This window comes from Macaca mulatta, chromosome 14 (assembly GCF_049350105.2).
Source record: "Macaca mulatta isolate MMU2019108-1 chromosome 14, T2T-MMU8v2.0, whole genome shotgun sequence".
Lineage (NCBI taxonomy): Eukaryota > Metazoa > Chordata > Mammalia > Primates > Cercopithecidae > Macaca > Macaca mulatta.
The window spans coordinates 3,149,335-3,292,737 of record NC_133419.1 but is presented as its reverse complement, the minus strand read 5'-3'; the positions used below and the strand labels follow the sequence as shown (position 1 = coordinate 3,292,737).

Below are 143,403 nucleotides of genomic sequence, written 5' to 3'. Positions count from 1 at the left end.
AAGGAGAAGGGACTAAGTCAGGGGTCTTGACCTCAGCCTCAGAACCACAAGTGAGACACCGGGAGAACTGCCGAGATCTGAACCCGCCTGGAGAACCGTCCTGGAGGGTAGTGAGTTGGGGGTACTCAAGGGCGTGCACTTTCCTTCTGAGGTGATGAAACGTTCTGTAACTGGTGATGGTGATGGGTGCACAGCACTGTGAATACACAGCATTGAATTGTATGCCTTAAGTGGGCAAATTGTGTGGCATATAAATTTTATCTCAACAAAGCTGTTATCAAAAAAAGAAGAGGTATCAGAGAGGTTGGGGAGTGGTGAAGCCATGGTTGTGCTGATGGACCCAGAGTTCTGGTGAGATCAAAGCATTGGAGAAAGAGAGCTAGGAAGAGGATGGTGGCTGGAAGCGGGGTGCATGGGACAGAGCCCAGTGGGGTGCCCTGCTGAGAACACGGTCACAGATATCACCACAGGGGTGAGGAGTGGGGAAGATTCATTTACTTGTGTATGGAAATCACTGAGAATTAACCTAGAAATTGTGTTGGAAAAAGTAGTCACGAGCCAGAAGCTAAAATCAAGAAGAAATTGGGAAGAGATTGGCAAGGCATACCAGCCTGCACATAACGGAGACAGAGATGGAGGCTCTGGAGAAGACGGAGTGGGATAGGCTGGTGGTGACGGGAAGACATTACCCATCTTCTGGAACCAGTTCCCAAACTGAACGCTTGGACTTGTTAGTTTTCTTACTCGATTCCTTTCTATCCTTACATTTTTTGTGTCTAAAGGTGTCCCCAATTCTGAAAGTGAGATCTTTAACTCTCCCTCCATATTCTTTTATTTTTTTTTTTTTTTTTTTTTTTTTTTTTTTTTTTTTTTTTTGAGACGGAGTCTCGCTCTGTCGCCCAGGCTGGAGTGCAGTGGCGCGATCTCAGCTCACTGCAAGCTCCGCCTCCCGGGTTCACGCCATTCTCCTGCCTCAGCCTCCCGAGTAGCTGGGACTACAGGCGCCGCCACCTCGCCCGGCTAATTTTCTTGTATTTTTAGTAGAGACGGGGTTTCACCGTGTTAGCCAGGATGGTCTCGATCTCCTGACCTCGTGATCCACCCGTCTCGGCCTCCCAAAGTGCTGGGATTACAGGCTTGAGCCACCGCGCCCGGCCTCTTTTATTTTTATGATATGTTTTAATTTTTATTTCATGGCTCACTGCAGACTCGATTTTCCAGGCTCAATGTTTTTCCCACCTAAGCCTCCTGAGTAGCTGCAACTACAGGTGTGTGCCAGTATGCCTGGCTAATTTAAAACAATTTTTTTTTTCTAGAGACGATGTCTTCCTTTGTTGCCAAAGCTGGTCTTGAACTCCTGGGCTCAAGTGATCCTCCTGCCTTGGCCTCCCTGGATTACAGGCACTCTCAGATTGCAGGCATGAGCCACTGCCCTGGGCCTGTTTGGTGTTTGACCCTAAATCCCAGCTGCCAACTTGCTGCTGTCTGTTCTTTTCTTTTCCTTTCTATTTATTTTATTTTATTTTATTTTATTTATTTTTTGCTGTTATCCATCACCCTTTTCATGTTCAACATGTCTCTATCACTTTGTCTTAGGTGAACTACTTGGAAACTGCACACCACAGCCTCTGTTTTCAACAGAGTTCAGTCACCTCTTGAGGGCTCTTCTGATTCTTATCTCGGTAGATCATCTCCTCAAGGATTTCTGCAGGTGAGTACGCTGGTGACACGATGCTGTATTCTTGGGTGAGTACGCTGGTGACATGTTGCTGTATTCTTGGGCGAGTACGCTGGTGACAGGTTGCTGTATTCTTGGGTGAGTATACTGGTGACAGGTTGCTGTATTCTTGGGTGAGTATGCTGGTGACAGGTTGCTGTATTCTTGGGTGAGTACACTGGTGATGTGATGCTGTATTCTTGGGTGAGTATGCTGGTGACATGTTGCTGTATTCTTGGGCGAGTATGCTGGTGACATGTTGCTGTATTCTTGGGTGAGTACACTGGTGACAGGTTGCTGTGTGCTTGGGTGAGTAAGCTGGTGACATGATGCTGTATTATTGGGTGAGTATACTGGTGACATGTTGCTGTATTCTTGGGTGAGTACACTGGTGACATGATGCTGTATTATTGGGTGAGTACACTGGTGACATGTTGCTGTATTCTTGGGTGAGTACACTGGTGACATGATGCTGTATTATTGGGTGAGTACGCTGGTGACATGTTGCTGTATTCTTGGGTGAGTATGCTGGTGACATGTTGCTGTATGCTTGGGTGTGTACACTGGTGACATGTTGCTGTATTCTTGGGCGAGTACGCTGGGGACATGCTGCTGTGTTCTTAGGTGAGTACACTGGTGAAACAATGCCCAAGAGCATGGCCAGGAGATTTGAGGAGCAGACACATCTGGTAAGCAGACTTCAGTTTCTTTTCAGTAATGTGCCCCTCTTATGCTCTCCTCGGGGTTTAGCATGCATCCCTTAAACAAAGAAAGCAGCCTCATATAAGCAGTGGTTTGGTGACTAGAGTGCCTCAGTGCGTTTTTGCTGCTATAAGAAAATACTTGACCTGGGTAATTGATAAAGAACAGAAATGTACTTTCTTATAGTCCCGAAGGCTAGGAAGTCCAAGATCAAGGTGCTGGTGTCTGGTGTGGGCCTTCTTACTGTGTCTTCACATATTGGAAAGCAGAAGGGCACGAGAGCATGAATATGCTGTCCTCACATGGCACAGAAAAGGATGAAGGCCCTCCCTCAAGTCCTTCTTGCATGCAGCACTAACTCATTCCAAGTACCTTTTGTTAGGCCCCACCTCCCAACACTCTTGCATTGGGGGTGAAGTTTCCAATACATGAATTTTGGGGAACACATGCAGACTATGGCATAAAGGAACCTCTTTCCCCACGTGGAGTACAACTGAGCAAGGAACCCAACTGAGAAGCTGGAAGAAGCAGCCTAAGAGGAGTGAACGCTCTGTCTGGGGAAGAGAGAAAACAACAGCAGAGAGACTTGTGAGATTTTCAGAAATAATTGAGTAGGGGAAAAGATTCCCCACAAACATCAAGATGAGGATAGATTATTCTTATCTGGATAGGAAAGGAAAGGATATTGTCTGGGTGCACTGGCTCACACCTGCAATCCCAGCACTTTGGGAGGCCAAGGCAGGAGGATCACTGGAGGCCAGGAGTTCAAGACCAGCCAGAGCAACATGGCAAGACCCCCATCTCTACAGAAAGTTTAAAAGCTAGCTGGGTATGGTGACACACGCCTATATTCCCAGCTACCTAGGAGGCCGAGGTGGGAAGATTCCTTAAGCCCAGAAGTTTGAAGCTGGAGTAAGCTGTGATCACATCACTGCAATCCAGCCCAGGTGACAGAGGAAGACTTATCTAAAAAAAAAAAAAAAGTGATCCCCAGTAATATAGTTTGGATGCCTCCTCCAAATCTTATGTTGGTGAGGCCTGCTGGGAGGTGTTTGGATCATGTGTATAGATTTTTCATGGATGGTTTAGCACCATCTCCTTGGTGATGAGGAAGTTCAAGCAAGATCTGGTTGTTTAAAATGTGTAGCACTGACCGGGCATGGTGGCTTATGCCTGTAATCTCAACACTTTGGGAGGCTGAGGCCGGCAGATCACCTGAGGTCAGGAGTTCGAGACCAGCCTGACCAATAGGGAGAAACCCCGTCTCTACTAAAAATACAAAATTAGCCAGGTGTGGTGGCACATGCCTGTAATCCCAGCTATTCAGGAGGCTGAGGCAGAAGAATCACTTGAATCTGGGAAGCAGAGGTTGTGGTGAGCCGAGATCATGCCATTGTACTCCAGCCTGGATGACAAGAGCAAAACTCCATCTCAAAAAAAAAAAAAAAACAAAAAACGTGTGGCACCTGTCCCTCCACCAGCTCTGTCTTTCTCAGCTGTCACCATGTGCCATGCCTGCTCCCGCTTTGCCTTCCACCATGAGTAAAAGCCCCCTGAGGGCCTCACCAGAAGCTGAGCAGATGTTGGTGCCGTGCTTGTACAACTTGCAGAACCATGAGCCAATTAAACCTTTTTTCTTTATAAATTACCCAGTCTCCGGTATTTCTTTATAGCAACACGAAAAAGAGCCTAATACAGAAAATTGTACCAGGAGTGAGATGTTGCTACAAAGACACCTGAAAATGTGGAGGTGACTTTGGAACTGGATAATGGCCAGAGACTGGAAGCTTTTGGAGGGCTCAGAAGAAGAAAGAAAGATGAGGAAAAGGTTGGAACTCCTGTGAGACTGGTGAAATGGTTGTGTCCAAAATAATTACAGTGATAAGAACCATGAAATCCAGCCTGATGAGGTCTCAGGGAAATGAGGAACTTGCAGGAAACTAAAAACAAAGGTCACATGTGTTATGCCTTGACAGCCAGCTTGACTGTATTGTGTTTCATGCCCTAGGGGGCTCTGAAACTTTCTACTTAGGAGTGGTGACTTAGGATATCTGGTGGAAGAAATTTCTAAGCAGCACAACATTCAAGTTGTGGCCTGACTGAATCTAACGTCGTACTCTCACATGCAAGAGCACATACATGAATTAAAGTTGGAATTTATATTTAAAAGGGAATCAAAGTGTAAAAGTTTGGAAAGTCTGCAGCATGGCCATGTGGCAGAGAATGAAAAAGCATTATCAGGAGAGGAATCCAAGCAGGCTACAGAGCAACCACCTGCTAGAGATATTAGCATGACTCAAAACAAACAAACAAAACACAACCCAAGTGCTAATAGCCAACACAATGGGAAAAGACTTCAGACGCATTTCAAAGGTGTTTGAGACAGCCCCTCTCATCACTGACCTAGAGGCCTAGGAGGACTGCATGGTTTCAGGGGCTCAGCCCAGGCCCTCACTGCCCTGCACAGCCTTGGAGCACTGCTCCCCACACATAGGCTGCTCCAGCTCCAGCCTCAGCTCAAAAGACCCCAAAGATAACTCTGGCTTCAGAGGATGCAAGCCATAAGCCTTGGTAGCTCCCATGTGGTGTTAAGCCTGTAGATGTGTAGAGTACAAGAGTGAAGGAGGCTTGCGATCCTCTACCTAGATTGCAGAGGATTTATGAGAAAGCCTGGGCACTCAGGCAAAAGCCTGATGCAGGGGCAGAGCCCACACAGAGGGTATATACTAGGGCAGTGAAGAGGGGAAACGTGGGGCAGGACGCCCACATAGAGTCCCCACTGGGGCACTGCTTAATTGAGCTGTGGGAAGGAGGACACCATCCTCCAGGCCCCAGAATGGTAGAGCCACTGGCAGCTTACATCTTGAGCATGGAGAAGCTGCAGGCACCCAACTCCAACCCATGAGAGAAGGTGCAGGGGTGAACCCTGCAAAGTCACGAGGGTGGAGTTCCTCAAGGCCTTAGGAGCCCACCGCTCACCCCAGTGTACCCTGGATGTGGGACAGGGAGTCCAAGGACATTACTCTGGAGCTTTAAGATTTAATGGCTGCCCTGCTGGATTGCAGACATGCATGGGGTCTGTAGCCCCCTCCTTTTGGCTGATTTCTCCCTTTTGGAATGGGAATGTTTACCCAGTGCCTCTACCCTCATTGTATCTTGAAAGTAAATAATGTGTTTTGGTTTTCACAGGTTCATAGGTGGAAGGAACTTGGACTTTGGACTCGATGTTGGAATCAGTCAAGACATTGGGAGGACTGTTGGGAAGAGATGATTCTATTTTCCAACGCGAGGACATGAGATTTAGGGGTCGGGGTATAATGATATAGTTGGGATGTTCCCTCCAAATCTCTTGTCGAAATGTAATCTCCAGTGTTGAAGGAGGGGCCTGCGGGGAGGTGTTTGGATCATGGGGGTGGATCCCTCATGACGGGCTTAGCATCATCCCCTTGGTGATGAGTGGGTTCACTCAGATCTGGTTGTTCACAAGCGTGCGGCCCCTCCTCACCCCTTGCTCCCACTCTCACCATGTGGTGTGCCTGCTCCTGCTTTGCCTTCCGCCATGAGGAAAAGCTTCCTGAGGGCCTCCCCAGAAGCTGAGCAGAGGTGGGTGCCACGCTTGTGCAGTCTGCAGAACCATGAGCCATTCTAACCTCTTTCCTTTATAAATTACCCAGCCTCCAGTATTTCTTTAGAACAATGCAAAACTGAAAATGGCATGACTAAAATATAAAGACCTTGGATAACTTTTGAAATCTAAAAAGGTAAAATTAATATTATCTGGGGGAGTCAACACAGGAAAGATGAGAGCACTTGGGCAGAGGCTGTTGACCACTGGTCACATGTGGTCAGCAGAGAGCAGGTGACCAGCACCCTGGGGCTTTGTGGGAAGCACCAGACAGCCTGGAGCTGAGGTATTAATTGTAGGAGCCAAAACAAATGGGGAAAAAGACAAATTTAGCACACAAAGAAAGTAGATGCTCAACTGAGCCAGGAGGAAGTCACTAGCGAAGAGGGAAAAAACAGAGCTCTGGAAAAATAGTGTAAACAGTCACAAGGAAGGGACCCTGTATCATGCCTGACCTCTGGACAGGTATATAAAGAGCCCAGCCTCAGGGAGCTCCACACCTGCACCTCCCTCTCACCTGCTCCTCTACCTGCTCTATTCTCAATCCACCAGAACCATGGGCTGCTGTGGCTGTTCCGGAGGCTGTGGCTCCAGCTGTGGGGGCTGTGGTTCCGGCTGTGGGGGCTGTGGCTCCGGCTGTGGGGGCTGTGGCTCCGGCTGTGGGGGCTGTGGCTCCGGCTGTTGTGTGCCTGTCTGCTGCTGCAAGCCTGTGTGCTGCTGTGTGCCAGCCTGTTCCTGTTCCGGCTGTGGCTCCTGTGGGGGCTCCAATGGGGGCTGTGGGTCCTGTGGGGGCTCCAAGGGGGGCTGTGGCTCTTGTGGGGGCTCCAAGGGTGGCTGTGGCTCTTGTGGAGGCTCCAAGGGGGGCTGTGGCTCTTGTGGGGGCTCTAAGGGGATCTGTGGTTCTTGTGGCTGCTCCCAGCGCAGTTGCTGCAAGCCCTGCTGCTCCTCAGGCTGTGGGTCATCCTGCTGCCAGTCCAGCTGCTGTAAGCCCTGCTGCTCCCAGTCCAGCTGCTGCAAGCCCTGCTGCTCCCAGTCTAGCTGCTGTGTCCCCGTGTGCTGCCAGTGCAAGATCTGAGGCTCTGGACTCAGGCCTCATGTGAGTCCTGCTAACCCCATATTCTGAAGCTGTGACCTGTCCTTCATCGTTGAGCCCCAAACCACTGCCCAGAGTCCATTCCTCACTACAAGATGAACCATATCTGGCTGCCTTTTCCTAAGGAGAGTCCACCCTAATCAATGTCCATTGTCTCTCCTAACAAATTCTCTTCCCAAGTCAACTGCAACTGCAGTTGAATCACCCCTCGCCTGCTAGCCTCGCCTTTGCTTGTCTATTCAGAGGCCTGAGCTCCTGAACCCACTTGCAGTCCTGTCTTTTCCAGCTGGAAGCAGCTGGCCATGAGCGTCCCACCTGCAACAAGGTGGGTGTTTAAGAGGCTTCCTTGGAGTCCCTTTGCATGTCCAACACTCTGCTTTATCTGAAATGAAAAGTTGCAAACTAATAAAAATACCATGCCGACAAACTGAAACACGTATCTTGCTGACTTCTCTGTTGTTCGGCGTCATTACTATGGCTATAGCTATTGTTCTCTTTTTCTTGTATTTCGGACTGTGTGGGTCTGATGGTGATGTTGGTGGATGGTGATGTTGGTGGAAGGTGCTAGGATGGGGCTGGCTGTCTCCCCTGCCTCTCATCTCCTTCCCGGCTGACCCCTCTTTTCTCAGATCCCTTTTCTTCCTAGATCTTTCCAGCTATTGATCTGATGGAGACAGAACTGTTCCTCAGACCAGGGCCACAGAAGCAGAAGAGGCTGCTGAAAGCTCTGGGGAGTTCAGACTTGCCTCCTTTCCCTGGTCCAGACCTCTGCCATCTTCCTTTGGGAAGTTTTTGTACCCAACTTACTCTGATTGCCTTTGTTGTTACACAGCCCGTTACCTCTGTAAATAAACACTCCTAACACCAAGCCAATATTGCCTTTTAAGAATTCTGAAAGGGCTGAGCTTGGTTGCTTATGCCTATAATCCCAGCACTTTGGGAGGCCAAGGCAGGCGGATCATTTGAGGTTAGGAGTTTGAGACCTGCCTGGCCAACATGGTGAAACCCTGTCTCTACTAAAAATATAAAAATTAGCTGAGTGTGGTGGCATGTGCCTGTAATCCCAGCTACTTGGGAGGCTGAGGCAGGAGAATGGCTTGAACCTGGGAGGTGGAGGTTGCGGTAAGTCGAGATTGCGCCACTGCACTCCATTCTGGGCGACAGAGCAAGACTCTGTAAAAAAAAAAAAAAAAAAAAAAAAAAGACAATATTAATAGAATTGAATTATTTCAAGTTATTTGGAAACACAGCAATTTATTGGTGGGATATGTCCTAAGAACATAGAAAGAACACAAAAATAAAATTCCTAAGCTGTTTTTAGAAGTCATGGTGGCAGTGGTAGTATGGTTGATATCCTGCTGTGAATGTTGTATGGAAAAAGCAAATGCATTAATTAGGTTGGTATCAGAACTGGAATTTTTGGTGTGGAACTGATGAGGTTAAGTAAAAACCTTGTCATCCTGAATTTGAATTAGACATATCGATATGAAATCATGATGTATTTTATCCAAATAAAAACAGTTTCCTCCTCCACTGAAAGACTCAGAAACAATGAGCCATCCTGTAGCAGTGAACACGCCTAGCACCAAGACTGTTGTCTTCAAATGCTGTTTATTGTATCTCCCTGGAACCTGGCTTCTCTGGTGAATGGGCTGGAAGTGAACAAGATGAATCTAGAACATCTTGTCATCCCAGAAAGCAGAGATGATAACTAAGACTAATGCAGTTACATCAAAAGAACTAAAGAGTCAGCTGGGCAAGGTGGCTCACGCCTGTAATCCTAGCACATTGGGGGGCTGAGGCAAGTGGGTCACTTGAGGTCAGGAGTTGGAGACCAGCCTGACCAACATGGTGAAACCCTGTCTCTACTAAACACAAGAAATTAGCCAGGTGTGGTGGTGCATGCCTGTAATCCCAGCTACTTGGGAGGCTGAGGCAGGAGAATCCTTTGAACCTGGGAGGCAAAGATTGCAGTGAGCTGAGATGGTGCCATTGCACTCCAGCCTGAGTGGCAAGAGCCAAACTCTGTGTAAAAAAAAAAAAAAAAAGATAAGAGGCAAACCTGGAGAAACTCTCTGTAGACAGACTTAGGACAATCTGAACACCAATTTCTTAACTGGACTGATACACATCAAGTATGTTTAAACTAGGAGTAAGTAATCATACACAAAAAATAATAATACAGATACTATGCAAATGGTAAAACTTAGTTGCCTGTAGAGGATTCTAGGAATCAATGCATTATTTTGAAGATGACTAAGTAAAGGAAAATAATCAGGCACTTACTCTATCTCTGATAGACAAACTTTATCTTATGGTAACAAAATTAGAGGAAGTATTCCAGTTTATAAATAAAGAAGAAATCATAGAATTAGAAACTTAGCATTTTGTAACCCCTAATGAAATAATGGGACTACCAGATTTACTGCATGCAGCCAAATCAGTGGAAAATTTATAGCCTTAAATGCATATGTTAGAGTAAAAAATAAAAGTTTAAGCTCATTTAGCCAAAAACCTATCTATAAGACTGGCAGTGTTGCCACACAGAGCACAGAACGGGGTGGTAATTAGGGCTCTTTATAGGTATCCTGGTTCTCCTCTTCTTCTGGGAACAGGTCAGATGGCAGGTGGTAGAGTGGCCCTTCCATGAGCCCTCTCTAAGTCAGGTGTGACCGTGTGATTTGCTTGCCTCAGTGGGAAGAAGTCTGAAGTACCTGCTGCAGTTTTCTGAATTCTCTGTTTCTTCTCCTACCATGACCACTAATGTTCCAAGCACTGGCTGCTGCTTCCGACTGAGTCCCAGAGTGACGAAGCACAGAGCAGAGTCACCAGCTGATGTGCAGTGGCCTGCGATGTGAACAAGAAGCAAGCCTGTGTCGTGTGAAGTCACTGAAACGTGGGGGTGGCTTGTGTGGGCAGCATAATTGGTCCATCCTGGCTGACCCAGAAACCAACCAGAACAAAAACATAGCATTGAGACCTTGGTTTATTGGTCAGGAGGTGGGTGGAAAGGAAAGTTATCAGAGGCGAGAAAGGTAGTTGTTATGTATTTGGTAAGACTGTCCCAGATCGTGTATCCCTAAGGAAAGAGTTCAGAAAACACAAGGCCCCTCCTGCGTGGGTTGTTGTGGCTGCATTTATCAAAGCATTACAAGAACAGGGTGAGCTCGAAAGAACCAGCTGGTTTTGCCAGCCAGGAGGAAAGTTCTAGAAAGCCTGGAGAAATCTGGGGAGCTACAGAGTTCTCAGTTCTGCCTGGTAAATGATAACACTTAGAAGGCCTTTGAGCAGCAAAGGACAATTAAAGCTGAAATGAAAGGAACCCTCTTTAAGGGTACACTTTGATGAGATTCCATGAGGGTGGACCACACTGCAGGTAGGGAGTTGGTGGCTGCATCCAGCCTGGCCAGTGGGGCAGGAGGGGCTGCTGTGGGGTCAGTGGGTCCAGAAGAAAATGCCGGAAACTTCTCCCTCCATGGCTCACTGGGCGTTCTCTTTGCTTGGCCTGTGGCTCCCGTGGGTAAATTCATGTCTTGCTATGTGATGAAGAGATTTCTCCAGGGAAGAAGGGGAGGTGTTTGGCCCAGGAAGGACCCAGTGACCTGCAGATCAAAGACGGCCTCCCTACCTCAGTAATGGGCACCAGAGAAAAGCCTGCTGCCAGCCGTCCATTGGAAATGGGCCCAACAGAACCAATGCTGTCTGTGCTTGGGGTGTGGGGGGTAGAAGAGAAAGCAAAAGAAAACCGAAACCTTCCTTAATAATGAACAGATGACACGTGATAGTTAGCAAGATATAGGACACAGTTGTAACTCTCCGTGAAATCAACAAAGAGAAAATCGAGCGTTGGATATTTCATGCGTAATTTTTTGATAAAATCATAGGATTGCCTGCTGCAACATCCTTCATTTCACAGTTGACCATTACAGAATGATGCTGAAGGGAGTCACATTGCAAAAACAACTGAGCTCCTTCTCATCCTTCACAAACGCCTCTCTTTGAGGTCAATCCACCCCGTTGGGAAGCCCCTATCTTTTCTCCTTGGCCAGCTTCTCTTTCAGGGTGAACTGCCTGATCTTCACTGCGGTGGCCTTGCCTGGCTCCCACCAGAGGTTCTCCAACGTCACTTTCATCGACATCACAGAATCCTACGTTTCTTTTTTTTGCAAGCATTGCAATTTTACTTACAATTTGCATTGTAAATACGACTGTGGAAAATTTATTTAGGAGAGCTGGTTCTGCAAAAACATGGAAGAGATCTGGGAGGGGGTGTGTGGGAATAAGTGATATTGTTAAGTAAGTGAGCTGCTTGAGTGGAGAACACTTTCAGAAGTGGTCAGCCTGGGCTGGGCATGGTGGCTCACTCCTGTAATCCAGTTCTTTGGGAGGTTAAGGAAGAAGGAACGCTTTAGCTCAGGAGTTCAAGACCAGCCTGGGTGACATAGCAAGACCCCATCTCTACAGAAAAATAAAAAAAATTAGCTGGGCATGGTGGTGCACACCTGCAGTCCCAGCTAATGGGGAGGCTGAGGTGGAAGAATCTCTTGAGCCTGGGAGGTTGAGGCTGCAGTGAGCTATGATTGCACCACCACACTCCAGCCTGGGTGACAGAGTGAGACCCTGTCTCAAATAAATAAATAAATAAATAAATAAATAAATAAAATACATGGTCAGCTTGTTTACTTGTTTGTGATTCTTTTCTTTTTTTCTTTCTTCTTCCTCTTTTTTTTTTTTCAATAGAGGTAGAGTCTCACTGTGTTGCCCAGGCTGGTCTTGAACTCCTGGGCTCAAGGGATCCTCCTACCTCAGTCTCTCGAGTAGTTGGTACTACAGGCATGCACCACGGCTGCTAATGAATATTTTCAGAACCTGATGGTTTCCTGCCCCCCACCCCCACCCCAGGAATCTTGGATAATGAGTGTAGGGAGACCCTGCATGGAGCCTAGAGATGCTGGCTGGGTGTGGAGTGGTCACCAAGGGAGCATCTTAGCAGGAATCTCTGGTCAGAGTGATCGGGGAAACAGACTCAGTCCTGAGACAAGCAGGGGACACCTTCAGCTCACGGACAGCAGACTGTGGAGCTGCTCAGCCTCTGTAATTACATAGTCCAATTCTTCAGAATCATCTATGTATCTGTGTATCTATGTATCTATCTATCTATCTATCTATCTATCTATCTATCTATCATCTATGTGCCTCCTTATCCATCTATGTTTTTGTTGTTGAGATGATCAAGTTGGTTCTAAAATTTCGTTGGAAAAGCAAAGGAATTAAAAAAAAGAAAGCAATCTTTAAAAAGAAGAATGAAGTTGAAGTCTCATAATACTTGTCTTCAAAATCTCCCATAATGTCACAGTGACGCTGTGTTTGCATTAGGAAGCAGCATACAGACCGCAGAGCAGGACACAGGAAAAAACTTGCCATAGTGTCGGCTGATTCTCATTAAAAACACCATGATTCCTGTGGGATAAGGATGGCTGGTTGGTTGGTTTATTTATTTATTTATTTATTTATTTATTTTATTTTATTTTATTTTATTTTTGAGATGGAGTTTTGCTCTTGTTGCCCAGGCTGGAGTGCAATGGCATGATCTCGGCTCACTGAAACCTCCACTTCCCAGGTCCAAGTGATTCTCCTGCCTCAGCTTCCTGAATAGCTGGGATTACAGGCATGTGCTACCACGCCCAGCTAATTTTGTATTTTTAGAAGAGACAGGGGCTTCTCCATGTTGGTCAGGCTGGTCTCGAACTCATGACCTCACGTGGCTTCCCAAAGTGCTGCTATTACAAGAGAACCACCTTTGTTTGTTTGTTTGTTTTGAGACGGAGTCTTGCTTTGTCGCCCAAGCTGGAGTGCAGTGCCACAATCTTGGCTCACTGCAACCTCTGCCTCCTGGGTTCAAGCGATCCTCTTGCCTCAGCCTTCTGAGTAGCTGGGATTACAGGTGTCCACCACCATGCCCAGCTAATTTTTGTATTTTTAGTAGAGATGGGGTTTCGCCACGTTGGCCAGGCTGATCTCGAACTCTTTACCTCACGTTATCTTCCCTCCTCGGCCTCCCAGAGTGCCTGGATTACAGGCATGAGCCACTGCGCCTGGCCACGATGGTCTTTTTATCAAATGCTGCTGAAACAATTGGATGAAAATGTGAAAAAATGGATCTCAACTCGTACCTCACATTACACACAAAAATTAGCTTGAGATCCATCATAGAACTAAATATAGAAACCAAAACTCTAATGCTTCTAGAGGAAAAGCTAGGAAAGAGAGTTTTCTTTTTTTTTTTTTTGAGACGGAGTCTTACTCTGTCACCCAGGCTGGAATGCAGTGGCACGATCTCGGTTCACTGCAAGCTCCGCCTCCTGGGTTCACACCATTCTCCTGCCTCAGCCTCCTGAGTAGCTGGGACTGGAGGCCACCACGCCTGGGTAATTTTTTGTATTTTTAGTAGAGATGGGGTTTCACTGTGTTAATCAGGATGGTCTCGATCTCCTGACCTCGTGATCCGACCGCCTCAGCCTCCCAAAGTGCTGGGATTACAGGTGTGAGCCACCGTGCCCAGCAGAAAGAGAGTTTTCAAAAAGGTCACAAGAAAGCACTAACTGTCAAAGAAAAAAATGTTAAATTGCACTTCAAAATCAAAAACATTTCCCTATAAAAAGAAGTTCAGATAATAAGGCAAATCAAATACTGGAAAATTATGTATTATATTTTACACATACATATATATTATATATACACATATGTAGGGAAAAGAAAGAGAGATCAGACTGTGACTGTGTCTGTATAGAAAAGGAAGATATAAGAAACTCCATTTTGACCTGTACCCTGAACAATTGCTTTGCCCTGAGATGCTGTTAATCTGTAATTTTGCCCCAACCTTGAGCTCACAAAAACATGTGTTGTATGGAATCAAGGTTTTATATTTTTATTTTTATTTTTATTTTATTTTATTTTTTTTTTTTGAGACGGAGTCTCGCTCTGTCGCCCAGGCTGGAGTGCAGTGGCACGATCTCGGCTCACTGCAAGCTCCGCCTCCCGGGTTCACGCCATTCTCCTGCCTCATCCTCCCGAGTAGCTGGGACTACAGGCGCCCACAACCGCGCCCGGCTAATTTTTTGTATTTTTAGTAGAGACGGGGTTTCACCGTGGTCTCGATCTCCTGACCATGTGATCCGCCCGCCTCGGCCTCCCAAAGTGCTGGGATTACAGGCGTGAGCCACTGCGCCCGGCGGAATCAAGGTTTTAGAGATCTAGAGCTGTGCAGGACGTGCCGTGTTAACAAAATGTTTACAGGCAGTATGCTTGGGAAAAGTCATGGCCATTCTCCAGTCTCAATAAACCAGGGGCGCAATGCTCTGCGGAAAGCTGCAGGGACCTCTGCCCTGGAAAGCTGGGTGTTGGCCAATATTGTCCACGTGATAGCCTGAGATACGGCCTCATGGGATGGGAAAGACCTGACTGTCCCCCAGCCCAACACCCGTGAAGAGTCTGTGCTGAGGAGGATTAGTAAAAGAGAAAGGCCTCTTGCAGTTGAGATAGAGGAAGGCCTCTGTCTCCTGCCTGCCTCTGGGAACTGAATGTCTCAGTATAAAACCCGATTGTACATTTGTTCTATTCTGAGATAGGAGAAAACCCCCCCTGTGGTGGGAAGCGAGACATGTTGGCAACAATGCTGCTCTGTTATTCTTTACTCCACTGAGATGTTTGGGTGGAGAGAAGCATAAATCTGGTCTACGTGCACATCCAGGCATAGTACCTTCCCTTGAACTTACTTGCAGCACAGATTCCTTTGCTCACATGTTTTCTTGCTGACCTTCTCCCCATGATCACCCTGCTCTCCTGCCGCATTCCTCTTGCTGAGATAGTGAGAATAGTAATCAATAAATACTGAGGGAACTCAGAGACCGGTGCCGGTGCAGGTCCTCCATATGCTGAGCGCCGGTCCCCTGGGCCCACTGTTCTTTCTCTATACTTTGTCTGTGTCTTATTTCTTTTCTCAGTGTCTCATCTCACCTGACGAGAAATACCCACAGGTGTGGAGGGGCTGGCCCCCTTCACACATATATACATGTATATAAAACACACGTGTAAATATATATACATACATATGGCAAAGCATTTCATTCATATATTCTTGATATCGAATTTATGAAGAGTTCCAATAAGTCAATAACAAAAAGAACAAAAAAAAAAACCTACGATAAAATGGGCAAACAATTTTAACAAGACCTTTTAACAAGAAAGATGTGAAAATGGCCAGTGCAAGAAAGGATCCTTGCGAACATTAGTCATCAGAGAAACACAGGTCAAAATCCACACGAGATGCGATTGTACCCCCATGCGATGCCTCACGTTTGAAAAGCTGCCGGGCGGTACTGACAGGCCTGGTGCAGCTGACAGTCCCAGGCACCGCTGGGGAGGGGAAAGCAGCACGAGCGTTTGGACAGCTGTCCGTTTCTTAGCAAGTTAAACATACACTACTCTATGGTCTAGCAAGGCCAGTGCTCAATATTTAACCAAAAGATTAAAACTAAAAACATGAGTACGGAAGGACTGGAAGGCATGTTTACGTGTCATTCATCATAGCCCCAAACTGCGAACAATTCAAATATCTATGAACGTGAGAATGGGGGAACGCAGTCGAGAGTATTTTTACACGAAACACTACGCAGTGATTAAAAAAGAAGAATAAGACTAGGCGTAGTGGTTCATGCCTGTAATCCCGGCACATTGGGAGGCTGAGGCAGGTGGATCGCCTGAGCCCAGGAGGTCAAGGCTGCAGTGAGCCATGAGGGCACCACTCTGCACTCCAGCCTGGGTGACAGAGCAAGACCTTGTTTCAACAAAAAAAAAAAAAAGAAGAAGAAGAAGAAGAGCAAATCATTGACACACAGAATAACATCGTGAGGGAAAGAAACCAGAGTACATTTTTAATGATTTCATTTCTGCGACATTCAACAGCAGGCAGAACCGGTCAGCAGAGCTGTGCCTGTAGTGATGGGTGGGAAGGGAAGGCCGTGAAAGTGAACCTCTGGGGGTGGAGCAGTTGGTCATGGTTGGGGTGATGGGCACACAAGTACGTGTTTAGCAGAACTCATGGAACTGCACACTCAAAATACGTGCAGAGCCCAGGAGGCCAAGGCTGCAGTGAGCCAGGATCTCACCACTGCCCTCCAGTCTGGGTGACAGAATGAGACACTGTCTCAAAAAAAAAAAAAATGCAGTGCAGGCGCGGTGGCTCAGGCCTGTAATCCCAACACTTTGGGAGGCCGGGGCAAGGGGATCACTTGAGGTCAGGTGTTTGAGACCAGCCTGGCCAACATGGTGAAATGCCATTTCTACTAAAAATACAAAAATTAGTTAGACATGGTGGCACACACCTGTAATCCCAGCTACTCAGGAGGCTGAGGCAGGAGAATCGCTTGAACTTGGGAGGCAGAGGTTGCAGTGAGCTGAGATTATGCTGCTGCACTCCAGCCTGGACAACAGAGTGAAACTCAGTCTCAAAAAAAAAAAAAAAAAAAAGGCATTTCACTGCATGTAAATTTTACCTCAATACAAAATTAAAAGTAATCTTTTGGAAAATAAAAGTGCATTAGAGAGGGTGGCTAGTCAAAATTTTTGTAGCCTTCAAGGAGAGTAAATTTGAAGCATATCTGTCGATTTGTGGAATTTTTACAAAGACTTAATGGAGGAAAACTCGAAAGCATTAGGAAGGGTCTTGTTCCTCTGTTCCCTCTGTGAGCCCAGCTTCCCTGAAGGGAACGTGGGTCTAATCTGTGTCATTAGGAGTGAGCTGATTACAGGAGGAAGAGGTAAGAAAGACAAAGGAGAACCAGGGCCACACTAAAATCCATGCTCTTCGACACTTTGTTTTACAAATTTGACAAAATATTTATACTGGAAGTTTTTAAGTGATGGAACCTATAGACAGCCTTTTCTTTCAGCTTATTTTTTTAATTTTATTTTTATTTTATTTTATTTTATTTTTTACAAAATGACCACCGTTGACATAAACACCAATGCCAGGGGGTGGAGGGTCTGCATCAGTGAGGAGAGCTCTGAGCGCCAAGGACAATGGTCCACCCACCAGCCAAGCCACCACTGCCTCCCAGACTCCTAGGACACCCGCTGGAGAGGGAGCCCAGTGTCTTCTAACAAAGGGAAACGCCTATGAGGAAGAGGCCAAATTTAGAAACCAAGGAAAGTAGAGCTTGGCTTGAGCTGATGGCGGCTCATAGGACGGTGAAGAGATTAAAAATAACACTTGTGCATGTGAAACAGCAGAAACAACAACAGTATTCATGTGATCAGTATAAACACCTGGGCAGGAATATAAAGAGCCGGGGCTCAGGGAGCTCCACACCTGCACCTGCCACCTGCTTCTCACCTGCTCCTCTACCTGCTCCACCCTCAATCCACCAGAACCATGGGCTGCTGTGGCTGCTCCGGAGGCTGTGGCTCTGGCTGTGGGGGCTGTGGCTCCGGCTGTGGGGGTTGTGGCTCCAGCTGCGGGGGCTGTGGTTCCAGGTGCTGTGTGCCCGTCTGCTGCTGCAAGCCCGTGTGTTGCTGTGTGCCAGCCTGTTCCTGCTCCAGTTGTGGCTCCTGTGGGGGCTCCAAGGGGGGCTGTGGCTCTTGTGGGAGCTGCAAAGGGGGCTGTGGCTCCTGTGGGGGCTCCAAGGGGGGCTGTGGCTCCTGTGGGGGCTCCAAGGGGGGCTGTACCTCCTGTGGGGGCTCCAAGGGGAGCTGTGGCTCCAGCTGTGGGGGCTGTGGCCCCAGCCGCTGTGTGCCCTTCTGCTGCTGCTCTAGCTGTGGCTCTTGTGGGGGCTCCAAGGGGGGCTGTGGCTCTTGTGGGGGCTCCAAGGGGGGCTGTGGTTCCTGTGGGGGCTCCAAGGGGGGCTGTGGCTCTTGTGGCTGCTCCCAGTGCAGTTGCTGTAAGCCCTGCTGCTCCTCCTCAGGCTGTGGGTCATCCTGCTGCCAGTCCAGCTGCTGCAAACCCTGCTGTTCCCAGTCCAGCTGCTGTGTCCCCGTGTGCTACCAGTGCAAGATCTGAGGCTCTGCCCACAAACCTCAGCTGGTCCTACAGATCTGGGCCTCCAGGAATGACTGCAGCTGTGGCCTGAATTCCTGAAGCATGTCTCTGAGCCTGTCCTCCTCTGGACTAAGGCAGCCTAGTGTTCAGGGCTCAGTACTCAGCCACTCAGCCTCTGAGGTCATGAGGGCTTCTGGCGTGCTGGGTCCTGCCCATCAATTCTCCCGGAATCCCCTTTTCCTTTCCTGACCTCACCACTTCAACCTTCTCAGGGCGTCAAGATCCCACATCCCTGGGCCCCTCCTGTGAGCCTGCTGGAAACACGCTGAAACTGGAATCCTCTGACCTGCTGCCACCTCTCCCGGGTCCCTGCAACCTCCTGTCTCCTCCACCCTTCGTCTTCATCCTGCCTGAGCTGCCAGAGCTCCGATTGCTTTTGGAGTTGATCTGGAGGACTCAGAATTATTAGAGATCCCAGGATCCTCTCCTGAGGAGGAGGGGTGCCCAGTCTCCTCTTCTACCTCCGACCTGGCCTGGTTTCTTTGCCCCAGGGCTTCGCCTTTAAGTACCTGGGCTGGATCTTCTAAATAAATACGATCCGTACCTCTCACGAGTTTCCGTTGTGATTCTTTTGTTTCAGCCTCTGTGTGATTAGAGAAATATACAATTTTCACTGAGTTGCACTCCCAGGCATTTGGGAACCCCCTGTTCCCTGCTATGTGAGTTTGCTAGGGCTGCCCCACAAACCATGTGGCTTGAGCAACAGAAGTGGATTGTCTCACAGTCCGAAGGCCAGAATCTGCCATCGAGGTGCCGCAGTGCCGGGTCCTCCTGAGGCCTCTCTCCATGGCTTACAGATGCTGCCATCCCTGTACCCTCACGTGCTCGTCCCTCTGTGTGTGTCTGCATCCTTATCTCTTTGTATAAGGACACAGATTAGATTAGGGCCCACCCTAATCCATGAGGTCCATGTTTTAACTAATCACCCTGTAAAGAGCTATCTCCAAATAAGGTCCCATTCTGAGATACCACAGTGAGGACTCCAACGTATGAACCAGGGGGCATAATTCAGCCATGGCATCCACTTGGGTGGGGGCCTCACCATCTTTCCTGTCTTCCAGAACACAGAATTGGGAGGCCCCTTGGGCTTCTTTCTCCCACAAGTCACCAAATCCCACAGCATCTCCTGGAAGACATCCTACAGACATCTCCTTCCTGCCTCCTTGTGACACTTCCCTATGCAGACCTCTGCTTCAGGCACCCACCTGTCCCTTCCCTGCTGCCTCTGTCAGCTCTGGCTGCCAGAATGAAACCCACAGAGTAAGCCTGGAGGACTGAACCACAGACACCATTTCTCCCAGTTCCGGAGGCTGGAGGGCCCCGGCCAAAGTCCAGCAGGTTTGACTCGTGGGGAGGGAAGGCAGGAGCCGGCGGAGGAGGAGGTGGGCTGCAAGGCTGGAGCCCCCAGACCCAGGCATCTGTAACAGCAGAGCACTGGAGGCTGCTTGGGAAGCCAGTGTCTTATAGGATGGCAGACAATGAGTGCCTGACGAAACTGTGACAAGAAAGTGAAAACTCAACAACACAGAAGTTTTAGAAATTGCTTCTGAGTTTCTGTTTTAGTAAGTAATGTTGACTTAATTAACAAGTCAACATTAATTCACAACCCTGGAACTTCTAAAAGGACATGGTGAAACCCCATCTCTGCTAAAAATACAAAAATGAGCCAGGCATGGTGGTGGGCGCCTGTATCCCAGCTACTCAGGAGGCTGAGGAAAGAGAATTGCTTGAACCTGGGAGACAGAGGCTGCAGTGAGCATAGATTGCACCACTGCACTCCAACTTGGGCAACAGAATGAGATTCTGTCTCTAAATAAATAAATAAATAAAACTTAAAGTGCTGTATTTAAAACATGTATATTTTTAAGTCAATGAGCTGTTCAAAAAATAAATAATCCTCAGAACCAACAAGCAAGAGAGAGATGAACCCACAGAAGAAGGTGAAAGACAAAAATGGCCTCCACCCCTTGCCTGGACCAGAAAGAGGCCCTCTCTGTTTTCTTCCACCTGTGGTGTCGCTTCTGTTGTCAGTATGAATCTGAGAAAAACGTAGTTTCTCTACACTCACACACAGACCACTCTCATTCCTGATGTGCGAGTTTTCCCCACACCACTCAATTGTCTGCTTCTTTCCACACCAACTGATTCTCTGATACTGTCCTGCGATTCACTCCCATCCTGAAACAGAGTTCATTTCAGATCCCACAGGCAAAGGGCTGAGTCCCACAAGACTGTCCTCATTTGAGATGTTGACATGGTTTGGCTGTGTCCCCACCCAAATCTCATCTTGAACAGTAGCTCCCACAATTCCCCCGTGTTGTGGGAGGGACCCAGTGGGAGGTAATTGAATCATGGGGGTGGATGTTTCCTGTGCTGTTCTTGTGATAGTGAATAAGTCTCATGAGATCTGATGGTTTTATGAAGGGGAGTTTCCCTGCACAAGTTCTATTCTCTTGTCTGCCGCCATGTGAGATGTGCCTTTCACCTTCCACCATGATTGCGAGGCCTCCCCAGTAGAACTGTGAGTCCATTAAACCTCTTCATTTTGTAAATTGCCCAGTCTCAGGTATGTCTTTATCGGCAGTGTGAAAACAGATTAACACAGATGCCAATCACTAGTCCAGGTCTCTGGAGCTTCTAACCAACGGGCTATAAATCAGGGTTCACACTGATACCTAAAATGAGTGGCTGAGGCAAAGCTCTCTATCCACCAGGGTTTACTAAGTCTGCTTTAAGGCGCACCTGGGAAAAATGCAAGACGCAGGCACACCTGTGGCTGTTTTCCCAAAGAGGTTTTTGGGAAGTTTGGTATTTATACATTTCCTTAAAGGGAAGCAGGCAGGTAGGAAGAGGCAGGTAAGCGTTAGGCCAATGGTTGCATTCCTGTGAGACTTTAGTTAGTGCCCAGTAAGTCTGCATTTTACATGAGGTAAGGTGGGCGTTTGAGGAGAAAGGGGACTAAAGGAAGAGCCAGTTGTGCAGACCTCTCCGGGTAGGTGGAGGAGGGACTGGTGTCATCTTGTTTTTGTTCTGCTCCTGGGAAGATAAACTCATAATCTATACGATCGGTGTGGAATGGAAGACTTTCGTTCTGGGAGATGGACTTGGATTGCAGGCCTGAAGTCACAACGGGCACGTCCTTGTTGATGGCAGGACACACGTCTTGAGAGGTTTTGCAAACAGCACGGCGCATATTTATGAGTGATTTGCGGGGGCAGTGTCCTGAACGCCTGAGGCCTTTGCCGTTTCCTGGGCCTGGAGAGCGAAACACACAGGCTGTGGAGGAACAGGGCTGCTTTTGCGAGAGGGCGGTGCCACTCAGCCTCCGGGCTTAACTTTCCCTTTGGCCTAAGGAGCTTGGGGGTCCTGAGATTTTTATTTTCCTTTACTCAACACCACCCTCCCTGGGTTTGATAATCTGCTAGAACAGCACCCAGAACTCAGAGAAACACTTGCTTATGTTTACTGGTTTATTATAGAGGATGAGATCAAGGACACAGGTGAACCCCCAGGTGAAGAGGCATCTAGGGTGAGGTCCAGGACGATCCTGAGTGTGGGAGCTTTGTCCCATGGAGCTGGGACAAAGTGGGACAAAGTCTTGCCCACTCTAGCCTGGGCAACACGGCCAGACCCTATCTCAAAAAAAAAAAATAATAATTACAAAATACTCATACTTATGAAAGGGAGTTCTTGGGCCTGATCAAGGAGGCTCAGCATCAGATTAATGGGAATTACAGAAGGATAAAAACTGGAAAATGAAAGAGAGGAGAGTATCAAAGAAATTATGTAAGAAAAAAAGCCCCAGTGGCAAAGGTTGCGAGCCTCCACACGAGAGGGGCTGCAGTGCAATCACTGAAAGTGAATGGAATGAGCCTCCGTCATGAGATATCTACACATCAGGAGTGAAGAGAGGGCCCCAAGCTTCCAGACAGAGAACACAGGCCCCACACGACAGGAGGCTGGGAAGAATTTCTGTTGGATTTCACAACAGCAGCGCTGGATGCTGGAACGGGACATGGTTTTCAGTCTCCCAGTTTAAGTCCCTGCAAAGACGGAAAGGATAGAGTAATGCATGCAAGAACTTGGCTGTACCTTTCCAGGCTCACTTAGGAAGCTACGTGGGGTGGGGTCCAAGGTGGGGGGTTTCTCTGTCAACTAAAGGCATAAACCAAGAAGGAAGAAGGCCCAGCCTCTAAGAAGGAGGGGGCTCAGCCCAGGAGAGGCGAGGACCGAGACCTGGGTTGACAGCTCTGTGTGGTCCAATCAGATCCGCCCAGTTTGGATCAGGAGGACAGGGGCTCTGGAAAAAAGAGGTCCCAAGAAAACAGGCTGTTCAGGGACAGATTTGTCACCCAGGAGCTCCTGAAGAAGCAGATTGGCTAAACCTCCCCTCCACGCCACCTCTCACCTGAGCCCTGTGATCACTGTGCATAGGGCCAGACAGAAGTCTTAGTGCCTGGAGTCTCTCCTGGCAGAGATGAGACAGTGAAACCCTGGGAGAATCAAGGCTCATGGAGAACAAATGATAAAAGTGAAAAAACAAAGCCAACCTAGGCTTCCGAAGAAGGTGGCTGAGTCAGAAGGAACTGTCACCCGCATGGGCAGCGTGGCTCCACAGAGAACAATGTTCACATAAACATTCCAACAATGGAAAGAGTGGTTTCACAAAACACACACAGGGAGCGTATTTGGAGGACACGAAAGACAGGTGCAGGAGACGTGAGTCCTCGTACATCACAACAGAAAGTAAACACCTACGCTCTCAAAATGGTACACCAAGAGCCGGTGGGACCAGCACCTACGGAGAGCCCGGCCAGTAACAGCAGAAGGTGCATTGTTACACACATGCCCATCCCCTACATGAGGCTGGGCTGAGCAAGGCGAAGCTATTAAAAGCCTCTTGGCATTATTTGACTTTTTAAATATACACACAAAACATTTGGTGAAATTTGTTTAAATGATATGCGAATAAAGTGTTGAGAGACTGAATGTATCAACCGACAGTTCCCGATGCAGGTGGCACCACTGACCCCCTGCCAGAGCCAGCTCCGCGTAAACAGCCTCCAAGCGTTCCTGTTCGGGTAGCCTTCATTCATTTCCACATTGTGAACTGATCATGCTACAAGGAACACATTGAATGACACATACGTGTTCCCAGGCACACAGGCGTCATCATCAGCAAACCGGTGTTCTCTAAGATGGAAGAACAAGAGGTGCAGGTCTAGAGCTCGGAAGGAACACGCAGAAACCAGAAGCAGCGGGGGCTGGCGCTGGGACCCTCACAGCCCTTTCCTCTGTGCCAGCACAGCGGCCGCCTATCCAGGGAGTGAGCGGCGTGTTCGATCCTGGAAGCAGGCAGCAGAGTTCTGGGGCCCAGAAGTGAACTTTCCGTCTTCCGAGAGTGAAAGAAGGGAGAAGCGCTGTTCCTTATGCACTCTCTTGGGGTTCCCACTCCAGTTTCAGCCTGAGCCCCCCTCGCCCTTCAGAACTCCCCTCACCCTACACCTTGCTCAGGCCCAAGACCGTGCCCTCAGGGCTCCCTGCTGGACAGAGCTGGGTCCTCCTGAGCAGGAGCTGGCTTCCTCTTGCCAGACTCCCACTTCCTACACTTCCTCCTCCCCCAGTGCTTCCAAGCCAGGATGCACCTGGAACCAGGCCACAGAGGCCCTGAGACAGCCCCAAGGGCCTCACTCGGAGAGGTCCTGCCCTCCCTGCCCCAGGCCGCTCTGGCCCCTCACTCAGGCACTTCCATTCTCTGTCCTCTCAAGACCTCGCTGGGCCTGAGGCCCACTAGCAAACACCTCTCCCAAAAGCCTGTGCTTTCTGCAGCCCTACCCCACAGGCCCTGTCTGGCCAATGTCTGATCACCATCACCTGGAGATCTGCCCTGTGCAGAACCAGTAATGCCCCGGGACCCTCGAGGGCCAGGCTCCCACTGCCCGGCTGACTTCATCTCAGCGCCGATCCACAAGAGGGGACCTGGGGCCCTGGAAGGATAGATCGTGGCTTCGCACCCACTTCCAGGCTCCTGTCCGGCCCACAGCCCTGCAAGAGGCAGCCCCAAGTGTCCCCTGACTCCACCTCCAGGCCACGCCATCTGATGGCACCAGAGTCTGACCCTGCCCAGCTAGGAGGCGGTTGTCAGGCAGGAGAGGCCAGGATTGAAAACCACAGTTGAATGGTTAGAAGCGCATTGTTTTCTTCACTACAACATCTTGAGCTTCCTGGCTGTCAGGGCAAAGGGGCTAACACACTGGCTGCAAAATGTTCACTGTGTGAGAGAGACCAGAGCACTCTGGGAGCTGCTGGCAGGAAGACCTTCAGTGTGGCTCAAGATTCTGGATGAACCTAGGGTGACTGTTTCATATGTGAAACTGACAACATCCCCGTGCTGATGGCAGCTGCTGACCCAAACCTCCCGGTCTCCGCTGACTCATGCAGACACCTGCACGGCTCCTGCCTAGACACCGGAGTGGCTGCCCTGGGTGTGGGTAGGGCACAGCCTGCAGGCCGCGCTGCCTGTCCTTGAAAAGTGGGTGTTCCCACCTCTCAGGACTGTGGAAGTGTGAGGGGTGAGGGATCCTGGCATGTGCTGCCTGCCTCAGTCTGCAGCAGCTGTCACCGCTGGATGTCACGGCAGTCCTCACAGGGAGGCAGCTACCCTGGCTGAGAGCGTGAACCAGATGCAGAGACCACGGGCAATCTCCACAAACGCTCTCTGTGGCCTGTGCGGCAGCCGGGATGCCATCTCCAGGCCAGCTAAGCCCGCACTTCCCGAGTTATCCAAGTCAGGATGAAAGCTCTCCTCTGAGAAGGCTCCAGTGGGGAAAAGCGAACAGGCTGGTCCTCTTGGATTCTGGGTCCAGGGTTGGTCTATCCGGGGGCAGCGTTGTGGGATGGAGATTGCCGTGGCATTGGCCATGCCCCTGAGATGGAATTCCCGATGATGGGATCCTGCCAGGCCATGAGCTGATGCTTCAGAGCAATTAAGTGCAAGTTGGTGTCTGTGTGAACATGAACTTCAAAGGCCAGGATTGGGGACGATGAACAGGAGGGGAGGAGGCAGATGCCTTGTGGCGCCACCTACAGCTCGTCTGGGGACCTCCTACACTTGTGCACTTGTGGTGCATGAAATCAACCCCATGGAGGCATTTCTGCCTGGAGATCGTCCACCCAGAACCCAAGTGAATGGGAGTGGAGAGCAGGCCCCATCACGCAGGCAACGTGACCTCACTGGGTGGACCTCTGTGGACACCCCAGGAAAGCCCCCACTTCTCACGTTCTTCTGAGGAAACCTGTTTGTTTTAGTTCTACAGGCGTGTTCTCAGGTCAGGAAGAGTCTTGCAATTTAGACAGCGCTGGGTGGCTGAGGCGGACCTGCCCCAGTGCCATCTTCACACACGAACACCTGCATCACCCACCTGGGCAGCTACAGCCCATGGGCCGGGTCCAGCCCCACCTGCTTTTGTTCCTAAAGTTTCTCTGAAGCGCAGCTGCGGGGGGCGGTTCTGCATCTGTGCCTGCCTTGGTCACTGGGGCAGAGTCAAGCAGTCGTCACAGTGACTGCATGGCCCAAAATATTAACCCCCAGCCTTGAACGGAAAGAGTTAGTCAGGGTGGGTGTGGCGCCTCACGCCTGTAATGGCAGCACTGTGGGAAGCCAAGGTGGGCAGATCCCATGAGGTCAGGAGTTTGAGACCAGCCTGGGCAACATGGTAAAATCCCATCTCTACTAAAAATACAAAAATTAGCCAGGCGTGGTGGCACACACCTGGAATCCCAGCCACTCAGAAGGCTGAGGTAGGAGAATCGCTTGAACCCAGGAGGCAGAGGTTGCAGTGAGCTGAGTTCTCACCATTGCACTCCAGCCTGGGTGGCAGAGTGAGGCTCTGTCTCAAACAAAAACAAACAAACAACAAAAACAAAAAACAAACAAAAACCGAGAAAGAGTTAGTCAGTTCCTGCCCTGAACAGTGGGGAAAGCACCGCCACTCACTGCTTTATCTCCACTCAGCTACGGCCCCACTTCCCCGCTGGGGGTTTATGGCCTCCTGCTGGACCATGATCTAGAAAACAAACTCCCTTTTGTTTCTGGGCTCCCAGAGGCCCAGCATGGACCCTTATGCTGGCATCAGGACCATCAATGTGAGAGAAGCTGAGGGACCTGTCCCCTGAGGCCTCCCTTTTGGAAATAGGGGCTCTCGTGGGACCGGAGCAGGATTGCGGGCAGGAGGAGAGGTTGTGGTGCCGAGGGAGTGTGGAGCCTGCACTGTAACTAGCCTCTCCCCGCAGAGCTTGCACAGAACATCGTCTGACTGTCACAGACCGTGGGGTACCAGCAGACCCACAAAATCCCCAAAGTTTCTAACCCCTAGCAAGTGCCTGCCCCCTCTCGCCCAACACCCCCAAGGGGCAGTGGCTTCTGCAGGGAGGCCAGTTGGGACCCAAAGCTCTGTTCACAAGGGACCCACCTTGTCGTACAGGGACGGGCACCCAGGGTGACTCCAGGGCGTCTTGTGTTTGGCTGACTGATGCCCTCCTGGCCCCCAAATCCAGGCTCCTGGGTCCTGTGGATGTGAGGGGCCTTGGCAAACGTGATTGTGTCTAGGATCCTGAGATGGGAAGGATATCCTAGACTCCAGGATGGGCCCTGAGTGTGACCTCAGTGTCCTGGTAAGAGGGAAGCCGGAGGAACCTGACTGCAGGAGAAGAGAGGCCTGGAGCACAGGGGACGGCCCTGTGGCTGGGGAGGCAGAAGCTGGGCCATGCGTCCACAGCTAAGGAACAGCCAGAGGACACCCGGAGCCCGGAAGCTGGAAGAGGCAGGAAGGAGCCTCCCGAGAGCCTTTGGCGGGAGCACAGCCTGCAGACACCCAGGTGTGGGTCCTCCGTAATTGTGAGAGAACAAATTCCTGTTGTCTGAGCCCCCAGTTTGTGGTCATTTGTCACTGGAGCTCCTGGACAAGGACACAGGCTTCACCCCTGCCTCTGGCTCCCTCTTTTTCTGACATCCTGTGAAGGTCTCTCTCAACAGTGTGGGAAAAGTAACCCAGCCAGCTCTGCCTTTCTGATCAGGTGTGTCGGGCCCCTCCCAGCCCCATCACCCTGCACATGTGTGGCCTCGGGTTTGATGCAGCCTCAGGCGTGAGGCCCTGAAAGCAGCTGCTGGCAGCTGCCCAGTTGGGGAGCCCCCCAGGAGGGAGGAGTTGATCCCAGCCTCCTGCCCTAAGAGCTGTGAAAGCTATGAGGTCCTGCGTGCCCCTCCTGGCCAAGCTCTCCGGGTCTCTTGGTGGCTGTTCAGAGGCATTCCCCTGATGGCCAGGAGTCATGTGGGGACAACCACTGGGGAAGGGGATGTGCGGCAGGTCCAGCGGGCACCTGGGGGCCCTAGTCAGTCCCTTCCATGATACATGGGTGTGGCATGCGCCAGTCAGATTAGAGATGCAGAGCCGGAATTAAAACTGCAAAACACGGCAAACAGAACGTGATTGTTTCTAGTTTCAAGAAAGCAAACAAAATCTCCCTGGGGAAATGGCACAAACAGGAACCAGGAAGTGACCATGTGCCCAGCTTCACACCTCACCCTGGGCAGGGATATAAAGGGCCCAGGCTCAGGGGCCTCCACATCTGCACCTGCCTCTCACCTGCTCCTCTACCTGCTCCATTCTCAGCACACCAGAACCATGGGCTGCTGTGGCTGCTCTGGAGGCTGTGGCTCCGGCTGTGGGGGCTGTGGCTCCAGCTGCTGTGTGCCCGTCTGCTGCTGCAAGCCTGTGTGCTGCTGTGTCCCAGCCTGTTCCTGCTCCAGCTGTGGCTCCTGTGGGGGCTCCAAGGGGGGCTGTGGCTCCTGTGGGGGGTCCAAGGGGGGCTGTGGCTCCTGTGGGGGGTCCAAGGGGGGCTGTGGCTCCTGTGGGGGCTCCAAGGGGGGCTGTACCTCCTGTGGGGGGTCCAAGGGGGGCTGTGGCTCCAGCTGTGGGGGCTGTGGCTCCGGCTGTGGGGGCTGTGGCTCCAGCTGCTGTGTGCCCGTCTGCTGCTGCAAGCCCGTGTGCTGCTGTGTGCCAGCCTGTTCCTGCTCCAGCTGTGGCTCTTGTGGGGGATCCAAGGGGGGCTGTGGCTCCTGTAGCTGCTGCCAGTCCAGTTGCTGTAAGCCCTGCTGCTGTTCTTCAGGCTGTGGGTCATCCTGCTGCCAGTCCAGCTGCTGCAAGCCCTGCTGCTCCCAGTCCAGCTGCTGCATCCCTGTGTGCTGCCAGTGTAAGATTTGATGCTTGGCCCCAGGTGTCAGGTGAAGGCCGTCCTGTATCCCAGACCTGTGATGCAGTTTTTAGCTGTGTCTCTCTGAAATATGACAGTCCCTGGAATCAGAAACAGAGCTCCGCTGGTCATGCCACGTCTTTGCCTTGAAAATCCACTCACCCTGTGCTCCACATCATCACCCCACTGGGAATCCTGGGGTGAGCCGTTTCCTCTGCTGCCCATCACAAAGCTCACTCCACTTGCTGGGGCCAAACCGCCCTGCCCTTCCCTTCTTCCTTGGAGATCTTCCCTCCCCTGCCCTCCACCCTGGCCAGTGCTGGAGCTCAGGGAGGCCCAGGAGGCGGCAGACACTCGGCCATGCCCAGATCTGTGGCATCTCCTGTGGACCTCACCCTCCCACTGAAAAGCTCTTTGTTATTCATTATCTGCTAAAGTCCAGCTGGACGCGTAGTCCTCTAAATAAACACCGCCCCTCTTCACCAGTCTGCGTCTCCTTGAGTTCTTTCTGTGCCATGTCTTTCTACAGAGCCCAGCTTCTTTCTAAGCATGGGCCCCTTTTGTGTCAGCAGTGGGTGTTGGGCCCTCCTAGATAGAGTTGGGATCTGGAATTGCCACAGTTCCCCAAGGGTCTGTGTGTACCCCAGTACCCACCGGGGTGAGAGGTTTCTTGTGAGAAAGATCTGGGACCACCTGGGATGTCTGCTCTTCTCCAGGGAGGTCCCAGGACCCTGAGAAGGTTTTCTCTGCAGGGGATGCTCTGTGTGATCAGCATGGGGCTGGAGTGGTCCCCCCAGGAGCACTTTGTCCTCTCGAACCAGCTGCCCCAGGGGAGACCGGGGCTTGCGTGAACCAAAGGCTCAGTTCAGGATGGTGCCTCAAACTCAGTCCCACCTGGTAGCTCAGGCAGCAATGCTGTGAGACACCAGTAACAGACCCATGCCTCAGGGTGACCTGGCGGGGTCTGGCAATGGGCTGGAGTACACCCTGTGATGGTGACCCCATGCCACCCCGACCAGGCTGCGGTGCCCAGCTGTTCTGCCCAACAGTCACCGCGGTGTTGCTGGTAAGGTATTTTGTTAATGAGAGTAACATTCAATTTCAGTAAAGCACTTTGCTCTCCATGATGTACAGGACCTCATCCAAGCATCTGACAACCGGGTAGCTGCAGAAAGCAGCACGAGTTCCATGGAATAGGATCCCACGGCCACAAAGTGAGGGGCTTAAAGCTATACAGATAGAGTCTTTCACTGTTCTGAAGGCCAGAAGTCAGAAATGCGGGTGTCGGGAGGGCTGCACTCTCTCCAGAGGCTCCAGGGCAGGGCCCTCCTGTCTTTTCCGGCTTCTGGGGGCTCCAGGTGTCCTGGGGCATGTGACCTATAAACCAAAGAGTATATAGGACAGGGCTCTGTCAATTTAGAAAGCTTATTTTGCCAGGGTTAAGGATGCACCCATGACACAGCCTCAGGAGGTCCTCATGATATATGCCCAAGGTGGTTGGGACATAGCTTTGCTTTCATGCATTTTAGGGAGACATGAGGCATCAATCAATACATGTAAGATGTGCACTGGTTTGGCTTGGAAAGGTGGGACAAGTCGGGTGGGGAGGGGGCTTCCAGGCCACAGGTAGATAAGAGACAAACTTGCATTCTTTTGAGTTTCTGATTAGCCTTTCCCTGAATACACAGTTTACAGGAATAGTCACTCATGCCTTAGTCTGACTTAGTGAAACAATAGGGCAAAAGAAGCCATCGGATATGCATTTGTCTCACGGGAGCCAAGGGAGGACTTTGACTTCTGCCTGTCCTTTGTCCACAGGGAGTTTCTTTGTGGGCAAATAGTGAGGGAGAGATGTAGCTTTTTCATATTTGCAGTGATCTTATTTAGGAGTAGAATGGGAGGCGGGTTTGTCCTATGTGGTTCCCAGCTTGATGTTTCCCTTTGGCTTTGTGATTTGGGGGAGTTTTTTGTTTTTGTTTTTGTTTTTGTTTTCCACATTCTGCATTGCTCCAACCTGTGCCGGCACCATCATAGCCTCCTCTCCACATGTGTCTGCGTCTCGCTTCTTGTCCTGTAAGTCCTGTGACAGCATCAGTCATGTGGAACCAGGACCCATACCAATGACCTTATTATAACATGACATGCACGAAGTTCCTGTTTCCATGTAAGATCACACTCACAGGTCCTGGGCATTAGGACTTCAATGTATACTCCGTATATACTTATATTAAAGTAGATACTTCAACATATTCATCCCACAACACACAACGTCTACCTTGCAAAAAGTCACCCGGTGCATTCTGTGCCATGCAGAAGTTTCTTGGGTTATACTGTAAGCTCATGTTAACACAACTGTTAGCCTTCCCAAACCACAGAGAACAGGTTATAAACTGTGCTGGAGGGTTGGGGGAGCAGGGGATGCGGCAGGGTGACCCCACTAGCCCTGGCTGCCTAGCAATCCCTCATCCCTCCTCAGATATCCCAATTTAAGACTATTTAACTGACAACTGCCTAGGGATATCAAGAATTGATACAACCTATTGAAGCAGGTTATCAAGAATTTGAAAATCTAAGATGGGAACAAAAAGGAGAGTTATGACTCTATAAGACGTAGTCCTATTGGCATGACTAATACATATATGTATTTATGTGTTGTGTACACGATGTTGTACTACTGAGATATATAAAAGCCGGGTGCAGTGGCTCACACCTGTAATCCCAGCACTTAGGGAGGCTGAGGCAGGTGGATCACAAGATCACGAGTTCAAGACCAGCCTGCCCAAGATGGTGAAACCCCGTCTCTACTAAAAATACAAAAATTAGCCAGGCACGGTGATGCATGCCTGTAATCCCAGCTACTTGGGAGGCTGAGGCAGGAGAATCACTTGAACCCAGGGGGCAGAGGTTGGAGTGAGCTGAGATCATGCCACTACACTCTAGCCTGGGTGACAGAGCAAGACTCCATCTCAAATATATATATATAAGAGCTCTAACTAATTGGCTTAAGAAAATAAAAGGGCTTGAATCTAATATTTTATCAGGAAAAAAAGACTAGTCAAAAGCTTTTTCAAGTTTTATGTAACTTAAGTAAAATCTTTAATAAATAAGTTGTCTTTAAAATTATTGGTAAAGTAATATTAGAAATGTTTTAAGAATTTCCAGCATACATTTTTGTTTACATTTATTAGTCAAGCAATTTCAAACTTATCCCTGCCAAATACTATAAGGTGTCAAAATTTGGCATAGGGATCACAAAACTATAAACCCAGCCCCAAACAGAATAATCTTTGCTTGTGTAATTTTAAAAAATAAGACATTAATATTTGTTTAACGAACATAATTACATCTTGAATTGTTTAGTAAAATTTCCATAACTTCTAATCTTGTGGCTTTAGACAGTCTAGTCCATGAGCAGTAAGGCAGTTGTTTGGGGAAAGGACCATCTTCTTTGTTTCAAAGATGAACTATCAACTACATTCCTCCAAAAGTGCAGGAATGAACAAGGACAGCTTGGAGGTTAGAAGCAAGATGAAGTCAATTAGGACATATCTTTTTTGATATCTCAGTTAGAATTTTGCAAAGACAAGTTTCATAACTTTAAATGATGACTATTATAGTTTTCGGAAATAACCTAGGTAAACAAAATGAAATAATTGGGTAAATGTAATGTGATAAATACTTGTAGACAAAGTTGTCATACTTTAGAATCTAAAGTTATATTAGATTCAATAATAGATATTGCTCATTTGGATATTTTCCAGTAAAAAATATATTGTAGGAAAACATCCTTTCTTTTAAAAAGTGTCCTTTTTAAAAAAGTGAACAATTTTTGTCTAATTCAAAGTTTTCTGAAGGTTATGTATAAAACAAGATGAAAGGAACCAGGAAATAAGAGAGATATAAGTAAAGTTATAGAAATAAAGAGGTAGTTTTTGGTAAGAAAGCCTAAAGAGAAGTAATTTTATATGAGAAATAATCTTGTATGGCAAATGTAGTCCTACAATAAAATGTCTGGTTGTTCAAGAAAGAGGGATGTTCAGAACAAACCAGAAAGTCCAAGCATGTCATGAACATTCTGTGTAAGCTACAATAAGAGGATTTACTTAAAAAAACTTTTTATATGATCAGGTTGTCTATAATTAAAGGAAAAGCATAATGGTCTTTCTAGAGATTGGGTCTGATGTAAAAAAAAACACACACTAAAAAATTGGTTAGAACAATAAAATTTTCTTAAGGGATTGATTAATTCTTAATAAATTATAAGAGATTTTAATTTTTTAACTGAAAGCTGAACTTTTATTGCATCTCACTGTTTTCAGTTTTCTCTTTCCTTTTAAAAGGCACGAAATAGTAATACTTGCATTCAACTCATTTTCAGCTCATTTAAGTTTTTTCCCTCAAGTTTTGTTTGTTGTGGCCTGATGCTAACAAAGTTTTCTTTTCTTTTCTTTTCTTTTTTTTTTTCCTGAGATGAAGTTTCACTCTTGTTGCCCAAGCTGGAGTGCAATAGCATAATCTGTTCTGACTGCAACCTCTGCCTCCCAGTTTCAAGTGATTTTCCTGTCTCAGCCTCCCAAGTAGCTGGGATTACAGGCACCCACCACCAAGCCCAGATAATTTTTGTACTTTTAGGAGAGATGGGGTTTCACCACGTTGGCCAGGTTGGTCTCAAACTCCTGACCTCAGATGATCCACTCACCTTGGCCTCCCACATTGCCAGGATTACAGGCATGAGCTACCGTGCCTGGCCAACAATGTTTTCTTAAAGGTCTAAAGGAGGCTGGGCACAGTGGCTCACACCTGTAATCCCAGCACTTTGGAAGGCCAAGGCAGGCAGATCACCTGAGGTCAGGGGTTCAAGACCAGCCTGATCAACATGGAGAAACCCTGTCTCTACTAAAAACACAAAATTAGCCTGGCATGGTGGCACATGCCTATAATCCCAGCTACTTGGGAGGCTGAGACAGGAGAATCTCTTGACCCTGGGAGGCGGAGATTGCGGTGAGCCGAGATCACGCCATTGCACTCCAGTCTGGGCAACAAGAGTGAAGCTCAGTCTCAAAAAAAAAAAAAAAAAAAGATCTAAAGGAAATATTTTTTTCCAAAGTATTATTCTGTGTACTACAGAAGGTCTTTCCTTTTGTCTTTGGTAACTGGTCTAACATATTTTTACATTTTATCAAAATAATTTCTATGCCATTATTACTACATTTTGGTTTGCTTACAAAAAAACTGAGATTAAATTTTTTAAAAAAATTTAAGGTTATTACATACATATATCTTTCTGTATGTGCTTTTAAAATCCTAGTGACGTTGAGTTACAGGGCTTTGACTCCAGAGTCTAAAAAGGACACCAAGTTCTGCCAAATCTTTTTTTTTTTTTTTTTTTTTGAGACGGAGTCTGGCTCTGCCGCCCAGGCTGGAGTGCAGTGGCCGGATCTCAGCTCACTGAAAGCTCCGCCTCCCAGGTTTACGCCATTCTCCTGCCTCAGCCTCCCGTGTAGCTGGGACTACAGGCGCCCGCCACGTCGCCCGGCTAGTTTTTAGTAGAGACGGGGTTTCACCATGTTACCCAGGATGATCTTGATCTCCTGACCTTGTGATCCGCCCGTCTCGGCCTCCCAAAGTGCTGGGATTACAGGCTTGAGCCACCGCGCCCGGCCACAAGTTCTGCCAAATCTTAAAAAGTGACAGCAATTCAAGCCTCATTTTCAGGCCCTGCAGAAGATGCCAATCAAAATATACTGCACTCCTGAGACACAGGGTAAGAAATTAAAGCTGTTCAGCTCCTCAAGGCCCAGGGACTATCATGGAAGAGCTGGGCATGTGAGATTGCAAAGGCTGATTTTGAGAGAAAAAATAAGTTCAGTTTATCTATAAATTAACCACTAATGTCAAAGGCACACTGATGCAAGACCAGCATGTGGGCCCTGTGTCAGATTAACAAGGTTTTCTTGGCTGGGTGCAGTAGCTCGAGCCTGTAATTCCAGCACTTTGGGAGGCTGAGATGGGCGGATCACGAGGTCAGGAGATCGAGACCATCCTGGCTAACACGGTGAAACCCCGTCTCTACTAAAAAAGTACAAAAAACTAGCCGGGCGAGGTGGCGGGCACCTGTAGTCCCAGCTACTCAGGAGGCTGAGGCAGGAGAATGGCATAAACCCGGGAGGTAGAGCTTGCAGTGAGCTGAGATCCGGCCACTGCACTCCAGCCTGGGCAACAGAGCGAGACTCCATCTCAAAAAAAAAAACAAAAAACAAAAAAAACAAGGTTTTCTTGAAGCATTAACTGACTCCTTAATAAAGGTTATAAAGTCTTATGAAAGTTATATCTTATGGTCAAGATTAAAATTTTGTAGATTGTTTATAAAATTTTGGAAAACAAATTTAATTAGCTTCATGCTGTTTTTATTAGGGCTTATTGTTTGGAAAATTAATTCTGTTTTCTCAAAGAATGAAGGTTTTTACCTTTTTTTTTGAAATCCTTGAGTTATGACTTTGTTCAAATGAATGACTTATTTTACAATGACCTGTGATCTTATTTTGTGATATCAAGTGTTTTAAACCTCTGTTTGGTTTGACAAACTTCCCAAAATCAAATTATAAGTTATGTCTTTTTCTGACTTAATTAATCTGTTAAGATATTAGATTCCCTAAAGTCCAAAAATAACAAATTTGGCTTATTTGGTATCAAAATTATACAGGAGGCATTGTCATATATAAAATGGTGTTTGGTTTTTTTGGGGGGGCTGCATTTGTGTAAATATGTTATTGGTATATGTTTCACAATCATGAGAAACTCCTATAATTCTGATATGATGTAATACACATTATCAGTAATTATTATAATTGTTATGTTAAGTTATTGTGTGCCACAGAGGTAACAAATTTCCTTGTCAATTGTGTCTTTGACTCTGGCTGTGTTAAAACGTTCTGTCATCCACGAACAATTGTTTTCTTGTTTTGGTCCTCTTTAGAAGGTGATTTTATAACCAGCTATAAAACTCTGACAGGTGCTCCTGAACACAGGTTTCTGATAACTTTGGAGATTGTGACATCAGAATAGAGGAAAAACTTTTCAGAACTCATGAAGAACCGAAATGTTCATGAATATCAAGCAGAACACGAGTTAACTGTATGGACTGAACTAATAGAACACCGAAGTAATCTTTTTGACTTTTTGCTTAAAATGTTGCTGAGCCTTTGTTTTGTTTTTCAGAGCCTTTTGAGCTACTGACATCTTTTAGCAATTGAGTATACATCTACAAACAAAATTTGGGCATATTTGTTTCTCTCTACCTGATTTCTCCAGAATTTGGAACCTATTTGCGAGTATTCTTAACTTATAGCGATATAGTTATTTGTGTAAGTGCAATAAGAATCTGTTTTCATTTGTAACAAGACACAATTGGAGAAACAGTTATTTTACCAAGACTTTGAGAGGAATGGTGTGCTTTCCTTTAAGGAATCAAACTTGACTTACAGAGCCAATAAAAGCCCCTTGGGAAAATTGTCTTCATTACATGTCTACACAGTCCCTGCACAGGGTTCCTGACTTGTGGTAAGTAAAGAATGTCACTTTCTGACAGGCCCAGGGTCCCAAGTTATCCTGGGACCTGAAAAAGAGAGGAGTTCACCCTCTCTTTGTACAAATCCATGGCTGAGCTCAGCTTTAAAAAAGTATTATTTGAGATTCCTTCTAGGGAACAAAGTTCCATCAAAGCCCATTATAAAAGCCTATGTAGAAAATAATTATTCTTGCTTCACTTTATACAAATAATCTGGCTAACTATAATAAAGCAAATCGATCCTACCATGATGTGTCTTTAGTAAAAACAGGAAACTGGAGAGAGAAAAACTATGTGTCAAAAACTATAGTACACCGTCGTTAGATTCTAGTCCTGCCTAATGTTTTTCAATTTTTCAATTTTTTTCTGCAGTTTGGACTGGATGCTAATTTTTCTAGGCCACAAGACTTCAAAGTAAAGTTGTCAATATTTTTCCTTTTTCTCCCCCTGACTTTTCTTAATGTGGTGTTGCTGAAACCTAAGCTGTGCTTTCTTAAAGCCCTACAGACTGAAGCTGAACAACTTAAACTTCAGAAGAAAATAACAGCAACCTATTTACATACATAAGCCACTTTCTTATCTGCCTACTGATGTATGGACTTCAGAGTAACGTGGCCTATATTGATGTCCCAGGATTGGCCTTTTGTTTGTTGTTGTTTTTCTCCCTCTGCCTATTTTCTCCCTCTCCTTATTTTCTCCTCTTAGGACTTGAGACTTCACAACCTTCTAAAAATGAACTTTCCTAATAACCCAGGACCTACCTATCTAGGCAGAAATCATCCTAGCCTTGAGAGATCAGATGAACTCTGAGACCAGGGACTAATTATCTCCTAAAATGCTTTCTCCAAAATATTTTTAAAAAGAAAACAGGGGGAAATGTGAAAGGAAAATAAATCTTAGAAATCTTGGGGCCCCAAAATTACTAAGCTAAAGAGAAAAGTCAAGCTGGGAACTGCTTAGGGCAAACCTCCCTTCTTTTCTATTCAAAGTTGTCCCTCTGCTCAGTGAGAGAAATGCATATCTGATTGCCTCCTTTGGAGAGGCTCATCAGACACTGAAAATAATACAACCGTTTGTCTCTTATCTACTACGATCTGGAAGCCCCTCCCTACTTTGAGTTGTCCCATCTTTTCTGAACTGAACCAATGTTCATCTTACATAGGTTGATTGATGTCTCGTGTCTCCCTAGAATGTATAAAACCAAGCTGTTCCCTGACCACCTTGGGCAGATGTCATCAGGACCTCCTGAGGCTGTGCCATGGGTATGCATCCTCAACCTTGGCAAAATAAACTTGCTAAATTAACTGAGACCTGTCACAGATTTTCAGGGTGGGGACCTGGATTGTGGGAAGAGCTGGGCTCCAGGATGCTACATGTAGGGAAGATGTTATTTTCTTCTCCACATCCTCTCCTGCATTTATTCCTTTTTGTCTTTTTGATAAAAGCCATTCGCTTCATTTCTGATGTTTGATGCTGACAGCTTTTAGGCTGCACTTCTCCCTTTCCCTCTCTGCCCCACATCAGGACAAGCTTACAAGAAAGCCTGGTGCTTGTTTCTTGGTGCCAGCAAGAACTCCACCCCATCCCTGGGCACCCCCAAACTAGCCCCAGACTGACTGCCACCCGGTCCCAAGCCCGTCTGCTCTCCCTGCTCTCTGAAGCCACTTTCAAGTCTTCATGCAGCCACCCTGCTGCCACCAGAAAGCTGCACCATGTCAGGAAGGAACCTTGTCACACATGCTTGGAGGGAGGCTTCATTGTCTTGACACCCAAACTAAATTTTAGGAGGTCGTCCACCCTGTCTGCAGTGTTAGGGGAGAAAACCTGCCTCTATCCACACAGTGAAATTTAACTCAGCAGTAGAAGGAAGTGATCTGTTGGCCCATGTTACAACTTGGATGGATCTCAAAGATGTTATGCCAAGTGGGGAAAAAAGCCAATGTCAGATCAGGTGCAGTGGCTCACGCCTGTAATCACAGCACTTTGGGAGGATGAGGCAGGCAGATCAAGAGGTCAGGAGTTCGAGACCAGCCTGGCCAATATGGTGAAACCCCATCTCTACTAAAAATACAACAACAACAACAAAAAATAGCTGGGTGTAGTGGTGTGTGCCAATAGTCCCAGCTACTCAGGGGGCTGAGGCAGAAGAATCACTTGAACCCAAGAGGCGGAGGTTGCAGTGAGCTGAGATCATGCCACTGCCCTCCAGCCTGGGTGACAGAGCGAGACTCTCTCTCAAAAAAAAAAAAGTCAGCGTCAGATCGCAGCGTCTCATGTACTATCCCAGATCCACAACATTCTGGATGTGATCAAACTACAGGAAGACCACATCAGTGGCTGCCAGGGCTTGGGGTGGAGGGAAGGATGTAAGTGAGGTGTTTCTTTAGGGCAATGGAACAGTCAGTGTCTGCACTGTGATGGTGGTTCTTTGAATCCTCATGTGATAAAATTTCATAGAACTAGACATTAAGAGATCCACATAAAAACAGGAGAAATCCATGTAAGTTCTGTGACTGAGTTGACAGCCTCATGCCAAGGCCTGTTTCTTATTTTTTACAGTGCATGACAGTTGTAGTGCAGGGTGGAGAGTGGGTGTTTACTGGGGCCGAGTCAGCCTGGGAAGATGAGGAGTTTTTGGAGAAGGATGGTGGTGACAGTTGAACAACCATAGGTAGGGAACTGAAGTCACTGATCTGAACATACAATTAGAAGTGGTAAAAATGGTAACTTTTATGTTGTGAATATTTATATCAGTCTGTTCTCATGCTGCTATAAGGGCATACCCAAGACTGGGTAATTTATAAAGGAAAGAGTTAACTCACAGTTCAACATGGCTGGGGAGACCTCAGGAAACTTACCATCATGGTGGATGAGGAAGCAAACATGTCCTTCTTCACATGGCGGCAGCAAGGAGAAGTGCAGAGTGAAGGAGGAAGAGAACCTATTATATAACCATCAGACCTCATGAGAACTCACTATCAGGAGACCAGTATGAAGGTAACCATGCCCATGACTCAATTACCCCCACCAGGTCCCTCCCATGACATGTGGGGATTATGCCAACTACAGTTCAAGATGAGATTTGGGTGGGGACACGGCCAAACCATATCAATATTTTGTCAGAATTAAAAGAGATTATCATGGGGTCACTGGGTGAATGCTACACAGAAGCTCTGTCCTGCATCTTCCTGTGAGTCTCAATTTCAAAATTTAAGTTTTTTTTTTTTCAAGTGTCTCTGGGTTTCAATGATGAGTTATCACCCTACTCCTGCTCCCCACTTCCTGCATGGGAGATCAGACCCACCCACCTCTGCCAAGCTCCCACCACCCATTGCTCTCTCATGCTCAGCCTCATCCACACATAGCAGCTCCCTCAAGACCCCAGCTCCAGCTCCAGCCCATTGCCCTTCTTCCTTTCTCCAGGGCACACCTGCCCTCTCTGTGCCAGCCCCCAGGGCTAAGCTTTCCCCACAGCACAGCCCCATCTGGCCATGCTCTATGAGTGCACAGAACTGGATGCGGCAGGGGCTTCAGTGTCCTCCTACCTCCCTCACAACTCCCAAAACTGTGCCACACTAAAGGGTCTGCTGGCTCTGTCTGTACAAGGAGCAGACTCCGGAAGAGTCGAGGGCACCCAGACTTTACCCCACCCACCACAGAGAGAGAAAGAAAGCTGGGGTCCTGGCAGATTACACTTATCTTGGAGGAGGGCTCCTCTGAGCTCAGGGCAGTGGCCCCTACTCCCTGCCAGCCTGGGACAGATACAAGTACATTCCACAAGCCCTCGGCATTTGGAGAAAACAGCAGGAAGCTGAAGCCCCAAACCCAGTGTTCTCGGGGGGTCAAAACCCTTGGCCTGAAATCTGTTTTCTCATTGCCTATCCACAGCAGGCATTCATTCTACACTGCCAGACCTGGGTGGATCATTCGGGTACAAACAGATATTCTGTTTTTGTTTTGTTTTGTTTTGTTTTTGTCGTGACATTTGATAACAGAAAAATCCAAATTCTCCCAAAATATATTTAAAGAGGTTTATTCAGAGCCAATATGAGGGGCTGGGCTAGGTTACACAATCTCTAGAGGTCCTGAGAAAAGGTGCTTGAGATGGTCAGGTTATGACAGATATTGCAGCTGAAATCATAAACCAATATAAGGAAGGTAAACATTGGTTCAGCCCAAAAAGGGAGCTTATAAATCATAGATGGGTTTTAGGCATTCTTTAGTTGACAGTTGGCTGAGAGTGTTAAGCTGTTATCGAAAGGCTTGAATTCAGTAGAAAGGAATGCCTAGACTGAGAGGCCAGGCTTATGGAGACCGTGGTTCTTATTAAATAGATGAATCCTCTTAGGCAGCACTCACAGAGTAGATGGCCAACGTCCCTTCTCAGACCTCAGAGGTGTCAGGCTCTCAGCTAACCTCCCCTAGATCCAGGAAAGGTCTAGAAGGGAGAAGTCCTAGATCTGTTAATGGAGATTCTCTACAGATGCAAATTTTTGCCACAAAAGACAGCTTTGTAAGGCCATTTCAAACTATGTCACAGAAATGTATTTTGGAATACAATGTTTTGATTTCCCCTCCAGAGTCTGCTACCTGTCATGTGATGTTACACCAGAGTCAGGTTGAAAAGTGAGTCACATTATATAGGGTTAATAAAAACCCATCTGATGAGATGTTATGGTTTGTAGGGTACAACTCCACAGGCCAGATAGGAATTTGGGCAAGAGAAGAAAGGTCACAGTTTAGTCCTCATATTCCTACCATAGCTCATTTCTCAGAAGTCAAGAGAGCCTCGGAAAAGAAGCTCAGAGGAATTAGAGGGCAAGGTCAGGGGTCCCTGGAGGACCACACTGAGGAGTCTGAGTTCAGAGGAGAGAGGTACATCAAGAGACAGAGTTCACGGACAGATGAGAAGCCCTCGCCATAGACGACAGCCGTGTTGGGGAGCTAGCAACTTGGAGGCACTCCCCTTCACACTTCTAACCTGTGGTCAGTCCTGCAAGCAAGGAGTTGACACATGCCCTGTGCACATGAAGAATCTGAGCGTCAAAGGGCCTGTGCAAGACATACGGTTTTAAAGTGTTGGTGTAGTCGCCCAGTGAGTTTTCCTTGCCTTCTACCCAGACAGAGTTGATTGATCAAGATGGGGGAATTGCAATGGAGAAAAGTTTCAATTTATGCAGAGCTGGTTGAACAGGAGCCCAGAGTTTTATCACTCAAAACAATCTCCCCCAAAATTGAGACTGTGTTTTTTTGTTTGTTTGTTTGTTTTAATAACTTGACTGGGGGCCAGGGATGGGAGATACTGATTGGCTGGGTTAGAGATGGAATAATAAGGGGTCAAACTGGTTTATTCACGCCGTCTTCTGTTCCTGGGTGGAATTGCAGAACTGGTTGAGCCGGATTTCTGGTCTAGATAACACCAGTTTATGCATCAGAATGCAGGGCCTGAAAAATAAGTAGAGCCCCAATCTTAGGTTTTACAACAGTGATGTTATCCCTACGAGTAATTGGGGAGGTCAGGAATTTTGTGAACTCTGTCTGCACCACTACTAAGCCATAATTTCTCATCCTGTGGCTAATTTATTTGTCTTACAAAGGCAGTCTGGTCCTGATATGGTTTGGCTCTGTGTTCCCACCCAAATCTTACATTGAATTGTAATTCCCAGTGTTGGGGAGGGACCTGGTGGGAAGTTATTGGATCATGGGGGCGGATTTCTCCCTTGCGGTTCTCATGATCGTGAGTGTGTTCACACAAGATCTGATGGTCTGAAAGTGTGAGGAACTTCCCCTTTGCTCTCTCTCTCCTGCTCTGTCATGATAAATATGTGCATTGCTTCCCCTTCACCTTCCACCTTGATTGTAAGTTTCCTGAGGCCTCCCCAGCAATGCTTGTTGTACAGCCTGAGTCTATTAAACTCTTTTCTTTATAAATTACCCAGTCTAACGTAGTTCTTTATAGCAGTGTGAGGACAGACTAATATAGGTCCCCAGGCAAGAAGAGGGTTTATTTCAGGAAGGGGCTGTCATCATCTTTGTTTCAAAATTAAACTATAAATTAAGTTCCTCCCAAAGTCAGTTTGGCCCACACCCAGGAAGAAAAGGGCAGCTTGGAGGTTAGAAGCAAGATGGAGTTGGTTAGGTCAGATCCCTTTCACTATCATAATTTTCTCAGTTGTAATTTTCGCAAAGGTGGTTTCACTGGGATACTGGTCAGACTCAGTGGAGTCAGTTCCAAGACTCATGCTCATTCTCCAATGTCAAGGAGGTTCTGTGCAGCCACATCAAGGATAGGAAAGGCCCTCGTCTGCAAAAAGAAGAGCAGAGCCCTTCATCATGGGCTAAACACAGCCTCGGTTCCCAGGCACCAGGGGAACTGACAGACATGGGGACCACAGGGGTTCTTCAACAGCAAAAACGATCAAGTTCCCAAGGTTTGGAGGGTCAAATCCTAAAAGAAGGTGTTTACCTCTGCAATAGCAAAACAGCAGGTGTCCTGGCTCTTTCTGAGCTTGTGAGTGTCCTGAGATTATTTAACATTAAACATAATATTTTTGCACTCTAAGAAATACACAAAATATTTTTACATAAACGTGAGGTATAGACAGTTGTCATCTACATGTCAGAGAAGGCCCCAGTGCCCTGGAGACCCGAGCTCTTTAGCAAGTAGGAGGTTGTGAATGGTGGCATCACTGCAAGACTGAGGCAAGTGTTATGAAGCAATTTGGAGCAATTTCTTTTGCAGGCAACTCCGACCTAAAAAGGCAAAGAGCAGGAGGAGGGTGAAGAGAGAGAAACCCACCTGCACAGAGCCCCCCACACCCACTGAAGCTGCAAATTCAGAGAGCAGTGAGGCTGAAGCCCAACACCATCACCCACTCATCCACACCAGTATCTGAATTTCTCAGACTCTGGCTCAGAAACATGGGTCAGTCCATTGAAGCCCCCAAAGAAAGACATGAAGATTTGAACAGGGAAGGAATATGTGAAGCACACTCATCGCAAGGCGTCCCCAGAATGGAGCAGAGTTTGGCCTTGAAGGTTTGGAGAGGAAAACAATGTAGAAGTAGGAAGTGAGTCACATGGGCAAAGCAACATATGAGTTATTTTAAAGGAAACACAATTTCCCTGGGGAAAGAAAGAACACAAATAGACACAAGGAAGTGACCATGTGTGTAGCAGGACCCTCAGGCAGGTATATAAATGGCCCAGGCTCAGGGGGCTCCACACCTGCACCTCCCTCTCACCTGCTCCTCTACCTGCTCCACTCTCAATCCACCAGAACCATGGGCTGTTGTGGTTGCTCTGGAGGCTGTGGCTCCGGCTGTGGGGGCTGTGGTTCCAGCTGTGGGGGCTGTGGCTCTGGTTGTGGGGGCTGTGGCTCTGGCTGTGGGGGCTGTGGCTCCGGTTGTGGGGGCTGTGGCTCCGGCTGTGGGGGCTGTGGCTCCAGCTGTGGGGGCTGTGGCTCTGGCTGTGGGGGCTGTGGTTCCGGCTGCTGTGTGCCCGTCTGCTGCTGCAAGCCCATATGCTGCTGTGTGCCAGCCTGTTCCTGCTCCAGCTGTGGCTCCTGTGGGGGCTCCAAGGGGGGTTTTGGCTCTTGTGGGGGCTCCAAAGGGGGCTGTGGTTCCTGTGGGGGCTCCAAAGGGGGCTGTGGTTCCTGTGGGGGCTCCAAAGGGGGCTGTGGTTCCTGTGGGGGCTCCAAAGGGGGCTGTGGTTCCTGTGGAGGCTCCAAGGGAGGCTGTGGCTCCTGTAGGAGCTCCAAGGGAGGCAGTGGCTCTTGTGGCTGCTCCCAATGCAGTTGCTGCAAGCCCTGCTGTTGCTCTTCGGGCTGTGGGTCATCCTGCTGCCAGTCCAGCTGCTGCAAGCCCTGCTGCTCCCAGTCCAGCTGCTGCAAGCCCTGCTGCTCTTCAGGCTGTGGGTCATCTTGCTGCCAGTCCAGCTGCTGCAAGCCCTGCTGCTCCCAGTCCAGCTGCTGTGTCCCCGTGTGCTGCCAGTGCAAGATCTGAGGCTCTAGTGGGAAACCTCAGGTAGCTCCTGAAGATCTGTGCTTTCCAGCAAGGGACTACCCCTGAAGCCCATCCCCTTCCGGATCTGAAAAATGACTCCCTTGGCTCAGGGCCTTTTTCCAGCCCTTGAGGAAATGGAATGAACCACTCCCTGCCCATTCCCTGTAAGGATACCCCAAGACCCAGGCACTTTTGCTCCTCCTTCCTACATGCCCCCATATGTCTGAGCCAGACAGCACTGGGGGCGGCCCTCATGCCAAACAAGAGCCTGGAATTCCCCTTCTTGATAATTCCATGGGAGACAGCCAACCCTTCTTTCCTGTGCCTGCCAGGAGCTCTGTGGCATTTGCAGATGGATGTCCTGCAACCCAAGTGATCACATGTATCTATGGAAATCCAAAATGGATCTGGGTGCAGCACTAAATAAATTCTACAACCCTCAGCCTTGGTCTCACTGACTTTTCTTCCAGCCTCTCTCTTATTGGCAAACTGGCCACATGTGCTTCCCCTCCCTCCCTGATGGCTTATTTCTCACACTGCTGTAACTGTGTGCCAGGCCCAGCTCCCATTCCAGAAACAGTTGTTGAACTGATTGATGAAGGAGTCACTAGCAGTGTGTATGAATGAATGAAGAACGAGTGAATGAATGAGTGAGTGAGTGGGGATCTCTCATTAGTACACAGGGAGCCCCAGCTCCGTCTCCGTGGGATTCAGTCTATCTTGGTTGGAATTGTGGACTCCTGCTTCTTCCCCGTGGGAGGATATGTTTGGGAGAGAAGGAGATCTTTGCCCTCAGTGCCTAGGAAGGGGTATAATGGGTGGTCTCTGTGTCCAACCAGTTCCCAGTTTGTGAGACAAGCCAGGAGAGGGGGAAGCGAGACTAGAATCAGCTGTGTCTCTGAGATGCTCTGTAGGACAACACTGGAAACTGTGCTGCTTCAGGGATCCAAGACGGTGTGGCTGAACACAGGCTGAGGTGCTCCCTCCATCTCTGGGCTCAGAGTGAGGAGGGAATCCAAGTGTCCACAGGCTTCCCAGCTTTGGGTTGGCACAGGGAGGAACAGAAGGGACTTCTTTCAGTCTGATAAAGGGCATCTACCCACAGTGAACACCGTGATCAACTGTGGAAACCTGGATGTTTTCCCCTAAGATCAGGAACAAGAAAAGAATGTCCACACCCACCACTTCTATGCAACATTTCACTGAAGCTATAGCCAGAGTAATATGACAGGAAAAGAAAATAAAAGCCATCCAGGTAAGAAAAAAGGAAGCAAAACTATCTCTATTCATAGAAAACCTCATTTTGTATACAGAAGATGCTGAGGGACACACACACACAACTATTAGGGCCAATAGCTGAGCTCAGCAGAGTGCAGGACACAAAGACTACACACAATAGTCAGCTGTGTTTCTATACAACAGCAAAAAGCAATGCAAAAAGGATGTAAGGAAACAATAAAATTCCTAGCAACAAATGCAACCAAAAAAGTACAAGACTTGGACACTTAACACTACAAAACACCATTGGAAGAAGTTAAAGAGGACCAAAGTAATGGGGGAAAAATCCCGTGTTCATGTATTGGAAGACCTAATATTGTGAAGATTGAAACTCTCCGAAAAACCATTGTTCTACCAATTTAATGCAATTCCGATCAACATCTCAGATTTATTTTTTCACAAATTGACAAGTGGATCCTAAAATTCGTGTGGACATTCAAGGGACCCTGAATAGCTAAAACAATCTTGAAAAATAAAAGCAAAGTTTGAGGACTCATGTTTTCCAATTTCTAAATGGGCTGCAAAGCTACAGTAATCAGGACAGCATGGTTCTTGCATAAGGATAGAAAGATGGATCAATGGAGTAGGTTTGAGGCCCTTGAAATAAAGACTCACAATTGTGGTCAATGGATTTTCACGGGTACCATACAATTCCATGGGAAAGAAGGAATTTTTTCAACAAACAATGCTGCTGAGACAACTGGATGTCCACATGCAAAAGGATTTGAATCTTGACCTCATACTATATTCCAAACAAAAAAAAAAAATAGATAAATGACCTAATTGTAAAGGCCAAAACTAGAGGATTACTAGAAGCAAAACAGGTTAAAGTTTCATGACCTTGGAGTATGAAATGGTTCTTAGATAATGACACCAAAACCACAAGGAAAAACTAGATTAACTAACTACATCAAAACGAATAGTTTTTGTGCTTCTAACAGCACTATGAAGAAAATGAAGAGACACCAACAGAGTGGAAGAAACTACTTTGAAATCATATATTTGATAAGAACTTGCATCTATACATATAGAGTTCTTGCTGTTCAAACACACAATCCAATTAAAGACTCAGCAGAGGATTTAAATAGGCATTTTCCAAAGAAGATATACAAATGGTTAATAAGCACATGAAAAGGAGCTCAACATTGTTAGACACCAGGGAAAATCAGGGAAATGCAAATCAAAACCACAATAAGATAGCAGTTCACATCCTCTGGGATGGCTATTATCAAAAAAACAATAAGAAGCACTGATGAGAATGTGGAGAAATGGGAGCCCTTGTGCAATGGATGAAAATGAAAAATTATGCCACTATTTTGAAAAATAGTTCCTCAAATGTTCCATGTAGAGATGCCATATGACTCAGCAGTTCCACTCATAGGTAACTACTGAAGGGAACTGAAAACATATATCACATAAAAACTTGTATGATGATATTCATAGCAGCCTTATTCTTATTTGCCAACAAGTGGAACCATTTAAATGTCCATGAACTGATGAGTGGGTAAACAAAATGTGGTATATTCGTACATGGATATATTCATGTTCTGGATGTTATCCCCATATCATCTTTAAATTTTAGTGTTTTAATGTTAAAAATGATAGACAATTATAGAAGACAACAAATTACCCATAACCCCAGTCTCTCGAGTGCTAACATTTTGGTTGCTCCCATGTAATTTGTGTATTCGGGCATCTCGTGACCTCTCTATTACCCAAGGCCATCATGGTGTTCTGCTTGCCAAGGCACGAGCTCTTCACTGGCCCCATAACAATGACCCGAACCTCCGTTGTAGGCAGAGGGTTGCATTTCCCACCTGAGTCTACGTGGGACTCCCCAGGGCCTTGTGTGTTCCCCATGCCTTGGTGGAGCGCCCCCTGCTTCTCCCCCAGGGTGTGTCTGCAGCCCCTTTCTTGCCTCCTGCCATTCCCATGGGTTGTGCCAAGAGAAGCTTTAGGGCAGCCAAGCTCTTCCTTCTTGGCATCAGCTAGAGGTTCCTACAACTGCTAATGGTTGGGGGCATGGTGGGGAGAATTCATTATTTCTTCTAGCACTGCTCTCTTAAACATTTGTGTTATCAATAGTTTAGAAAGGTTGTTTTTAATTTCATAGCCCACTATTAATAACTATGGTAATTTTTAGGATTATCAAATTTGGGGAGATGTCATCAGATTGCTTTCCTATATGAGCTATAATATTTGGAAGACATTTGTGAAAACCAGCTCTGCCTCTGTACGTTTCAAACCTTGTTTCTCCTCCGCTGCCCACAGGCAGCCACTGGAGGATGCCTGGTATCATGACACAATCTACAATCTCTGGTCATTCATCTTTGTGTCACCATACTGGGGCAAATTGTCACAGTAGGAGTATTCCTGGAAGTCATTCATCCTCTAAAGGATAAGAAATTATTGGAATATAGCAGGAAAGGACTCTGAATTCATAAAGGTATCCCACTGAACCAGCCCCCAAATGACTAACGCCCCAGCAATAACACTTTACACAAAGCCTGCGTTGGGCTAAAACCCTAACCCTAGTGAGTGCCCTTGAATAGATACACTTCGCTTGACTTTCTCTCATTTCTTATCCTTCCCCGTTTCAATTTCCCACACTCTGGACAATGAGATGGGCAGCATCCTGTGCCTGTGCTGGCGTGTAGGCTGTCTCCTCTCGGACAAGCTCACCTGTTTCTGCTTATGCTGTTCTGGGAGCCACCTCTCTTGTGGGCCTGGGGATGTTGGTGGGGCCTTGAGTGGCTGCTGCTTCAGATGAAGTCACTGAAAGGGGTCTTTCTAATGGAGATGGGACCACCTTAGCTGGGGGTGGGTGGGTGTGAGGGGGTGACTAGGGCGAGCCAGGACAGGCTGCTTAGAGTTCAGGGAAATTTGGGGATTCCAAATTTTTGGCTCACCTGTGTCCACCCAGATGATTTCATCCCAAGAGTTTCAGCAAATGCCTGCTCCTCGCCAGTCGTGTCCCTACTTTATAATTAGCACCTGATTGCAAGGCTGTGCGTTTTAATTGCCATTACAGCTTTGCAGCCTCCATAGTCAGGTGTGGGTGTGATCCCCAGCCAGGGCTGCTCATAATAAAAGATGCCGACACCCCAGGGTGCTCTGATTGTAGTTATGGGGTTTTTTTAAATTTTTTCATTCTACCAGTTTTTATTTCTTGCACAATAACATCGTGACAGCCATAAACAAAATAATTTTGAAAGTAAGGGAAACTTGCCCATAATCCCTTTACTCTAAAGCACCAAGTTCTTATATTCCAGTCCTCATGAAAATTCATTTGTTTGTTTGTCTGTTTTTTTACAGAATTGCGGAAAAAATATTTGACAAGGAAATATACACCAAACCCAGCTCTTTTGTTTAAAAGCCAATTGCAAAAACACAGAACAAATCAAATGACCTGGTTTAACAGTGGCTAAGAACAATAGAAAAAGACCTTGTTTATTTGAGTTAAATTCGAGCTCAGGATGAGGCTAGGGTGTGGTGTTGCTGCCAAAACCCGCTCTGTGGTCTGAGGGTGGATTCGTAGCCACACAGTGTCCAACTGAGGGGTGCATGATCCCCTCCTCATCAGCCCATGCTGGTTCCTTTAATGGACTTTTTTTTAGAGCCGTTTTAGGTTCACAGCAAAATTGAGAGGAGTGGGCCACGACATTCCCTGTGCTCTACAATGACAGCGTTTCCTCAGAGCCCAAGGCAGTGGGCCGCTCTCTGGGGGTCCCCAGGGGCTCAGGGTGTGGCTGGCCTGTCCCCAACTCAGGAGAGACCAGGAGTTGTCCAGTGGTTCCTTCATTGGAAGTCCCTGTGGATGCCTCCCACGGGCCTGGATGTTGAGGGCCCATGATTTCCACAGAACATTGGGGAGCCGGGATGTAGGGCCCCTGTTTCCTCTATGTGTGCCCTGGACACCCCAGGCCCATGGGACAGGCCTGGCCCTGCAACCCCACCAGGGCCCTGACACCAGGCTTGGCCTGGCCTTGTGATGAGCAAGAGAAGAGGCAGGTCCAGAGACACCTCCTGCACGGGATCGCCTGCATCCAACCCCATGACAGGCCGTGGCCAGTATCGTGTGGAAGGGGCCAGGATGGCACTTGGCAGGCTGCCCTGCAGCCCCAGATGGCTCCTGGCCTCAGGAAATTAATATCCACAGGAAAACTGGTCACTTGGAGCTGCCAGAAGGAAGGGTGAGTGTCACGTTCCCGCAGCCACGGCCAGCCAGCAGCATGCCCGGTAGCCTCTGTCTCAACCTATGGGACAGGGACCCCAGAGAGGGCACAAGTCCCAGTCCCAGAGGGTCCTGGCCTGGTGCTAACCCAAGCCCTGTAAAGGGAGGGGCACCAGGGGCGCTGTGGGCACCCAGCAGCAGCCAGGATGATCATGCAAGGGACCGAGTCTTCTATGGCAGTGGCCAGACCCAGAACTTGGCCAAAAGCAGGGCAAGCCCCCCGGGACAGAGTGGGTGCTGGGCCTGTGCATGCCCAGCAAGGCCGAGCCAGTGACGCTACCAGGTTCCATGAGGCGAGGGTGGGGCAGGAGCAGGCTGACCAGCTGCCAACCTTGCCCACTCCAGGAGGCAGGGATGGCTGAGTTCCTGCACCCTTGTGGCCACCACCAGACCACCGATGGGGCAGAGGCCTGAGGCCAAGCAGTCAGTGCTGGGGCCCTGCTTCTAGGGTCTACAAACTGCTCCAGTCCAGAGGGCCAAAGATAACTGGGCACGTGAGGGCCCAGGAGGTCAGGTGCCTACTTCTGCCATCCTTGGCAGGTGCATTTCGTGGTCAGAAAAAGTCAAGAAAGGTGACGCCTCTCAGGTGTTATTATGAAGAACTCTCCCAAGACACATCTTTTTTTATATTTGTTTTTATTGTATATATTCATGGTGGACAAACATGGTGTTGTGATAAACACGTACACAACTGAAATGATGGCTACCGTCAAAAAATTAATATCTCCAACACCTTCCATGGTTCCCTTTTGTATGTGTGTGTATGAGTGTGTGTGCATAAGTGTGTTGGATAAGTGTGTGTATGAGTGTGTATGCATGTGTATGAGTGTGTGTGTTTGTATGATTATGCATGTATGAGTGTAAAGTGTGTTTTTAATTATATGTGTGTGGGACTGAGTGTGTGTGTGTATGTGTGTATTTGAGTGTATGTGTGTATGATGTGTTTGTATGTGTGTGTATGAGGGTGAGTATGTGTGTATGATGTGAGTGTGTGTGTGTATGTGTGTATTTGAGTGTATGTGTGTATGATGTGTTTGTATGTGTGTGTATGAGGGTGAGTATGTGTGTATGATGTGAGTGTGTGTTTGTATGTGTGTATTTGAGTGTATGTGTGTATGATGTGTTTGTATGTGTGTGTATGAGGGTGAGTATGTGTGTATGATGTGAGTGTGTGTTTGTATGTGTGTATTTGAGTGTATGTGTGTATGATGTGTTTGTATGTGTGTGTAGAGGGTGAGTATGTGTGTATGATGTGAGTGTGTGTGTGTATGTGTGTATTTGAGTGTATGTGTGTATGATGTGTTTGTATGTGTGTGTATGAGGGTGAGTATGTGTGTATGATGTGAGTGTGTGTGTGTATGTGTGTATTTGAGTGTATGTGTGTATGATGTGTTTGTATGTGTGTGTATGAGGGTGAGTATGTGTGTATGATGTGAGTGTGTGTGTGTATGTGTGTATTTGAGTGTATGTGTGTATGATGTGTTTGTATGTGTGTGTATGAGGGTGAGTATGTGTGTATGATGTGAGTGTGTGTGTGTATGTGTGTATTTGAGTGTATGTGTGTATGATGTGTTTGTATGTGTGTGTATGAGGGTGAGTATGTGTGTATGATGTGAGTGTGTGTGTGTATGTGTGTATTTGAGTGTATGTGTGTATGATGTGTTTGTATGTGTGTGTATGAGGGTGAGTATGTGTGTATGATGTGAGTGTGTGTGTGTATGTGTGTATTTGAGTGTATGTGTGTATGATGTGTTTGTATGTGTGTGTATGAGGGTGAGTATGTGTGTATGATGTGAGTGTGTGTGTGTATGTGTGTATTTGAGTGTATGTGTGTATGATGTGTTTGTATGTGTGTGTATGAGGGTGAGTATGTGTGTATGATGTGAGTGTGTGTGTGTATGTGTGTATTTGAGTGTATGTGTGTATGATGTGTTTGTATGTGTGTGTATGAGGGTGAGTATGTGTGTATGATGTGAGTGTGTGTGTGTATGTGTGTATTTGAGTGTATGTGTGTATGATGTGTTTGTATGTGTGTGTATGAGGGTGAGTATGTGTGTATGATGTGAGTGTGTGTATGTGTGTATTTGAGTGTATGTGTGTATGATGTGTTTGTATGTGTGTGTATGAGGGTGAGTATGTGTGTATGATGTGAGTGTGTGTGTGTATGTGTGTATTTGAGTGTATGTGTGTATGATGTGTTTGTATGTGTGTGTATGAGGGTGAGTATGTGTGTATGATGTGAGTGTGTGTTTGTATGTGTGTATTTGAGTGTATGTGTGTATGATGTGTTTGTATGTGTGTGTATGAGGGTGAGTATGTGTGTATGATGTGAGTGTGTGTGTGTATGTGTGTGTGGTAAGAGCACCCGGAGTCTTCTCTCAGCACACCTGCGGCACACAGCACCTGTCACCTGTAGTTCTTGCACTGTGCACTGGACTGCTAGGCTCCCTCTCCTACACAACTGCAAGCCCTTGGCCTCTTCCTCCCTCTTTCCTTCTTCCTCCAGACCCTGATAACCACTGTTCTATGTTTCTATGTATTTGACTTTTTCAAAATGTGAAATATATACATACATCTATATATGTATATATGGAATATTCTTCAGCTTTCAAAAGAAGGAGATCTGGTTACTTGCAACAACATGGATGGATCTGGAGAACATCACACAAGGTGAAAGGAGGCAGACACAGAAGGACAGACACCACACGTTCTCCCTCACACATGGAGTCTACAGGAGTGAAACTCACAGAAGCACAGAGTGGAAGCATGGGAACCAGAGGCAGGGAAAGGGGAAATGAGGCGGTGCTGGTCCAGGGGTCCAAAGTGTCACTTCTGCAAGATGAATAAGACTTGGAGACCCAATGCATAGCAAAGTGACCACAGGTAACAACACGGTGTTTATTATGTGCTTAAAATGTACTGAGAGGGTAGATACTAAATGTTCTCACCACCAAAAAAAGAGAGAGAGAGAAAGAGCTATGTAAAGTGGTGGATATCTTAATTGTCTTGACTGTGGTGATTATTTCACAATGTAGACATATATGAGATAATCCAATTTTACATCCTAAATATACACAATAAAAAATAATAAAAACAACCCCCAGTGCCAGGCCCCACAGGTACCCCCACCCAACCCTCCTCCTTGCACATACAATGTATAAAAGAATAGATGCACATGCATGATTGGGTATTGTTACCAATTAGAATTTTATTATCCACATTTCTTTGCAACTTAATTTTTTTCACTAAAACCTGTATCATGGTTGCCTCTCCTAGAAAGTAGATCTGGGTATAAGTCTATGTTTCTTTATGCACATGTATATTCATATATATGGATTTTTTTCCATAAGTAGGATCACACATACTGGACTCACTTTTCATTGTCATTTTTATTGATTCCCACACACCTTCCCCACTCCACCCAGCCACTGTCCTATGTACCCCCAGGTGTATATTCAACATACGTGTAAAAGATATTTTTATTGTTTGCTACTAAAATAAGATCCTACTGTGCTCATTTCCCTGCATCTACATTTCACACCAGCCAGAATCTTGAGGAAATTTCTCCAAGTCCACCGGTACAGCTGCAATCTAATATTTTAGTGGGCATTACTTTTAGTATTCATTTTCAATTTGCTAGGATTCTTTTTCTGACACTGCAAACAATGTATCATACACATATGCGTATATATAAATATGTTTACATTTACTCTTATTTTCAGTAATTTCAAGACTAATAGTATTGATATTACCTAATTTCATTAGATACGGTTTAAAAAAAAACTATAATAAATTATATCCCCGGAACAATGTATAAGAGTACGTTTTCCCTGCAATTTCACTAGCAATAGGTGTTATTATTCTTGTTAATGTTTGCCAGTCTAGTAGATATAAAATGTTGCAGGTAGCCACTAACTGGGGCCACTGTCATGGACAGTAAAGGAATTTACCAAGACAGTTGTAGGTAAGGAAAGGCAGATTTATTAGAGAACGTAGGAAAACACGTTGCAAGAATGGAAAGGGTGGGTCAGCAAGGGAGGAGCTGGCTGCCAGGAGACAAAGGCTTGCTGGGGATTTTATAGGATGGTGCTTGTGCTAGAGAGGGTTACTTGCAGTGCTGATAATGCAAGGTTTCAGTGAGCTAACTTGCATTTTTCTATCAACTGAGGTCATAAGTTGAGTGCAGGAAGATTGTGAGTTATGTGAGTTATTCACACAGGAGGGCTAAGTCTTGCACCATGAAGAAAGGCAGACTTGCAGCTTATCTGCTTTCTCTTTTTGCTTTCCCTTGATCCAACCAACCGGGCTCGTTTTCCAGAATTAGGACTCCACAGAAAATATCCCATGTATCTGACTACCAGTGAGTTTGATCTACTTTTTATACTTCTAATTGCACATTTCCATTTGTTTATCAGAGACTCAATCATCTTTTTAAAAACTTGGTTGTCTGTCTTCTACTTGTCAATTTGTAAGAGCAACTAATGTTTTATAGATTTTTTATTTTGAGACAGGTTCTCACTCTGTTGCTGGAGTGCAGTAGCACAATGTCAGCTCACTGCAACATCTGCTTCCTGGGTTCAAGAAGTTCTCCAGTCTCAGCTTCCCAAGTAGCTGTGATTACAGGCATGCACCACCATGCCCAGTTAGTTTTTGTATTTTTAGTAGAGATGAGGTTTCACCATGTTGGCCTGGCTGGTTTCGAACTCCTGGCCTCATGTAATCTGCCTGGTTCAAACTCCCAAAGTGCTGGGATTATAGGCATAAGCCATCGTGTTCAGCCAATGTTTTACAGATTATAGAACTAATAAATGAATGCAGCAAGTTTTCAGAATACAGGACCAATATATAGAAATCAATTGTATTTCTACTCACTTGCAACTCTGAAAGTGACAAAACACTGTTGAAAGAAACTAAAGAAGATCTAAAACATCCAAGATTTGTTGTGAACTGAATATTTATGTTCTTTCAAATTCATATGTTGAAACCATCACTTCCATTGTGGCTGAATATGGAGACGGATTCTCTAAGGAAGAAATTAAGGTTACATAAGGTCATAAGGGCTTCCATAGGATTTCTATCTTCATAAGAAGAGACACCAGGGAGGATGTGCTTCCCTCTCTCTCTCTCTCTCTCTCTCTCTCTTTCCTCCCTCCATCTCTTTCTCTCTCCATACACAAAAGAAAGGCCACGTGAGCAAAGAGTGGGAAAGCAGCCATCTGCAACCCAAGGAGAGAGCCCTCACCAGAAACTAAAGTTGCTGGCACCTGATCTTGGACTTCTGATCTCCAGAATTGCGAGAAAATAAATGCCTGTTGTTTGAGCCACCAAATCTGTGGTATTTTGTTATAGCAGCCCAAGCAGACTGATGTTCATGTATCACAAGACTTAACATTTTTCAGATGGCAATAACCCCAAAATTGATCTACAGAGTGTATGCAATCTCTATCAGGAAAACAGCTGGCTTCTTTGTAGAAATTCACAGACTGATTATAAAGTTCATGTGGAATCTCAAGGGACCCTGAATAGCTAAAACAATGTTAAAAAGAAGAACAGGCCAAGTGTGGTGCCTCACGCCTGTAATCCCAGCACTTTGGGAGGCCAAGGCGGGCGAATCACGAGGTCAGAAAATGAAGACCATCCTGGCTAACACAGTGAAATCCTGTCTCTACTAAAAATAACAAAATTAGCCAGGCATAGTGGCAGGTACCTGTAGTCCCAGCTATTCAGGAGGCTGAGGCAGAAGAACGGTGTGAACCCGGGAGGAGGAGCTTGCAGTGAGCCAAGGTTGCACCACTGCACCCCAGCCTGGGCTACAGAGTGAGACTTTGACCCCAAAAAAAAAAAAAAAAAAAACCCAGAAGAACAATGTTGGAGGGCTCACACTTGACAATTTGAAAACTTACTACAAAGCTGCAGTCATTAAGGCAGTTTAGTACTGGTGTTAAATAGATGTATTAAACCAGTGGAATAGAATTGAGAGCCAGAAATAAACCCTCATGTAGATGACCAACTGATTTTTGACAGGGTGCCAGATCGTTCAATGCAGGAAGAGCAGTACTTCAACATATGGTGCTGGGAAACCAGACATCCTCATGCACAGGAATGAGTTGGACCCCTACCTCACACCACAACAATTGATTCAAAATGGATCCAAAGGCCTACATTTAAGAGTCAAATCTATAAAACTATTTAAAGAAAACATGACCTGGATTCGGCATGGATTCATAGATAGGACACCAAAAGCGCCAGCCACAAAAGAAAAATACAAATATATTGGATGTCATCAAAAGTTAAATATTTTTGCATCAAAGGACACTATCAACAAAGTGAAAGAACAATCTACATAAAGGAAGAAAAGATTTACAAATCAGATATCTGATAAGCGTCTAGAACCTAGAGTATATAAATAACTTTTTCTTCAACTTTTATTTTAGAATCAGGTGGTACATGTGCAAGTTTGTCACATGGGTATATTGTGTGATGCTGAGGTTTGGAGTGTGAATGAATCCATCACCAAAATAGTGACTGTAGTACCCAATCATTTTTCAGCCCTTGCCCCCTCCCTTCCTCCTTCCTCTTGTTTCCCAGTGTCTATGGTTTTCATCTTTTTTTTTTTTTTTTTTTGAGGCGGAGTCTCGCTCTGTTGCCCAGGCTGGAGTGCAGTGGCCGGATCTCAGCTCACTGCAAGCTCCGCCTCCCGGGTTCCCGCCATTCTCCTGCCTCAGCCTCCCGTGTAGCTGGGACTACAGGCGCCGCCACCACGCCCGGCTAATTTTTTGTATTTTTAGTAGAGACGGGGTTTCACTGTGTTAGCCAGGATGGTCTCGATCTCCTGACCTCGTGATCCGCCCGTCTCGGCCTCCCAAAGTGCTGGGATTACAGGCTTGAGCCACCGCGCCTGGCCTGGTTTTCATCTTTATGTCCATGGGTACTCAATGTTTAGCTCTCACTTATAAATGAAAATATGTGAGATTTGGTTTTCTGCTTCTGCGTTAGTTCTTTTAGGATAATGGCCTCCAGTTGCATCCAGGTTGCTGCAAAAGATATGACTTCATTCTTTTTTATGGCTGTGTAGTGTATATGTACCACATTTTCATTATCCAATCCACCATTGATGGGCACCTGGATTGATTCCACGTCTGTGCTTCTGTGAATAGCAGTGCAATGAACATATGGATGTATGTGTCTTTTTGGTAGAATGATTTATTTTCCTTTTGGTATATACCCAATAATGAGATTGCTGGGTCAAAAAGTAGTTCAATTCTTAGCTCTTAGAGAGATCTCCAAATCGCTCTCCATGGTGCTGAAATCATTTTCATTCCCACCAACAGTGTACAAATGTTCCTTTTCTCTCAAGTTTGCCAGCATCTGTGTTTAGGTTTGTTTTGTTTTGTTTTGTTTCATTTTTAAAAATTTTTATCAAAAGCCACTCTGACTGATATGAGATGGTATCTCATGGTGGTTTTCATTTACATTCCTCTAATGGTTAGTGATGTGGAGCATTTTTTCATATATTTGTTGGCCATGTGCATGTCTTCTTTTGAGAACTGTCTGTTCATATGCTTTACTCACTTCTTAATGAAGTTATTTGTTTTTGGCTTGTAGATTTGTTTAAGTTCCTTGTAGACTGCAGATATTAGACTTTTGTCAGATGCACAGTGTGTGAATATTTTCACCCATTTTGTAGGCTGAGTGTTGACTCCCTGATAGTTTCTCTTGCTGTGCACAAGCTCTTCAGTTTAATTAGGTCCCACTTGTCAATTTTTGTTTTTGCAGCAATTGCTTGTGAGGACTTAGCCATAATTCTTTTTTTTTTTTTTTTTTTTTTTTTTTTTTTTTTACCAAGGCTGATATCAAGAAGGGAATTTCCTAGGTTTTCTTCTAGGATTTTTATAGTTTGAGGTCTTACATTTCAGTCTTTAATCCATCTTGAATTAATGTTTGTATATGGTGATCTGGTTAGTGTCCCGGTTTTCTTCTTCTGGATGTGAAACTCAATAATAAAAAGACAACGTGGGCAAAGAATCTTAATTAGACATTTTCTGAAGAAGACACCCAGATGACAACAAGCATATGAAAAGATTCTGAGTATCATGATTCAGCAGGGAGATGCAAATTGAAATCACAGTGAGATATCATTTCACAAACACTAGGATGAATATAATTTAAAGGATCAGACAATAACAAGTGTTGGGGCAGGATGTGCTCATGCCTATAATCCCAGTGACTCAGGAGGCTGGAAGGGAAGATCCCTTGGAGCCAGGAGTTTGAATCTAGTACGGATATCACGGCGAGACCTTGTCTCTACAAAAAATTAAAACTTTAGCTGGGTGTGATGAGGCACAACTGTAGTCCCAGCTACTGGGGAGTTTGAGACAAGGATTGCTTGAGTCCAGGAGGTTGAGGCTGCAGTGAGCTATGATCATGACACTGCACTCCAGCTTGGGCAACACAGTAAAATCCTGTCTCTAAAAAATAAATAAGCAAATAAAAATAAAATAACAAATATTGACAAGGATGCAGAAACATTGGAACCTCCATGCACTGCTGTGGGAATGTAAATTGTTTAGCCACTGTGGAAAACAGTCTGCAGTTCCTCAAAAAGTTAAACAGAGAGTTACCATAGGGCCCAGCAATTCTGCTCCTAGGGATGTTCCCAAGGGAAATGAAAGCACATTCCATGCAAAAACTGGCACGCCCATGTTCACAGCAGCATTACTCACAACAGCCAAAAGGTGGAAACAGTCCAGTGTCTGCCAACTGAGGAATGAATGGTGTACTCATACAAAGGAAGATTATTATAAATAATTTATCATAGAAAGTAATGACGTACTGTTTCAGGCTGCAACATGGATGAACCTCAAAACATTACACTAAGTGAAAGAAGGAAATTATAAAAGACCACATATCATATAATTTCACAGGTATGAAATTTCAAGAATAGAAAAATAGAGACAAAAAGTAAATTAGTAGTAGTCTCTGGCTACTACTAATGTTACCCATTTATCAGACTCAGGTGAGACACTCACACATGTCACAGGAAGTGGGTATATTAGTTACAGACAGGCAGCAAGGGAGAACAGGAACCTTGGATTCACTGGGAGACCTCTAGCCTCAGCAAAGATTCCCAGGTGAGCTGAGTCTCATCCATGTGTGCCCCACTCACACCGCAGCTGAAGGATCCCAGAAAGCTACCTGCCCTGGGTCTTATGTCCCAGGGCTACAGGATTCACTGCACTAAGGCACCAAAGAACGTCCTGTTTCTAGGAACTAGGACAAAGCCCAGGCTCTTCGGGCCAGTCCCTCCCTATCTTAGGATGTTGAATTCCCAGCATATTCTGTAGTTATTCTTTTTGTTCTTTTATTAATATTTTAATTGAAGCATGATCATTGTACATGTTTATAGGTCCAGTGAGATATTTTGATACATGTATACAATGTGCAGAGATCATTCAGGGTGAATAGTATATCATCTCCTCAAACATTTATCATTTCTTTGTGTTGGGAACACTCAATATCTTCTCCTCTAGCTATCTGCAAATGTGCAATAAATTATTGTTAACCCCAGTCATCATACAGTGCTACAGAATACTAGGACTTATTCCCCCTGTGTGGCAGTAGTTTTGTATCTGTGAACCAGCCTCTCCTCTTTCCCTCTTCCCCACCCCTCCCCAGCCCGTGGTAACCACCATTCCACCCTCTACTCCTGAGATCAACTTCTTTAGCTTGCACTTGTGAGATCATGCGGTTTATCTTTCTGTGCCTGGTTTATTTCATTTAACATAATGTCTTCCAAGCTCACCTGTGTTGTCACATATGGCAGAATTTTGTTCTACTCTAGGGTTAAATAGAATTCCATTGTGTGTACACACCATCTGTTCTTTTCCATTACTTTTCCATGTTTTCCATTCATCTGTTGATAAACACTTGGGTGCTTTCATATCGTGGCTATTGTGAGCAGTGCTGCGATAAACATGGGGTGCAGATATCTCTTCAACACACTGATTTCTTGTCCTTTGGATACACACCTGTAGTGGGATTGCTGGGTTAGCTCTATTTTTAGCTTTTTGAGGAAACTCCATACTGTTTTCCTTATTGGTTGTACAACTTCCACGAACAGCATACGAATTCCCTTTCTTCTCTTCCTCTGAAGGATTTATTTTTGCCTTTTTGATCACGGCCATTCTGTGGGATGAGAGGACACCTCGTTGTGGTTTTGACCTGCATGTTCCTGGTGATGAATGATACTGAGAATTTCTTCAAGCTCTCGTTGGTCATTTGTATGTCTTCTTTCAGAAATGTCTGTTCAGCTCCCTCTGCAGTCACACCTGAGAACCACAAGTGAGACACAGGGAGAACTGCACTGGTCTGAAGCTGCTTGGAGAACTGTCTTGTGTGGGAGTGAAGGGGGGGTACTAAAGGGTGGGAGCTTCTGAAATGTTCTATAACTGATTATGGTGATGGGTGCACAGCTCTGTGAATATGCTAAAAGCATTGAATTGTATATCTGAAATGGGCAAATTGTGTGGTATATGAATGGTACGTCAATAAAGCTGTTAACAAAACAAGAAGAGGTATCAGAGAGGTTGGGGATCGGTGAAGCTGTGGTTGTATCAATAGACTGAGGGTTCTGGTGGAATCAAAGCACTGGAGAAAGTGAGCTGGAAAGAGGAGGGTGGCTGGAGGCGGGGTACATGGGACAGACCCCAGTGGGGTACCCTGTGAAGAACAAGGTCACAGATATCACCACAGGGGTGAGGGGTGGGGAAGGATCATTTACTTGTGTAAATGATCCCCATGGGGGCACTGCTTAATTGAGCTGTGGGAAGGAGGACACCATCCTCCAGTCCCCAGAATGGTAGAGCCACTGGCACCTTGAATCTTGAGCATGGGGAAGCTGCAGGCACCCAACTCCAACCCATGAGAGCAGCTGCAGGGGGTGAACCCTGCAAAGTCACGAGGGTGGAGTGGCCCAAGGCTTTAGGACACCAAGGCTGTGTATACCCCTCACACCAGTGTACCCTGGATGTGGGACAGGGAGTCCAAGGAGATTATTTTGGAGCTTTAAGATTTAATGGCTGCCCTGCTGGATTGCAGACATGCATGGGGTCTGTAGCCCCTTCCTTTCATCTGATTTCTCCCTTTTGGAAAGGGAATGTTTACCCAATGCCTCTACCCTCATTGTATCTTGAAAGTAAATAATGTGTTTTGATTTTCACAGGTCCATAGGTGGAAGGAACTTGGACTTTGGACGTTGAACTTGATGTTGGAATGAGTCAAGACATTGGGAGGACTATTGGGAAGAGATTATTCTATTTTGCAATGCAAGGACATGAGATTGAGGGGTCAGGGGTATAATGATATAGTTGGGATGTCCCCTCCAAATCCCTTGCTGTAATGCAATCCCCAGTGTTGAAGGAGGGGCCTGCAGGAAGGTGTTTGGATCGTGGGGGTGGATCCCTCATGATGGGCTTAGTGCCATCCCCTTGGTGATGAGTGTGTTCACTCAGATCTGGTTGCTCACAAGTGTGTGGCCCCTCCTCACCCCTTGCTCCCAGTCTCACCATGTGGCGTGCCTGCTCCTGCTTCACCTTCCACCATGAGGAAAAGCTCCCTGAGGGCCTCCCTAGAAGCCGAGCAGAGGTGGGTGCCACGCTTGTGCAGCCTGCAGAACCATGAGCCATTCTAACCTCTTTCCTTTATAAATTACCCAGCCTCAAGTATTTATTCACAGCAATGCAAAGAATGGTCCAATATACCCAGAAAGCTGAGAATGGCATGAGTAAAATACAAAGACCATGGATAACTTTTAAAATCTAAAAACATAAAATTAATATTATCTGGGGGAGTCAACACAGGAAAGATGAGAGCACTTGGGCAGAGGCTGTTGGCCATTGGTCACATGTGGTCAGCAGAGAGCAGGTGACCAGCACCCTGGGGCTTTGTGGGAAGCACCAGACAGCCTGGAGCTGAGGTATTCATTGTAGGGGCCAAAACAAATTGGGAAAAAGACAAATTTAGAAAGCAAGGAAAGCAGATGCTCAACTGAGCCAGGAGGAAGCCACTAGCAAAGAGGAAAAAACAGAGCTCTGGAAAAATAGTGTAAACAGTCACAAGGAAGGGATCCTGTGTCCTGCCTGACATCTGGACAGGTATATAAAGAGCCCAGGCTCAGGGAGCTCTGCACCTGCATCTCCCTCTCACCTGCTCCTCTACCTTCTCTACTCTCAATCCACCAGAACCATGGGCTGCTGTGGCTGCTCAGGAGGCTGTGGCTCCAGCTGTGGGAGCTGTGGGGGCTGTGGCTCTGGTTGTGGGGGCTGTGGCTCCGGCTGTGGGGGCTGTGGCTCTGGCTGTGGGGGCTGTGGCTCCAGCTGTGGGGGCTGTGGCTCTAGCTGTGGGGGCTGTGGTTCCGGCTGTGGGGGCTGTGGCTCTGGCTGTGGGGGCTGTGGCTCCGGCTGTGGGGGCTGTGGCTCTGGTTGTGGGGGCTGTGGCTCCAGCTGCTGTGTGCCCGTCTGCTGCTGCAAGCCCGTGTGCTGCTGTGTGCCAGCCTGTTCCTGCTCCAGCTGTGGTTCTTGTGGGGGCTCCAAGGGCAGCTGTGGCTCTTGTGGGGGCTCCAAAGGGGGCTGTGGCTCCTGTGGGTGTTCCAAGGGGGGCTGTGGCTCCTGTGGTGGCTCTAAGGGAGGCTGTGGTTCTTGTGGCTGTTCCCAGTGCAGTTGCTGTAAGCCCTGCTGCTCCTCAGGCTGTGGATCATCCTGCTGCCAGTCCAGCTGCTGCAAACCCTGCTGTTCCCAGTCCAGCTGCTGCAAACCCTGCTGCTGCCAGTCCAGCTGCTGTGTCCCCATTTGCTGCCAGTGTAAGATCTGAGGCTCTGAACCCAGACCTTCAGGTTTCTCCTGTTTGGTGAAAGCATTTGTTATGGTTTCCCTGAATCAGTTCATCCCACACATCCTCCCTGAGGCACCTGCACCTTCTCCAGCTTATCATCCATGCACACACCTCCTTCCATGGCTCGGCTCTCCTCTGGGCCCTGCCTTCAGCCTCCTCACTCTGGAAACATGTGTTTCCTTGATGCAGGAGGTGTCCTTGCCTAGAAGTGGGTGCCCAGCCAACTGCCACAGTGTTCCCTGCACTTGGTTGTGGACCATCTTCTTCTCCCTGGGCTGACTGAGATGCAAGGTCTGACCCCACAAGGCCAGGTCGATGTTCCTGAGTGATCACTAAAAACCAGTTCCTCAACCACTATCAGGATGCTGGGTCCTCCTGGGCCGCTGCCTGTTCTCTGGCCCACCTGTGACCAAGGAGGTCTCCTTCCTTTCTTGTCTCCATCTGTTTAAAAACAATAACAAAATAATGAATGAATTTCCTTGCAATAAAGCCTCTCATGTCTGTAAATCAACTGTACGCTTGCTGTGATTCTGTCCAACCCTTTTCCTGTGCGGTGACTGATTCCGTGTTCTGATCTGTCAGCTAAGCTGGGAAACGCCTGCCAGCAGGCTTGGGGTATTCAAAAGGAACCACAAAGTTCACTTCTGCCCTCCACACGGCCTCAAATATCTTCACAGTCTCTGCTTGCAGGAGAAAAGGGCTCAACCCGGGGAGGATACCGCATCCAGTGCCTGCCCTAGAGGCTCAGAGGAGCAGGCAGATCCTGAGTAAGACAGGAACAAAAGAGTCAGCTGAGCATCCAGTGTTCTGGCAACCTGGGGTCAGCCAGAGGAACTGGTATGCGTCTCACTTGACTCCAAGTACTGCTAGGGCTGGTAGTTTCTTGGATGCTACTGAAAAAAGATACAACCACCATGGCATATTAAAGCTCAGCTCCTAAGACAGTTGCCAGAGGGGAGAAAGATTATGGGCTTCTGAGAAGAGGCGTGGGAAACTTGCTTAGGGAATTCGAGATAACTAAAAAGCACACACACACAAGCCCAAAGAAGACACCTACTCAGAAAAAGCTTGACAGGTCCTGGAGTCTCTAGCTGGACTGATTGGTGAAGGGCTTCCCCTGAACATAGCCAGTCCACAAAGATAGGGAGAGGTGGTTGGTTTTTTTTTTTTTTTCACTCAAGTCTCAACAATAACAACAACAATAAAAATCACAAGGCATACAAAAACAAAAACAAACCAAAACAAATAGGAAAACCAGAGCCTATCAAAGGAACAAACAAACAAACAAACAAACAAAAACTCATGAAACCGACCTTAAAGACATGCAGATCGATGAGCTGCCTGACAAAAAATTCAAAATAACAGTCAGAAGATGATCAATGAGCAAACATAGATGAACGACTAGACGCAATCAGGTAAACAATGCATGATCACAAGGAGAATAACAACAAAGACACAGAAACTATCAACAACAACCAAACATAAATTCTAGAACTATAAAATACAATAACCAAACTGAAAAATGTACTAGAGAAGTTCAACAGCAGACTTGATGAGGCAGAAGGGTACAGCAAACTAAAAGATGGAACATTAAAATCATCAAGTCAGAGTAGCCAACATTTAAACAGAATGAAGGAAAGTTAAGAGAGCCCAAGGGACTTATGGGAGGCTAGGAAGTGGAATAATACACACATTACGGGATTCCAAGAAAGAGAAGAGTGAGAAAAGGGGAAGGAGCTTATTAGAAAACAAAACAATAACCAAAGACTTCCCAAATATTAGGGAAAACATGGACATACACATTCAAGAAGCTTCAACCAGAATAAAGCTAAAGAGACCCACACTGACTCACTTTATAATTAGAGTGCCAGAATTCTAAGAAAAAGAATCTATAAAGCAGCAAGGGAAAACAACTTATCACACACAAGGGAGCTTTCAGGCAACTTTGTGGAGATGTCTCAGCAGAAACCTTGCAGGCCAAAAGGGAGTAGGGTGTTCAAAATGCTGTATGTTCAAAATGCTGACAGAAAAAAAAGCTATCAATCAAGAAAACTGGCCGCCAAAAATGAAGCAGAAATTAAGGTTTTCCCAGTACATAAAAGCTAAGGAAGTTCATTATTACTAGACCTACTGTGCAAGAAATACTAAAAGGAGTCCTCCAAGGTGAAAGAAAAAATACTAGACAGTAATATAAAAATATAAATTCTTCCAAAAAGATAAATACATAGAAAAACACAGTAACATGTATTAATGTAATTTTGGTACATAAATTCACTTTTAATATATGACATTTAAATGAAAAAACACAAAAATTAAATATAAAGCCACTTAGTGGCTATATAACATGTAAACAACTATGTATTTTGTAACATCAATAACATGAAGTAGAGAGGGTGCAGCTATGTAGTAATATGGTTTTGTGTATGGTTGAAGGTAAATAGTTCTGAGTTTGAAAAAGAATGTCATTACTTTATTATATCTTATGTGATACAATGGTGACTACAAAGAAAAATGATCTCTGGATATTGCCCATATATATGTATAGAGCAACAGACAGAAGATGAACAAGGAAATAAAAGACTTGAACAGCACTATAGTGAAACTAGACCTAAAAGACATACACAGATGACTCCACCCAATATCAGCAGAGTATACCTTTCTCTCAGGTGCACATGGAGCTTTCTCCAGGATAGACCATATGTCAGGCCACAACATAAATTTCAACACATTTTAAATGTTGAAATTATATGGTGTTTTCTCCAAGCACAATGGAATAAAACTAGAAATCCATAGGAGAAGGAAAAATGGAGAATCCACAATCATGTGGAAATTAAGCAGGACACTCTTAACCAATGAGGCAAAGAAGAAGTCACAAGAGAAATACCTAGAGACAAATGGAAGGGAAAACACAATATACCAAAACTTATGGATGCCGCACAAGCAGTGCTGAGGTAGAAGTTTATAACTGTAAACACACACATTTAAAGAGAAGACAGATCTCAAATTAATGACCTGCTGATGAAAAAAGGCAAACTCTGTCAAATATCTGTGGAGGTTTATTCTGAGCCAAATATGAGTGACCATGACCCAGGACACAGCCTCCAGAAGTCCTGAGATCATCACAAGGTGGTTGGGCTACTACTTGGTTTCATATGTCTTGAGGAACAGAAGCTACAGGCAAAAACATAAATCAGGGATGAGCCCCTTTTCGCATGTATATTCGCCATTTGTGTATCTTCTTCGGAAAACGCCTACTTAAATCCTCTGCTAAGTTTTTAATAGGATTGTGTGTTTGGGTACTAAGAATTCTTTATGTCTAGATGCAAGTTCATTATCAAATATATATTTGAAAGTAGCTTCTCCCATTCTGTTGGTGTCTTTTCATTTTCTTCATAGTGCTCTTAGAAGCACAAGAACTAGGCCGGGCGCGGTGGTTTACTCCTGTAATCCCAGCACTTTGGGAGGCCGAGATGAATGGATCACGAGGTCAGGAGATCAAGACCATCCTGGCTAATACCGTGAAACCCCGTCTCTACTAAAAATACAAAAAAAATCAGCCGGCATGGTGGCGGGCGCCTGTAGTCCCAGCTACTCATGAGGCTGAGGCAGGAGAATGGCGTGAATTCAGGAGGCAGAGCTTGCAGTGAGCTGAGATCGTACCCCTGCTCTCCAGCCTGGGTGACAAAGTGAGACTCTGTTTCAAAAAGAAAAAAAACAAAAAAAGAAAAAGAAAAAACAGCATAAAATCTATTAGTTTTGATGTAGTTAGTTAATCTAGATTTCCTTTTTCTCCTTGTGCTTTTGGTGTCATTCTCTAAGAGCCATTGCACACTCCAAGGTCATAAAGACTTAATCTGTTTTTCTTCTCACAGTCCTCTAGTTTTGGCTTTTACAATCAGGTCATTGAGCTATTTTTTCTGTTTTTGTCTTGTTCCTTTGTTTGGCATATGGTAAGAGGTAAAGGTTCAAATTCATTCTTCTGCATGTGGACATCCAGTTGTCTCAGCAGCATTGTTTGTTGAAAAGATTCCTTTTTTCCCATGAAATTGTTTTGTACTCTCGTTGAAAATCCATAGACCACAACCGTGAGGCTTTATCTCAAGGGTCTCGAATCTACTCCATTAATGAATCTTTCTGTCTTTAGACAACCACCACGCTGCCTTGATTACTGCTTGCTTTGTAACCCATTTAGAAATCGGAAAACATGAGTCCTCAACTTTGTTTCTCTTTTTCAAGATTGTTTTAGCTATTTAGGATCCCTTGAATGTTTACATAAATTTTAGAATCAGTTTGTCAATTTCTGTGGAAAAGAAACCTGGAATGTTGATAGGAATTGCATTGAATTGGTAGATCAAGTTTTTTAGAGTGTTTCAATCTTCAGAGTATTAGGTCTTCAAATACATGAACATGGGACTTTTCTCCCATTTACTTTGGTCATCTTTAACTTCTTCCAGTGATGTCTTGTAGTGTTAAGTGTCCAAGTCTTGCAGTTTTTCGTTGCTTGTATTACTAGGAATTTTATAGTTTTGATAGAATTATTCCCTTACATCCTGTTTGCATTGCTCATTGGTGGTTGTAGAAACATAGCTGACTTTTGTGTACAGGAATTGTGCCCCGCACTCTTTTGATTTCATTTATTGGGCATAATAGTTGTGCGTGTGTGTGTGTGTGTGTGTGTGTGTGTGTGTGTATCCCTTAGGATTTTCTACATACAAGATAAGGTTTTCTGTAAATAGAGAAACTTTTCCTTAGTTTTTTCCTGCCTGGGTGCTTTTCATTTCCTTTTCTTGTCATATTACTCTGGCTACAGTTTCAGTGAACTGTTGCATAGAAGTGGTGAGTGTGGACACCCTTTTGATCTTAGGAGGAAACATCCAGGTTTTCACAGTTACGTATAGTGTTCACTGTGGGTAGATGCCCTTTTTCAGGCTGAGAAGAGTATCTTACGTTCCTCCCTGCGCCAAACCAAAGCTGGGAAGCCTGTGAGTGGTCAGAGAACACTTGGATTCTTCTTCACTCTGTGCCCAGAGAAGGAGGGCGCACCTGAGCCTGTGCTGGGCCACACCATCTTGGGTCCCTGAAGCAGCACAGTTTCCAGTGTTGTCCTACAGAGCATCTCAGGAGCACAGCTCATTCTAGCCTCGCTTACCCCTCTACGTGCTTGACCTTCCCTCTGGGGCCTGGATGGGCACAGAGGCCACCCATTATAGCCCTTCCTAGGCACTGAGGGCAAGGATCTCCTTCTCCCCCAAACATATCCTCCCACGGGGAAGAAGCAGGAGTCCACAATTCCAGCCAAGACAGACTGAATCCCACTGAGACGCAGCTGGGGCTTCCTAGGTACTGATGAGAGATACTCACTCATTCACTCATTCATTCACTCGTCTTCATTCATTCATACACACTGCTAGTGATTCCTTCATTAATGAGTTCAACAACTGTTTCTGGAATGGGAGCTGGGCCTGGCACACAGTTACAGCAGTGGGAGCAATAAGCCATCAGGGAGGGAGGGGAAGGACATGTGACCAGTTTGCCAATGAGACAGAGGCTGGAAGAAAAGAGTCAGTGAGACCAAGGCTGAGGGTGGATAATTTATTTAGTGCTGCACCGAGGTGCATTTTGGATTTCCACAGATACATGTGATCATTTGGGTTGCAGGACATCCATCTGTAAATGGAGCTCCTGGCAGACACAGGAAAGAAAGGTTTGCTGTCTCCCATGGAATTATCAAGATGGGGAATTCCAGGCTCTTGCTTGGCGTGAGGGCCGCCCCCAGTGCAGTCTGGCTCAGACATATGGGGGCATGTGGGAAGGAGGGGCCATAGTACAAGGGGCATGTGATACCCTTACAGTGAATGGGCAGGGAGTGGTTCATTCCACTTCCTCAAGGGCTGGAAAAAGAAGCCCTGAGCCAGGGGACTCATTGCTCTGCTCCAGAACAGGATGTGCTTGAGGGATACTCACTTGTTGGGAAGCGCAGATCTTCAGGAGCTACCTGAGGTTTCCCACTAGAGCCTCAGATCTTGCACTGGCAGCACACGGGGACACAGCAGCTGGACTGGGAGCAGCAGGGTTTGCAGCAGCTGGACTGGCAGCAGGGTGACCCACAGCCTGAGGAGCAGCAGGGCTTGCAGCAGCTGGACTGGGAGCAGCAGGGCTTACAGCAGCTGGACTGGCAGCAGGATGACCCACAGCCTGAGGAGGAACAGCAGGGCTTGCAGCAACTGTACTGGGAGCAGCCACAAGAACCACAGATCCCCTTAGAGCCACCACAAGAGCCACAGCCACAGCCTCCTTTGGAGCCCCCACAGGAGCCACAGCCCCCCTTGGAGCCCCCACAGGAGCCACAGCTGGAGCAGGAACAGGCTGGGACACAGCAGCACACAGGCTTGTAGCAGCAGACGGGCACACAGCAGCTGGAGCCACAGGCCCCACAGCCAGAGCCACAGCTCCCACAGCTGGAGCCACAGCCTTCAGAGCAGCCACAGCAGCCCATGGTTCTGGTGGGTTGAGGGTGGAGCAGGTAGATGAGGAGGTGAGAGAGAAGTGCAGGTGTGGAGTCCCCTGGGCCTGGGCTCTTTATATATCTGTCTAGGGGTCATGGGGTGCACATGGTCCCTTCCTGGTTCTTACTGATGTCCTCTCCTTAGGGAACTTGTGTGTCTTTTAAAATAAAAATACTGTGTTGCCTCGTGACACACTTCCTCCTCCTGCATTGTTTTCCTGTCAACACCCTCTGGGCCCAAATCCTCCCGTCTCAAGACCCCCAGGATTGAGTGGAGCCTCCTCTGTTCCTGCCTCTGCCCTCAGACCCCAGCCTTCTATCGCTGTTCTAGAAGGATTCCCCTTACCAGTGTTTTAAGTGGTTTCTTTGTCTCAGTGTTTCTATCCATGCATACACTCTGGGCTCTTCTGGTTCAGGAATGAAACTCAGCATAGCCAAAGTCTTGTTCTCCACCAGGTCTGAGGGCAGGAGACTGCTGACAGTGTCTCTGCCCCTACTGCTGTTCTAGAGAGCCCAGCTCCCCCAGGCTCCGGTCCACCTGTCAGCCCCCTGACTGTTCTAGCTGCTTCTTCCCTTCAGCGTGTCAGCAGCTTGACTGGGAGCAGCAGGGCTTGCAGCAGCTGGACTGGCAGCAGGATGACCCACAACCTGGGGAGCAGCAACAGGGCTTCCAGCAACTGCACTGGGAGCAGCCACAGGAACACAGCCCCCCTTAGAGACACTACAGGAGTCACAGTCCCCCCCTTGGAGCCACCACAGGAGCCACAGCCCCTCTTGGAACCCCCACACTCTCTCTGTGGCAGGTTGGAGAGCTTCTGTGTTCATCACACATCTCTGTTTTGAGAGGCATGGCTTCCTTTGAGATGTATGTGTTCCTCTTCTCTTCTGTAATACAATTTCCAGTGAGTGTGACTGTGTGTCTGCGCATGTGTGTGCATGTGAGTGTGTGTGAGTGTGTGTCTATCTGAGTGTGTGTGTGCATGTGTGTGTGAGACAATGGAGATTCCGCTCTGACTCAAGCACAGAAAGTCACCAGAGACCATTGCTCTCATCACATCAATTAAAATGAGCCAGATAAACGCCAAAGCATCCACCAGGGCACAGAGAGTTTTACAACCCACTGGAGGCAAGGACACAGAGAAACTCCAAGGAACTGAGCTCCGGGGAGTGCTGAGCCCTTCCCGGGAAAGACGAGGCCCTGGCTGCTGCCAGGCCTGCGGGAATGGGAAGGTGCAGACTGCACCAGGGCAGGGAGAGGCCTGCTGGACATCAGAGGAAATGCGAAGCCATGCCCGAGGGCTGGTGTGTCAGACAAGAATCCCAGATTCCTAGAGTTCAGGTCCACAACCACCTGCCACCTCCTCCCAGGGTTCTCTTTGGAGGGTTTGGGCGGGAACTCCCTAATGCCCAGGCAGGGAGGACAGTGGGTCTGAGACCCGGGAGGTCGTGAGGTTCCTGCCGGGTACGGAACCAGGTGCTGCCCTCTAGAAATGAGCGGGGCAGGAGAGCTGAGGACCTCTCCACAAGGCATCCAGTCGCTCACCCAGGAAAGCCGGACAGGAAGGAGAGCTGGGAGGAGCCACAAGTGTTCCACGCCTTTAGGGAGCACTGAGAAAGATCAGGGTTGCAGGAAGCAGGGGCAGAAAAGTGAAGGAGAGAAAAGGGAATTCGCAGCACCCCATCGCCTGGTGGGGACAGAGCCCTGCGGAGCACAGGAGGTGAGAACAGTGCCCTGAAGGGAAGAGAAAACAGGGGCAGAAGGCTGGGGTCAGAGGGCGGGGCAGAAACAGACCAGGTTCCACTCATTCCTGGGAGTCCACGGAGGGGAGGACTTGGACCCTGAGGATTTAGAGCGGAAAACCACGTAGGAAGAGGAAGTGTGTCACAAGGAAACACAGTATTTTTGTTATTTTAAATGACACACAAGTTTCCTGGGAAAGAAATTTAGGAGGAACAAGGAAGGACCCCTGTGACCCACCTGACCCCTAGACAGGTGTATAAAGAGCCCAGCTTTGGGGGCTCCACACCTGTACCTCCCTCTCACCTGTTCCTCTACCTGCTCCACCCTCAATCCACCAGAACCATGGGCTGCTGTGGCTGCTCTGGAGGCTGTGGCTCCGGCTGTGGGGGCTGTGGTTCCAGCTGTGGGGGCTGTGGCTCCGGCTGTGGGGGCTGTGGTTCCGGCTGTGGAGGCTGTGGCTCCGGCTGTGGGGGCTGTGGCTCCGGCTGTGGGGGCTGTGGCTCCGGCTGTGGGGGCTGTGGCTCTGGCTGTGGGGGCTGTGGCTCCAGCTGCTGTGTGCCCGTCTGCTGCTGCAAGCCTGTGTGCTGCTGTGTCCCAGCCTGTTCCTGCTCCAGCTGTGGCTCCTGTGGGGGCTCCAAGGGGGGCTGTGGCTCTTGTGGGGGCTCCAAGGGAGGCTGTGGCTCTTGTAGGGGCTCCAAGGGAGGCTGTGGCTGTGGCTCTAGTGGTGGCTCTAAGGGAGGCTGTGGTTCTTGTGGCTGTTCCCAGTGTAGTTGCTGTAAGCCCTGCTGCTGCCAGTCCATCTGCTGTAAACCCTGCTGCTCCTCAGGCTGTGGGTCACCCTGCTGCCAGTCCAGCTGCTGCAAGCCCTGCTGCTCCCAGTCCAGCTGCTGTGTCCCCGTGTGCTGCCAGTGCAAGATCTGAGGCTCTAGTGGGAAACCTCAGGTAGCTCCTGAAGATCTGCGCTTCCCAACAAGTGAGTATCCCTTAAGCACATCCTGTTCTGGAGCAGAGCAATGAGTCCCCTGGCTCAGGGCTTCTTTTTCCAGCCCTTGAGGAAGTGGAATGAACCACTCCCTGCCCATTCACTGTAAGGGTATCACATGCCCCTTGTACTATGGCCCCTCCTTCCCACATGCCCCCATATGTCTGAGCCAGACTGCACTGGGGGCGGCCCTCACGCCAAGCAAGAGCCTGGAATTCCCCATCTTGATAATTCCATGGGAGACAGCAAACCTTTCTTTCCTGTGTCTGCCAGGAGCCCCATTTGCAGATGGATGTCCTGCAACCCAAATGATCACATGTATCTGTGGAAATCCAAAATGCACCTGGGTGCAGCACTAAATAAATTCTACACCCTCAGCCTTGGTCTCACTGACTCTTTTCTTTCAGCCTCTGTCTCATTGCTAAACTGGCCACAGGTGCTTCCCCTCCCTCCCTGATGGCTTACTACTGCCACCACTGTAACAGTGTGCCAGGCCCAGCTCGCATTCCAGAAACAGTTGTTGAACTGATTAATGAAGGAGTCACTAGCAGTGTGTATGAATGAATGAAGACGAGTGAATGAATGAGTGAATGGGTGAGGCTTTCTCATTAGTACACAGGGAGCCCTAGCTGTGTCTCAGTGGGATTCAGTCTGTCTTGGTTGGAATTGTGCACTCCTGCTTCTTCCCCGTGGGAGGATATGTTTGCGGGAGAAGGAGATCTTTGCCCTCAGTGCCTACGAAGGGCTATAATGGGTGGTCTCTGTGCCCATCCAGGCCCCAGAGTGAAGGTCAAGCGCGTAGAGGAGGAAGGGAGACTAGAATGAGCTGTGTCCCTGAGATGCTCTGTAGGACAACACTGGAAATTGTGCTGCCTCAGGTACCCAAGATGGTGTGGCCAAGCACAGGCTCAGGTGCGCCCTTCTTCTCTGGGCACAGAGTGAAGAAGAATCCAAGTGTTCTCTGACCACTCACAGGTTTCCCAGCTTTGGTTTTGCACAGGGAGGAACAGAAGGGAATTTTCTCAGCCTGATAAAGGGCATCTACCCACACTGAACACTATACGTAACTGTGAAAACCTGGATGTTTCCCCATAAAATCAGGAACAAGGAAAGGGTGTCCACACTCACCACTTCTATGCAACATGTCACTGAAGCTATAGCCAGAGTAATATGACAAGAAAATGAAATGAAAAGCACCCAGGCAGGAAAAAACTAAGCAAAAGTTTCTCTATTTACAGAAAACCTCATCTTGTATGTAGGAAATCCTAAGGGATACACACACACACACACACACACACACACACACTATGCCCAATGAATGAGCTCAAAAGAGTTCAGGGCACAATTCCTATACACAAAAGTCAGCTATGTTTCTACAACCACCAATGCGCAATGCAAACAGGATGTAAGGGAATAATTCTGTCAAAAAGTGTATAATTCTTAGGAATACAGACAACCAAAAAGTCTAAGACTTGGACACTTAACACTACAAGACATCAATGGAAGAAATTAAAGAGGACCAAACTATATGGGGGGAAAATCCCATGTTCATGTATTGGAAGACCTAATATTGTGAAGATTGAAACACTCTAAAAAACTTGATCTACCAATTCAATGCAATTACATCCCAGATTTCTTTTCTGCAGAAATTGACAAGCTGATTCTAAAATTTATGTAAACATTCAAGGAACCCAAAATGGCTAAAACATCTTTGAAAAAGAAAAATAAAGTTGACGACTCATGTTTTCCGATTTCTAAATGGGCTACAAAGCAAGCAGTAATCAAGGCAGTGTGGTGGTTGTCTGAAGATAGAAAGACGCATTAATGGAATAGATTTGAGACCCTTGAGATAAAGCCTCACAGTTGTGGTCAATGGATTTTCAACAAGAGTACGAAACAATTCCACGGGAAAAAAGGAGCCTTTTCAACAAGCAATGCCACTGAGACAACTGGATGTCCACATGCAGAAGAATGAATTTGGACCTTTACCTCTTACCATATACCAAACACACGAACAAGACAAAAACAGAAAAAAATAGCTCAATGGCCTAATTGTAAAAGCCAAAACTAGAGGACTGTGAGAAGAAAAACAGGTTAAGTCTTTTATGACCTTGGAGTGTGCAAGGGCTCTTAGAGAATGACACCAAAAGCACGAGGGATAAAAGGAAAAACTAGATTAAATAACTCTATCAAAACTAATCGTTTTTATGCTTCTAAGAGGACTATCAAGAAAATGAAAAGACACCAATGGAATGGGAGAAACTACTTTCAAATCATATATTTGATAATGAACTTGCATCCAGACATAAAGAATTCTTAGTACTCAAACATAGAATCCAATTAAAAACATAGCAGAGGATTTAAATAGGCATTTTCTGAAGATATACAAATGGCTCATAAGCTTGTGAAAAGGGGCTCATCACTGATTTATGTTTTTGCCTGTAACTTCTGTTCCCCAAGACATATGAGATCAAGTTGTAGCCTAACCACCTGGTGATGATATCAAGACTTCTAGAGACTGTGTTCTGACCATGGTCACTCACATTTGGCTCAGATATTTGACAGAGTTTGCCTTTTTTCATCAGCAGGTCATTAACTTCAGATCTGTCTTCTCTTTAAATGTGTGTGTTTATGGTTATAAACTTCTACCTCACACTGCTTTTGATGCATCCATAAACTTTGGTATGCTGTGTTTTCCCTTCCATTTGTCTCTAGGTATTTCTCTTGTGACTTCTTCTTTGCTTCATCGGTTAAGAGTGTGCTGTTTAATTTCCACATGGTTGTAGATTTTCCGTTTTTCCTTCTCCTATGGATTTCTAGTTTTAATCCACTGTGCTTGGAGAAAACACCATATAATTTCACATTTAAAATGTGTTGAAATTTGTTCTGTGGCCTGACATATGGTCTATCCTGGAGAAAATTCCATGTGCACCTGAGAGAAAGGTATACTCTGCTGCTGTTGGGTTGGAGTCATCTGTGTATTAGCCATTTGTATATCTTCTTCAGAAAATGCCTATTTACATCCTCTGCTAAGTTTTTAATTGGACTGTACGTTTGAGTACTAATAATTCTTTATGTCTGGATGCAAGTTCATTATCAAATATATGATTCAAAAGTAGTTTCCTCCATTCTGTTGGTGTCTTTTCATTTTCTTAATAGTGCTCTTAGAAGCATAAAAGTTATTAGTTTTGATGGAGTTATTCTAGTTTTTTCTTTTATCCCTCGTGCTTTAGGTGTCATTCTCTAAGAGCCATTGCATACTCCACGGTCATAAGGTTTAACCTGTTTTTCTTCTCACAGTCCTCTAGTTTTGGCTTGTACAATTAAGCCATTGAGCTATTTTTTCTGTTTTTGTCATGTTCGGTTGTTTGGTATATGGTAAGAGGTAAAGGTCCAAATTCATTCTTCTGCATGTGGACATCCAGTTGTCTCAGTGGCATTGGTTGTGGAAAAGGTTCCTTTTTCCCACGGAATTGTTTCGTACTCTTGTTGAAAATCCACTGACCACAACTGTGAGGTTTATCTCAACGGTCTTGAATCTACTCCACTGATGCATCTTTCTATATTTAGACAAGCACCACTCTGCCTTGATTACTGTTTGCTTTGGAGCCCATTTAGAAATTGGAAAACATGAGTCCTCGATTTTATTTTTCTTTTTCAAGATTGTTTTAGCTCTTTAGGATTCCTTGAATATTTACATACATTTAAGAATCAGCTTGTCCATTTCTGCAGAAAAGAAACCTGAGATGTAATTCCATTGAACTGGTAGATCAATTTTTATAGTGTTTCAGTCTTCACAATATTCTTCTTCCAATACATGAACATGGGATTTTCCCCCCATTTACTTTGGTCCTCTTTGACTTCTTCCAGTGATGTCTTGTAGTGTTAAGTGTCCAAATCTTGAATTTTTGGTTGCTGGTATTCCTAGGAATTTTATTCTTTTTGATAGAATTGTTCCCTTATATCCTGTTGGCATTGCTCATTGGTGGTTGTAGAAACACAGCTGACTTTTGTGTATAGGACTTGTGCCCTGAACCCTGTTGAGCTCATTTATTGGGTATAATAGTTGTGTGTGTCTGTGTGTGTGTGTGTGTGTGAGTGTGTGTCCCTTAGGATTTCCTACATACAAGATGAGGTTTTCTGTAAATAAAGATACTTTTGCCTAGTTTTGTCCTGCCTGGGTGCTGTTTATATCATTTTCTTGTCATATTACTCTGGCTATAGCTTCAGTAAAATGTTGCATAGAAGTGGTGGGTGTGAACATCCTTTTCTTGTTCCTGATCTTCGGGGGAAACGTTCAGGTTTGCACAGTTGCATATAGTGTTCACTGTGGGTAGATGCCCTTTATCAGGCTGAGAAAAGTTTCTTCTGTTCCTCCCTGTGCAAAACTAAAGCTGAGAAGCCTGTGTGGTGGAAGAACATTGGATTCTTCTTCACTCTGTGCCCAGAGAAGGAGGGCGCACCTCAACCTGTGCTGGGCCACACCCTCTCGGGTCCCTGAAGCAGCACAGTTTCCAGTGTTGTCCTACAGAGTATCTCAGGGACACACCTCATTCTAGTCTAACTTCCCCCTCTCCCCGCTTGACCACCACTCTGAGGCCTAGATGGGCACGGAGACCACCCATTATAACCCTTCCTAAGCACAGAGGGCAAGATCTCCTTCTCTGCCAAACATATCCTCCCATGGGGAAGAAGCAGGAGTCCACAATTCCAACCAAGACAGACTGAATCCCACTGAGATGCAGCTGGGGCTCCCTGTGTACTAATGAGAGATCCTCACTCACTCACTCATTCATACATTCATCTTCATTCATTCATACACACTGCTAGTGGTTCCTTCATTAATCAGTTCAACAACTGCTTCTGGAATGCGAGCTGGGCCTGGCACATAGTTACAGCAGTGTGAGAAATAAGCTATCAGGGAGGGAGGGGAAGGACAGTTTACCAATGAGAGAGAGGCTGGAAGAAAAGGGTCAGTGAGACCAAGGCTGAGGGTTGTAGAATTTGTTTAGTGCTGCACTCAGATCCATTTTGGATTTCCATAGATACATGTGATCATTTGGGTTGCAGGACATCCATCTGCAAATGCCACGGAGCTCCTGGCAGGCACAGGAAAGAAGGGTTGGCTGTCTCCCATGGAATTATCAAGAAGGGGAATTCCAGGCTCTTGCTTGGCATGAGGGCCGCCCCCAGTGCAGTCTGGCTCAGACATATGGGGGCATGTGGGAAGGATTGGCAAAAGTCCCCAGGGCATGTGATACCCTTAAAGGGAATGGGCAGGGAGTAGTTCATTTCACTTCTTCAAAGGCTGGAATAAGACGACCTGAGCCAAGGGACTCATTGTTCTGGTCCAGAACAGGATGTGCTTCAAGGGTAGTCACTCGTTGGGAAGCACAGATCTTCAGGAGCTACCTGAGGTTTCCCACTAGAGCCTCAGATCTTGCACTGGCAGCACACGGGGACACAGCAGCTGGACTGGGAGCAGCAGGGCTTGCAGCAGCTGGACTGGCAGCAGGATGACCCACAGCCTGAGCAGCAGGGATTGCAGCAGCTGGACTGGGAGCAGGATGGCCCACAGCCTGAGGAGGAGCAACAGGGCTTACAGCAGCTGGACTGGGAGCAACATGGCTTACAGCAGCTGGACTGGCAGCAGGATGACCCACAGCCTGAGGTGGAACAGCAGGGCTTGCAGCAACTGCACTGGGAGCAGCCACAAGGACCACATCCCCCCTTAGAGCCACCACAAGAGCCACAGGCACAGACTCCCTTGGAGACCCCACAAGAGCCACAGCCCCCCTTGGAGCCCCCACAGGACCCACAGCCCCCCTTGGAACCCCCACAGGAGCCACAGCCCCCCTTGGAGCCCCCACAGGAGCCACAGCTGGAGCAGGAACAGGCTGGGACACAGCAGCACACAGGCTTGCAGTAGCAGACGGGCACACAGCAGCTGGAGCCACAGCCCCCACAGCCAGAGCCACAGCCCCCACAGCCGGAGCCACAGCCTCCACAGCCGGAGCCACAGCCTCCGGAGCAGCCACAGCAGCCCATGGTTCTGGTGGATTGAGGGTGGAGCAGGTAGATGAGGAGGTGAGAGAGAAGTGCAGGTGTGGAGTCCCCTGGGCCTGGGCTCTTTATATATCTGTCTAGGGGTCATGGGGTGCACATGGTCCCTTCCTGGTTCTTACTGATATTCTCTCCTTAAGGAACTTGTGTGTCATTTAGAATAAAAATACTGTGTTGCCTCGTGACACACTTCCCCCTCCTGCATTGTTTTCCTCTCTACAGCCTCTGGGCCCAAGTCCTGCCCTCCCACAACCCCCAGGATTGAGTGGAGCCTCCTCTGTTCCTGCCTCTGCCCTCAGACCCCAGCCTTCTATCGCTGTTCCAGAAGGATTCGCCTTACCGGTGTTTTAAATGGTTTATTTGTCTGTGTTTCTATCCATGCATACACTCTGGGCTCTTCTAGTACAGGAGTGAAATTCAGCACGGCCAAGGTCTTGTTCTCCATCAGGTCTGGGGACAGGAGGCTGCTGGACAGTGTCTCTGTCCCTCCTGCCATTCTGGAGAGCCCAGCTCCCCCAGGCTCCGGTCTGCCTGTCAGCCCCTGACTGTGCTGGCTTCTTCTTCCCTTCGGGGAGTCAGCAGCTGGACTGGCAGCAGGATGACCCACAACCTGGGGAGCAGCAAGAGGGCTTACAGCAACTGCACTGGGAGCAGCCACAAGGACGACAGCCCCCATTAGAGCCACCACAGGAGTCACAACTCCCCTTGGAGCCCCCACAGGAGCCACAGACCCCTTTGTAGCTCCCACATTCTGTCTCTGTGGCAGGTTGGTGACCTGCTGTGTTCATCACACATCTCGATTTTGAGAGGCATGGCTTCCTTTGAGATGTGTGTGTTCCTTTTCTCTTCTGTAATACAACTTCAAATGTGTGTGAGTGTGTGTCTATGTGAGTGTGTGTGTGCGTGTGTGTGTGAGACAATGGAGATTCCGCTCTGACTCAAACATAGAAAGTCACCAGAGACCATTGCTCTCATCACATCAATTAAAATGAGCCAGATAAACTCAAAAGAATCCACGAGGGCACAGAGAGTTTTACAACCCACTGGAGGCGAGGACACAGAGAAACTCCAAGGAACTGAGCTCCGGGGAGTGCTGAGCCCTTCCCGGGAGAGACGAGGCCCTGGCTGCTGCCAGGCCTGCGGGGATGGGAAGGTGCAGACTGCACCAGGGCAGGGAGAGGCCTGCTGGACATCAGAGGAAATGCGAAGCCATGCCCGAGGGCTGGTGTGTCAGACAAGAATCCCAGATTCCCAGAGTCCAGGTCCACGACCACATACCACCTCCTCCCAGGGTTCTCTTTGGAGGGTTTGGGCGGGAACTCCCTAATGCCCAGGCAGGGAGGACAGTAGGTCTGAGACCCGGGAGGTCGTGAGGTTCCTGCCGGGTACGGAACCAGGTGCTGCCCTCTAGAAATGAGCGGGGCAGGAGAGCTGAGGACCTCTCCACAAGGCATCCAGTCGCTCACCCAGGAAAGCCGGACAGGAAGGAGAGCTGGGAGGAGCCCCAAGCGTTCCACGCCTTTAGGGAGCACTGAGAAAGATCAGGGTTGCAGGAAGCAGGGGCAGAAAAGTGAAGGAGAGAAAAGGGAATTCGCAGCACCCCATCGCCTGGTGGGGACAGAGCCCTGCGGAGCACAGGAGGTGAGAACAGTGCCCTGAAGGGAAGAGAAAACAGGGGCAGAAGGCTGGGGTCAGAGGGCGGGGCAGAAACAGACCAGGTTCCACTCATTCCTGGGAGTCCATGGAGGGGAGGACTTGGACCCTGAGGATTTAGAGCGGAAAACCACATAGGAAGAGGAAGTGTGTCACAAGGAAACACAGTATTTTTGTTATTTTAAATGACACACAAGTTTCCTGGGAAAGAATTTTAGGAGGAACAAGGAAGGACCCCTGTGACCCACCTGACCCCTAGACAGGTGTATAAAGAGCCCAGCCTTGGGGGCTCCACACCTCTACCTCCCTCTCACCTGTTCCTCTACCTGCTCCACCCTCAATCCACCAGAACCATGGGCTGCTGTGGCTGCTCTGGAGGCTGTGGCTCCGGCTGTGGGGGCTGTGGTTCCGGCTGTGGGGGCTGTGGCTCCGGCTGTGGGGGCTGTGGTTCCGGCTGTGGGGGCTGTGGCTCCGGCTGTGGGGGCTGTGGCTCCGGCTGTGGGGGCTGTGGCTCCAGCTGCTGTGTGCCCGTCTGCTGCTGCAAGCCTGTGTGCTGCTGTGTGCCAGCCTGTTCCTGCTCCAGCTGTGGCTCCTGTGGGGGCTCCAAGGGAGGCTGTGGCTCTTGTAGGGGCTCCAAGGGAGGCTGTGGCTGTGGCTCTAGTGGTGGCTCTAAGGGAGGCTGTGGTTCTTGTGGCTGTTCCCAGTGTAGTTGCTGTAAGCCCTGCTGCTGCCAGTCCAGCTGTTGCAAGCCCTGCTGCTCCTCAGGCTGTGGGTCATCCTGCTGCCAGTCCAGCTGCTGCAAACCCTGCTGCTCCCAGTCCAGCTGCTGTGTCCCCGTGTGCTGCCAGTGCAAGATCTGAGGCTCTAGTGGGAAACCTCAGGTAGCTCCTGAAGATCTGCGCTTCCCAACAAGTGAGTATCCCTCAAGCACATCCTGTTCTGGAGCAGAGCAATGAGTCCCCTGGCTCAGGGCTTCTTTTTCCAGCCCTTGAGGAAGTGGAATGAACCACTCCCTGCCCATTCACTGTAAGGGTATCACATGCCCCTTGTACTATGGCCCCTCCTTCCCACATGCCCCCATATGTCTGAGCCAGACTGCACTGGGGGCGGCCCTCACGCCAAGCAAGAGCCTGGAATTCCCCATCTTGATAATTCCATGGGAGACAGCAAACCTTTCTTTCCTGTGTCTGCCAGGAGCTCCATTTGCAGATGGATGTCCTGCAACCCAAATGATCACATGTATCTGTGGAAATCCAAAATGCACCTCGGTGCAGCACTAAATAAATTATCCACCCTCAGCCTTGGTCTCACTGACTCTTTTCTTTCAGCCTCTGTCTCATTGCTAAACTGGCCACAGGTGCTTCCCCTCCCTCCCTGATGGCTTACTACTGCCACCACTGTAACAGTGTGCCAGGCCCAGCTCGCATTCCAGAAACAGTTGTTGAACTGATTAATGAAGGAGTCACTAGCAGTGTTTATGAATGAATGAAGACGAGTGAATGAATGAGTGAATGGGTGAGGCTTTCTCATTAGTACACAGGGAGCCCCGGCTGTGTCTCAGTGGGATTCAGTCTGTCTTGGTTGGAATTGTGCACTCATGCTTCTTCCCCGTGGGAGGATATGTTTGCGGGAGAAGGAGATCTTTGCCCTCAGTGCCTAGGAAGGGCTATAATGGGTGGCCTCTGTGCCCATCCAGGCCCCAGAGTGAAGGTCAAGCGCGTAGAGGAGGAAGGGAGACTAGAATGAGCTGTGTTCCTGAGATGCTCTGTAGGACAACACTGGAAATTGTGCTGCCTCAGGTACCCAAGATGGTGTGGCCCAGCACAGGCTCAGGTGCGCCCTTCTTCTCTGGGCACAGAGTGAAGAAGAATCCAAGTGTTCTCTGACCACTCACAGGTTTCCCAGCTTTGGTTTTGCACAGGGAGGAACAGAAGGGAATTTTCTCAGCCTGATAAAGGGCATCTACCCACACTGAACACTATACGTAACTGTGAAAACCTGGATGTTTCCCCATAAAATCAGGAACAAGGAAAGGGTGTCCACACTCACCACTTCTATGCAACATGTCACTGAAGCTATAGCCAGAGTAATATGACAAGAAAATGAAATGAAAAGCACCCAGGCAGGAAAAAACTAAGCAAAAGTTTCTCTATTTACAGAAAACCTCATCTTGTATGTAGGAAATCCTAAGGGATACACACACACACACACACACACACACACACAATTATGCCCAATGAATGAGCTCAAAAGAGTTCAGGGCACAATTCCTATACACAAAAGTCAGCTATGTTTCTACAACCACCAATGAGCAATGCAAACAGGATGTAAGGGAATAATTCTGTCAAAAAGTGTATTATTCTTAGGAATACAGACAACCAAAAAGTCTAAGACTTGGACACTTAACACTACAAGACATCAATGGAAGAAATTAAAGAGGACCAAACTATATGGGGGGAAAATCCCATGTTCATGTATTGGAAGACCTAATATTGTGAAGATTGAAACACTCTAAAAAACTTGATCTACCAATTCAATGCAATTACATCCCAGATTTCTTTTCTGCAGAAATTGTCAAGCTGATCCTAAAATTTATGTAAACATTCAAGGAACCCAAAATGGCTAAAACATCTTTGAAAAAGAAAAATAAAGTTGACGACTCATGTTTTCCGATTTCTAAATGGGCTACAAAGCAAGCAGTAATCAAGGCAGTGTGGTGGTTGTCTGAAGATAGAAAGACGCATTAATGGAATAGATTTGAGACCCTTGAGATAAAGCCTCACAGTTGTGGTCAATGGATTTTCAACAAGAGTACGAAACAATTCCACGGGAAAAAAGGAGCCTTTTCAACAAGCAACGCCACTGAGACAACTGGATGTCCACATGCAGAAGAATGAATTTGGACCTTTACCTCTTACCATATACCAAACACACGAACAAGACAAAAACAGAAAAAAATAGCTCAATGGCCTAATTGTAAAAGCCAAAACTAGAGGACTGTGAGAAGAAAAACAGGTTAAGTCTTTTATGACCTTGGAGTGTGCAACGGCTCTTAGAGAATGACACCAAAAGCACGAGGGATAAAAGGAAAAACTAGATTAAATCACTCTATCAAAACTAATCGTTTTTATGCTTCTAAGAGGACTATCAAGAAAATGAAAAGACACCAATGGACCAATGGAATGGGAGAAACTACTTTCAAATCATATATTTGATAATGAACTTGCATCCAGACATAAAGAATTCTTAGTACTCAAACATAAAATCCAATTAAAAACATAGCAGAGGATTTAAATAGGCATTTTCTGAAGATATACAAATGGCTCATAAGCTTGTGAAAAGGGGCTCATCACTGATTTATGTTTTTGCCTGTAACTTCTGTTCCCCAAGACATACGAGATCAAGTTGTAGCCTAACCACCTGGTGATGATATCAAGACTTCTAGAGACTGTGTTCTGACCATGGTCACTCACATTTGGCTCAGATATTTGACAGAGTTTGCCTTTTTTCATCAGCAGGTCATTAACTTCAGATCTGTCTTCTCTTTAAATGTGTGTGTTTATGGTTATAAACTTCTACCTCACACTGCTTTTGATGCATCCATAAACTTTGGTATGCTGTGTTTTCCCTTCCATTTGTCTCTAGGTATTTCTCTTGTGACTTCTTCTTTGCTTCATCGGTTAAGAGTGTGCTGTTTAATTTCCACACGGTTGTAGATTTTCCATTTTTCCTTCACCTATGGATTTCTAGTTTTAATCCACTGTGCTTGGAGAAAACACCATATAATTTCACATTTAAAATGTGTTGAAATTTGTTCTGTGGCCTGACATATGGTCTATCCTGGAGAAAATTCCATGTGCACCTGAGAGAAAGGTATACTCTGCTGCTGTTGGGTTGGAGTCATCTGTGTATTAGCCATTTGTATATCTTCTTCAGAAAATGCCTATTTACATCCTCTGCTAAGTTTTTAATTGGACTGTACGTTTGAGTACTAATAATTCTTTATGTCTGGATGCAAGTTCATTATCAAATATATGATTCAAAAGTAGTTTCCTCCATTCTGTTGGTGTCTTTTCATTTTCTTAATAGTGCTCTTAGAAGCATAAAAGTTATTAGTTTTGATGGAGTTATTCTAGTTTTTTCTTTTATCCCTCGTGCTTTAGGTGTCATTCTCTAAGAGCCATTGCATACTCCACGGTCATAAGGTTTAACCTGTTTTTCTTCTCACAGTCCTCTAGTTTTGGCTTGTACAACTAAGCCATTGAGCTATTTTTTCTGTTTTTGTCATGTTCGGTTGTTTGGTATATGGTAAGAGGTAAAGGTCCAAATTCATTCTTCTGCATGTGGACATCCAGTTGTCTCAGTGGCATTGGTTGTGGAAAAGGTTCCTTTTTCCCATGGAATTGTTTCGTACTCTTGTTGAAAATCCACTGACCACAACTGTGAGGTTTATCTCAACGGTCTTGAATCTACTCCACTGATGCATCTTTCTATATTTAGACAAGCACCACTCTGCCTTGATTACTGTTTGCTTTGGAGCCCATTTAGAAATTGGAAAACATGAGTCCTCAATTTTATTTTTCTTTTTCAAGAGTGTTTTAGCTCTTTAGGATTCCTTGAATATTTACATACATTTAAGAATCAGCTTGTCCATTTCTGCAGAAAAGAAACCTGAGATGTAATTCCATTGAACTGGTAGATCAATTTTTATAGTGTTTCAGTCTTCACAATATTCTTCTTCCAATACATGAACATGGGATTTTCCCCCCATTTACTTTGGTCCTCTTTGACTTCTTCCAGTGATGTCTTGTAGTGTTAAGTGTCCAAATCTTGAATTTTTGGTTGCTGGTATTCCTAGGAATTTTATTCTTTTTGATAGAATTGTTCCCTTATATCCTGTTGGCATTGCTCATTGGTGGTTGTAGAAACACAGCTGACTTTTGTGTATAGGACTTGTGCCCTGAACCCTGTTGAGCTCATTTATTGGGTATAATAGTTGTGTGTGTCTGTGTGTGTGTGTGTGTGTGTGTGAGTGTGTGTCCCTTAGGATTTCCTACATACAAGATGAGGTTTTCTGTAAATAAAGATACTTTTGCCTAGTTTTTTCCTGCCTGGGTGCTGTTTATATCATTTTCTTGTCATATTACTCTGGCTATAGCTTCAGTAAAATGTTGCATAGAAGTGGTGGGTGTGAACATCCTTTTCGTGTTCCTGATCTTAGGGGGAAACGTTCAGGTTTGCACAGTTGCATATAGTGTTCACTGTGGGTAGATGCCCTTTATCAGGCTGAGAAAAGTTTCTTCTGTTCCTCCCTGTGCAAAACTAAAGCTGAGAAGCCTGTGTGTGGTGGAAGAACATTGGATTCTTCTTCACTCTGTGCCCAGAGAAGGAGGGCGCACCTCAGCCTGTGCTGGGCCACACCCTCTCGGGTCCCTGAAGCAGCACAGTTTCCAGTGTTGTCCTACAGAGTATCTCAGAGACACACCTATTCTAGTCTAACTTCCCCCTCTCCCCGCTTGACCACCACTCTGAGGCCTAGATGGGCACAGAGACCACCCATTATAACCCTTCCTAAGCACAGAGGGCAAGATCTCCTTCTCTGCCAAACATATCCTCCCATGGGGAAGAAGCAGGAGTCCACAATTCCAACCAAGACAGACTGAATCCCACTGAGACGCAGCTGGGGCTCCCTGTGTATTAATGAGAAAGCCTCACCCATTCACTCATTCATTCACTCGTCTTCATTCATTCATACACACTGCTAGTGGTTCCTTCATTAATCAGTTCAACAACTGTTTCTGGAATTGGAGCTGGGCCTGGCACATAGTTACAGCAGTGTGAGAAATAAGCTATCAGGGAGGGAGGGGAAGGACAGTTTACCAATGACAGACAGGCTGGAAGAAAAGAGTCAGTGAGACCAAGGCTGAGGGTTGTAGAATTTATTTAGTGCTGCACTCAGATCCATTTTGGATTTCCATAGATACATGTGATCATTTGGGTTGCAGGACATCCATCTGCAAATGCCACGGAGCTCCTGGTAGGCACAGGAAAGAAGGGTTGGCTGTCTCCCATGGAATTATCAAGAAGGGGAATTCCAGGCTCTTGCTTGGCATGAGGGCCGCCCCCAGTGCAGTCTGGCTCAGACATATGGGGGCATGTGGGAAGGACTGGCAAAAGTCCCCAGGGCATGTGATACCCTTAAAGGGAATGGGCAGGGAGTAGTTCATTTCACTTCTTCAAAGGCTGGAATAAGACGACCTGAGCCAAGGGACTCATTGTTCTGGTCCAGAACAGGATGTGCTTCAAGGGTAGTCACTCGTTGGGAAGCACAGATCTTCAGGAGCTACCTGAGGTTTCCCACTAGAGCCTCAGATCTTGCACTGGCAGCACACGGGGACACAGCAGCTGGACTGGGAGCAGCAGGGTTTGCAGCAGCTGGACTGGCAGCAGGATGACCCACAGCCTGAGCAGCAGGGATTGCAGCAGCTGGACTGGCAGCAGCAGGGTTTGCAGCAGCTGGACTGGCAGCAGGATGACCCACAGCCTGAGGAGGAGCAACAGGGCTTACAGCAGCTGGACTGGGAGCAACATGGCTTACAGCAGCTGGACTGGCAGCAGGATGACCCACAGCCTGAGGTGGAACAGCAGGGCTTGCAGCAACTGCACTGGGAGCAGCCACAAGGACCACATCCCCCCTTAGAGCCACCACAAGAGCCACAGGCACAGACTCCCTTGGAGACCCCACAAGAGCCACAGCCCCCCTTGGAGCCCCCACAGGACCCACAGCCCCCCTTGGAACCCCCACAGGAGCCACAGCCCCCCTTGGAGCCCCCACAGGAGCCACAGCTGGAGCAGGAACAGGCTGGGACACAGCAGCACACAGGCTTGTAGCAGCAGACGGGCACACAGCAGCTGGAGCCACAGCCCCCACAGCCAGAGCCACAGCCCCCAAAGCCGGAGCCACAGCCTCCACAGCCGGAGCCACAGCCTCCGGAGCAGCCACAGCAGCCCATGGTTCTGGTGGATTGAGGGTGGAGCAGGTAGATGAGGAGGTGAGAGAGAAGTGCAGGTGTGGAGTCCCCTGGGCCTGGGCTCTTTATATATCTGTCTAGGGGTCATGGGGTGCACATGGTCCCCTCCTGGTTCTTACTGATATTCTCTCCTTAGGGAACTTGTGTGTCATTTAGAATAAAAATACTGTGTTGCCTCGTGACACACTTCCCCCTCCTGCATTGTTTTCCTCTCTACAGCCTCTGGGCCCAAGTCCTGCCCTCCCACAACCCCCAGGATTGAGTGGAGCCTCCTCTGTTCCTGCCTCTGCCCTCAGACCACAGCCTTCTATCGCTGTTCCAGAAGGATTCGCCTTACCGGTGTTTTAAATGGTTTATTTGTCTGTGTTTCTATCCATGCATACACTCTGGGCTCTTCTAGTACAGGAGTGAAATTCAGCACGGCCAAGGTCTTGTTCTCCATCAGGTCTGGGGGCAGGAGGCTGCTGGACAGTGTCTCTGTCCCTCCTGCCATTCTGGAGAGCCCAGCTCCCCCAGGCTCCGGTCTACCTGTCAGCCCCTGACTGTGCTGGCTTCTTCTTCCCTTCGGGGAGTCAGCAGCTGGACTGGCAGCAGGATGACCCACAACCTGGGGAGCAGCAAGAGGGCTTACAGCAACTGCACTGGGAGCAGCCACAAGGACGACAGCCCCCCTTAGAGCCACCACAGGAGTCACAACTCCCCTTGGAGCCCCCACAGGAGCCACAGACCCCCTTGTAGCTCCCACATTCTGTCTCTGTGGCAGGTTGGTGACCTGCTGTGTTCATCACACATCTCGATTTTGAGAGGCATGGCTTCCTTTGAGATGTGTGTGTTCCTTTTCTCTTCTGTAATACAACTTCAAATGTGTGTGAGTGTGTGTCTATGTGAGTGTGTGTGTGTGCGTGTGTGTGTGAGACAATGGAGATTCCGCTCTGACTCAAACATAGAAAGTCACCAGAGACCATTGCTCTCATCACATCAATTAAAATGAGCCAGATAAACTCAAAAGAATCCACGAGGGCACAGAGAGTTTTACAACCCACTGGAGGCGAGGACACAGAGAAACTCCAAGGAACTGAGCTCCGGGGAGTGCTGAGCCCTTCCCGGGAGAGACGAGGCCCTGGCTGCTGCCAGGCCTGGGGGGATGGGAACGTGCAGACTGCACCAGGGCATGGAGAGGCCTGCTGGACATCAGAGGAAATGCGAAGCCATGCCCGAGGGCTGGTGTGTCAGACAAGAATCCCAGATTCCCAGAGTCCAGGTCCACGACCACATACCACCTCCTCCCAGGGTTCTCTTTGGAGGGTTTGGGCGGGAACTCCCTAATGCCCAGGCAGGGAGGACAGTGGGTCTGAGACCCGGGAGGTCGTGAGGTTCCTGCCGGGTACGGAACCAGGTGCTGCCCTCTAGAAATGAGCGGGGCAGGAGAGCTGAGGACCTCTCCACAAGGCATCCAGTCGCTCACCCAGGAAAGCCGGACAGGAAGGAGAGCTGGGAGGAGCCCCAAGCGTTCCACGCCTTTAGGGAGCACTGAGAAAGATCAGGGTTGCAGGAAGCAGGGGCAGAAAAGTGAAGGAGAGAAAAGGGAATTCGCAGCACCCCATCGCCTGGTGGGGACAGAGCCCTGCGGAGCACAGGAGGTGAGAACAGTGCCCTGAAGGGAAGAGAAAACAGGGGCAGAAGGCTGGGGTCAGAGGGCGGGGCAGAAACAGACCAGGTTCCACTCATTCCTGGGAGTCCACGGAGGGGAGGACTTGGACCCTGAGGATTTAGAGCGGAAAACCACGTAGGAAGAGGAAGTGTGTCACAAGGAAACACAGTATTTTTGTTATTTTAAATGACACACAAGTTTCCTGGGTAAGAATTTTAGGAGGAACAAGGAAGGACCCCTGTGACCCACCTGACCCCTAGACAGGTGTATAAAGAGCCCAGCCTTGGGGGCTCCACACCTGTACCTCCCTCTCACCTGTTCCTCTACCTGCTCCACCCTCAATCCACCAGAACCATGGGCTGCTGTGGCTGCTCTGGAGGCTGTGGCTCCGGCTGTGGGGGCTGTGGTTCCGGCTGTGGGGGCTGTGGCTCCGGCTGTGGTGGCTGTGGCTCCGGCTGTGGGGGCTGTGGCTCCGGCTGTGGGGGCTGTGGCTCCGGCTGTGGGGGCTGTGGTTCCGGCTGTGGGGGCTGTGGCTCCGGCTGTGGGGGCTGTGGCTCCGGCTGTGGGGGCTGTGGCTCCAGTTGTGGGGGCTGTGGCTCCAGCTGCTGTGTGCCCGTCTGCTGCTGCAAGCCTGTGTGCTGCTGTGTCCCAGCCTGTTCCTGCTCCAGCTGTGGCTCCTGTGGGGGCTCCAAGGGGGGCTGTGGCTCTTGTGGGGGCTCCAAGGGAGGCTGTTGCTGTGGCTCTAGTGTTGGCTCTAAGGGAGGCTGTGGTTCTTGTGGATGTTCCCAGTGTAGTTGCTGTAAGCCCTGCTGCTGCCAGTCCATCTGCTGCAAGCCCTGCTGCTCCTCAGGCTGTGGGTCACCCTGCTGCCAGTCCAGCTGCTGTAAACCCTGCTGCTCCTCAGGCTGTGGGTCATCCTGCTGCCAGTCCAGCTGCTGCAAACCCTGCTGCTCCCAGTCCAGCTGCTGTGTCCCCGTGTGCTGCCAGTGCAAGATCTGAGGCTCTAGTGGGAAACCTCAGGTAGCTCCTGAAGATCTGCTCTTCCCAACAAGTGAGTATCCCTCAAGCACATCCTGTTCTGGAGCAGAGCAATGAGTCCCCTGGCTCAGGGCTTCTTTTTCCAGCCCTTGAGGAAGTGGAATGAACCACTCCCTGCCCATTCACTGTAAGGGTATCACATGCCCCTTGTACTTTGGACCCTCCTTCCTACATGCCCCCATATGTCTGAGCCAGACTGCACTGGGGGCATCCCTCATGCCAAGCAAGAGCCTGGAATTCCCCTTCTTGATAATTCCATGGGAGACAGCAAACTTTTCTTTCCTGTGTCTCCCAGGAGCTCCATTTACAGATGGATGTCCTGCAACCCAAATGATCACATGTATCTGTAGAAATCCAAAATGCACCTCGGTGCAGCACTAAATAAATTATCCACCCTCAGCCTTGGTCTCACTGACTCTTTTCTTTCAGCCTCTGTCTCATTGCTAAACTGGTCACATGTGCTTCCCCTCCCTCCCTGATGGCTTACTACTGCCACCACTGTGACAGTGTGCCAGGCCCAGCTCGCATTCCAGAAACAGTTGTTGAACTGATTAATGAAGGAGTCACTAGCAGTGTGTATGAATGAATGAAGACGAGTGAATGAATGAGTGAGTGAGTGAGTATCTCTCATTAGTACACAGGGAGCCCCAGCTGTGTCTCAGTGGGATTCAGTCTGTTTTGGCTGGAATTGTGGACTCCTGCTTCTTCCCCGTGGGAGGATATGTTTGGGGCAGAAGGAGATTGGCCCTTGGTCCCTAGGAAGGGTTATAATGGGTGGTCTCTGTTCCCATCCAGGACCCAGAGCAGGGGTCAAGCCTGTAGAGGGGGAAGGGAGACTAGAATGAGCTGTGTCCCTGAGATGCTCTGTAGGACAACACTGAAAACTGTGCTGCTTCAGGGACCCAAGACGGTATGGTTGAACACAGGCTGAGGTGCACCCTCCATGTCTGGGCTCAGAGGATGAAGAATTCAAGTGTTCTCCAACCACTCAAAGGCTTCCCAGCTTTGGGTTGGCACAGGGAGGAACAGAAGGGAATTTTCTCAGCCTGATAAAGGGCATCTACCCACAGTGAACACTATATGTAACTGTGAAAACCTGGATGTTTTCTCCTAAGATCAGGAAAAAGAAAAGGATGTCCACACCCACCACTTCTATGCAACATTTCACTGAAGCTATAGCCAGAGTAATATGACAAGAAAGTGAAATAAAAGTCATCCAGTTTGGAAAAAACTAAGCAAAAGTATCTCTATTTACAGAAAACCACATCTTGTATGTAGAAAATTCTAAGGGAGACACACACACACACACTCACACACACACACACACAACTATTATGCCCAATAAATGAGTTCAACAGAGTTCAGGGCACAAGTCTTATACACAAAAATCAGCTGTATTTCTACAATCACCAATGAGCAGTACAAACAGGATATAAGGGAACAATTCTGTAAAAAGAATAAAATTCCTAGGAATACCAGCAACCAAAAAGTACAAGACTTGGACACTTAACACTACAAGACATCACTGGAAGAAGTTAACGACGACCAAAGTAAATGGGGGAGAAATCCCATGTTCATATATTGGAAGACCTAATATTGTGAAGATTGAAACACTAAAAAAATTGATCTACCAATTCAATGCAATTACAGGAGAATTGCTTGAATGGGGGAGGTGGAGGTTGCAGTGAGCCGAGATTACACCACTGCACTCCAGCTTGGGCAATGGAGCAACACTCCATCTCAATGTGCCTAAATGGTTAACACCACTTGGAAGCTGCCAAGGCTTACGGTTTCCACCCTCTGAAGCAGTGGCCTGAGCTGTACCTGGGCCCCTCTGAGTGGCCTGGATGCAGGGAATAATGTCCCGAGGCTGCATAGGGGAGTGGGGCCCTAGGCCTGGATCCTCTACGCCTGATGAGAAGGGCCAAAGATCCCTGAAATACATTTGAAGCCTTTTTCTCATTGTCTTGGTTATCAGCACCTGCCTCCCTTTTATTCATGCAAACCTCTCTAGCAAGAGGTTGCTCCATAGCCTTCTTGAATTCCTCTCCTGATAATGCTTTTTCATGCTCTGTCACTTGGCCAGGTTGCAAGTTTTCCAAGCTTTTACATTTTGTGTCCTCTTTAAATATAAATTCCAGCTTTCAGTCATTTATTTGCTCCTGCATCTGAGTGTAGACAGTTAGAAGGAGCCAGGTCATGCCTTGAATGTTTTGCTGCTTAGAAATTACTTCCACCAGATACCCTAAATCATCACTCCTAAGTACAAATTTCCACAGATTCCTAGAGTATGAACACAATACAGCAATGCTCTTTGCCACAGCATAACAAGAGTGACCTTTGATCCAGTTCCCAATGAATTCTGCATTTCCATCTGAGACCTCATCAGCCTGGACTTCACTATCCTTACCACTGTTAGCATTTTGGACACAACCATTTAACCAGTCTCTAAGAAGTTCCAAACTTTCCCTCATCCTCCTATCTTCTTCTGAGCCTTTCAAACTCTTCCAGTCTCTGCCCATTACCCAGTTTCAAAGTCATTTCCACATTTTCAGGTGTCTTTATAGCAACACCTCACTCCTGGTACAATTTTCTGAGGCTGGATAGTTCGTAAAGAAAAGGGGTTTAATGGGCTCATGGTTCTGCGGGCTGTACAAACATGGCATTAACATCTGCTTGGCTTCTGGTGAGGCCCTGGGTATGAAATAATCTGTACAACAAACCCCCATGATATGCGTTTACCAATACAACAAACCAGCACCTGTGCCCCTGAACTTAAAAGTTAAAAAAAGTTAAAGCAGTGGTTTGGGGTCTGGGCCACACTCTAATCCCCCAGACAGCTTTAAGCCACAACTTTAAGCCACAATGTTGCCCAGGCCCCACTCCAGGGATTCTCATTTATCTGGTTTGTGGCAACTTGGGTTTGGGAAATTCTAAATGCCACTCCCGCCCAGGTGATTTTACATGCAGCAGGGGTGAGAACAGTTGATTCCGGGTAATGAATGCATTCACTGTAGCTGGTTTCCATGCATACTGATGGGATTTGCCACATGGCTGCTCCTGAGTTTAGGGGCTTGAAAAATAGCTCTTCCCTGTTAAAAATCAAAGGACACCTCCAAGATGGACTCAGCTATTTGGATAAATTGCTGCAGAAAAAAAAAAAAAAAGCCTTCTCAGCAGATGTATCTTTAAGTCACTTGATTTCAGAGTAAGAAGTTGTTTCAGTCACAGTACTTTTAGTCAGTGTTGAAAATTATAAACAGCCTACAAATACCAAACAGGCATGAAAGCATTTACAGACATATAGGATATATTCTGTTTTAAAATTGCTCCTCTGTTGTTGGACTTTGATTTCCTAAAGTCATCTATCAGCCATTTCCCCCACATTATTCCATGTCCTTCCAAGAAGCTTCTGCAATTTCTTGAGGTGATTGATTATTCCCAGTGATAAACAGCACCATATGGACCCAAATCTAAAAGGAATTCTGCTTCTATTGCAGAAAGGTCACTCTCCAGAACCTCGCAGGCCTCGGGAAGCCGCATGAGCAATGTGGTCTATGCAGGAGTAAGGGCTGCAGAACCAGGCAGAGTTCATCCTGAGTACTAGCCCAGCTGCTTAGTAGCTGTGGGGCTTTGGGCAAGGTTCTTGACTTGAAAGAGTCATACAAACCTCTTCTGCAAAAAAGGGTAGACTAATATTGATTGCAGAAACAGCAGCAGTTCTTCATTCCTCTCTGTATCTATGCTTTTTACCGTGTGCTTTTACTGCCACTCCCATCAAGAGGCGGAATGTTTCCCAAACCTTGCATCCGGCTGGGACTATTTGCTCTGGTTATAGAAAACTGTTGTATTAGTTCGTTTTCACACTGCTGATAAAGACATTCCTAAACATGGGAACAAAAAGAGGTTTAACTGGACTTACAGTTCCACATGGCTGGGGAGGCCTCGGAATCCTGACGGGAGGCAAAATGCACTTCTCACACGGTGGCGGGAAGAGAAGAAGGAGGAGGAAGCAAAAGTAGAAACCCTTGATAAACCCATCAGATCTCGTGAGACTTTTTCACTCACATGAGAACAGCATGAGAAAGACCCGCCCACATGATGCTATTACCCCCTCCCCCGGGTCCCTCCCACAACACGTGGGAATTCTAGGAGATATAATTCAAGTTGATATTTGGGTGGGGACACAGCCAGACCTTATCAACTGCGAACGTGACAGCTTTTGTGCTAGTTTTGGGTCTAGGCTCAAAAGGTCTTAAATGCTTCTGTTTTTCTCAGAACCTTGCTATCTTTATGAGATTAAGCCATGTTAGTCAGCTGGAGGATGACATACCATGGTGGGGAGAAGGAAGGTGCCACTGTTGATAGCCGTCTCATCCCCAGAAGCAGAGCCACCTAGTCAACCAGCAGCTGGCCATACATACATGAAGGAGTCCAGTTGTGACAAGAACAGCTCGGTTGAACTCAGCCTAAATGACTGATGAGCTCAATCATGAGCTATTAAGTTTTGGGTGGTTTGTTATGTAACAGGTAACTAATGCATGCTCCCAGGGCAGATAGGATGCCAGGATTCAGTGAAAGGTTGATTCCTAGTTACCTGCAAGAGAAAAGCACTTTATAGGTACTAATTTCCCCCCCTTATTTAAAGTTGGATCTTTTGTAAAATAATGTTCCGTCATACAGAAATGCATGTACACAGGTATATATGTGATTGGTGCTTTTACTCACACAGGCCCCCCTACCACAGGAAGAAACAGACAATCACAGCTCAGTCATTAGAGCTAAGGCCAAATAGCAAGATAAGTCTGCCTCTAGTCTGTTTACTCCATATCTAAATGTTGGAGGTCAAGGCTGTGGACAGATCTGAAGATGTGTTCTCTCCTCTTGGGTCGCCATTATTGGTGGGCAGCAGTCCTCTCCCCGTGGATATTTTCTTTTGCTGTCCCCTATGCTCTCTAGGATCACCATCTCGTCCACCCTTCGACCGGAGGAGAGATGTTTGTAGCAAGAGGCTGTTCCCTCACCTCTGGTTGAAAAGGGACGTTCAGACTCTCCACCCCCTGACATAAGGGAGGTTAGACCTCAGAGTTGCACTTTAATGTGGCAGCTATTGATCATGTGTGACTACTGAATATCTGGAATACAGCTGGTCTGAACTGAAATGTGCTGAAAAGGTAAAACACAGAGTGAGCTTCAAAGATTTAGTACCCCAAAATATATGCTTCCTTACCAATTATATATTGACCATATAGGAAAATGGTTACATACTGAGTTAAATTATTACAATCAACTTCACCTGTTTCTTAGTACATTTTAAAATGTGGCTACTAGAAAATTTAAGATTCACACGTGGCTCACATTTTAATTCTTAGAGGCTTGACTCCTTTTTGAAATTTCAGGCTCTCTGTTCAAAGGACCAAAAGCCAAGAAGGCCATAAAATATAAAAATTCAATATGAATATCATTATTTTATTTCCATTGGTGAATAACATATACTTATTATTTATAAATGAACATAAGCACAGTCACATGTGAAATGTAAATATCCTCTAGGTGGGGCCGGACCGCGCGGGTAGGAAGCCCTGCCCCCAAAAAACCGCGGCCAGCACCTGTCCTTGCTGTCTCATTCGGCCCATTGTCTGATTACAGCTCCTGTCACTCAGGGCCTGAGGGGCGGGGCGTGAGACCCTATCCAATCAGAGGAGCAGGGTCGGGGACTGTCCAATCAGGCACGCGTCTGGAGAGGAGAGGCCGGCTTCCGGAATCTGGCGGGGCCTTTGTCCAGACAGAGTTCCACTTCCTGTCCCCGCCGCTCTGCGTCCTCTGCTAGCCGTTGGCCGTGTGACCCGACCCGCAGGCACCGGGAGATCCAGAAGTGAAACGTCAGGCTCCCTGGAGACCAAGAGATGGTGAGTGTAGGGGCCAGGCCTCCTGAGAGACAGGCAGGGGCGGGCTGAAACCCGCGGTACCGGCTGGGGAGGAACCGGGCTGCCCGGGTGGGTTCCGGGCTCCGCGAACCCGAGGCCCTTCCAGCTGCACCATGGCGGCCGGGCCCCGCGCGCCTCGGCGCATCCCTGCAGAGCGGCTTTGGCCCAAGCCCAGAGCCGTCTCCCCGCGGCTGCTCTTCGCCTGCAGACCCGCGTCTCCCCGAGTTAGGAAGGGAGAATCCCGACTCCGCGGGTGGTTTGTGCATAAGAGGATGATCTGTAGCCCGTGGGGGCCCCAGTCCCTCCTGTCTCCCGAGGGAGTCCTTGCAAAAATGTGAAACAGTTTTATTTGAGCAAAGAGTGATTCATGAATGGCAGAGGACCCAACCATGTTTTTTTGGTTTGGCAGTCCCACCAGCAGGCCTTGAAGGAAAGGCTTTTATCAGGTGCATGAGGAAGCAAACCACATTCATTAATTAGTTTGGTACAGTTACGTCATCTCCTGATTTGAGCTATCTAGGTTGAAATTTTCTGGTCCTGTAATCAGAGAGTAATTAGAGATTTGTGGTTGATGAATCCTGAATTTTGTTTCTGCAAGATAGTCATTTGCAAGAAACGCATTTAATTTTTTTTTTAACATAAGAATCCAGGGCACTAAAGCCACCTCAGTCGGATTGCCTGCTATTTAATTATTATTATTATCATTTTTGAGACAGAGTCTCGCTCTGTCACCCAGGCTGGAGTGCAGTGGCGCGATCTCGGCTCACTGCAACTTCCGCCTCCGGGTTCAAGTGATTCTCCTGCCTCAGCCTCCCGAGTAGCTGGGATTACAGGCGTGCGGCACCACGCCCGGCTAATTTTTGTATTTTTATTGGAGACAGGGTTTCACCATGTGGGCCAGACTGGTCTCGAACTCTTGACTTCAGGTGATCCACCTGCCTCAGCCTCCCAAAGGGCTGGGATTACAGGTGTGAGCCACTCCGCTGGCCTAGTTAATTATTTTTAACACTCCAGGGAAAACTGGTTTTTCCGCTGCATTTTCCAAATGCATTTCAAGCAGGGTCTCAAAAACACCACCATGTTCTTCAGGCCTAACTCTAGCCTGTAGTAAAATTACTAAATTTCCTGTACCTTCCAGATTCTCTCAAATGCTAACTTCCCCTTTCTAATTCACAACATTATTAACTATTCATCCTTGGCTGTAATGTTAGGCACAGTATTGTAATGAATCATTTTTTCACAATGCATTGGATGGCATTTTTTTTTTCTTTTTCTTTTTTTTGAGACGGAGTCTTGCTCTATCGCCCAGGCTGGAGTGCAGTGGTGTGTTCTCTGCTCACTGCAAACTCTGCCTCCCAGGTTCAAGCAATTCTTCTGCCTCAGCCTCCCAAGTAGCTGGGATTACAGTCCTGCACCACCACACCTGGCTAATTTTTATATTTTTAGTAGAGATGGGGTTTCACCATGTTGGCCAAGCTGGTCTTGGACTCCTGACCTCATGTGATCCACCCACCTCAGCCTCCCAAAGTCCTGGGATTACAGTCGTGAGCCACTGCGCCCAGCCTGGACGGCACTTTTTAAGAGATTTGTTTTCTGTTTGTAATCATTCCACACGACAGGAAAGCAGAGAATCATCCTCTGACACTATTGTAAAAAATCTTTGTGCCTCTCCTCCTTTTTATTTTCCCTAGGCACAGACGCCTTACCAGAATGTCTTTGGTTTGAGGTTCCACTTTGGAAACTTGACAGGGTGATTTGCTCTCAGCCACCCTCTGGACTTTTTCCTCAGTTTCAGTATTGTCTAGGGATAACAGGATGCCCACCATGGCCGTGTCTGCTGCAGCATCTAGTGAATTTCAGGCCCTGGGTTATTTCTCAAAGGACAGCCTGAGGTATGAAGTGTGGCCTCTCCAGGGAGCAGCTGGATGCCCTGGGCTGAGAGAAATCTCCTGGTCCACTCTTCCTCTAACACTTAGGACGTTAAGATTGTCTTCACCCAACCCAATTTTCAATCCTTGGAGACACATGGCTGATCAGCCAATCAGATGCTGCTGTCAGAGGGAAAAGACCGAAATCATTTCTGCCCTTTGGACTCTCAGATTTGTGAAGGGAGACAGAGTGTTTCAAAGGACAAGAAAACCCCACCTCCATGAGATGGTGCAAAAACCTGTGAAGCAAAATTCACCTGGGACACTCAGTGGGGCACAGTGCAGTGTATCATGGGGGGTGGCCAGTGAGCACTTCAGTGAACAGGATGGAGGTGGGAGAATCTCCCAAGGAATAGAATAGCCTGACTTAACACAAGTCTTTAGCTGTGTCTGTGTTCCAGTCGGCACTGCCACTCTCTGCATCTCCTTGAAATAATTTGTTCACTTACTGCAACTTTGGTTTTGTAATTATAAATTTACATTTTATCAGTAGCACTTGAAAGGTAAGAAAATACTTACAAAGGACGTGAAATAGGTCAATTTCAGGAAAAAGGTTAAATATCTAGTCATACATACCTTTTTCTTCTCCTGATTAAGGGCAGAAAGTTACTTAGGTCTGTTCTTTTGTGGAAGACGATTTCCAACAGAATCCCAGGGCTTAGCTTTGGGAATGCTACCAGAGAAAATAAAATGCTTCTTGGATGGCTGTGGAGAATGTTTACATTTTCTACAAAAAAATTATGGTAGATTACTTGGTAAATTACATAGGTTCATCAGAACATGAGCTCCTCTTTTTGCAGGATGAATTTGCTATTATGAATATCTGTTTTATATCCTGTTCTCTACATGTCTGAGCTTAATGCTAACTTGTGGGAGACAGAACTTAGCACTTCTAAAAGTGTTCACATATGACTGCTTACTATGTGATTTGTTATGGAAAGAGTTAAACAACAAGTTTATTGTCTGAAAGCAATAAATAATTCTGCTTTTTCTGTGGAGGTGAAAGCGTAAGTGCCTTACAGTTTCCTTTTCTTCTGTAAATGCTGTTTGAGTGATTTTGTTGGATATTTCCAACAATGGGTATTACTTAAAACTAAGTGGATAGCCCTGATTGGGAAATTGAAGCCCAGGGACAGTCATTCCAAGCTAAGGCCAATATTCAGCCTGCAAAAGAAAGCAATTGAAGGCCTGGCTCAAGCTTGTCCAACCAACCCACAGGCCTGGGCCACATGCTGTCCTGGGCTTTGAATGTGGTCCAACACAAATCAGTAAACTTTCTTAAAACATTATGGTATGTTTTTGTGATTTTTTTTTTTTTTCAGTTCATCAGCTATCGTTAGTGTTAGTGTATTTTACGTGTGGCCCAAGACAGTTCTTCCAATGTGGCCCAGGGAAGCCAAGATTGGACGCCCCTGGCCTAGCTAGTGCTTCCCGAGGAGCCTCCCCTGCAGGTGCCCCAGCCTGCTCGCAACAGCCATGGAAGGAGAGACGCTGCAGAGCCTGGGAGCACTGGGGACCCACAGGCAGATGCAGTTAGAGTTGGGATGGAAGGGATTTGGGGAGGTCTTCCTGGGTATGGAATCGTTATTATCCTGGGGCTGTTTCTAGACTTCGTCAAATAAATTTAGCTTTAGGTAGGAAGTTACCGAACTCTAAAGGAGGATTGCAACAGGGAGAAGGTGGCAACTATCATACCTTTGAGGATCTTAAAAGTTAGGCAGACACGGGCTTTTTTGTGTTTTTATAGGGAGGAGGGAAGACAGGATAGAGGGTGGGAAAACCAGATTCTAGATCCCAGAATGTTTTACTCTGAAATCTGTGTGTTCTTAGGAGGGGCAAGAAGGAGGGGTTGTATGCTGGCTCAGACTGAGGGTAGTTCAAAATTCAGGGGCTTGAGGGAAGGAGAAATTTTAGCAAGTTTTGATAGAGAAGTGTTTTGACCACTGAAGACAGAATTGTTCAGCTGTTTATGAGGAAAAAATGGGGATTTTCAAGAGTCTGTATCTGGTACTGTGGTAGGTAACAAAGTGAGTGTCGTCTGGGTCATATTATAAAGGGGTTTCTCTTCATTCAGCTGCTCCTGGAGAACACAAAGAGGGAGCAATTCTGCTGCTCAGGCCTTTTGACCAGAATCTCTTCCTTCCCCACCCTTTCCCTGGCTTTGTGCGGCTGTTCCGTTTGGCCGTTGCTGATATGTATTTTTTATAGTAAACCAGTAAATATAAGTACAGTGTTTTGCTGAGTTCTTTGAGTAGTTTTATCAAATTACTGAACTTGACAGGAGGTTATGGGAGTACCCAGTTTATAGGCAATAGACATCAAAAATATAAATATTAGAAGTATAAATGGGTGCCCAAGGCTTGTGACTGGCATCTGTAGTGGAGCAGTGTTGTGGGACTGAGCCCTGAACTTTTGGGGTCTGGGCTGGCTCTAAGTGGTGTCAGAATTAAAATATTAGACACTTAGCCGGGCACAGTGGCTCATACCTGTAATCCCAGCACGCTGGGAGGCCGAGGCAGGTGGATCACTTGAGGCCAGGAGTTGTAGACCAGCCTGGCCAACATGGTGAAACCTCATCTCTACTAAAAATTACATCACCGGGCATAGTGGCACATATGTGTAATCCCAGCTACTCACATCTATAATCCCAGCTACCCAGGAGGCTGAGACATGAGAATCACTTGAGCCTAGGAGGTGGAGGTTGCAGTGAGCCAAGATCACAACACCACACTCCAGCCTGGGCGACAGAGCAAGACTGTCTCAAAAAAGAAAAGAAAAAGTTAGACACTCAGTTGGTGTTGAAGAATTGCTTGGTGTTTAGCAAACACCACACATTTGGAGTCCAAAGAAAGACATCACAGGGGCCCGGGCTGGAGGGAGACTCTGGATGTCTGGGGAAGCGAGGCTGTGTTCAGCACACAGGCTGTCGCATGGCACGTTGTCCTGTGATTCCAGGTCCCTGAGGGTGAGAGGGAACTGAGAACTTAGAGGGAAAAGTTCTTAGAACTGACACCCTCCTCCCCAGCTGTCATCACATGATTCCCACCCACTTAGGAACATGGACTTGCCGTGCCTCTTCGAAGAGTAGGCATCCCCTTCCAGAATTCACTGCAGCACCTTTGGTTTTAGAATTCCTCACCCAAAACCCACACACATGCCTTCAGGACTCCTGGTGTATCCTCACCCCCAGAAATGGAATCTGCAGCACCAGCTTCTGCCACCAACCCATGCCCCTGGATCACCCAGTTGTACCCTCTTCCGCCTGCAGCACAAAGGGCTCGGTCAGATCATAGCCCCACCTGGGCCGCTGTCTGTCGGTTCATAGCCCCACCTGGGCCGCTGTCTGTCGGTTCATAGCCCCACCTGGGCCGCTGTCTGTCGGTTCATAGCCCCACCTGGGCCGCTGTCTGTCGGTTCATAGCCCCACCTGGGCCGCTGTCTGTCGGTTCATAGCCCCACCTGGGCCGCTGTCTGTCGGTTCATAGCCCCACCTGGGCCGCTGTCTGTCGGTTCATAGCCACACCTGGGCCACTGTCTGTAGCACAACCAGTTTTGCTGCCAACTTTGCACTCTCTGTCTCCTGTGGATTCTTGAGAGCACCTTTCTCTCCTGATTTTTTTTGCCCACAAACCACTTTTATGTGTACATGGTGTGCCCAAGGCCACCCCTTCGGTGCCTGAATCCAGTGCCTGCTGTAATTAACATGTTCAGAATTTCAGGTCCATGGCCCTAGACTTGGCTCTTGCAGGAACAAATACAAATTAGAAATAAGAGGCTTAATTCTCTCACTTGAAAATAAGGAGAAATATTTTTTTCTTTTCCCAATTCTGAAAGGATTTACTTTAGGACACTTTAAGATGCAAATGTTTTCTCTGCTTTTTTGAAATATATGTAAGTCATTTAAACAGCTAAATAAGTCTTTTGTCATTCTTTTTAATTCAGGATTATCTTTATTTAGGACCTGAGAACCATTGCTTAGTTTTTGTTTTTAATTTGGCAAATATTTATTTTTTTCCATTTTCAGTCTTCTAAAGTAGACACAGATTTGCTTAGAAGGAAGCTGATTTTAAGAGTACACAGCATAGGACTAAGCTCAGCGATACGGAGGGATGAAGGGTAAAGGATGCCAAGTGCCTTTGACAGAAAGCCAGTCATCCGAGGGGATTGCTTCAGGTCTGGAGGCTAAAGGACACACACTGCAAAGCAAGGACAGCTCAGTGTGTCAGCTAGACCGTGGGGTTTGCGGCCATACCTTGCATTCTATTTCTTTCTTAGGAACAACTAGCATAGTTATGTGTCGTTTTTAGTAAACAACTTGCATCCACTTAAATTAAACAGTATTTTCTACAATAATGTGATATAAAGGAACAGTATTTATTTTAGAAAAACCTCGTAAACAGTAATTTTAATACCAATGTTATTCATTCTTTTGAAATATGATGTGTTTTAACTGAATTAAAATTATGGAGAATTTTTAAATACAACATACATCATGACCAGTATATTAAAGTTATTCATACTGAGATACTTATATTTAATATCCAAAGAAAGTTCGCTCCCAAATTTTTCCATTTTCTACTCAGAATCAGCCTGCATCTCTCCCACCCGGGTGGCCATCGAGGGCCTCCGTGCAGGGTCACCAGGAACTCTCTCACCAGCGCCTGGAGTCTTTTGGACATTCGGGAGTGCACTGTGCAGACGGGGCTCAGGCTGACAAAACGGTCTATCTGTGCTTCTTTCATAGAAAAAGAGAAACGAGTCACCCAGGGTTTGTTCCTCCCCTCAGAGAAGAAACCTCGTTGGTATCCACATGGGAATTCCTCCAGTTTTCTGGTACTTGAGTAAAAAACAAAAATGAGATCTGGAGATTCAAACTGATAAACTAACTGATTCCATCTTGTGTAGCCATTAGGAAAACAGAAGGCAGCCATGGTCCCTACAAGCCAGAAACTTTCCATTTCCAGTAACTGGATAAATCAGTGAATTCAGCATCTTGGGGTTAGCACGAAGAAGGGAGTGTCAAAGGGACTTTGGCTTCATTTGGGCCATTTTCCTGATGTGGTCGTTGTGAGTTCTGATGTCGCGTTGAAGGGATATTCGGATAGAAAAAGTGGTGGTGGTATTATTTCTGTTGCTTTTGCCCTGCTAAAAATAAATATTTAGCTTCTACCATATACATCCTAGAAAACCCTAAAGGTTTGGTTAAATTCCTTGTTATTTCATGTTATAAAATAGAGAACTGGCTAACATAGATTAAAATTATACAAACCCTGGGATTTAAATTTTGGGGGGGCAGTTTTAGGAAAAACAGAATTGTAAATATTCTAGTAGCACAGAGAGCAGAATCCTGCGTGCGGCCCTCTCCCTGCCCAGACATGCCCACACTCCCCTCCTCTGATCCTCATCCAGGTCTGGCCTCACCCTGGACTCTGCTCCAACAGTTAACTACAGAGTTAAATCAGAGTTCGGGGTTTAACTACAGAGGTAAATCAGAGTTTGGGGTTTAACTACGGAGTTAAATCAGAGTTTGGGGTTTAACTACAGAGGTAAATCAGAGTTTGGGGTTTAACTACACAGTTAAATCAGAGTTTGGAGTTTATAGAGTTAAATCAGAGTTTGGGGTTTAACTACAGAGTTAAATCAGAGTTTGGAGTTTAACTACAGAGTTAAATCAGAGTTTGGAGTTTAACTACAGAGTTAAATCAGAGTTTGGGGTTTAACTACAGAGTCAAATCAGAGTTTGGGGTTTAACTACAGAGTTAAATCAGAGTTTGGAGTTTAACTACAGAGGTAAATCAGAGTTTGGGGTTTAACTACGGAGTTAAATCAGAGTTTGGGGTTTAACTACGGAGTTAAATCAGAGTTTGGGGTTTAACTACGGAGTTAAATCAGAGTTTGGGGTTTAACTACGGAGTTAAATCAGAGTTTGACTCCTGCTGCCTCTCCAGAACTAATACACAGAATTTTCTGAAACCCCAAAGCAGATAAATGGAATAAAAGAACTCTCTATTTTGGGGCCTTAATTTTTTTTCTTTTTTACTAACACCAGTGCTTTTAGAGACATCGCATCCAGCAACCTGTTTCTCAGTCCTGTGGGTCTAATAGTTGCTTCACAAGCCACAAGAAAGTGAGGATAAACGCAACAATGGAAAGTACCTCCGCACTGTACTTCATCCTCTCTGTATCCCTTCCATCGGTCTGTATGGAGCTTTTATCATTACACTTTTAAAAAGTTAGTGATAGGAAAATAGAAGAACTACAAAGCCTGGGCCCTTCGTCTATATCTTGAGAGTTGTGGGACACTTGGTTCTATCACCCAGGGTGTGATGAGGATTGGCTCACATGACGTGAGGTGCCCAGCACAGTGCTGTCGCATACTTCTGAGCACACGGTGCCTGCTTAATAAACGCTGCATTCATATGTGTGTACACATTGTTTTCCAAATGCAGACAGACTCAGACATTGCTTGCTTCTCCAGCCCTGGAAAACTTTCAAGAGCCAGAAAATAATATAATCTTTCAGAATGGAGATTGACTGTCTCCATTTGCACCACAAGAACTTGTGTTGTGGTAGAAGGGTTGGGTGTAAGGGACTGTGCTGGGGCTGCTTTGTTTAGCTGAGTGTTGATGATCACAAGTCTTGGGGGAGCAGCATCACCATTAGTGGCAGAACTGTTAAAAAAAATCCAGCCCATGAACCCCTTTGAAATCTTCAGGATCACTTGACTCAGAGTGGGGCCAAAATTACCAGAAGATTCATATGCACATTGAAGCTTGAGAAGCAAGGCTTAGCTAAATGGTTCTCAACCTGGCTTCTAATTAAATCACATGGACAACTCAAGAAAAGGCCCTCACCATTGCCTTCCCCACAGATTCTGCCTATTGGTTTGGGTGGAAGCACCAGTGCTGTTTAAATCACATGCCTCATGGGATTCTAAGGTGTGGCCAGAATCAGTGATGGGGGATTTCAGATGCATTTGTACGAGTTGAGTTCAGCCTTGGTTCCAAAGGGAGGTCACAGGGCCTTCTTTGCCCAGGTTTCAGAGGCCGGCTCGGTGCAGTTTATGCTCCAGTTGCCAAAGCAGAATTGCTTTTGTTTAGCAGGGGAGGGAACCTGAGAGCCGGAAGAGAGAAAGTCACATTTTGATCTCCATGTAGAAGTTTACTGTTGCTGAATCTCTTTTATAAAGAACAGAAAAGCGTGGACTTTTTCTGTATTTCTACGTCTTTCCATTGATGGGTGTGGTAGTCGCAGGTGAAGGGGTTGTGCTGACACCTTTAAAGGCATATTCTCATGATGCAGGTGTGATTTGTCCAGAGATCTTTCCTAAGAGGAAATCCCAGAGAAGCAGGAGAAAGAGAAAGAAATGGCTGGTGCTCAGGTAAATGCATCTCAGGTCAGGGGTTGTGTCCGCTTTTGCTCCTGAAATGTCATGTGTTTAGAATTTGGAAACCTTTACTTCTCTACTTGTGGTGTTTCTGCATAATAAGTTTGTTTCAGCTACTTTTTTTTTTCTTATAATAATGAAGGGTCTCTGAACATATTTTTCTGCATACCAAAGCCGTCTCTCTGTTTTCTTCACCTTGACTTCTTATATGCCATGAAGAATTCTCACCATGACTTTATGACCTGCAGTATTAAAAACGTTCACTTCGTGGCACTGAACGTGTGGATACCCAGGATTCCTCTCGAGGATGGCGTGCGGTTTTTGGATGTCAGCAAAGAAGGGAAACGTGCACTGTTTAGGTTTCATCTGGATGCTCCATTAGCTGCATGCAGAACAGGACTAAGAAAATAAACATTTAAACTCGATGACATTTATTGCCCAGAATAACTCAGAGCATTCTGGAAAAGAGAAAAATGAAAAGACACTTGCTTTTTAGAATGCTAAAGAAAGACTATTTTAATACACTATTAGAGATTACTGCTGGGCGCAGTGTCTCACGCCTATAATCCCAACACTTTGGGAGGCCTAGGCCTCCACTTGAGACCAGGAGTTCGAGACCAGCCTGGCCAACATGGTGAAACCCCATCTCTACTGAAAAAATACAAAAATTAGCCAAGCATGGTGGCACATGTGGATAGTTCCAGCTACTCCGGAGGCTGAGGGACGAGAATTGCCTGAACCAGGGAGGCAGAAGTAGCAGTGAGCTGAGATCACACCACTGCACTCCAGCCTGGGCTACAGAGTGAGACTCCGTCTCAAGACAAAAGAAGAGATTACAGAACCTGGGAGATATTTGTCAGAACATAGGAGATATTTATTTGTCAGAACCTGGGACGTATTTGTCAGAACCTGGGTGTAGGGAGAACCCCTGAAACTACTGCTACAGAATAAAAGATGAAATGCTCCTAATTGTTGTAAATACAAAATTGCATGCAGGATTGTGTAGATAATGCCGGGTTGGGCTGCCAGAATGAACCAACAGCACGTGATGTGCTTCCCCCTGCAGAGAGCCTATGAACGGACGTGCAGTCAGAGAGGTTTCACATCACCAAGATTCCTATCCCAGAAAAGCAGAAGTTCATAGCTCTGGGAATGGAATGCTACCCTTGTGGAGAGCCTATAAACGGACACATGGGGGGCGCCTGTCCACATGGATAAGATAGAGCTATAAATGCCCTTATCTTGCCACGGCTCTTCTAGGTCTCTTTAGGGTGAAGGCATACTCCCTTCTGAGAATTTGTGGTCTAACCGTTTGTCTAGTTTCACGTCCTGCTTTCATTGATTGTTTGTAACCAGCTTTTGCTGCCATTGTTACTGCTGTTTAATATCTTGCTAATCATAGGTTATGGATAGACTGTGTTTGTGTTTTAAGGCTCTGTTAGAAATTGCTGATGCACACACACTATATCGTAAATTCTTATCTCTGTATACTGTACTTCTGCATACCAATGTTATGTTAAAGAATTACTTCATCCCCATGTGACCATCTCACTTCATAATCAAACGACCCTAAATCCCTCACTAACCTACCCCCGCCCTCACTAAACTTAATAACAAATGCTGGTATATCCAGTGCATTGGCAGCATCGCAGGACCAGAAGGTGGTGACCCCCCCTGGACCCAGCTTTCACTATCTTGTGTGTGTCTTTTATTTCTCGACCTGCTGATCCGCTTGGGAACAAAGAAAGAGCCCCGTTGCATTGCAGGCTGTTGGCCCATACCTGGGAGATATTTATTTGTCACTTAAACTTTGCATAACAGTAAGTTTCAGTATGATTCGATTCAGATTATAATTGACCTTTTGGCCAATATGACACCAGTAATATGTCCTTCTCTGTGCATTGGCACACGATAAAAATCTGTCCTATTACAGTTGATATTAGTTTTATTCAGTTGGTGAAAGAGCTCTCTGACAGGTTTTTCCATTGTAGAGTTTATTTTTTTCTCTTTAAGTACCTTGAGGAGATTTACTAATTAGTGTGCATAAATAATCACATTTAATCTGAAAGGTCTTTGCTTCTTAGATTCTTTTTGCATATGCCTTGCTTTAGAAGATGAAAAATCTGATCTCTCTTTGTGGTTCAGAAAAACTGGGATAAACCCATGCTCTGCCACTTACAGGATTTTGACAAAATATTGTCCTTGGGCCCAAAGGACTGGCATCACTGGTGAGCGCATTAGAAATTCGGAAACTCAGGCCTGACCTCCGATTTCCTGAAGCAAAATCTGCACAAGAGCTCTAGTTTATTGGACACATTAAAATTGTAGAGACAGCTTCTAACTCACCATGACTTTTCCACCTGAGAAATATACACACTTTATTCATGTGACGTAAATGTAGCACTCAAAAATGGACATGCCTTTGTTGACGCCCTTAATTTTATATTTCATCATCCAGAAAAGTATTGTATGTACACTGCTTATGTGGATCTTAGGCAATTCTCTTTCCTCAGAGTTAGAGAATATTCTTGTGCTAAAAATTACCTTATTTTATAATTCCAGTCACTTGTGTAAGTTAGAACCAGTTCTCTTCACTCGCTCATTTCACCTTGAATCCAGTTAAGAACTCTGCCCAAAGCCACTTGGTAAGTATTTGTTGTTGTTGTTGTTTCTTCTTCAGACACTGTTGACGTTCAGGGATGTGGCCATAGAATTCTCCCTGGAGGAGTGGAAATGCCTGGACCCTGCTCAGCAGAATTTGTACAGGGATGTGATGTTGGAGAACTACAGAAACTTGTTCTCCATTGGTGAGGATAACTTCAATACGTAATTCCTCATATGCCCTAAAGAGTTCCTTTCGTTCCTTTGCGGAATGTTTTTCGGGAGTTTCTGCATTGCATGAATGAGTTTCAGATCCCTGCTTTTAAGAAAAACATGGGGAATTGTTGATGTTAAAAAAAATCTTCAAAATGTGGTTCATTTTGACATAAACTTCCTTTTTTTTAACTGATTTGTATCTTTCACTCTAGTGATAATTCCAGAGATTCAGTGGCATGAAATATTGTTGCCCACACCTTAAAGTCAAATTTCCATCACCAGTGTTTTATTTCAGCAGTACTGAGTGGTGAAACTGAGAACCCACAGATTTACAATACTTACTGAATATTGTTTATGTCAGGAAGCATAATTTTTGGATTAATTTTCTAGAATCTTCTATAATGTTCACTCTACTAAGCACAGTACAAGGTTGGTAATTGGAGAATTTCAGCAAGAGTAATGTCACTTTTTTCTAATAAAACAGGTCTCACTGTCTCTAAGCCAGGCCTGATCACCTGCCTGGAGCAAAGAAAAGAGCCCTGGAATGTGAAGAGACAGGAGGCAGTAGACGGACATCCAGGTGGGTGGGTGTGAACGAAGCAGGTAACCCAGGTGAGAGGTCCAGAGGTCGAGGAGGAAGCCAGAGCCAGAGCTTAAGATGTGGTTTGGGAAGCTCTGCTCTAGTGGAGATGGTTTCTGAGAGCCTGGGTGTCTTTCTCTTGCTGTCCCCTAGGAGCGTCTTCTGTCTCGTTCTCTTAAATTTTCTACAGACTCCACTTCCTGTTTAGTGATCTTCCTTTATAAAAGTTACAGTAAAAATCAGATCCTCCTCCTGACGAGTAAGGGCCTGTATGGTCTCATGTCTTGCTCTGCCACTGCTTTTGGGAACATGCATGTACCTGCCTATGTTTGAGGAACTCTGTTAAATGTTTTTTGATTTCCTTTTTGCATCATGTCTGAAGTGTGCAAGAGGCGTGGTGATGGTGTTTGGTTCAGAAATCCCAGAAGTCCCATAAACAGATGTTGTATGCTTTCTGCTTTATGATTTCGTATCCTACAGAGGTTTCAAGTGGGAGTCTACAGAAATGTATACTCAGCAGTTTTCTCCAAACACTAGGCATCTGCCCAAATATGAGATGATCTAATGTTGTTTTACTTCAAAATTTTATTTATTTTTTTTTAGTGTGAACTGAGGTTGGTCATTTAAACTCTATATTCCCTAACTCCCAACTGTAATAGTTATAATATTATCATTTTATAATTTCTTCTTTTTTAGTATGAGGCTTATCAGGACTGTGTCATTCATATGTATGTATATGTATGTGTATGTATATATGTGTGTGTATATATCATATATCAACATCCTTTTGAAATGATAGGATTTCACTTTTTATGCTGGAGTAATATTCTGTTGTCTATTTACATCATATTTTCTTTATCCATTCGTATATACGCACACACATATATATACAGGTATGTCTATATGGGCATATGTGTAACAGATTATTTTAGAAATAAAAACTGTGTATATATTGTGTACAATGTAATAATTTGATATGTGTATACATTGTGAAATAATTAGTGCAATCACATTAAGGAACAAATCTATCACTTCACATAATTACCTTTTCTTGTAGTGAGAACAGTTAATGTCTACTGTTGGCAAATTTTAAGCTACAAAAGATTATTAATAGTATTCATAAAGCTACTCATTAGATTCCCCAAACTTACTCATCTTACAACTGAAAGTTTGTACCTTTTGAACAACAGCTCATTTTCCCCAACTCCAGGCCCTGGCAACTGCCATCGTCCTCTGCTCCTGTGAGTTCAGCCATGACAGATTCCACATCTGAGGGGGAACGTGCAGTCTCTGTCTTGGGGCCTGGCTGAGTTTATTTAGCATCATGTCCTTCAGGGTCATCCATGTTGTTGAATAACAGGATTTCATTCCTTTTTTATGGCTAATATTCTGTTGTCTATTTATATCACATTTTCTTTATCCATTCAGCATCCACAAACGTTTAGCTTGTCTTTATATCTTGACAATTGTGAATAATGCTGCAGTGAACATGAGGGAGCAGATAATTCTTCAAGCTGCTGCTTTTATTCCCTTCCGTTATTATATACACAGAAGTGGGATTTCTGCATTGTAGAGTAGGTTTATCTTTTTTTAATTTTTAAATAACGCCCCCCTCCTGGTTTTCATAATGACTCTACCAGTTGAGAACTCTGAGTGTTCAGAATTGTTTTTTCTTTACATCCTTGTCAACATTGTTGTTAGGTTGCTGCAAAAGTAAGAGTGTTTCTTACTATTTAGAAGGCAAAAACCACAATTACTTTTGCACAGCCCTGATATACTGCTTATTTTTTATATTAGCCATCCTAATATCCAAAAGTTTGATTGTCAATGGTCTTTGGCGTGCAGAAGCTTTTTAGCGTAATGCAGTCCCGCTTGTTGATACTTACTTTTGTTGCTGTACTTTTGGTGTCATATCTAAAAAAATGATTGCCAAGACCAGTATCAAAGAGGTTTTTTTCTCAGAGTTTTTAAGGATACATGTTTTACATTGAAGGCTTGATTTCAAGTTGATTTTTGAGTATGGTGTAAGAAAAATTGTCTGTTTCATTATTTTGACTGTGGGTATTCTGTTTCCCCAGGACCAAGTGTTGAAGAGACTGTACTGTCTGTGTTGTGTATTCTTCGTGCACTTGCGAAAGATTAGTTAAGTGGATATGCACGAGTTTAATTCTGGGCTCTCCATTCTGTCCCATTGGTCTCTCTGGCAGTTTTCTTCTCTGTTCAGATACCATCCTGTTCTTACTACTGTAGTCTTAAAATGTCGCTTGAAATCAGAAAATATGATGTCTCTTGCCTTGTTCGTTTTCCTATAGATTCCTTTGGCTATGCCAAGTCTATTGTAATTCCATATACATTTTAGAATTCTATTTTCATTACTGTGACAAAGGCCGCTGGAATTTGATAAGAAGTTTGTTGAATCTGTGGTCTTGGTCTTTAGCAGAATTGTACAGCCCCCTTCCTGGATTCCAAAGCTCTCTTAAAGGCATTTTTTTTGCGATGAGGTCTCTCTGTGTCACCAAGGCGGTTCTGAGCTTCTGCCCTGAAGTGAGCCTCTCACCCCAAGGTCCTGAACAGTTGGGATTGTAGGCGTGAGCTGCGGCGCCTGATTCTCTTGGAAAGGTGTTTCTGCACACAGAAGACTGACACGTTGTTGTTGTTGGGGGATATATAAGCCTGGTCCACCTATTTCACCATTTTTCTATGTCACTCTCCTGTACATTTTCACTTTCTCTTTTGCTCCATTTCAGATTTATCTCTAATTTCAAATTCTAATATGCAGAACAATATGCTAGAATTAACGTGTTATATCTGAATTAAATTATTTCGGAAGCACTATTTGTTTATTTATTTACTTATTTTGAGATGGAGTTTGGCTCTTGTTACCCAGGCTGGAGTACAATGGCACTATCTCGGCTCACTGCAACCTCCGCCTCCCAGGTTCAAGCGATTCTCCTGCCTCAGCCTCCCGAGTAGCTGGGATTTACACACAGGCATGTGCCACCACGCCTGGCTAATTTTTTGTATTTTTAGTAGAGACGGGGTTTGTCCTTGTTAGTCAGGCTGGCCTCGAACTCCCGACCTCAGGTGATCTGCCCGCCTCGGCCTCCCAAAGTGTCGGGATTTACAGGCATGAGCCACCGCACCCGGCAAGCACTCCATATTTATTAAATTATCCTATTTCTTCAATCCGTATATAAATAGTAATATTATTTATTCCCAAATGTTTATCTTATCAGTGACTCTCACTATACTTTACATAATTTATATTTTTCTTTCTTTAGAAATATAAAGCTATTCCTTCTAAAAGTTGGATGGCAGCATTTTAATTTTGCATAAGAATCGCATCAGTATAGTAAACATATAATAAAAATTATCTTTAGTATCTTCTTACTCATTAAAATGTTCTCAGTAGAGTCTTTTATTAATGATTGTAGTGCATTTTCTGTGAAGTTTCACTGCTGTACACTGCATGCCAGTGATTCAAAATACCTGCTTTTCATGATTACACAGTCACAGTTAAATATTGTAGTTATCTAGGCAAATTCTTTTTTAATGGTACATCAGTGTTTCATAGCAGATTTTATGACTAACATCTTAGTGTTTTGTAACTCCGTATTACTGTTTTTATGGTTGAATAATATTCCTTGTATGCAGATGCCACATTTTTTGTGTGTGTTCATCACTTGAGGCTTCCCCCATTTGACTTTTCTGAATAGTGACACAGTAAACATGGGTGTGCAAGTATCTCTCCTAAGTCCTGAGTTGCAGTGTGTACTTTTGATATAGATCCAGAAGTGGGATTGCTAGATCATATAATTCCATTTTTAATTTTTTGAAGAACATGTATGCTATTTTAAAAAAAAAAAAAAAAACAGTCTCACTCTATCACCCAGGCTATAGTGCAGTGGCGCCATCTCAGCTCACTGCAACCTCTGCCTCCTGGGCTCGAGCCTTCCTCCCCCTTCAGCCTCCCGAGGACCTGGAAGTACAGGTGCCACCACCACACCCAGCTAACTTTTGTATTTTTAATAGAGACAAGGTTTTGCCATGTTGCCCAGACTGGTCTCGGACTCCTGGGCTCAAGTGATCCGCCCGCCTCAGTCTCCCAAAGTGCTGGGGTTCCAGTTGTGAGCCAGTGCGCCTGGCCTATGCTATCTTTCATCATGGCTGCATCCTTTCTTTCCTACCAGCAGGTTACGTGGTTTTCAACGTCTTCACATCCTTGACAGATCTGAATTTTTTTTTTACAGTGGCCATTCTAATACGTGTGAGGAAATAGCTTAATTGTCATTTTGTTTTGCATTTCTCTACAAATTAGTAATTTGAGCATTCATTCAGGTGCTTGTTGGGCGTTTCCATATCTTTTTTGAAGAGATTTCAGTTAGTCCTTCATCTATTTTTAAATCAAGTTATTTAATTGTTGTTGTTGAGTTGTAAAAGTTCCTTATATAATCTGAATATTAAGTCCTATCAAATGTGTGATTTCCAAGTATTTTTACCCATTTCTTAGGTGGCATTTTCACTTCACTCATTATTTTCTTTGATTTGCAGAAAGTTTGAAGTTTGATGTAGTTCAGTTTTTCTGTTCTTTTGTTGCTTATGCATTTGCTCTCCTATATTTTCTTCTAAGAGTTTTATTCTATTTCTGTACCTAAGTATTTCATTTAAAATACTTCTGTATATGGTGCATGAAAAAGATACCACTTCACTTTTCCATGTAGATATCTAGTTTTTAACATCATTTGTTGAAAGGACTCTTCTCCATTGTGTGGTCATGGATACCTTGTGGAAAATTATTTGATTTTATCCACAAGAGTTTATTTCTGGGTCCCCTGCTTTGTTTCATCATTTAGTTATCTGTCTTTATGTCAGTACCACGTTGTTTTTATTTTCGTAGCTTTTTATATGTTTTAAAATCAGAAAGTGTAATGCCTCTTTGTTCTTTTTAAAGAATTTCGACTAGTTATTGTTCTTAAACTAATTTTAGGATTAAAAAATCAAAAAGTACCATTGGGAATTTGATAGAGATTATATTGAATATGTACATTAGTGTGGCCATTATTGACATCTTTAAAAAACTAAATTATCTGACCATTGAGCAAGAATGTGTATGTTCAAGGGCGTTTAATTTCCATACATTTTTGGCATTGCCAGGATTACTTTTGCTTTTGATTTCTAGTTTTATTACATTTTGGTTAGAAAACATGTCATGGGACTTTCATCTTTAAGAGTTATTTGTTGTAACAGAATGCACTTTGTGTATTTGAGAATATTGTATATTATGCTTTTTTTGACTGGAGCATTCTATACGTATCTGTTAAGTTGACCTGTGTAATTTTCTTTGTGTGTGTGTGTGTGTGTGTGTGTGTGTGTGTGTGTGTGTGTCGGAGTCTCACTCTGTCACCCAGGCTGGAGTGCAGTGACGCAATGTCGGCTCACTGCAAGCTCCACCTCTCGGGTTCAGGCCATTCTCCTGCCTCAGCCTCCCGAGTAGCTGGGACTACAGGCACCCGCCGCCATATCCAGCTAATTTTTTTTTTGGTATTTGTAGTAGAGACGGGGTTTCACCGTGTTAGCCAGGCTGGTCTCGATCTCCTGACCTCATGATCCTCCCACCTCGGCCTCCCAAGGTGCTGCGATTACAGGTGTGAGCCACCCCACCCGGCCTTGATTTTCTGTGTAATTTTCTATTCTGTGTTGAAAATGGGGTCTTAGAGTCGATAATTATTGTATTTCTGTGTACGTCTTGCTTCACTTCTCTCCATATTTGCTTTATGTATCTGGGAACCCTGATGTTAGATATTAATATAGACAGATGAACAGTTACAGGTTCCTGGTTAATGGACACATTTTGTCATTACATGCTATTAATCTTTATGTCCTGTGACAGTTTTGACCTAAAGTATATTGTGTCTAATATAATGATAACCACCCCACCTGACTGTGGTTACTAATTGCATGGAATTTTTTTTTATTCTTACTTTCAGCCTATTTTTCTATTTAAAGCTAGAGTCTTTTGTAGCTAGCATATTGTTCTTAATTCAGCTATTTTATTTCTGTCAAATAAGTAGGTTAATTTATGTTTAAAATCATTTCTGAAGGAAATGAAGTTACTGTCACTATCTTGACTGTTACTGTTTTCTGTGTTTCTTGTAGATATGTTATCCCTCATTTCCTCTTTGACTATCTTCATTGTTTGTTTTGTGATTTTGTGTGGACATGCTTTCATTCTTTTCTCATTGTGTTTTGCAGACCTTGTATAGGTATTTTCTTCGTGATCGCCTTGAAAAATGGGAGAGTATGGCCGGGCGCGGTGGCTCACGCCTGTAATCTCAGCACTTTGGGAGGCCGAGACGGGCGGATCACGAGGTCAGGAGCTCGAGACCATCCTGGCTAACACAGTGAAACCCCGTCTCTACTAAAAAATACAAAAAACTAGCCGGGCGATGTGGCGGACGCCTGTAGTCCCAGCTACTCGGGAGGCTGAGGCAGGAGAATGGTGTGAACCCGGGAGGCGGAGCTTGCAGTGAGCTGAGATCCGGCCACTGCACTCCAGCCTGGGCGACAGAGCGAGACTCCGTCCCGGAAAAAAAAAAGAAAAATGGAGAGTACATCAAACACCTTAAAGTTATAGATTTTAATCTCACAACTTCATTAAATACAGAAACTGTAACACCCTCCAGTGTGCTATTAATGTAACAAATTATTGTATATTTTGTATCTGGTAGCAAAGATTCATGCAGATATTTTTTCAGATATTATGGCAGAATTTTGAGTTTTTTACACTATCATTATGATAGTAAAGTATTATATATCTGCTTATATACCTTTAACAGAGTTTTATATTTTCATATGGTTTTATAATGCTGTCTAGCATCATTGTCTTTTTAACACAATGAAGTCTTTTCAGTATTTTTTCTGTATTTTGTAGAGATTGGGTCTTGCTCTGTTGACCAGGCTAATTCATAACTCCTGATCTCAGGCAATCCTCCTACCTTGGCCCACCCAAAGCTGGTATTATGGGCATGAGCCACCATGCCTATCCAGCCTTTAGCGTTTCTTATAGAACTATACTAGTGGTAGTGAACACCCTCATCTATTTATTTATTTTGGAAAGTCTTTATTTTTCTCTTGTTCTTTTGAAGTGAAATTATTCTAGATCAGGTGTTCTTGGTTAGTAACATTTTTATCATACTGAAATTTGGAAAGTTAACAGCCTTTTTTTCTTCGAATAATGCCTCTACTGCTTTTCTGCTATGTATTTTTTGTAAGACTTCTTTCATGAATATATTGGTTTAGATCATGGTGTTCAATAAATCCCATATTTTAGCTATTTGTTTTACAGTTTTATTTTTCTGTGTTTTATTTTTAAATCTGTGCTACATTCTGTTTTATTGTACTATTTGTCTGCCTTTATACCAATACCAAACTGTTTTAATTACGGTTGCCTCATAATGTGTTTTGAAGTCAGACAGTGTGATACCTCCAATATTGTTCCTCTGTTTGAAAATTGTTGGGTGCTTTACAGTCCCTTGAGATGTCTTAGGATTTTTAGGTTATTGCTTTTATTTCTGCAAAAAGAGGATTAGAAATTTGAAAGAGATTGCATGGAGTTTGTAGATTGCATTGGACAGCGTGAACATCTTTGCAATATTGAGTATTTCAACCCTTGAACAAGAGCACGCTCAAATGTGTTGTTTAATTTCCATATATTTGTGAATTTTTTTGTTTTTCTTTGTTATTTCCAGTTTCATTTCATTTTGGTCATATATAGTAATGCAGAAGACTTCCGTTTTTTGAAATTTGGTAAGACGTGTTTATTTGTTTAACAGGTGGCCTGTCCTGGAGAATGTTTCCTGAGCTCGTGGGAAGAGTGTGTCTCCTGCTATGTTGTGTGGGGTGTTGTATCTATGTCTGTGAGGTAGAATTGCTTTGTAGTGCTTTCAGGTCCTCTCTACAATTATTAAGTCTTGCTTTATTATTCATTACTGAAAGTGGGTTCTAGAAGTATGCCACTATTATATTGCTGTCTGTTTCTTGCTTCAATGCTGTAATTATTTGTTTATAAAGAACTTGCAAAATTGAAGCAAGAAATAGCAATATAATAGGAAGTTACTTCAATACCCAAATACATATACAAATATGCACCCACACTTGTCATAGGTTCCCAGTTCATTCCCCCTTCTATTATTGCTTTATGTTCTTGTTTTTTGTGAGCTCTGACTTAAAGTATGCTTTATGAAGTATGACATTTTTTTACTTAAGATGTATTTTGCATAATATAATTGTAATCTCTTCTCTCATTTCATTAACATTTGCATGAAATGTCTATTTCCATCTTGCCACTTTCAGTCTCTTTTTGTCATTAGGTCTCAGGTGAATTTCTTGTAGGTCAGCTATAGTTTGATCTTGGCTTGGTTTTAAATTATTTAGCATATGCCTTTTGATTGAGTAGTTTAGTTCCTAAATAAACAATTTACTGATATAAAAAGATGTACTTTAGCCATTGTATTTTTTTTTACTTGATTCTTGTAGCTTTTTCTTTCCCCCTTTCTTTTTTGTGTCTTGTACTTTGTGTAATAAGCTTTGACTTCTTTTTAAATTTTCTTTTGTGTGTCTTATAGACATTTTCTTTGTAGTTACCATGGAAAGTATATAAAACATCTTAAAGTTACAGCAAGATATTTTACACTGGTAAATACTTAACCTTAGTTGTATACAAAAATTCTTTCTTATTAAATCTGCCCTCAACTTTGTTACTAATGTCACGAAATTATTTAATGTTATATATCCATTAACAGATATTTATGATTATTTTTCTACTTTCGTCTTTCAAATTTTAGATAATAATTAAAAGTGATTTCTGCACCATCGTTATAGTACCACAGAATTTTATTTTTCTGTGTATGCGTATCTTTTCCATATATTTATTTTGATATGATTATATATTATTTTCTAGCATTGCATTATTTTCAATGGAAAGGACTCCTTTTACCGTTTCTTGTTTGACATGTGTAGTGGTAGTGTAGCCCTTGGTTATGTTAGAAAGTCTTTATTTGTTTTTATTTTGTAGGTCACTGGTTATATTATTCTTGCTTGGAAGTTTTGTGTTCAGCAATTAGACTTATCTCATCCGGTTCCCTTCTTGCTTCAGCTTGTACTTTTTTTGAAACAGGGATTTACTCTGTCACTCAAATTGGAGTGCAGTGGTGTGATCATGGCTCACTGCAGCCTCAACTTTCCAGGCTCAGGTGATTCTCCCACCCCAGCCTTCTGAGTAGCTGGGAAGCACAACAGCATACACAGCTAATTTTTTTTGTATTTTTTGTAGAGATGGGATTTCACCATGCTACTCAGGCTTGTCTCAAACTCCTGGGCTCAAGCGATCTGCCCGCCTCAGCCTCCCAAAGTGCTGAGATTACAGGTGTGAACCACTGTGCCCAGCCTGCCCTCAAGGTTTCTGTGGACAAATTCACTGGTAATCTCCTAAGAGCATACACCTTGCTTTTCACTTGCTGCTTTCAGGATTATTTTCTCCTTTGACTTTGGAAACTGCGGTTATAATGTGTCTTATATCCCTTTTGTTTATACTAGTTGATGTGTTGAGCTTCTTGATTTTTTAATATTTTTTTCTTACTTTTAAGAATTTCTCAGTAATTATTTCCTTCCATACCTGTTTCTCAGTCTGTTTTTCATACTTTATATCTTTTTATTGATATCCTCATTTTCCTAATTTTACTTAGTTTGCTGTTTTCCCATTTTTACTCATTGAGCATTATTCAAATGGTAATTTTATTTTTTCAGTTAATTTATGCATCTCCATTGTTTTAGGGTTGATTTTTGAACTTTTTTTTATTTCTTTGATTGCGTCATGTGACCCTAATACTTTGTACATGTAATCTTTGATTGAGATTCAGGCATTAACAAAAAGCCTCCTGCCACAACCTTTATAATGTGGCTTTCTCCTGGGGTAGTCTAAAACAAATTGGGCCGGATTCTAGAGGCCACTTAAGCCTGTTCTGCAGTTGTGTCTTGTGTGGGATTGTGTGTGTATTTTTCAGTTAAAGAGAGTTTCTCAGGTTTCTTCACAGTGCCCTGTAATTACCCACTACACCTGTTGCCTGGTGCTGCTGCTGCAGCCTTCCTGCTGCTGTCACAGGTATTTCCTTTCGGTCTTAGCAGACCCAGCCTGTCACTCAGAGTACCGCCATTTCTTTCAGCCCTCTGTCATGGGGGCAGAAATCAGTCTTTGCCAAAGCTTCAAAAGGCCAAAAGTAAAAATACTTGCGCCAGTACTTTCTTTCTCTTTTGAAGGAGAAGCCAGGAGTTGAGGATGTACTCTCAAAGGCATTGTGCTGTACTGCGGAGGAGCAGGGGCTGTGGGGGGTAAATGTAACACACTTTTTTTCTTTTTATGTGGCTCCTAGCATTGTGCTCACTGGGGGTGCTGCAAACTCTGAAGTGGTTTTTAGAGTTCAGATGCATTTTCTCACTAGGTATTGTTACATTTATATGTTTATACAGAAATTAGGGCCTGTGGTATTTTTTATGCCATTTTGCTAATGTATTTGGCATTATTTTACAGATTAGATTCACAAAATATATTCATCTGTGTCTAGTAAGTGGGATAACTTTTTTTTTTTTTCCAGCTATGTCTTCTCATGTTACCCAAGACCTTTTGCCAGAGCAGGGCATACAAGATGCATTCCCAAAATCAATACTGAGAGGATATGGAAATTGTGGCCTTGATAATTTACATTTAAGGAAAGACTGGGAAAGTTTAAATGAGTGTAAGTTGCAAAAAGATTATAATGAACTTAACCAATGTTCATCAACTACCCATAGCAAAATCTTTCAATGTAATAAATACGTTAAAATCTTTAATAACTTTTCAAATTTGCATAGACATAATATAAGTAATACTGGAGAGAAACCTTTCAAATGTCAAGAATGTGGCAAATCCTTTCAAATGTTCTCATTCCTAACTGAACATCAGAAAATTCACACTGGAAAAAAATTGCAAAAATGTGGAGAATGTGGCAAAACCTTTATCCAGTGCTCACACTTTACTGAACATGAGAACATTGACACTGGAGAGAAACCTTACAGATGTCAAGAATGTGACAAAGTTTTTAAAACTTGCTCAGTCCTTACTAAAAATAGAATTTACGCTGGAGGGGAACATTACAAATGTGAAGAATTTGGCAAAGTATTTAACCAGTACTCCCACCTTACTGAACATGAGCGTGGTACTGAGGAAAAACCCTGCAAATATGAAGAGTGCAGCAGTGTCTTTATATCTTGCTCAAGCCTTTCTAATCAACAGCTGATTCTTGCTGGAGAGAAGCTCTCCAAATGTGAAACATGGTACAAAGGTTTTAACCACAGCCCAAATCCTTCCAAACATCAGAGAAATGAGATTGGAGGGAAACCTTTCAAATGTGAGGAATGTGACAGCATCTTCAAATGGTTCTCAGACCTTACTAAACATAAGAGAATTCACACTGGTGAGAAACCCTACAAATGTGAAGAATGTGGGAAAGCCTATACGCAGTCCTCACACCTCAGTGAACACAGGAGGATTCACACCGGAGAGAAACCCTACCAGTGTGAAGAATGTGGGAAAGTCTTCAGAACTTGCTCAAGCCTTTCTAATCACAAGAGAACTCATTCTGAAGAAAAACCCTACACGTGTGAAGAATGTGGCAACATCTTTAAGCAGTTATCAGACCTCACTAAGCATAAGAAAACCCATACTGGAGAGAAACCCTACAAATGTGACGAATGTGGAAAGAACTTTACCCAGTCCTCAAACCTTATTGTACATAAGAGAATTCATACTGGAGAGAAACCCTACAAATGTGAAGAATGTGGCCGAGTCTTTATGTGGTTCTCGGATATTACCAAACATAAGAAAACCCATACTGGAGAGAAACCCTACAAATGTGACGAATGTGGAAAGAACTTTACCCAGTCCTCAAACCTTATTGTACATAAGAGAATTCATACTGGAGAGAAACCCTACAAGTGTGAAAAGTGTGGCAAAGCCTTCACCCAGTTCTCACACCTGACTGTACATGAAAGCATTCATACTTGAGAAAAAAAAAATATAAAAATAGGCACAGCCTTTAGTATCTGCTCGCATCCTACTTTACATCAGTTTGGACGTAACAAAGTTATTATAAATTTAATTACTATTGAAAGACCTTTCATGAAATATAAGTCTCCAGAGCACACAAGAGTATTTCTTCTGAAAAAAAAGTTACAATTATGTTTTATACTAGATGGAAGACATGCAACAGTTGCTTAAACTTCCAGAGAATTTGTAGAGAAACCCAACAAATATCATAACTGTGGAATAACATTTGTTCAAAAACGATAGCTTAGAAAACATCAGAGTTCATACTAAAAGATATTTTGCAAATACAGTAAATGGGAAACATAAGCAAAATTCAATTTAAGTAAACATTGGAGGATTTGAAGAAGAGAGGAACAGAGCACGGACGCGTTCTAAGTAAACACTGGAGGATTTGAGGAAGAGAGGAACAGAGCACGGACACGTTCGGAAACGACAGTGAATCCGTGTGTTGAGTCTACGGGGACATCTCGACTTGAAGTAGATCGTTCATTCTTATTTAAGTTTAAAAGGAGGATGAGACTGAGTTTTTGTAGAGTTATAATTACATTCAAAATACACGTTTTTGCATTGAAAAATGTTAAATTTTTGAAAAGCGAATATTGATGTCTTTTAATCCTCGAATCAGTTCATGCTGTGTCTTCATTTCTGGTGCTGATGTGAAAACACATGGTCAGTTGTTGCTGCATCAGAGATGTGAGAAATTCTCTTCTGTTAGGTGTGCATCACTGATATACTTGTCCATGAAAGGTGAAAGACACTGAAATGTAAGATGCGTGAGTAAAATCTTGGTAGAGGCTGTTTGTGGTTGTTTTATATACTTGTAAGTGATTTATGAGCTGGGTGTTTAGAATACTACTCTTCTGTTAGGGTCACCCTGACCAGAGCATTCCCTTCCCCTCCCACAGGCCTTACAGTACAGTCCCTTGCGCTCTCTGCACAGCTACCCCACAGCAAAAGACAAACCCGCCCTTCACCGTCCCCTCCAGTAACTGTCCAGACAGTTACAGGATGCGGTTAACATGTCTGTTCACCTCGCATAACAAAGCTGGCAAAAAACATCTCCAGGATGCAGACAAGACACCTGCACCCCCAACTCAGCTCCCCTACCCCAACCTAGTTCTCCTGCACCCCCAGCTCAGCTCCCCCACCCCGACCCAGTTCTCCTGCACCCCCAACTCAGCTCCCCAGCCCCGACCTGGTTCTGGCCCTATAAAACCCTGCTATAATCTATAAGCGGAGTTGCCTCCTCTAACTGGCAGAGCAGCCAGGCAGCTCAGTGAAGCTTGCTTGCCTGACTTTGGGTCTCCTCATCCTTTCTCTCGGCTGACCTTAGATTTCTGGTGCCAAAACCCAGGATGATGGTAGAGTTTGGCCTCCCTTTCTCCTTCCCTCCCTCCTTCCCCCAGCTAAACTCCCCCTTCCAGAACCTGCTGGAAACCCAAGGATCTTTCCATTGCTGGCGAACACATCGAACACGAAGGCCACCTGAGGGGTGAGTAAAGGAGACTTTTGCCTTCTTTCTGGAACCCTTGTCTACTCTTTCCTTCCCAAAAGACCCAGCGCTGGGCCAAGGGTTTCCTCCTCCTCCCAGCCTCCAGGAGGCCCTTGATATCTCCCTATCGGGGATGCCTGAACTGGGGATTATCGCACTTCTCCGACTTGAACCATGGGACAAGGGATGCCTTCTCCCACCATTCTAGTCTCTGGCCAAGTCTCCCATCTCTACCCCTCCCTTTCTCATTCCACCATGGGAGCCTCCCAATCCACTCCCTCAAAGACATCCCCCGCTTGGGTGTCTCCTCTGTAACCTTAACGCCCTTAGCCTCCATTCCGAAATTCAGCCAAAAAAAACTCATCTTTTATTGGAACACTGCCTGGCCACAATATAAACTAAACAATGGCTCCCAATGTCCTGAAAACAGCACTTTCAGTTTCAACATTCTCGGGTACCAAGACAACTTCTGCCATCGCGATCAAAGTGGTCAGAGATCCCTTATGTTCGGGCTTTCGTTTGCCCTCCGTAGCTGTCCCTCCCTCTGTCAGTCCTGCTCTACTTTCCAGATCCTCCTCACCTGCTCCACACCTGACCCATTCTCAGACCCCCCACACCCGTCACCACTCCTCCCGATGATTCTTCCTCCTTTGACCCTGCCGACTTTTCCCCGACAGCACCATAATCCTCCCCCACATCATCACAGTCCTCCACCATACACTCCCACTGCTGCCTTCTTTCTCTTCCTCTCTCCAACCACCCAGCTTCTGATTCTGATTCCTCCCCATCTCCACCTCATACCCACTCAGACTCAGCATGCCCAACAGTCGGCCCCCTTACTTCCCCTCTGAGAGGTGGCTAAAGGAGTCATTTGCGTCCACATTCCCTTCTCCCTGTCTAACCTTTCCCAAATTAAGAAACGTCTCAGGTCCTTTTCCTGCAATCCTGACACTTATATCAAATAGCTCACTTGGCATGATCTCTATATTATCCTCTTTTACTCTCCTGGAAAAAAAAAAAAGAGTGGCTTGCAGCTCAGGCGCACGCCAGTGATCTTCATCGGCAAGAGCCTACTAAGCCCGTAGGGGCCGCTGCAGTTCCCTGGGAAAAACCCTCCTGGGAGTACCAGCCCACACAACCTGGCCAGGCATCTGGTGATCACGTGATCACTTGCCTTATCAGAGGCCTTAACAAAGTGGCCGTAAGGCCATAACTTTGAAAAACTCAAAAAAATCTCCCAAAGGGCCGACAAAAATCCCACTAATTTCTTTCCTGCCTTACAGAGGCCTTCCAAAAATACACCCATGTTAACCCCACCTCCCGGGAAGGAACTATTGTCCTTAATATCCATTTCATCTCTCAGTCTGCTCCTGATGTATGGCACAAGCTCAAAAAGGTAGAAGACGGCCCTGAAACCCCTCAACAAGACCTCTTTAACCTGGCCTTTAAGGTCTTCAACAACAGAGATGAGCAAAATAAGATAAAGCCCAATGAGATCATGCCAAATACCAGCTCCTAGCAGCAGCTATTCATCAGCCTACTCAGGCTGCCCGGGGCACAAAAGACCCCATAGCAGTGACCCTCCCGGGCCCTGTTTCAAGTGCTGCAAACAAGGCTGTTGGGCCCGAGCATGCCCTAACCCATGAATGCCAAAAACTCCTTGCCTAGCTTGCCAACAAACTGGCCACTGGAAGTCTGATTGTCCTCAACAAGCAGACTAACAGGCCGGTTCCTCAAGGCCCTGGCAAAGCAAAGAGTGAAGAGTCACTCACACTCCCACAGCTCCTTGGCTGGGCCACTGAAGATTGACAGAGCCCAGGGCCCCCGGCCCCATCCGCCATCGCTGCATTGGAGCCCAGGGTAACTCTGCTAATAGCAGGTAAGCCAGTCTCTTTTTTAATTGATAATGGGGCCACCTACTCGGCTTTACCTGAATTTTTAGGACCCACTTACCCTTCCCAGGTCTCTGTTGTGGGGGTTGATCGACTCGTCTCGCATCCACATGCTACTGAATCCTTTACTTGTTCCCTGTTTAATACTATTTTTTCACACTCCTTCCTTATGCCTCATTGCTCCACCCCAATCCTAGGCCAAGACATTTTAACCAAATTCAAAGCTTCTATCACCTTTTCCTGTCTCCCTCAACCAGAGTCCCTCCTGTTCCTCTCTGCTAGTCCAGCCCCTGACCCCCCCTTCCCCAGCACCTGCTACCCGCCTCCCTCATTAACCCAGTAGTGTGGGACACCACCACCCCTTCCATAGCTGCTCACCAGGACCCCATCAAAATCCCGTTAAAAGACCCTCTAAATTTCCCAACATTCTCCAATACCCTGTTTCCCTAACACACCAAAGGGCTTACAACCCATCACAAACAAGCTCTGCTCACACAGTCTGCTTAGACCAACACACTCTCCATGTAACACCCCCATCCTCGCTATTGAAAAATCTGACGCTCATACCAACTCGTTCAGGACCTCCGAGCTATCACTCAGGCTGTTCTCCCTATTCAACCTGTAGTCCCTAACCCCTATACACTTCTCTCTCTCATCCCCTCCAACACCACCCACTACACCACAGTTTACCTAAAAGATGCCTTCTTCACCATTCCCCTACACCCTCATTCCCAAAACCTCTTTGCTTTCACCCAGACTGACCCCGACAGCCTCCAGTCACAACTCACGTGGACTGTCCTCCCTCAGGGCTTCAGGGATAGCCGTCATTTCTTCCGGCAAGCGCTAGCCCAAGACCTTGCCTCCTTGGATCTTTCACCCAGCCACCCCCTTCAATATGTAGATGACCTCCTTCTCTGTAGCCCTTCTCTAAAAACCTCCCGGACTCACACTGCCCCCTTCTCAGTTTCCTCACTAATAAAGGCTATAGGGTCACCCCCTCCAAAGAATGGCCCAGATCTCGAGCCATGACCCTGTCACTGGCAGCCTTAATAGACAGCCTATCTCCACCTTCCTCAAAAAACTAAATCCATTCCTTCCTAGGGCTAGCAGGCTTTTTAAAAATATGGACTCCCGGCGGGGCGCGGTGGCTCAAGCCTGTAATCCCAGCACTTTGGGAGGCCGAGACGGGCGGATCACAAGGTCAGGAGATCAAGACCATCCTGGCTAACACGGTGAAACCCCATTTCTACTAAAAAAAAAAAATACAAAGAAACTAGCCGGGCGAGGTGGCGGGCACCTGTAGTCCCGGCTACTCGGGAGGCTGAGGCAGGAGAATGGCGTAAACCTGGGAGGCAGAGCTTGCAGTGAGCTGGGATCTGGCCACTGCACTCCAGCCTGGGCAACAGAGCGAGACTCCATCTCAAAAAAAAGAAAAAAAAATAAGGACTCCCAACTTTGCCCTCCTAGCTCACCCCCTTTATAAAGCAGCCAAAGGCCCCCTCAATAAACCCCTAACCTCTTCACGTAACATACTCCCCAACTTCCACAAACTCCAAACCGCTCTCATCACTGCACCGGCTCTGTCCTAACCTAACAGCTCCCAACCTGTCACTCTATACTGCCGAAAACCAAGGAATAGCCCTTGGTGTCTGAAGACAACAAAAATAAAATCCTCCTTCCTTTGCTTCTGTTCCTGCCTCTCTAAAACAACCCAACAACACAGTCACAGGTGGCCAGCCTGTCTTACGGCAGTAGCAGCAGTGGCTGTTTTAGCTCTAGAAAGCAGGAAATTGAACATTCAGCCCAAATACCACCATCTATATAGTCTTCATAATCTACAAGATCCCCTCTCCTCCCAAGCATTAAGCTCTCCTCCTCCTCCTTCCCAGATTCAATTACTCCATGTCCTCTTTATCAAAAATCCCAAATTCTGCCTTACCAAAAGTGCTCCCCTCAACCCAGAATCCTTACTCCTGGTGTGCTCTTCCCTTCCTACTCATTCTCGCTCTGACATCCTAGACCACCTGCACACTTCCCAAACGTTTCCTCCAAGCCTCTCACCAACCGCAATGACCAGCTATTCACAGAGGCCTCCTCTTCCAGGCCCACTGGCTCCCCCAGAATTGCTGGATATGCAGTTGTTTCTCTTGACCAAGTAATTAAAGCCAGGCCCCTACCTCCAGGAACCTCCTCCCAAAAAGCAGAACTTAAAGCTCTCACCAGAGCCCTAACCCTTTCCAAATAGGCCTATCACATCCTTCATTCGCATGCTGCCGTCTGGCAAAAGAGAGGATTCCTTACTGCCAAAGGAACCCCCATCACTAAGGTCCCCCTTATTTACCAACTACTTCAGGCTGCACACCTTCCAACCAAAGTAGGACATCAAACGGGATCAAATAAAATCTCAAAAGACAACAAAAGCCGATAAAGCAGCAAAAAAGGTCTCCCCTGGCTCTCTCCTCCTCATTACCCCTGCAATCCAACCCCAGAATTCCCCCACTAAAAAAAGCCTCACTACCACAACAAGGCACCTCCTTCCAAAGGAACTAGATCATCAAAAAACATCCTCCACCAAAAACAAATGAAAAAAAAAAAATTCTAACATCCTTTCACCAATCTTTCCATGTTGGAGTGTACCCCCCCTTACCTTCTCCTTTGCCTGTATTTCTCTTTGCCCCACCTGTCTACCTTACTAAAAAACATAACCTCAAACTGTCATATGTGCTCTGTCACTTCCTCCCAAGGGATGCTCCGCTCTCCATCTATTCCTACATACCCAGTAAGAGGAACCTCATTATCGTATTTCCAGGCACTCTACAGACTTACAGGCTTCCCTGGAAAAAAAAACAAAAAAAAAACTGTAGACTATGACCCACCTCCAAAACCAACTAGACTCCCTGGCAGCAGTTACCCTACAAAACCGCAAAGGCTTGATTTACTTACTGCAGAAAAGGAAGTCTCTGGATCTTCCTAGATGAGGAAGGCTGTTTCTACTTCAATCAGTCAGGCCTGGTTCAGAATGCAGTCAAAAAACTAAAAGACCAAGCCCCCCACCCTGCCAAAAAAAAAAAATCAGCTCCTCTGCCTGGCCCTGCTGCCCCCTCGGTCTCTCAGCTCTTAGGCCCCCTGGTTCCTCCCACTCATAGGACCCGTCATAACCATTCTCCTTCCAGTCTTTGGGCCCTGCCTCTTACATCTCTGTACCCAGTTTTTACAGAACCGCGTCCGAGCTTTCACCCACGGAACCATACAAGACATGACGCTACTACAAGAATACTGGCAATTTCAAAACCAGTACCAGGATCAACCCCTACCTTCCAGCCTTTCTCCTAACCACTGCGCCCTCTCGGCTTGAAGTAGCCAGACGAAAAATGGCATCCCTTTTCCTATCATCTATTAAAAGGCTAAAATGTTAGGGTCATCCAACCAGACCATTCTCTTCCCCTCCCACAGGCCTTACAATACAGCCCCTTGCACTCTCCACACAGTTACCCCACGGCAAAAGACAAACCCCCCCTTCACCGTCCCCTCCAGTAACTGTCCAGACAGTTACAGGATGCGGTTAACATGTCTGTTCACCTCGCATAACAAAGCTGGCAAAAAACATCTCCAGGATGCGGACAAGACACCTGCACCCCCAGCTCAGCTCCCCCACCCCGACCCAGTCCTCCTGCACCCCCAAGTCAGCTCCCACACCCCGACCTGGTTCTGGCCCTCTAAAACCCTGCTGTAGTCTATAAGCGGCGCTGCCTCCTCTAACTGTGGCAGAGCAGCCAGGCGGCTCAGTACAGCTTGCTTGCCTGACTTTGGGTCTCCTCATCCTTTCTCTCGGCTGACCTTACACCTTCTGCATTATAGGAAGAGGGAAACATTTTGAATTTTGTAAATTAATCGTTTTACCAGTATTTTATTAAGGTAATATACCATAAATTTTGCAATACTTTTTAAGATTCTATGTGAACTTGATTTGTTTTTAAACACAACTGTGTTAAATGTGTTAAGCCTGGTGTTCATAGAATAAAGTGTTATCCTACCAAAAACCAATTCCATCTTAGTGAAAGATGTCGATAACAGACGGTAACAATGTACTGTTGGGTGGGGCATAGTGGAATAGCATCTCCCAGGGATTTTTTAAAATCCTTTCCCTCTTTTTGTAACTACAGAGTCATTATTATTGCTATAATAAATATTATACAGGTGTATAAATAAAATACATATATTTCGGAGTATTTTTTAATTTTTTCCTATAGTTTTTGTTGGATGTACAACTTCTCTGCCCTGCAGAACACATAGATTCAGCTTTGATTTACATGGAGTTAAATATACAAATATATTACTGTAAAGGTAAACTAGCCGTGCGCAGTGGCTCACGCCTGTAATCCCAGCACTTTGGGAGGCCAAGGTGGGTGGATCACCTGAGGTTGGGAGTTCGAGACCAGCCTGACCAACAACGAGAAACCCCATCTCCACTAAAAATACAAAATTAGCTGGGCGTGGTGGCGTATGCCTGTAATCCCAGCTACTCGGGAGACTGAGACAGGAGAATTGCTTGAACGCAGGAGGTGGAGGTTGCGGTGAGCCAAGATTTTGCCATTGCACTCCAGCCTGGGCAACAAGAGTGAAACTGCATCTCAAAAAAAAAAAAATCGTAGACTATTTTATATAGTTTATATATATACACGTACACGTATACACACACACACATATGTGTATATACATGTAGATGTATGTATATACACATGTGTGTGTGTGTGTATACGTGTACGTGTATATATAAAAACTAGGCTGGGCATGGTGGCTCACATCTGTAATCCCAGCACTTTGGGAGGCCAAGAAGGGAGGATCACTTGAGCTGAAAAGTTTGGGACCAGCCTGGGCAACATAGTAAGACCTTGTCTCTACTATAGATTGTTTAAAAATCAGCTGGGAGTGGTGTGCACACTTTCAGTCGCAGCTACTCAGGAGGCTGAGGTGGAAGGACCATATGAGCCTGGGAGATCAAGGCTGCAGTGAGCTATGATCATGCCACTGCACTCCAGCCAGGGCAGCAAAGTGTGCCCTTGTCTCAATAAAGAAAGGAAAGAAAAGAGAAAAGAAAAGAGGGGAGGGGAGGGGAGAGGAGAGGAGCACAGAGAAATATTTAAAGTCAGATTTGCAAACATCCCAGCAGGGGAGAGCCCTTTTTTCTCCCATCCAATGGGCTTCTGGAGCTCCCATCGCTCTGATTGGACATGGACTCCCTGGAGGCAGCTCCCAAGAGCAGATGACTCAGAAGTTCCTAGAAAGTCATCAAACCAGATGACACAGAACTCAAACGACATTTCACTTCTTTTTGTATGAGACAAGGTCTCACTCTGTCGCCAAGGCTGGAGTGCAGTGGGGCGATCCTGGCTCACTGCAACCTCCACCTCTGTCCTGGCCGCCTCAGGGCGCCCTGAGAGGACCAGGACATGCGGCTGCAGTGGCTGCTCTTTTGGCTCCTCGTGCTGGGGTTTCCCAGCCATCAGTCCAGCCACATGAGTAGACAGTGAACCCGCGGGGTTCCTTCCTTTTCATTGGACTGTCATGGGGTGTGAAATGACACAGCTCATGCCTGTAGTCCCAGCTACTTGAGAGGCTGAGGTGGGACGATCGCTTGGGCCCAGGAGGTAGAGGTTGCAATGCGGAGTCCCCAGGAGTGACATGACCAGGATGTGAATGAGGACTCTCTTGTCCTTTGTTCTGTAAAATGTGTCTTGTGCAGATCGTTGATTTACCCAAAGCAGAAAAGGTCTTAAAGTCCTTTTGATTGTCCAAATAGAAAGAAATCACAGGTTTCCACTTTGAAAGGTTTCACCCTCACGTTATAAAACCTCTCCACTACGCGCAGGAGAGGGCACCTTATGGAGATGAGAGTATTTGTTCTGAGTGGCATGCACCAGATTCTCAGAGGGAGCTGGAAAGGTCCAGTGATGGGGAGCAACCGCCGCATCGAGGCAGAATCGCCCCACATGAGTGCCTCCAATCAAAGAAGAGTCTCTTGATTCTTTTGAGTCTGTGAAGGAGGAAATGTCTTGATAATCTTGGTTGGAATGTTCTTCCCTTTACCTGGCTGCATTTCATAGATCAGTTACGCTCTCTTTCCCTACCTTTGAAGACTTGGATACGTTTTCCTCATTGCATTTTCCACGTCCACCCTTGCTCATGGCCGTCGACTGCCAGAACCTAAGCTTTTTCCTGGCCGCATTGGACCTAATCTGGGTAGGAGCCCACGACTGATAACCTGATAATTGTCAGATGTGACAGGAGTGCCCAAGACGGAGGATGTTTTCCTGGTCAGTGACAAGATGGCCTTTGTCCTTCTTGTGCATTTGATCCACATCTTTAACCATTGTGCCCAGAGCTCCTGCTTCCTTTCAGATGGAGGCTACTCAGTGGCAGTGCCTCCCTCCCAGGAGCCCGGGCTGCACTCATCTCCACCGTGAGGCTGAAGACAAAAGTGCCGCAGAGCTCAGAGGCTGCTTCCTACAGAGGTTTGATTTGCACAAAACTGAGTCTTGGTATGTGGATTGGTCTCAGTTGCATTTTGTATTTATTTTCTCCCCCAATACTTGTAAATCCAGTGATTGTAAAATAATATGTGTGCCTCGTGTGGTGGTGGCCATACATTCCAGGAAGTTTGGATTGCCTTCCATGTGGATTTCCAAGGTGCTCCTGAGTGCTTCCGGTGCTTTGCTCTAAAACATGAAGGTGACCTCTTGTTAGTGGTTACTTGGTACTGTGTTTTTGACTGACTTCAGTTCTCACAGTTTTAATCATAATTCCAAGGAGACTATGTTATGCAAATCTGTATGGACTTTGAAAATCTGACATGGAGTGCCCCGTTTCAGCAGTAGCGAACATTGATTTTCAAAAGTGAATGTTTTTAGAAACTCGGGCTAAACAACAATCTGTGATTATTTTTGTTGGAATATCACCTAGGTATTATTATAACAGCTGTCCACTCTCAATTTGTGTATATGTAAATATATCTTTATGTAATATTTTCATCTATAACGTTCAGACTTTTTTCTTATATTTTTTTCTCATTTTTCCATACAGTGTGGACGTATTTTTGCATATATTTCAAAGAATGTAATACAAATTTTTAAATATATAAAAGAAGACCTTGGCTTCCCAACCATTGTGAGTTTGTATTTTCTTCTCTCCATTTTAAATTGAATTATGCATTTCTAGGTAAAGTTCTATAATTTTTTAAATATTTGCAATGTTTTTGTCAGATAAATAAAAACTAATAATTTGTGTCTCAAATTTCTTTCCTACTTTTTAAGTGATATAAAATCCTGTATATTAACAGCCTCTTTATAAAGAATACAATTTGCTGACTTTTACACATGGACACAGCAATGAAAGCATCACCACATTCCAGATTCAGGACAATAAACACATTCCTCCCTCTTCAAAGTTTTCTCCTTCTCCTCTTGAATCCATCTGTCCTTCTCCCTCCATCTTACTATCCTCCCCCTGCTCTGCCATTGTGTGTAATGGAGTCATACAGGAGACATATTCTTGTTGTTCTGAATTCTGTAAAGTCAGCAGAATCATGTTCACATTGATTCATATTGTTTTAAATATTAATAGTTTGTCTTTGTTATATTGCTGAGTAAAATTCCTTTGTATGGACATATGACAGTGCGTCTGTCCTCTCCCTTGGAAAGAAATAGAAGGCTTATTTTTCCCATTTGGTCTTTGTCCTGAAAACAAAAACCCATAAAGCAGCACCTCTGCAAGCTTTTCCTGTGTCCTTGCATTTTACAACGCCGGGATCAAGTGATAGAAAAAACACCCAGTTGATATTATGTGTAAAATTGTTCAAACATACAGAACGTGAATAATAATTATTTTGGAACTCTTGTTTAAAGGGGAAAAAATTACACGACACAAGTGGTTTTGGCAATTACCATCAACATTTTGCTATAAAAATGTTTGTAAATACAGCATTGATGTGTTAACACTTTAATGAACATGACTTAACATGTATCTGCCCATCTTTCCATCCCTCTATCCGTCCATCAGTCCATCTTATTTTAGATGTATTTCCAACTGTGTTGGAGACATCAACATACTTCCAATGAATAGTTTAGCAAAACTAATACTAACTAGAATTCAGTGTTTCTTTATAAAATTTTCTTCTAAACAAGAATTACACTGAACAAACTCTACAAATCTTAGGTGTAACATTGCTCACTTTGGAAAGCACACACACTGCATATCCAAAGCCCCTTTCAAGATCTATAATATTACGTTGCCCCAGAAAGTGAACTCTCCCTCTTCACAGCCAATCCCTTTCTCATCATAGGCTGATTTTGTTTCTTCTGGAATTTCACGTATATAGATGCGTGCCATACCATAGATACTCCTTTGTGTCTGTCTGATTCTGCTCAACACCGTGTTTTTTGAAATCATTCCCATTGTTGCACAGATCTCTAACTCAGTCTTTTCCATTTCGGACTCAGTATATGCTAAGTCCAACCTGTTGAATGCCTATCTCTATTTAATTCACCATCTTGAAAGAAGCACTTAAAATTAAGATGTTTTCAAGAACATACAGTTAAATCCTGAGGAATCTATGTAGGAATGTTATCAGAAGCCATCTGAACTTACTCAAGGGAAGCCTTCGTCTTCATTCACATTAGAGTCTAATAGAATTAATATCAAGAATCTTAGAGATTTCCCGCACTATTCATGCCATATTCATGATCTCCACTTTGTTATTATTAAGCACTAAAATTTGATAACTTATTTCTGAATGAAATCATCTCTTTATTGCAGTTTTTTTACTTATGGCGATCTTTAAATGGCAGAGACTCATTCATTCATAATCCAAGAGAGAAGTGTGATTCACAGGGATTCTTTTATCGTGTGATACATGATAAATACATCCAATATTATATGTCAATTTAAAAAGTAAGTAACTTTAAAAAATGATAATTACTTTAAACCTAGCTTGTCCAACCCACAGGTGACAGGCCACATGCAGCACAGGACAGCTTTGAACATGCCCCAGTACAAATTTGTAAACTTTCTCAAAACATTATGAGATTTTTTGTAATTTTTTTTAGCTCATCAGCTAGTTCTAGTGTTAGTGTATTTTATGTGCAGCTCAAGACAGTTCTCCTTCTTTGAATATAGCCCAGGGAAGCCAAAAGATTGGACCTCCCTGCTTTAGACCAAAGGAAAAAGACACCCCACATTTGCAATGCTTAAAAACACTACCAGCCATGCAGGGAACATGAGACTGTCAACTTCCAATCCTTCTTGAAGCAGTTAAATTCGCTGGTGATATCTGAGGGGTGTGGTTACTTCTTGGAGGAGGTTGAGGGTTTCTAAGGATGAGTCTTTGTGACTGAAATATTGTCAATGTCATCGAGCCTTCTCATTATTTCAACTCTTATTATTCCAGGTCATCAGTGTTCTGCCGGACCGTTTTCAACCCGGCCTGACTTTCCTGGAATTCCCTGGATGCTTGTTATCGTTTCCCTGGGAATTTGTTCACTTGGCATTTTCTTCTGGAAAACTAGCCTTGGTGTGAGTATACTGACTTCCCGTAGAGGTATACTTGTAATCAATAATAAGAAGAAATTATTTAGAACAATTCATGGTTCTGGACTTCATTAGGAATATTGGGTTTTACCAAAAAAAAATCAGGGAAGTGATGTATTAGCGTAAGAATTATGAAAATATCTACCATTTACATTATGAAAATTAAATAGGTTGGTGTTTGTTTCATAGAATGTCAACAGAGCTTTTGGTCTAAAATCCTTTTTTTTTTTACCTTTGTACTCTTTATCAGAAATGGATAAAAGGTAAATGCTGGAGTCATTTTCACTCTGCCTATTTCAGGACACTTTCGCCTTTTCCCACAGCGCCCTCTCCTGGCCGGGCCTCTGCTCTGTGGGTTCTGGGGTGCCTTTCCTGGGTGGAGGTTTTCAAAAGCAAAATATTCCCCATGAGCTTCCAGGCTTCTCCGTTCCCAGCTGGTCATCTTCGGTGGCACCTGCAGAAGCCATAAATGCTCAGGGGCCGAGGGCTGAAGGGTGTTCACTGTTCTGTTTGCAGAAATAACATGAGGAGATGCCACTGAGCTCCACTGCTGTGGGTCTCATGGCCCAGGGGACCCTGACTGACCCATTTTACTCCAAATATGCTGGGGTCCCCTTTCCAAAATACGTAAGATGTTCTTTTTTGCGTGACTTTATTTCTCTTCTGCCATAAGGTAGGTGATTAACCTTTAGAATATCTGCTGTAATCCCAGAAGTGAAAAAACTGAAAACTCATTAATCCAACATTAGTATGTGCAATTTTGAAAACTCTTTGACAAAGTCAATTCCATAATTCATCATAGTCCCAGCTCTGTTGGTAACTGTGTTGTGCAAAATCGCCCCACCCCCACCCAATGGTGCCCTTGATCTCATATTCTGGGTTTCAGAGTTTCCATATTTGCAACAGAAAATGTGCCCTGGCTGTGAGGTAGTGAAGAGTGAATGCCATTCATTACCTACAAGGACAATTCCCAGTGAAGACCTTCAGTGATGCTCAGGGAAGCTGGTCCTCATGTGGCCTCTGTAGTCTCGACAGCTGCTGCGTCCTCTGATGACACGTGATGGGACTTGTACACTTGAAATCAAACACACTTTTAAAACTTCTGTTGTTTAGAATTCCCCCCTCATTTTTCCGTGGACAACCTTATTTTTTATGTCTTAGTGCACTGAAAATTTGGTATTACCTGGGAGTTAAAAGCAACATGATAGCTGTGCCCCGGATGTGTAAAGGCTTTGGATCAGGGTGAGTAAATGGCTCGAGGTCTGGGAAATTTCACTTGGTTGTCAGGGGGCCCTGTCTCCCTGAGTTTTTAGGGCCTCACTAACAATGAGGATGGGTCGGGTTCAGTGGAGCTGTGGCCTTGGCCTTCAGAATGAGACCACCTCTGGTGGGGAAATCAAGGCCCATCCTGAACTGCTCTGGCATCATCTCATCCTCAGCACCCTCTCCTTCCCACCCGCAACTCCCAGCTTTGCATCTCCCAAGCTTGGCGTGCAAACTCCTCCTTTTCCCTGTGTCCCTGCTGCCTGAGCCTAGACACCAACTCTCAGTGGGGCTCAGAGCCCCAGCTTCCTTATAAATGAGGCAGGAATGATGAGGTCATTGTGAGGACTAAGAGACCAAGCCTATAAAGAAAGAATCTTGCAAAATAGCTGGTGGGTGTTAGACCCTCACCCCTCTCACTGGTTAAATGAAAATATTCTCACTCAGAATATCAGCAAAAGATATTCACCAAAGTTCATTAAATAAACCTTAGGGTGTAACAGCTCAGGCCTGGGATTTCCAATCTCTGTTACAAAAGATAAGGGAAAGTGCCTGTCTCCAAGATGAAAACTCAGATCCTTACGAGATGAGGAAATGGTAGGAATGCATACGCAGTTCCCCTCTGAGATACATATCTGTGATCTGTAGATAATTATTCTCCATGACATACAGACACAGATGCAGCCACCCACAGATCCATTCAGCAGGGGCACAGATATTTTATAGAAGACAAAATGTGTATTGGGCAAAAGAAGATCACATGGAATAAACCAAATCCTGTTACCTACAGGACAATTGGAAAACTCTCCTGAGCCGTGATATCTTGGAATAGTATCAACATGTTTTATGCTCCGTGCCTGGTGCTGCCTCCTCTCCCTCTCATTTCCATAGTGTTTCCTTAATAAACATTCGCAGTCCTGTCTCTGTGGGTGTCTGCTTCCTGGAGGCCCAGCTCACATCCCAGGGTGTACTGGGTGTGACTCCTCATACACTGTTCAAACCCAGGCAGGTACTGCCTTGCTGGCCATAGAAGTAGGGTTAGCCTTTGGGTAGTGTTGACTGGGAGGGGCCCGAGTGGGCCTTCTGGGGTGGGGGAACATCCTGTATCAAGCCATGGGTGGAGGTTGTGCTCATTCATTCTAGATATAGTCACTGTGTGCCTAGTGGCTGCCAGTGGTGCCTTGTGAGCAGATAGACAGGAAGATATCCCCGTGAGGTGGCCAACTACTCATGACAGGGAATAGAAGGGGGCCCAGAAGCAGCTGTGGAGCCAGTGAGGAGCCCCGCACAGGCTCAGGGTTTGTCAGAGCCATTTCCCCACTGAGCCGGCTGCCCCCAGCAGCACCAACTCCAGGTGGCTCTGAGGGAAGCTGAGCTGGGAGCAGACATTTCTCAATAAGTCCTCTACCCCCACCATCTTTCTGTAATGTTTTAATCACAGCATCTGCACACTTGTGGCCCGCACCCGTGCTGCCCCCAGGTCCATGTAGAGTGCACCAGCCAGTGCCAAAAGCCACCTGCACTGGCTCCATGCTTCAATGACACCAACGGCCATGAGCATAGCCACAAATTTCCACCTCTTGAATGCCACCAACGGCTGTGAGCATAGCCACCAATTTCCACCTCTTCAATGCCACCAATGGCCATGAGCATAGCAACCAATTTCCACCTCTTCAATGCCACCAACGGCTGTGAGCATAGCCACCAATTTCCACCTCTTCAGTGATACCAATGGCTATGAGCATAGCCACCAATTTCCACCTCTTCAATGCCACCAACGGCTGTGAGCATAGCCACCAATTTCCACCTCTTCATTGATACCAATGGCTATGAGCATAGCCACCAATTTCCACCTCTTAAATGATACCAATGGCCGTGAGCATAGCCACCAATTCCCACCTCTTCAATGCCACCAATGGCTGTGAGCATAGCCACCAATTTCCACCTCTTCAGTGATACCAATGGCTATGAGCATAGCCACCAATTTCCACCTCTTCAATGATACCAACGGCTGTGAGCATAGCCACCAATTCCCACCTCTTCAATGCCACCAATGGCCATGAGCATAGCAACCAATTCCCACCTCTTCAATGACACCAACGGCTGTGAGCATAGCCACCAATTTCCACCTCTTCAATGCCACCAACAGCCGTGAGCATAGCCACCAATTCCCACCTCTTCAATGCCACCAATGGCCATGAGCATAGCAACCAATTCCCACCTCTTCAATGATACCAATGGCCGTGAGCATAGCCACCAATTTCCACCTCTTCAATGCCACCAACAGCCGTGAGCATAGCCACCAATTCCCACCTCTTCAATGCCACCAGTGGCCATGAGCATAGCAACCAATTCCCACCTCTTCAATGATACCAATGGCCGTGAGCATAGCCACCAATTCCCACCTCTTCAATGATACCAACAGCTGTGAGCATAGCCACCAATTCCCACCTCTTCTGGTACCACGAAGATGAATCTTGACAGAGTTTTTTTCAGAATGGGAATCGGCAGAATGGCTACAGAGACCTCTTTCTGAGCATCAGAAGACCCACACAGAAGCCCCTCTGGGAGCTACCGTCTCTTCCGAAGAATCCCGCTTGGCCAGCCTGACGAGCCTCCTGAGGCAGATGCACTCTCTCAACACAAAGTGTCTGCCAGACTCCAGCCTCCACTTGAATGGAGGCAGTTACCCCAGTGAGTGATTTCCTCTGAGCTGGAACAGCAAACTGAAGGAAGAGGACCTCAGTGAAATATGGATGACTTGCCTGCATGATTGCTGGGGCTGGAGGCTCCAATCACAAGCACTTCATACTCATTAGATACCTGTAGCTTCATATTTGTTATGAGCAATTTTTCTTTGTCAGATGCATTTTGAAATTTTTCATCTAAGGGATTACTGAAAATATTTAGTCCCATGAATATCAACAATATGGCAAACATATAGGAAAGTGTACCATATGTCAATTCTGAAATAATTACAGAATTTACATATTTGAGGAAAATCTCATAGCTCTAATTAGGTAGAATTCACATGGAGGCATGTATCTTCATGCAGACACATATAAAGAAGCCGAGCACAGCTGTGGTGTGAACCCCAAAACTTGGGGTGGAGATGAAAGGGCGAAGGGGAGTGTGGTTATGGACGGTGATTTAAGGGGTTCCAGGAAAGACTCACTGAGAATTAGGAGGTTTTAGTAATTATAAGATGGAGAGCAACTGAATAGTTACACAAAGAGTAATCACAAAGATATAAATGTAATTTGTTGTAAGATTAAAATTTGACGACACTGCTAAATGAAGTATTAGGTCTGTGCAAACGTAATTGCTGTTTTTGCCATGACTTTTAATTGCAAAACCACAATTACTTTTGCATCAACCTAATATTAATTCATCTACTCCAATAATTGCCATATTCTTATCATTACTCTTGTCTCAGTTAACTACTATAGATAAATTGTGTTACCACCCACATTAGGATATTATTTCTATCTCTACTTCATCTAACTCTCAATAACAAAATAGATCACCTGTTATGATTACTCTTGTTTTACAGATGGAAAGAGCGAGGCCCAAAGAATCTGAGTGATTTGTCAAAGGTGTCTGTTTAATTATCAACAGACAGGTCCCTCCTCAATTCCACCTTCCTCTCTTTTTAATGTCCCATCTATTTTGTCACATTCTCAGCCATAATTCCAGAACTGTCTACATCTTTAATTCCCATCACATGGATAATCTGATGTTCCCTTTTTTTTCTGTAGTTCTTCTGAGATGCCTCTTGTCACAATCAGGACTTACACCCACATTGCCACAGCTGGTGATCACTTTCTTGTTCTCAGCTTATGGGGCTCTCAGAAGCTTTCAGCACAGTTGCCAGCTCTCCCCTGATGATATGGTTGGATTTGTGTCCCCGTCCAAATCTCATGTTGAATTATAATCCCCAGTGTTGGAGGAGGGGCCTGGTGGGAGGCAACTAGATCATAGGGGTGGATTTCCCTCTTGCTGTTCTTGTGACAGTGATGAGTTCTCACAACATCTGGCTGTTTAAAGGCATGTGGCTCCTCCCCTTCACTCTCTCTTCCTCCTTCTCTGGCTTGTAAGACTTGCCTGCTTCCCCTTCACCTTCCGCCATGATTGTAAGTTTCCTGAGGCCTCCCCAGCCATGCTTCCTGTACAGCCTTTGGAACTGTGGGTCAATTAAACCTCTTTTCTTTATAAATGGCCCAGTCTCAGGCAGTTCTTTACTGCAATGTGAGAACAGACAAATGGAAGCCCTCACTCAGGACTGCTTCTCTCTCATCAACACTTCCCCATGCTGCATCTGCCTCTCACCCAACTCTCATGCTCATGCTGACAACCAATGTTGATCCAATGTTTAACCTACAATCTTCTCCAATTTTGCCTCTAAAGAAATGCAAATCCTACTGGCATTGATGATTCATCTGTCTGGTATTCAATCCCACTTGGATCCATTAATTCCCCTTCTTGATACACATCTAAAGGATTTGAAATTAGCATATCAAAGACATCACTAGACTCCCGTGTTCACTGCAGCACTATCCACGATCGTCAAAATATGGAATCAACCTAAGTGTCCATCAAGGCATGAACAAATGAAGAAAATGTACATTTGCACAATGGAAGACTATTCAGCTTTTAAAAAGAAAAAACTCCTGTAATTCACAACAACATAGACAAACCTGGAGGACATGATATTAAGTGAAATAAGCCAGGCACAGAAAGACAAATACCACCTAACCTCACTCATCTGTGGAAAATTTTTAAAGTTGAACTCATCGAAGCAGAGAGAAGAATAGTGGTTACCAGAGGCTGAGGTATGGGGTGTGGTGTAAGAGATTGGGGAAATGTTGGTGAAAAGATACAAAATTTCAGTTGGACAGGAGGAATAAATTCAACAGACGCATTGTGCAGCATGATGCCTCTAGTTAATAACAACATACTGTATTTTCAAAAATAAAAGAAAAAAGAGTGAAAGGGTATATAATACAATGATAAGAAGGACATGCCTCGAGGTCTGACCTTGCCCAGCAGCGCCAGAAACCCAGAGGCAGCCTCCTCCCCAGCGTGATGCCTGTGCATGAGGGCCTGGGTCCAGGCTGCAGATGTAGCCACTGTTGTACCCTGCAGTGGTGCAGATGGGTAGCAGCTGCCTAGTGGCCCCTGCAGGGGTTCAGTCTTAAGCCAACTCTTCCCTCTTCCTCTTGTTCAACTTCCTGCCAGGAAGGCAGGTAAATGTTTTGTACCAAAAAAGCACTAATTTCCGTTGAGATAGGATTTTAAGTTTTAGAGGAGAGAGGAGTGGAAAATAGATAATATAAAAAATGAAAATGTGAATAAAGATTTAATCCCAGTGAGGCTAGAATGTGCAGGGCTTGGCCTTGAAAGAGACTGAGCTGCGTGCTGACTCACCAGAGGGGCATGCGGATCCTCCAAGCCCGCTGTTGAGGAGTGCTGTGGGTGGAGGCTCCACTTTGCGGGGACCAGCTTCCCGAGTTTGCCTTCCTTGCTGTCAGCATGGCCTCATGGCCCTGAAGAAGCAGGGCTCGCCGGGCTCCCAAGGCCGCCAGACAACATAAATGTTAACACCATTGTAGGGATTATAGCTGTTGGTTTTCAGTCATGCTTTTACACACACTCTGGATGCTTTTGAAGTTCATTTGAATTCTATCCCTCAGATAAACGGACTCTCCTGAGAAAGACAAACAGTTTCCTAGGCGCCCTAGCAACAGCACAGTGCTTGGGTGGTGGTGGTTGTTATTGTTGTTGTTTGTTTTAATATTTACCTAAGGTCACAGTCACATCTTATAATTTATTATATCTGAATTATTTAGAGTGATTATAAACTGTCCATCTCAGGGCTTAATGTTAATGAATGCTTCGGGGAAATGAACAGAATGATAAATTCAGGCCGATGCAAGCACCTCCCCACTTTTATGGGAAGAAGGGCCCCACACTTGTCCTCTACACCCAGGAGGAGCCCTGACCCATCGACTCACTTCTCATTCTCTTGTCATTACAGATCTCTGCCTGGTTCCTCACACAATAACAGAGGAGATGGCTGAAACGCTGCCTTCTGGGAGTTTATAAACCATGGTCGCTGCCTATTTTCAGGAGGAAATGCTCCTGGAGCTGAGAGGGCTGTGCTGCCCTGTGAGGCTCCCATCCCCTTAGTTGCCAGCCCACCATCTTCCCTGGGGACCACACGCTGTGCAAATCCACCATCCATCCATTACCGTCCATTATCAGATGGAAGCTTTCCAGCCCCCTGGTGAGAAGCCAGAGAGCACTAATGTCCACATGGGGACAAAATTATTGACCATGAACTGAGGAAATGTATTTTTTTTTTGCTTCTTCCCACTTTGATCGGAATTACTAACTTGATCAACATGAAATTAAAATGAAACACTTGGGGAAGAATCTCTTGAAGTCCATTTTTTTATCGCTGGGCTGAGACCATATTATGCAGTCAAAATGCCAGGTTATTTCAAATTAGTCAAATTAACAAATCTAACTCAGTCCTTGGCTATATTATTCATCTGTTTTAGGATATGATGAGAGAAAGTGTGTGACTTTTTCAGCAAGTTACACATTAGAAAATCGAGACGAGATGTCCAAGTTCACAGTCATCTCATCATGATCGAACAGAGGGATAATCACAGGAAAACATTGTTGCTTCCCTGGAACACTGAATTTCTATGTAATCAGGTAAAATTAGGCCATTTCAGTTGTCACCTGCCTACACAGGGTGTGGCTATAGCTGTCATTTATAAAGAAGGGGCGGTGTGGAGGGGTAGAAGCCACTGGAGAGCAGCTGTGGCTGGTGCTTACTTCCGGGCTCCTGGCAGGGTCTGAGCTGGGTGCCAAGTGCAGCAGTGGAAAATGGCCTGGACTCTGTGCCGAGGGCTCCGACCTCTTCCCCAGCTTGGCTATCATCTTGAGTCAACACCGCTGGGCCTCAGTTCCCCAGAGGGCTGTGCTGCCCTGTGAGGCTCCCATCCCCGTAGTTGCCAGCCTGTTGCAGGTCCTGTTGGAATTTGGAATCGGGGACTGGAAAGGACTCAGGGGTTTATACCGTTGCACTGATTTACAAGAAGTGTTGACAGCTAGAAGGCGGATCTAAGTTCAGGGACCCCACACAGCTGTGTGGAGACTCACCTGGGGCCCTGAGCAGGGTCTCCCACTCCAGAGACTGTGGGAGTGCCGTGCCTCCCAGGGAGATGGCTGCTCTATCATCTGGGTGCTCAGTCCCACCCTTGGAGACTCTCCTTGTGATGTTTCAAACCAGCCCAGCAATGGTCCTGGGTCCTGAAGAGTCTTTGTCAACAATAGGCAACCCGTTTGGGATATTGGACTGCCCAGACCAGGCAGTTTCTTTCCAGAGGCAACGTGGCTTTGTCCTCACTGAGCGTGGAAAGTCCAGCCCTGCCATTCTTTAACTCGGCAACCTTGGGGATGTTGCTGGCTGCTCTGAGCCTTGGGTCTCCATTGGTTTCCTCAGTGAGAATCAGCACAGACAACTGTATTCAAGGCATTTGGTAATCAGGAAAGGTGTAAATAAATATCTGGCATTATTATGACACCAGGGGCAATTATTTCTGCTGCAAAGATGGAGATGTTTATTAACTTGGATCACAGCTAGCTTTCTGAGATTTTATAATCATTGTAACTATATCACTTTTTAAAATATATCATTCCTTACTCAGCTTATTGCTTGACAGGTTTCATTTAATGTCGTTTTGTATTTATAAAATTCTATTACCTATGTGATCTCATGTAATCCCCACGGCAACACTGTGAAGAGGTGCCATCACTTCTATTTGCAGAGGAACATGATGCCCCATGAGGTTTAAGGTTGTGTCCAAGGTCACACAGCAGCACAGCTAGAGCCAAATGCAAGATTCCCAAATTCCAGGCCAGTGACCTCTATGGCAAACCCCCAAACCTGAACTTCCTCAGACTGGAAGATTCCCATGGGCATTTGCTGCTTTACCTTGAGTGATCTTGGGCAAGTCACTGCAAGCTGAGGACTAGGCAAGCTGGGGTTCAAGGGATGCAAAAGTTCTCTCCAGATCTAAAATTCTGAATTTCTCTGGTGTTGTGTTTGCAGATTTTGCTCTTGCCAGTGCTTCATAGGGCCATGCCTTCCTGCTATGCCAGAAATAAAAGTAAGGACAAGAGCTGAGTCTTGGACACATTCTGTTGCACCTCTTTTCACCCAGAGTAGGCTACACACAATATGCTTCTTTTTTATTAATTTTAAAGGCCAGAGGCTTATTACTTATTAGCCATTCCAAGACAGTTTATTTTGAGCCATTATTGCCTGTTTTACAAACACGCATCAGCAATATGTACATACATTGCAACGTGTGACCTGCAAATAAGAGTTTATTATCTTCAAATGCTCACACTGCCTGTATAAAAAAGTGACACTAATAACTTACATTTTCCCTCCCTGTGGCTACTGCTAAACCAGCAATCTGTGTTAACCATTTGCTGACGTTCTCACAGGGAGGAAGAAAAAAGACCTTTTATGCTTCTTGCGAGTATGAAAAATGGCGGAAAGTTGAAGGAAAGGTAAACAGTTAAGGTTTTAGGGCTTTTTTCATTTTCAGATATGCATGTTAGAAATAAATTTTCGTGCCAAAAAAGAAATAGCACTTGAACATAAATGTAATTTTCTCAGCAAGGCAATGTTACTTCTATAGAAAGGTGTGACTTACAGATGGAGCAATGGCAAGAGCACACCTGAACAAGGGAAGGGAAGGTGTTTTTATCCCTGATGCAGGCAGCCCCTACTGCTGTACCGTTCCCCTATTGGCTAGGGTTGGACTGCACAGTCTAAGCTAATTCTGATTGGCTATTTTAAAGAGAGTGAGGGTACGAGTCAGAGTGGTGGGGTGAGTAATTTGGTAGGAAGGACAGTTACAGAACAGGTGACTCAGGATGACTCAGGTCAGAGCAGGTGACCAGGAGTGACTCAGGCTGAAGCAGGTGACCAGGGGTGACGAAGATCAGAGCAGGTGATAGAAGCTAGGAGGGGATTGTTTACTGAAACTAGGGGCAAGGAGACAAAGAGAATGAGGACGTTAAATTTTAAAATGAACAACAAAGAACAGGGAAGCTGAACACACTGATGCACTGGTTCTTTGGAGAGGATCTCAGAACTCATTGTACTTGACAATTTACAGGCTAAAACCTTTGAAGAGGAATTTATTATATCCTACATGCAGAACCCTCGTGGAAATTCTTGCCGGGCACAAG

At 45.8% G+C, this 143,403-nt stretch overlaps 2 protein-coding genes, 2 long non-coding RNA genes and 8 pseudogenes across 16 annotated transcripts; 7 read left to right on the top strand and 5 right to left on the bottom strand.

The window, feature by feature from the left end:
• Positions 1–3,420: 3,420 nt before the first annotated feature.
• On the bottom strand, positions 3,421–11,276 carry LOC100427073 (uncharacterized; annotated as a pseudogene).
• Positions 11,277–14,423: 3,147 nt separating this feature from the next.
• LOC144334568 (uncharacterized) lies at positions 14,424–15,031 on the top strand (annotated as a pseudogene).
• Positions 15,032–17,089: 2,058 nt separating this feature from the next.
• LOC144334505 (uncharacterized) lies at positions 17,090–18,782 on the top strand. The gene is made up of 2 exons (XR_013404463.1): positions 17,090–17,670; positions 18,099–18,782. It is a non-coding gene; the product is annotated as an uncharacterized LOC144334505 (long non-coding RNA).
• An 8,950-nt stretch (positions 18,783–27,732) lies between these two features.
• Positions 27,733–28,700, bottom strand: LOC144334567 (uncharacterized; annotated as a pseudogene).
• A 14,394-nt stretch (positions 28,701–43,094) lies between these two features.
• LOC100426812 (uncharacterized) lies at positions 43,095–47,191 on the bottom strand (annotated as a pseudogene).
• A 14,415-nt stretch (positions 47,192–61,606) lies between these two features.
• LOC144334504 (uncharacterized) lies at positions 61,607–62,478 on the bottom strand (annotated as a pseudogene).
• A 5,707-nt stretch (positions 62,479–68,185) lies between these two features.
• LOC114672167 (uncharacterized) lies at positions 68,186–69,260 on the top strand (annotated as a pseudogene).
• A 3,242-nt stretch (positions 69,261–72,502) lies between these two features.
• Positions 72,503–77,922, top strand: LOC114672166 (uncharacterized; annotated as a pseudogene).
• Positions 77,923–78,089: 167 nt separating this feature from the next.
• LOC721271 (uncharacterized) lies at positions 78,090–80,541 on the bottom strand. The gene is given in 3 exon segments (XM_077964871.1): positions 78,090–78,354; positions 79,712–80,261; positions 80,515–80,541. Coding segments are annotated over 3 exon segments (612 nt in total). The 3' UTR covers positions 78,090–78,319.
• A 527-nt stretch (positions 80,542–81,068) lies between these two features.
• On the top strand, positions 81,069–86,931 carry LOC144334566 (uncharacterized; annotated as a pseudogene).
• A 7,965-nt stretch (positions 86,932–94,896) lies between these two features.
• ZNF195 (zinc finger protein 195) lies at positions 94,897–120,691 on the top strand. 13 transcript variants are annotated; one of them, XM_077961755.1, is made up of 7 exons: positions 94,897–95,026; positions 103,022–103,168; positions 104,275–104,353; positions 107,040–107,166; positions 107,661–107,756; positions 117,088–117,180; positions 118,406–120,691. In XM_077961755.1, exons 3-7 carry the CDS (start codon positions 104,339–104,341, stop codon positions 119,851–119,853), a joined length of 1,779 nt encoding a protein of 592 aa, XP_077817881.1. In that variant the 5' UTR covers positions 94,897–95,026; positions 103,022–103,168; positions 104,275–104,338; the 3' UTR covers positions 119,854–120,691. The 13 variants fall into 13 exon arrangements, with proteins under 13 accessions (XP_077817881.1, XP_014968879.2, XP_077817883.1 ...); XM_015113393.3 differs by having other exon boundaries at positions 117,088–117,234; XM_077961757.1 differs by lacking the exons at positions 103,022–103,168; positions 104,275–104,353 and adding an exon at positions 115,589–115,677 and having other exon boundaries at positions 117,088–117,234.
• Positions 120,692–132,721: 12,030 nt separating this feature from the next.
• On the top strand, positions 132,722–140,559 carry LOC106993164 (uncharacterized). Its single transcript, XR_013403416.1, has 2 exons — positions 132,722–134,103; positions 140,162–140,559. It is a non-coding gene; the product is annotated as an uncharacterized LOC106993164 (long non-coding RNA).
• The last annotated feature ends 2,844 nt before the right edge of the window (positions 140,560–143,403 follow it).

What these genes read in the sequence shown, in the direction of transcription:
- ZNF195 (XM_015113394.3), top strand. An exon ending in CAGAAACTTGTTCTCCATTG is followed by an intron (nt 107,167 to 107,660) that starts GTGAGGATAACT and finishes CTAATAAAACAG; the next exon opens with GTCTCACTGTCTCTAAGCCA. An exon ending in GGCAGTAGACGGACATCCAG is followed by an intron (nt 107,757 to 117,087) that starts GTGGGTGGGTGT and finishes TATTTTTTGTAG; the next exon opens with AGATGGGATTTCACCATGCT.